Genomic DNA, 121,896 nt, shown 5'->3' on the forward strand with positions numbered 1-121,896 from the left:
TCCGGTATTCTTTCGAAGTCGGTATGACGAACACCGTGAACTAGAGTATCTTTGTGGGATTCTATTCGCTCCGGGGAATCCCTTTGAAAACCCTCAGAGCTCAAGAGCTGCTCTTGAAAAAAGTCGCGACGGTGTTTTATTGCTTGGAGAAAATACTCGCTTTTCCTGGATAATGAGCTGCGTCGAACTTTTCAATGCAATATACGAAAATAATTCGGAGAGCTTTATTCCTTCATTGGAAAACTCGTTTTTTAATTTTTAGCAGATCGATGCTTCTTCGCAAAGAGTTATTATACGAACTGCAACTACTGTAGGGATCTCGAATATCTAGGCGGGATAACGGAAACATGAGAGAGTGAATATTCATATTACGTTATTTACATCGCGATACAAAAGATCGAGGGATGACAGTGTCGTATATCCATGGAATTCAGCCACGATATATTCACGTAGCGGAAATAACGAGATAAATCCAAGTGCAAATATCAGAAAAATCAAAATCCTATATATCTGTTTGCTATTCGGATAAAGTTTGCATACCTGTATATACACGTTTATTTGTTTCTGCGACTATTGAGTATTCGCTTTTAGTTTGCGACGTTATCGAGCACACTCGAATACGGTTTGTATTTCCTGTTTGTCGGCGAGACGTAGTTCGGTTACAGGAACTATTCATCTGGGTAAGGGAGTGAGTTGAATTATCTTCTAAAATCTTTCTGCCGAATGATAATTTTGCCAATTTCTGAAAAATCTCGTACAACACGGATTACAAATCCTTTCCATGTAATTTGTTCCCCTCTGTCTTACTTCTTTTAGTATCCCAAAGAAGGTTCGCAGAATATTTTATTGCCAGGCGTGAATCCAATTAAAATTGGAGCCAAGTGTAATATTAATATTCTTTTTAATTATAATAGTAAGAATAATATAAAACGTGACCGAAACCTTGGGCCATAAGACGATTAAAATGCGATATCCTCACCGGCAGCACCGAGGCGTAATAAACCTACGATGACTATTGATTGAGCCGAATCAAAGTCGACGGTCAGAATCCCTCGTCGCACCATCTTCTTCTATCCAATCCGGAAATAAATCTCGCCTCCGTCCTCGACACGCTCGGGAAAAAAATTGGGAAAAAAATCTGAAATATTCATCTCACGAAGCGATCAAATTATGCCGTCGATGTCTCGGATCGGATGCTTGCTTTCGTCCCTTGGTTACCTCCTCGTTCCATGTTCCCCCATATGGCGAGGTGCGAGGGTCCGTCGCCCCGGTCCTCCAGGGGCATTTACGAGGGGCCGTAAAGCTCGCGTTTCCGTCGATCCGGACGCCCAGGAATACCAAACCGAGACAGGGTGAAACGAGGACGTGGAATATCCGGGCAGCACTGCTGATTCATACGAATAGTGCGCGAAGAACGGCGCACGGTGCAACGGAAGAAATTTTTAGCTCTGTGGATCACCGATTTTACGGTGCTTAATATAAAATAAAATGTATCATTCTGAGTAAGAAGCGATAATTGATTTAGTCACGATTCTTCTTTATTACGGTCACTGATAGTGCCAGACTTTCTTGTCGCTTTGAACACTCTAAATCTTATAGAGTGTACAAGGTGTCGCTACGTTAGAGTAAAAACCGCGAGCTTTTTTGACGAGGAGTGACGCTTAGCTCCAAAAAAAATCAAAAACAAAGTAAAAGGATAGAATATTTTCTGTAAGAAAATCTTACCCCTGTAGGGATATTTATGAAAAATATTCAGAGATTTGGAGAGTTCTTTTTTTAATTTTCTAGAGTAAAATCTCACTCTTGTCCGATTTCACTTATTCCGCAAAATTTAGGGATCGGAATTGTTAATAATTTATTTCAACGGTTTCATAAATTTGTAACTGTGGAAGACAGTTGTATCAGGAGGATGCTATAGTCAGTTTTTATCGACCGAGTAAAATGTCACTTATTTCGACTATTATCAAAGCATACGCGTCACTGATTCACTTGTCAAATGTCGGGATTCTCGTAAAAAACATCGGCGATCGCGAAAATATCACTTCTGTCGAAATTTTCGGGATTCCCCGAAATCCGAGTAAAATTTTGCAACCACTTAGAATCCTTGAGAGGATCTGAAGCTACTGTTTTTCTAAAATCATCTAATTTACACAGATAACGATAGTAATATCGATACGTCGTTTACGATGATGAAGATGATGTATTTTTTACTGGAAATATTAACGTCATTTAGACCCAATCTTCGCACCGATAATTCCTAGGCTTTGAAAACAACCAAATTAAGCGACATCCAACCCGGTCGATAAGAATACCCGTACAGCACCCTCTTAAAAATTGACCGTCGTGTGATTTCAGGGTACAGCAACGTCGTGCCGAAGACGCTGTGGGGCCGGCTGATCTCGATAATCTACGCACTGACGGGGATCCCGCTGCTGCTGGTGTACCTGAGCACCGTCGGCGACGTCCTGGCGCGGAGCTTCGGTCGGCTCTACGGGCGGCTGTGCCGCCCCCGAAGCTGCACGCGGAAGCCGTCGAAGGCGTACCACAACCACGTGGACTCGAAATCCGGGGGCAATTACTACCCGAGCAAGGACAGCTCCTGCGACGACCTTGGAAGGGCGGGGAGCGTGGTCCTCCTCGACTGCGGCAGCGAGGGGCTGCAGGCGGCCTCGTCGTCGACGGCGCTGGACCCTGGGAGCAAGGGTCACCTCCACCACGGCTTCCACCATCGCCTGCCGTGTCCGAAGGCCGTCAGGATCCCGATAACTCTCTGCCTGCTCATCATAATCGCGTACATTTGCGGCGGCGCTGTCCTCTTCAATCGCCTCGAGGGTTGGTCGCTGCTCGAGAGCAGCTACTTCTGCTTCACGAGCCTCGGCACGATCGGGTTCGGCGACCTGGTCCCCGGTGGTGCGGCAGCGCCCTCGGCGATCCTCGAGGAGCTCTCGCTCTGCGCCACCTCGCTCTACATCCTCCTCGGTATGGGCCTGATCGCGATGTGCTTCAACCTGGTGCAGGAGCAGGTTCTCCACGTCGTCCGGGCCGTCGGACGGTTCTGCGGCATGGGGGGCGCCGGTCCGGCCGAGGGGGCCCCCGACTGTCGGGGCCCTGGCGCCCCCGACGACGAGGGCATACCGATGTCCGTCGTCTCCGCGGCTTCCTGACACCCCCGCACCGCGGGGGACGGCAAGCTCGCCCCCGCGCTGCCCCACCCCCACAACCACAACACCCTCTCGCACATCTCCCAGAGCAAACGGCCCGCCCCGTCACCCGGGCACCACTCCCTGCCTCGGAAGAAGATCGGCGTCCCGGACTGCCGTGCCAACTCTCACTTCCAGCGGGGCCAGCCGACGCGACGGTCCGGAGGGCCCGGAATCTCCCCCGACGACGGACCCGCGCACTTCGAGTACTTCGTCCCACGAAGCGTCAGCGAGTTCAACCTGGCCGCCGCCGTTTCCGACATCGCCGTCCCCCCGCCCCCGGCCTCCGTTCTCAGGCCCGCCTCCGCGACGTCGGCGCTTCGGGCCCCCGGGGGGGGACCGCAGGGTGGTGGACGCATCGCCGACGCCATCAACGCCGCCAAGAGCCGGGAGAAGATGGTGACCTTCGAGGACGAGGGCACATCCGCCGTCGGCTCTACTCCGACGAGGAAAAACCTCACCGCTCTTGGCGACGTGTTCATGTGACGCAGCCCCGGCTGAGGGTGTCGCACCTCATCGCTTACCTCGCTCGATATCCCGCAAAACTCCTCGCCGAACCGCAACTTCGACACCGGCTGCTCGACCTTCGCCGAGGAATCGCAGCTTCATTTTTAAACGCGTCGTATCAAACTCGAAGAGATTGTTGTTCTTTGATCGGTTACGTGTGATGTGAAACAGGTGCGCGGTTGTAATGCGGGAATCAACGCTGAATTACGACACGAATTACTTAATTGACTTTCGACGATAAAAGATATTAATTGTGTTCGCTGAACACGTGTAATTACTCGGAGCGAAGCGCAGCGGTTTGTGTATCATTGAATTTTAATACGCAACAGCGATGTATCGATACAGTCGCGGAGATAATAATTTACTGGACTTTTGATCATTGCGTGAAACTCGTGGTGAAAATAATAGACAAATAATAATATTAATTGTTGTAATTAAAAACAGTTTTACTATTTTCCTACGCGTGTGCAGTTTTAGGAACGGAGGTTAATTGCAGTGTCGGGCCAAGAGCGAAATGAGAAGAAAACATTTTCAAAGTATATACAGTGACGCACAAAGATAGAAACTTAACAACCTGTACGTAGGTACGATTACCGAGAGGAAAGAAAAGACAAGCTAACCCAAATCCAGTGTAAATAGATATCATGAATTCCATTACACTTACCCGATGATCGAGAATCTGGTTATGATCAGTCATATCCCGCTGAAAGACACTATGATAATAACAATGATAAAGTTCATATTAATAATAACGATAATTATAATGATGATAATAATCGTAATAGTAAAAATAATAATCCATCATCTCTGACCGATAATTCAAATTAAATCGCGAGGCGAATGATTTTGAGTCGGGTGAATTTTTCTTATTTTATGCAAAGTAAGAATAATACAATATACATATAATATATTATAACGTGTACATATGAAATGCTTCTACAGCCTCGAAATGGACACCGTTAAAGGGGGTGAAATCTAATTGCGTGAAGAATCCCACGAATATTATTGTAATCCAATTTATATGAAACGAGAAAAAAAAAAAATTTTTGGACAAATATCGTTTTTCGAGAAAGAAAGAAACACACGAAAAAAATTCCCAACGCAGTCTGGGGATAACAAAAAAAAAAACATTACATAAAACGGTAACCGCAAGGCTCTGAAATGGTTGTCCACGCGGTGACCACTAAACTTTACTTCTCGTTCAAGCTTCGCTTCGTTAATGAAAGAGAAAAAGTCAAAAGAAGAAACCTGAACACACATATATATATCTTATTTTCATTTCATTTTATCCTATTCCACCAACGCAACGCAGAACAAGAAATCGCCGTAAGCAACAAAGAACGAAAGTATCGTTACACCGTTAGAAATGACCTTTTTATTTTTATATATATATAAATAATAACAGTAATAGTAATAATATTAATAATAATAAGAAGAAGAAGAAGAAGAATAATTCTAACAATAATAATGATGATAATAATAATAATGATAATGATAACACCTACATTCTTTTCGACGGTGCTTGGTGGCGGCTTTCCGCGTTTGTCCGTTCACGGCGATTGTTCTCTGCTCCTTTTACTGTTATTATCATCATTATTGTCGTCATTACGACGATCATTCGCCGCTTTATTTTTTCCTCGAGCATTGAAGAGATTATCGCCGCGTACATTAATTCGTGAAAAGAAGGTATAGTGCATTTAGGTATATCACAATGCGAAAGGACATCGCCGCGAAAGGGTGGATCGCGAGGGAAACCGAAAAAAAAAAAAAAATAGAAACTAATAAGAGAAAAAACTTTTCATTTCGCGGAAGAATCTTTTTTGTACATCTATTTTTTCCGCGTGTTTTTCTCTCCTCAAAGAGACGTCACTTCGCTTATATACGCATGCATTAATTATGAAGCAAGCATGGAAAAAGCAGCCAAAGACTGCCTCGTCTTCCTTTCAGGTCTATGTAAGAGTCTGCAGGGCAACGATTAGATTTCATGGAAGTGAGTCTTCTTCTCTGGCCTTTGACCCGCGCCTTGCCGAATCTTAATCCCGACTCTTCCCCCGGCAAACCGGAATCACTATCCTTGTTAATATCTCCTTCCACCCCCTTAAACTCCCGTTGCTCCTTTGCCCCAAAAATTATCCCGCTCCCGCCTGCCGTAACGATCTCTTTTAATTCGATATACCTGTGTGTTTGCGCTGCAATAACGAACCTGCAGAGTGTGGATATTCTGGGGGCGATTTGCGTTTTGATTAAACCCTGAATCACTCTCCCGCAGGCAATTCCGGGTATTTTTTATTAGATCAGCGTAATTCGACGCTGCCTTGTACAAAGATCAGGGAAAACCATAACTCACGCGCATGTTGAGATTGACGCGGATTTTTTCTTCCTCTTCTTATTCTTCTTCTTCTTCTTCTTCTTCTTCTTCTTCTTCTTCTTCCCCCCACGATTGATGACACTACGTATACTCGAGTATATCGCGGCAACAAATCAGGTTCCTCCGGTGATTTTCTTCCACATTCCTATAGAACGCCGCGGTTTGTCGAATTTCTCGAAAGAATTACAAACAATTCGCGGGCTTCGCGTCGCGGGTGACACGATTTGGCACTTAGGAGCTTGCGAGCCTTCGCTAAAGGTTTTTCCCTGAATTATCGATCGCCGTTCGGAAGTCTGTAATCTCGCTGCATCCCGGCCGACTTGGCTGTAATGTATTTCCGCCGCATAAGCGATCAGTTTGACGCGACGACGCCAGCAGCGAGTGCAGCCTCAAGAATATCGACGAACTGCGTGCAACGATTAATTCTACGCTGCCGAAAATCGTTGGAAGGAAAAAAAAATTCGCAGGCTACGTCGCCCCGCGCTCAAAGTATTCGTGCGACGTTATATTTCATCGCGATTTTTATTCGCACGGTGTTATATGCGGGTATGCAAGCGCCGAGGTCGGTTTATTTAGCCGCGATAAATCTTTCCGCGAATAACGCTGCGAGGCCAAATCGTGAAACACGCTGGTCTCCGTTCGTCGGGTTCAATAATCCATTACACTCGTCTTCCTTAACCTGCTTTCACGGGACACGAGGTTTAATTCGGTCAAAATCGCGATTTTCCTGTCAGCGACGCGTCTGATCCTGCGACAGGAGATTCGTCTCGAGTATAAAACGAGCCGACGGATACACGCTGATAATCAATCGTCGGATCGATGATCCAGCCGCGAGATAGATAGCACGCCAAATTCAATTATTATTGCCTTTTCCAACGCCCCGCGTGGCCCGATTAAATTTTCCGTATCCAAACAACCTTTTTAATTCCCTTTTCCCGGCTCTTTCACTAACGAGAAAAGGGAGGAACGGTGGCTAAAATATAACCGGCCAAAGGATGTTAACCCGCGCAGGAGAAACGTTGAATAGCGATTGATGCGAAATTTCCTACCTGCGGTTTTATTTCAAGTTACGCGCATGAGGGAAATATGGAAAATCATTAGATTAAATGAAAAAATGAGACGGTTAAAAGCTCAAGCGTGTTGGCGGATTCCGTTTGGTAGCGACAACATTTCCAGCCTAGTTTCACCCCCGTTTCTGCACTCAAAATTGCATCCTATATCCGGACAATGAACTGTTTTAAGATTAACAGATTAAGAAAATACCACGCATAAAATCGTGTAAGAAAAGGGCGAGGATCGTCCCATCAAAATCGCATTTTTTGGCCAGAAAATAAAGTACGCAATAGAAAAAGAAAAAAACTTCGAAACATCAGTCAAGTTGAATCCGACAAACGAGAAATACATGACGGTTTTAATTCTGCGATTCTTTCGCAGCTCGGAAAAGAAATCTTCTACGCGATATTACGTAACGAGAAAGGAGAATAAAAAAGATTGGCGGATCGTAGAGGGAGAGATGAAATGGGCTGTTACCTGGGGAAAACAGAGGATATCGCTCATAAATACGACCCTCCTTATCTTTGGTGTCATTCTTGAAGCAGTTGGACATTACTCGTGCATAAGTGCGCCGCTCTGATACGCACGGAGAGTTGCAGGCAGCAGCCATAAAACGGGTACCTACCCTTACACTCAAAGTTTCCCGCACCCGCAGAATGGAAATTTCAACTTCTATTTCACGCGTTATGCCCGCGTCCTCTGGGGTGATTAGGCGCCTCGGTCGTTAGCGGCGAGGCTCGGCATACAGAGTTATTATCCACTTTTATACGCGGTCTTCCATCCTTTTATCCGCCCACTAGTTCCACGCCTAACGACGAGCAAACCATCCGATTTTTTTTTTTATTATTTTTACTTTATTCATTTTTTTATCCCTGAATTACTCGAAATTCGGCGACCCTTCGGTGACTTTGTGCAATATCTCGCGCAGCGATGATTGATCGGACTTTCTTCACCCAGTGAAACAAAAGGCGTCCTCGTAAACTGGCGAATTTAAGTCGCCCTCGCGGTGCTTGCGGGTCCGTTTTGCTAACAGCACTGCTTTAGTCTTACCCTCTCCGAAAATTCGCCAACCCGAGACCGCGAACTCTGACCTTTCGCACAGTGTCAAAGTTTACGGGCTCGAGGTGACGAAGTGACGCCGTCGCTCTCAGGTGAAGGAAGGGAACTCGGCTTCCGGACGAGCTTTCCTGTTCCTCGAGTCGTAACCCGTTCAAAATGTCACGACCCAAACTTCTTTTTACGGCTTTCCCTGTCTCGCAGGGATCTTTCGGCAACAACCCGCCGCGGCAAACATTCCGCCATCTCTTATAGAAGCCGCGCGGAAAACCGCGAAGAAGATACGCCGAGAGTTAATATAACTTCCGCAACGCGTAGGGTTGCAGAAATATAATTCATCTCCTCTTTCCCTTCGCTCATTCGGTTCCCCGTCTCCTGTTTCTCTTAAAACCGGAAACCATCTCGTAACAAAGTCTTGATGGGACTCTTTTCTGACCGATACCCTCGTCATCGTCTTGGATTGCTTTTCACCGTTGGTTCGGTAAAGTATTAACTTCGTGCAATATTCAACTCGAGACACCGTATAAGGATCTTTTTCGAGAAAGCTTGACGTGAAAATTCTTCAATTTATCGCGAAACGATGTATTGCCGGAATATATTTCCGCCTGGGTGAGAACGATCTTTGCAGGTATCCTACGTTTGGAACGGCGCAAAGGCAGGAATGCACTTGAGCAAGGTGAAGTTCATGAAAGGGTAACCTGCATAGCCGCATTCCTCGTTTATAACGTCGAAACTTATGAGTACCATCCTCTGACCTCGCGCGTCGCTGATTCCATTTACATAAATGCATACATACCGCCAAGCAAAGAGTCGGCACTTTCCTCGCACGCCAAACTTAATCCAACGTTTCAAAGTGGAGGCCACACTTTTCGCACTTCAACGATTACTGACTTTTATTGGAAAGTACTCGAATGGCACTAGGAATTCGCTTAGCTGAAAGCTCGCTGGCGTCCGCTTCTATCCAGCGAGCCAAATACCCTGAAATTAAACAGATTTCACAATCTTTGAAACTGGGAAACGCTCCGCTCAACGCGAGTTGTTCAGCGAAGAATATCCGAATGGACATGTAAAAACCGTATCTCCTGTACGAGAGAACTTCCGCATTTACGACGCGCGTAGGTTTACGGCGAATTTTTACGAACGAGTCCTGATATCGAGAAACGGGAAAACAGGCAGAGGGATAACAGTCGAGCAGTGGTTGCAAGGATCATCTTTACCCGCCCGCGTACCTCCTGATGGAATCCTTAGGGTCGGAATTAAGTCGGGTCCGCCCCTCGCTATTTCTTCGCTTTTTACCCTCCTCCTGAGCTTCATCGTTTTCTATTAGTACTTGCGGAGGAACTTGAATATACGGTTTCGGTCTCTGCCGCCTATCGACTGCCAGCTTTGATGCTGCGGGCATTTCTATTTCCATTTATGCCGCAGTGAAGCCGAATCAACAAATGACTCGATTCGATCGGATAACCCTTTTGGTTTTTCAGTTTTTGAAGATAGCGGACACGGGAAACTGGTTTTTGTATTTTCCGAACGACAGAGTGTGTCTGAAATGCCTGAAAAAACGTACCTACATATTTTTGTTATTCAATATTTACGCAACTTGATCATCGATCGTTACACCCTCGGGATATAATTATTATAGGAATGAGGTAAAAAAATTATCACAGTTCTCGAAATCCGCACAAAATGGACCGATAATTACTACGGACAAACGTTATTCGTTACACGATACGTAGTGGCAACCATTTCGAGCCTTTGTCGAATTTCCAGAAAAAGAACGTCAAGTGCAGCAATTACACGGGAATTTCTTTTCGCTAAGTGTGATGTCAATCTTTGGCTTTACGTTTCATCGCGCTCTCGGTGTCGACAATGAATTTGTGAAATATTAAAACCAAATACCACGTTACCGAATTATCGTTAAACTCTAACAAAAAGAAAGCGTAAAGTGAAAGAATTAAGTGACGCGTGTTTTCCTCGCTGATTCGGCCAAGGGAATACAATATTAACCACATTTTGAAAATAAAGAGTGATTCGAATAAAGTAAAAAAGAGTTGAAACAGAAACGATGTTAATGAATCGGTGTAGCTAGGCGTGAGAGGTATAGTGAATATAATATATTATGTATAAATTAATGAACAAGTTTCCTAATGCAAAACAGTGAACGATCGTAATTGCAAAGCGTCTAAAATTAGTGTGTACAACGTAATATATTCGTAAAGAGGACTGTGTTGCCAAATATGTTTCAATATATATTATATACATAAGTTATACATGAATTATTAAGAAGGCCGTTACTATATTTAAGATGTAATTATATTATTATACTACCTATTAACTCGAGGGTATAGGGTGCAATATTTTACTTCGTAATCAAAAGGGATAAAACAAATAAATAAATGAATAATTGATCAAATCACACGGCGTATAGGCGCCGCCGCCAACTTTCTTATTATACATTGCACATTTCGATATTTTCAAATTCTTCTTCAAACATTCCGCGGCGGTTCCTAATCGCCGTCTTATCAACTCAAATCAATGTTATAGCTCGTAAAGAATAATGTTAAAGTATTTAAAAATTGGTCCGATTTTTAAATATTAATGTTAAGAGAATTTGTAACTGAATATACATAATTTAAATGTCGGACATCAAATGAAGATCTTAACCTGTACCTACGAAGGGAAGAAAAAAAAAAGAAAAATAATTTAAAAACAAGTTGGAAAAATTTGACGTGTAACATGAAAAAACAGAAAAAAAAACAATATCTGAAGATTATATTAAGAAAAATAAATTGAGAAATTGTTAATTAATTGTTATACGAATTCCAATAATTTTACTATTCATTGGATTCATCGTTTATATCACATAATTTTATCATCGCTACGGCCATTATCATCGTTTATTATTATCATTGCTATTATCATCATTACTGTCATCATCATCATTATCATATTATAGTTAATATTGTTGGAGAATGTAAGAAACAAAATACACGTTTCCCTATTAAAGTTTCTCGCCGTGTCCGTCGATTAATCTTAAGTGATCAATAATTTAATACAGAGATAATGAGGTAAAATCTTCGGTATGAATTAAAATTTTGGATCGTACAAATGACTGCCTATAGTGGTAAGCATTCATTGAAGCAAAAAGCGTCGAGTAACCAAGGAAAATCGGTATTTACAAATTTAACCCGATATTTGCTGCAAAACGCGATAATTTAATCGTTTGAAGTTCGTCGCGAAGCCCAAAAAATCCGACTCCTTGTGAGCCGCTAGTCACGGAGATGCTGCAATGAAATTGAGAAGGAAGGCAGTCGCCCTTTTTACGTCCCTTCGGCATAATCGACGACGACGAAAGTCGCCGGCTCCGCCGCAGCTGCGAAGGATAGCGCGGGATTTTTATAGACTGTTTTATACTTAATGAGCCCTTATCCCCTGGCTTCCAGGACGAGACCATCGCCTCGCCAAATTAGCTCCGCGATACGGTTTCACCTTTTACCTCGTACCGAGAATAACGAAAGGACGATTCCTGCAGGCACGCCAAAGCCGGGACGCGACTATCGGCGCTCTTCGAACGAATCGATATCCACGACAGCATTGAAACACCAGATATCCTACACCAATGGAATTGTCGCCTCTCAGCAGCGACTACACGTCCAAAAAAGATGCAAAAAAAGCTGCAAAGCTCGTGACGCGTTTGCGTTTCACGATTATCGGTATACGGTATTTTACGTTAGGGTTATCACAGCAGAGCTACCTTCGATTTTACCTTCAGCCGCTGAGGCTACGGTCCCGAGGAAAGAGAGTTAGGAGGTACCGTTAGATCCTCGATGTTATTGAGCTTTCAGTCAACACAATACAGGGCATCGAATGGCCATCAAACCTCAACGAGTTCGGTTTAACCGACCTCACCTACTTGCGAAATGAAGTGGAATTACCGGCAGCGAATGTCGGCTGCAGTAGGCAATTCAAGAGCGATTGTTCGCCACGGTTATGACAGAGTTATAGTCGTATAGATATGTATACTCCCCGATCGAGCCGTCATCTTTATTGAATTGCGGCATCAAACCACACCGTAAAAGATATTTTTAACGCGGGTGATAAAGAGCACGCCAAACTCCGAATCTCACATCCGGTTAAACGGCCGCGTCTCTCCGCTGCAGCTGGCTGCGAAACATCTTGAGCGTGTGTTTATTGCCGGTTTAAAAAAATTCACGGAAACAATCGCACGCAGCTTTAATGCGGATTGTGAAAGTCAGCTCCCCTTCGAATCGTTGCCCGGAGACTTGAGGTAAGCGGTAGATTTCATACTTTTTTGGACAATGTTATAATCAGACGCGTACCTATAATCATGATTGAAAATAGATTTAAGATTTCGACCAGATGATCGGATATACGCACCTTATCTGGACTCTGAACCGTCTTTAATCACACTTGCGAAATCTTTCCGAATGCTATAAATTTATTCAAGTATTCTTCGATTTACAAACAAATTTCCCGACGTTTCAAAGCCGTCGAAACTGTTTTTTACCACATGTGACCACGCCCAAATGTACACGTAATTAATATGTCCGCAACCGAATCAATATAGATGGTCGGATATACGGCGGTCATCCATCTTAGGCGGCTTACATCTCCTCTCGTACGCGCGGATCGCCACTTAATTATGTTTTTTTTTCTTCTTTTTCTTTTTACTTCCTTTTTCAATCCTCGCAAAGAACCCTTCGGGCGAGTCCTTCGGTCCTTGCTCCTTGTCGTTAAGCCGGAGTTCGCGAGAGTGGCGGAGAAAACAAGGGTTGAACAAGAGGAGTCCGCGTTCCTTTAGCTCGAGGAAAGTCCTTCGCCGTCGTTACTCGTTCCTTAACGCTTAGATCTCTGATAACCGAGAAACTACATGCGGTATGCTTCAGTTGTTACACCAGTGTTGTTCCTCGTCAAAGTTTTCTCCCAGCCGTCTCGGTCTAACGTCGTTGGTTTCACGAACAGACTTAGCTGGTCCTTGGAGAAGGAACGGGATCACCTCGGCCAAGTTCTTGATGAGAGCCGCGTTGCCCTCTTTAGGCCCTTTTCTCCGCCATCCTGGAAGGAGAAGACCCGTGTTCGGTGGTGGTGGTGGGCCAATTGCCTACATCGCCGCGGCACATCCGGTGCGTCAGCTTGCTCCCTGCTTTAATTTACCCGACACGGATGCTCCTTGTATAATGTCAAGTGAGCAGCATGCCAATCGGGCCGCTGCTATATGGACAAGCTTGTCTCTGTATACGTAGGAATGTACGCCGGACGGCCAGGACACGGGCTAATCGAGGTGCACCTATGCAGATTCGCGTGCTTCACATTGCACGCGTTAATTATTCCTGCCAAAGTCTTAACGCACTGCCCTCCGCGCCCTTGATTTATGCGCTCTTAATTGCTGCGGACGAGAAGACCGATTTCCACTTTTCGTCAAATTTGGTATTCTCGTGTTGAATGCTGAGAAAAATTTTCATTCGTTTCTATTTGTTTTATTCCATGAAATGTTTTGTCGCAAACACGAAGTAACGAACTACACAGTCAAATTGAGAAAATTTAAGCGTCAGTGTAATATCGGGTGAGTTTAACGTGTACTTAATAAGCAGGTAAGATTTGTTGAATTTTTCACTCAATCAAACTAAACACCTTTTTATTTCACAGAAATGTAAGAGAAAAAAAAACAACGCTGAGTGAAAAATAGCTTCGTTCAAAGTATACCATTTTATTAAATTGAACGAGTCTTATTTTTCTTTTTCTCATTCATCGTGCGATGCTAGAGTTACACGTTTTTTATACTCGAGGTTTTAATAAGATTGAATTAACGCAACTCTGATGAAAACGGGCGTTTTGATAGTCGGAAATTACGAAAATTTTCCCACTAAGCTCTCCTGTTATTGCACTTGGCTAATGCAACAACCTGCAGCTATCATAATTTACAATTAAGAGGGGAAAACTTCGTTTTGTAAAGCACAGGTGGTATCACACCCTGCAACAGCAGCTCGTTTTCGCCGTCTGCTAAGTGCATTTCGCTGTACTCGGGCTTCATTATCATACCACTGATGACGTTCGGTGTGTCAAGCACTGTAGCGAGGGTGATTCCGTCGTAATTTGTGGCCAACTTCCCTCGGCTTTCGTCCTCCAACCACGGTATTAAAACTATCTGTCAGTGTGTCGTGACGAGAATCCGTCTTAGGAATGATGGACAAAAGATTTCTTTCCCTTTCGTCACAAAAATATCGAAAACATCGGCAAGGAGAAAATGATTTCTCGTTAATACCCGTTCGAACAACGCTCGCGGATCGAATCCCCGTTTTCAAACACGAAGAACGATTCGGGCAGGGAAATGTGAAAAAAAAGGGAGGAAGCACTAACGGATAGTGGCATTAGTTCGGGCCGTTTCCCGGAGGCGAAACCGCCTCTTTCACATGACGTATTTTTCAATTTTAAATCTGGATTCCAGACTGGCCGGCGGTCGAACTGCTATTCATATGCAGACGTAAAGACTCCGATATTTTACTGGCTACACGTCGGACTTGTGGAAACTCTTGCAGCCCGCTTAACTATTGGCGATATGTCACGGGAAAACTACTTTGCTATCCATTCCGGGAACTTTTATCCGTATATTTTCAACCTGTTCCTAAAAATCACACACCGAGCGACATTCCTCTTTCCGACTTTTGTTCAGGTTCTTCCTCCGCGAAGTGACGAAGTGCTGCGGGAATTTTGCCAGGCTGTCATTCGCCGTACCTACAAGAATTTTCCCATTTCCCACAGTTTGCAGCTTCGCGCTCTCTATGAAATCCACATTCGTCATTCCACGTTACGTTCCGAAAAATCAACGGCAAAAGTGAATTTCCTGATTCCTGAAATATTTCAATCAACGACAAGTATATCGACTAGTTGATAATTTGCATCAAGTTTTCCGTTTGCACGGATTTTCAGGAGAAGATAAAAATTCTCCCTATCGTTTTATTGCGTCTCTCTGTTGACGTCTCGGTTTAAAGAAACGTTATTCCCACACCTGCCTGAACATATTTCACTCCAGCATTCATGGAATTCCGATTCTGAATTAAATATTCGCGGTGTGTCAACGTGGAAAATAAACATTCTGGACAGCGGTAAATTTCTCCCTACCCATTAATTTCCCTTTTCTCGCCTTTGGTACGAAATCGCATCCTAAAATGTACGGGACTCGGATTCCCTTCCGTGCAGTTTCGGACCTCAAAATAGCGCCTTTGCCAGCAGAAGAACAAAGCGCTCGCGTATCGCACTCTTCGTTACGCTTTCTCTGATAACGCTTTGAGTTTTACGTGCAAAATTTCGACACCTCGGCCCGGGTCGTTCTCAAACGGCTCTCTGCGCAGCCGCATATTTATCGGAGAATTTTGCTTGTGTCCCAAACCCACCGCCAAGTATCATCCCAGTCCTGCACGCCCTCGGATCAGACGATTGTTTCCACTTAACAGGAAAGCGGGACAGTTTTGCCATCCAAATAAGGAAAAGGCCTATCGACTCGGTATCGAAATAAAATAACCAAACTTTTAGGCAGCGAAGATATTAAGAGATAAAATTTTAAACGTTCCCCCGTGGAACTTGAGACACAAATGCTCACGAGTCTTTTCGGCTCTTTTTTCCCCCGCTCTTTGGCCTGGTTCCGGTTTTTCAATGTCGGAATTTTTCCGACGGTATCGATCCCCTCTTCCATCCCGTTCAAACACCTCGTAATTTAAAATAATCCGGTTCACTGATCTGCGAGTTTATACCAGCGGCTTTTGTCCTTATGTTTCGTTTTTTCCCCCTTGTAACGTTTACCAAAGTATAAAATAGAAAATAAAGCGAATATGTGAGAGTCGGTTTCAGCTTCGTTAACTCTTCTGCGGCGAACTAATTTTCTTTCTCAATTGTCTCCGAAAGTAAAAACGTATACATTCAGACAAATTATTATTCTCTTCCCCGGTCTTCCTGACAATTCTTCCACTTCGGATAGCACGCGAAAAAAAAAATACCTCGGTGCCCTGATTCAATTTTTTTCCATCATCCGGTAGCACCCAATGATACAGAATAAATGCGGTAGAAACAACTCGCCGGGTTCTCCTTGAACCTGCAGCTTGCAGATTGATCGAGAGGCTCTCGAGAAGAAGAATTGATATACAAATATATATATATATATGTATGTACGAAAAGTGGAATAGGTCGGCACGATTCTTCCGCTATCCGCAGTTTTTCCTTCATAAACCGGCAGGAAAAATGAAAATTCAAATATTACAGGCACAAAGATCTTGAAAGACGTGAGACTTTTGGAAAAAGAGATAAGAAGTTGTGATAATAATGATGATGATTGAATTTTACGAAGATTAAAATGAGAGTGAAAAATTATAATTTAGTCGCACTTTGAAAAAGACTGTGAAAGTATTCTGGAAAATTAATAATTATCAAGACGAAGCTGATTAACTCTCAGGCCAAGCCTGAGAGCTTAATTTGCGGGGAATTGCTTCGAGATAATTGAGTGCCTCGATGGAGGAAGCGACGCGGAACAATTTCCGCCACTTTTGACTTCCCCACGAATCGGCGCTGCGCAAAATTCCGCTATTTTAACGTTTGTTCAACGCGTTGCGCGATCGTGCCAGTTTTGGGAAAATAGCGATGCTGGAATTGCAAAATTGGCCAACTCATAGCCCGCAATGACTCCCCTCGTTTACCTGTAGTTACACTTTGAACGAAGCAAATAATCGCAAATGCCGCCGCAGTTTATGAACACTGAAGTTAAACCGATTCGAGTGATTTTTTTCTCCAATCACCTGCTAAATAATTATTTCCCGGAGTAATCCTTCCATTTGAGCAAGTTTCCGGCGAACGAGATATATGCAATTGATACCTGCACTGTTTTAAATTAGGGCAAAGCTTTTTTTGGTGGAAGAATGTCTAAACATTGGTTGTTTCTGGACTAAAATTCCTCCCGAAAGGAGAAAACGAAAAAAAAATATGTTGTTGTTCATATCAGCCAATCAAACTGTCAAACCTTACGATACGATTATTTTGAAAAATTCAGCGAAGGAACTGGAACGATTATATTTTTTCACACTTGTATTTAGGTTTGGATTTGCGAGAAATATGAGATTAGAGGGAATAATATGCTACTTTCGTCCCGCTATTCAGTTCAACAAAGTTAACATTATGATTGAGTCGGGAGTAAAACTATAAGCCTTGGAACGTAATTGTCGCAGAGGAAAAAAAAGGTTTCTCGTAATCTAAAACAGTATAATCCGATCAGTATGCGATGGATATCCTGAGGATGCACGTTTTCCCCTGAAGAACACTGGCAGAGAAAAAGTAAATGAAAATACCGTAACAGCAGGTAATGTTCGAAGAGATAGTTGCGTATGGAATGAAACCGATGACCTTCTTTCTCAAAAAATGAATCTACTGGAACGTGAAACGCGACTGCAGGTACGTTATGAGCTAAAATGAAGCAAGCCCGCGTCGATATCAAAAAGGGAATAAACGCGCTTGAGGCAATAACCAGACAGTCAATTTTGACGCAACGCCAATACCGCACAGCGACAGTTTGCTCGTCGCGATAACGTTCCCGTCGTTTAGTGTAACATGGAAATTTATATCGACGCAGTAACTTTCCTCGGGATCTTATTTATCAATCAAGCTTGGAGGTTGCACGTGGCAGCCGCGTGCAAACTCCGCGGACAAAGTCCTGCTCCAATGTCGTTAAACACTCGTAAATATCCGAGTATTTTCCACAGGAAACTACCACTATCTTTCTCGTTGTTTTGCGTAGGTAACTGCTTGGCGTAGCTAGGAAGCACACTTAAGCACGCATGCCTGCTGGGTGCATTATACAGATGTGGCACAAAGTGTCCGCGGAATAATGAATGATCCGCGTGTATCGCGCTCCGACTGACGTTTCGCTTGATCATTTATAATTTCGAATGTAGTCGGGGATTGGAATTATTCGTGTGAAAAAAGTCTTTGCATTCATCCGTGGAGATTCTGTAATGTACGATTCAAATAATGAGCCGTTAATTTTGATTTGTTCGGTTTTTATTGCTCTTCTCGTTACGTAGCTGCTGAGAAGAAGAATGAGGAAAAAAACTAGAAAGAAAAAGAAACACACTTAATCTATCCTCTGGTACAAGACTTTCGCTCGCTATAACTCATCGCTTACTCCAGAATTTTCCATCCAGCTTGCGTTACAGCCAAGCTCGAATAACATGCTAGAAATGAAAGATTGGGCGAGACGTCACTGACGTTCAGAGGTCGGATTCAGAGCCTTGGGAGAGTGTTTTAAATTACACTTCTGGTCGAGTGTTCGCTCCCCTGATTTGGAAGAATTAATTCTTGTCTCCTCTAAGCGGAGCGTAACGCTGGTAGTGGAAGGAAAAAATATGGGCTGAAATAAAATTTATGCTTTTTTTCCGCCGATGCAGTTTCGTCGCTCAGGTCACCGATCGAAAAGAGTGATTACCACCTTGTCTCAACAATTGTCTTGACTCGCGACGAGCGATGGAAAGGAGAGAAATAGCGGTTTCAGGTCAACGAGGTAACGAGCAATTCATTGCATAAATAATTACAGGTTGAAGAATAAGCGGCGGAATTGCGCAGTTTCTGCAGAACTGCAGGACAAGAGAGTGCTAATTATGAAGCGTGTAATTCAGGGGTCAGGAAGTGAGTGGGACTAATTGTTAAGAGGCGAGCGGACTGCAAACGGCATCGAGACTCGGTTTTCAGAGAAAACACAAGGTGAAGGTGTTAAATGTTGAACCACGTTAACGAGGTTAAGACCAACCACTTGGCCAATCTGACAGCCGAGGGAAAATGGAGAGGCGCGGAAGCAACTGTCGGGTTACACTTAACGGCCTGAGACCTTTGCAATGAGGAACTCTACTCGAATTGCATACTTTTCGTGACAAATTCACCCACTCAAGACGCTACTCTCTTGGATCTCCTGGTTTTATCACCACGGCTATAACGGAAGAACCGCCACTTTAGATGCCGCACCTGAGTGTCTCGAAAGAGTTAAGAGAATTTCGCGGTATTATTACAGTCGCCAGTTTTCAAGAGGTAATATTTTAAGACCTGCGTATTTATGCCACTCGTGTAAGCCGAATAAATTAATAGCCGTTGAATGTGCGCGGGATTTCATTCCGTGTGAGAACTGTTTGCTCTTCAATAAAAGGTTCTTATTCATCTCCGATCTTTTTCAACTTAGTAGGCACAAGTACACCTTATTCGCAAACTTCCCTAGCACTCCAAGACAAACGACGGAATAAAATTATTACGACAGGCGGCAAATAAAAGTGACTTTTCTCTTTAATACTTTTCATCTAATAGGATCTCACAAAGCTCCACCAAGTTTATACGTATGAATGACTGAGGTATCTGCTCTTCTTCCGTGCCCATTTCTCCTTATGTACCGAGTTTCAAATTCTGAAATGGTTCCGTCCGCGTAAAGTACTTCCACTCGTTAGCAAGCGTGGAAGGAGGTCAACTTTTTGATTATGTGGAAGGTGAAAATTCATATTATTACCTTAAACGTGGCAAGTAACGCGAAATAATTGTGGCTTTGGAATTAGTGTTTATTGTAATTAAATGGGCATTAGGTAAACGTTGATCTCACCAAGGTCACGACGCCCCTTCTTTATCCCACATTTGCAGACAGACTCGAAACTCTAGGAGACAAAGGTTGTTAACAATATCGTTCGGCTTAACTCCTATAGCGCCGGGCTAAATTATCATTTGCATTTACATTATTCCGTCCCATTGTACCCGACCGACGAACCGCACGTGTATTAATCTGAGTGGAATTGAGACATTTCTCAAATTGTGTAAGATTTAACTCGGTACAGTCAAAAGCGGCGAGTCTTTTTTTTATGACACGGCTGATGTTTGTTGGAACTCTCGTAGAACAATAAGACAATTAAACAAGAACGCGCAAAAACTGATCAAAATATTTAAACGCGAACGCAGCCCTAAGACTACGCGAGATTAAAAATCCCAAAATAAAGATGTCGGGAGCTGAAATATTAATCAATTTTCCACTCTAAAGATCGAGCGATGACTGCAAAGCTCCGGAGATTCTACACTCGGCAAGCTTTCGAACAATTCCCAGCATGCACGCTCAACAAAAGACAAATATTGTACATCGACGGATGAATATTCCGAAGCGAAATCGCGGATGCCGGAAATTTGCAGATCAGTCCACTTCGTCTTCGAAATACATACCCGGTTTAGCTACGAGTTGCGATCGGGGATCGTAATATTTCCACAGGACAAAGAGAGACCACGCCGGTCTTCTTTCAGCCCGAGCCTTGTGCCGTGGAGAGAAGGAGATCGACGCAGGGTCGAGAATAGTACCGAGCAAAACAGCCCCGGTCGGTGGCCGGGTCGAGCGACGGGCTTGTTTTGTCACTCAAGTCCTGGAGGAGATTATACGGGATTACCGAGATTTCCCTATCCCGGCATGTACCTCGTAATCTAAAGCCACGTCGCACTCGAACACACCGGAGGTGGTACCAGGGAGGCAGGGCACACACAGCGAAGAGGCGACACGCACCACCCCCGGCAACACAACCGCATTCGCTAACCGCAAGTCGCGACGCTGTGCAATTCACCCTGGGAAAGGCAAGAAGCAGGAATCCTCCACTTGCGGTCGTAATCAGGTCCTGGAGGATGGCAGGTCGCTCACTGCCTGTGGATCGACGGAAAGACGAGCGGATGTTTCGGTAATTTCTAAATACGGAGTCTCGCTGCTCGACGATTCGCCGCTCGGTAACATCCTGATTTAGCAGAGCGCAGGTTCATCGCAAAAACGTGCAATCGAGCAGCGAATCGATGCTCGGTTTCGACCGTCGTGAACCGAAGCCTCGTCGCGTCGTGACGTTTCGAGAGGATCCGGCCGTCTAGCGAGGCCGTAACTTATCCGGGACAGGTGCAGAAGCTTGAGTACCTCGGTTCGCCGTGCAAACTGCAGACGGGAATTGCATTTAGAATTTATCTCTTGCGGATGTCGGCTTCTCCGACAGTCAGTAATTCCTCAAATTTCCGCCCGACAACGGCTTCTTCGGCCAAACCGGCGCTGCACGGTTCGGGCAACAAGTTGGTATAACCAAATGTCGGATGTCTCTGCAGTCCTGATCTCGTTGTCGCTTGTACACGATCAAACTGAGCTTGCAGAGCCAGAATATCGGTCCATTCCACCGTTGAACTCCCAAAGACCGTCAAAAAATTACCGAGCGTTTTGTCGAAGACTGCACCAACGGATAACCGAGTGACATACCATGGGTTCGTGTTACGAAGTGTTCCTGAAACCAACGCGGAACATTGATCCGGCAGAAGATGTTCCGGATAATAAGTCTTCCTAACGGCCCGAGAAGAACGGAGTCCATATTTACATGGGGCCAGTTGAGACCGCGAAACTAGACAGCCGACAGTGTGGGATCGTGGATCAGATTAGTCAAAGGTGATCTAGCGCGGATCTGAGGGCCGGGGATTCGGAATAAGGTAGACGATAGTTCGAAGGCTTTGGTTGAGCTGACAATGAACCAGGACGACGGGAGGCGGTGTTCTATAGCCCTGCAGTCACTCACTTGTTGAAATCTTATCTGCGATCGTTGCCACCGCTGGAGAGAAACTTATACTATCCACCTGACAAAGACAGGTTGAGTACGAGACGGAAGAACGTCGCTTAACTTGCGGCGACGTTTGCGGTAATTCGGTGCTAACTATTCTCACGATTACCGCAACTTCTCGTTTACGGTTCAGTTTAGATCAAACTAATTGTCATTCGGAGTCTCAGGGCGAGGCTAGGCAAGGCTCTTCGCGTTTAACTTGAGATGAGGATCTCGGTCGTATGAGAAAATCAAATTTAAACATCGATCGAGGAAGAAATCTCCTTCAAGAAACGAAATAATTCGCGTACGGTGAATCTATCCGTGAATACCGAATCGTTTATGCTCAGACCATAAAAGTATTTTATCCTCGTGTCAATCCAAATTTTTCTTAGGAGAGCTGTTTCACGTCCACTAGTAAGCTTGTAGAGCATGTATAGATAATCGCGCTGAAAAAGCCGGACCTACAAAGTTGCTTGAATTCCTCGCTAACTTCAGGAGGGGAGAATTCGGTGTAAACGGTACAACTGTTAGGTACTTTTTTTCGGAGTAAAGCCCAACCGGAAATACGAACGAGGAGTCCCCGAATATAGGATCGATTTCACCATTGCGTTGTCCGTTATCCTTGCCTCTTGAAAAAAATAAATAAATAAGGTTACCAGGGACTCGGCGTTTCGCCTAAATACTGAAGGAGTGACATTGGCGTTAGGGAGCTTGTAATTTCCTCGTGACAGAACTGCTGAACGGCGTATTTCAAGCTGGTTGACCCGGCACGTTCGTTTAAACAGCGGTATTTCTTCAATGCACATCGTATTACACGTTGCGAAACACGGAAATGTAATAGCGTAAACACGATACTCCAATTATCGCGAGTTGCGAAATGCTGAAAAATAGACCCGCACGAGTGTGATGTGTTTATTCGAAACACCATTCGATTATCGGCGTTTCTTTTCCCACCGTCTGATACGAATAACGTACGAAATGAATGAATGCTGTCTGTGGATATCGATGAGAAAAATCATGTACGGCAACCGTACAATTTCCGTAAATCTATTCCTAGTTGTAAAAATTTCTAAGCCCACGATTTTGATAGGAAATCTCAGCACTTTACCCGGAAATTAAAACTCGCAAGTGAACTTCTGTATAAATATTCAAGTTCAGACCCGTGAAGAATAAAATTTTTCAGTATGTTATTAATTTTATGATGTGCAGCTGGCAAAACCGGCATGGCAACGACTCGTATTTCAACAAACAATCAACAAGACGACGTGCGAATATCGTTCTTTCTCGGTATTATATAACAGTGATGCTTTAGTGATCCTGATTCTTAGTCGAACCAACAGCGTTGCTGCAATGATTCCTGTACCAAGGTAAGATCTGTTTTTCATTTCAATCTTCACTATCTTTCCACTGGACATTGTGAATGTCGTTCGATAATTTATCGTCTCTTTAATTGTCAATGAAATTTGTTACACTTTAAAGTATACATACAATTATACAAGACTTGCCGTTGTTGAATGTTTGGAAGTATTTCTCTTCGGCCACAAATATTTTAATAATACAAACAATTTATCATTGTAAGTTGGTAAATAATTTCAAGCTTTATATCAGTCCAGATGTACGCTGTTGCTTCATTTACATCACGTGAATCGTGCAATTTTTAAACTTTACGCTCACACCTTTAGTTTTCGAAATTTGGTGACTCACGTTATCCGGCAATTCCAAGTTTCACTCATCCTTATCGACACTACATCGAAGTTAGTTATCACCTCTAACGTTCGCCCCGATCAAACGGCAAATGCTTTGGAAAAAAAACAAAAAATAAACAAAATCGAACAATTCCGAGGCATGTAATTTCAAATCATAGCAGACACCCCACGCTGCGATGTCCCCGTAGGTACGGTTCAACTGAAAACAATATCACAAGTCGATGCGCAGCCTTGACTATGCGGTTATGAACACGTTCGTTAATGGGTGTTCCGGGTTACAGCAACGGAGGAACTTGCCGCGTGATGTATGGGCTTAGTTTCCTCTTTACGCGTGTCCTGCACTCAGACGGGGTGTGCAGAGCACGATATACGTTATAGGTTGTAGGTGGAGGTATATACGGTATAGTTGTAAGGGATAGAAACACGGCGATGCAGAGTGTTCATTGGGTGTGTGTTGCTCGGTTAGGAGGGGCTACTTTACCTGCATGGAGTGCCGTAAGGGCTGCCATGGGATTTGCCTCTGCGTAGGTAATCCATTTAATTCCCCATAATCAAATTAATGCCCGACGTTACTCTGTTTACTTACGAAATTTATGGCGTACGCTTTATCTCTTATATTCAAATTTATCGAACAAACCGCGTGCCGACCTGACATCCTTCCTGCGGGACCTCATCTACGTATAACAGCCGCGATTTCCACTCAGCTCGTAACGGCTGCGTGATTTGTATTTTTCACAGGATTTTGCAATTGCATACGCGTAGCAAGTTGTTCGATATTTATTTCCACGTCGATTAATATTTATACACAAATCTATAAGCGCCAATACACATGAATGATGTTTAATGGGAATCCCGAGAATCTTTCAACCGTTCATTAGACTCGAAGTATACACTCGGTATTGTGTCGAATATGAATCGAAAAGCAGATGTTGCGTGATTGTAGCACCTTTGATTAGCTTTTCATCGAACGAGAGTATATTCAAGGGCCGAAACGCGTTCGTTGCCACTCGTTTCCCCGTTTTAATTCATTCCAACTCTTTACTTGACCATTGCCAATCAATTACAAAGAACTTCGTTGTGGACTCGAGTGTTGTATGGAAAATATTTTCCAGTGATGCTTAAAGTTTAGAATTGATCTGTTTCTAAGGCAACTTTTCGCACGATCTCACGGCTCGAGCGCTGGCACAAAAAATACAACGACTCGAGCTCTCGAAGATAAATACGTGCGCTACAGGTCTCGGAACCCTTCCAGAATTAATGTTGGCCAAACAACCGGTCGCAAAAACATCACGACAATCACCCCTGTTGCCAAAAAAAGTGAAAAAATGGATATGTAATCGTTGTTGTTGTTGTTTCATTATTATTCTCATTTGTTGATAGATCATGGACAATCTTTCTGATATCATCTTTATCCACATCGCTTACCAGCCTGGCCGTTCCTCGAGTAAGCAACGAAATCAATGAAAATTTCAACACAGATGACTACGTTCTTCGAAAGAATGAAAAATTGCTAACCGATCTCCTTGACAGCATGGAACCAACCGCTACCACAGCTGATGAGGTAACGGGAGACGATTTCCGTAAATAATAGCAACATCTGCCGCTCTGAATACGAATTATGGGTGATTGAATAAATTTACCTATCTAACAAGTCGCGAGTAGACAGAACCAATTGAGAAGTTGGAGGAGGAACTTCCCTTCGACTATTATGTGTGTACAAACAGCGTCTCCTTCTTTTTTCGCAGAAAGATTTTAGGAGGAAGCCGGTTGAAAGCGGCCACTTCAACGGAGCTAACTTTGTTAATAATCTATTCTAGGCGGGTTCGCTGGCGAGTACCTGTCCCAGAGAGAGCGAAAAGTTCATGACTTTTCTCGAGGATATTTTAAAGTGTAGAGACGACCTGGGGGACCGTTTAGGGACGATCGTGAGCAACCATTTGGTAAGAAGCTCCCTAATAAATATGCAAATTACAATGTAAGACCTGACCTAAGCGAGCCTGGCCCAGCTTGCCAGGCAACGGCGTGCCTAATTCCTGATTTACCGTAAGCCAAGTCATCGCTATTCTCGGCCCCGCAGGACGAAGTGGACTTTGTCGTAGTTGGATCAGGGAACGCGGGCAGCGTCGTTGCTGCACGTCTCAGCGAAATCCCAAATTGGAAGGTCCTGCTCCTGGAGGCCGGAGGTCCGGCGCCAACTGCCACCGCCGTTCCAGGAATGTACTTCAACTATCAAAACTCCTCCATTGACTGGAGTTTCCGTTTGGAACCACAAAGTAACGCCTTCCTCGGACAACCGAACGGATGCGCTCAATGTCCCAGAGGTAATCTCAACGACGCGGCCCAATCTTACACGCCTTAATCGAGTCTCCTCGAGTTGGATTCCCCAAAATTATTCGAATGCTTCCCGGCTCTGGGAACTTCACGGAATTTCTGCTTTTCCTCTGTACGCGACGTACGGTTGACGAGCCTGCAACTACACCACGGATGCTCTAATCGGCTTCCGTCATTTAGCGCTGCTCCGGAATGAAAAATTGCGATCGCGGTAGCTTGATCTAATTTCATCCAAAAACTTCTTGAGTGCACTTGCAGGTAGAGAAGAAATATTTAATGCTGAAAATTATTGTGATGCATTGCTGTTTCAGGAAAAGTTTTAGGGGGTACAAGCGTCCTGAATGGAATGATGTACATGCGAGGCTGTGCCAAGGACTACGACGGGTGGCGTCTGCCTGGCTGGTCCTGGGAGGAAGTGCAGGAATTTTTCCAACGCAGTGAGAATAATAAAGAGGTTGGCTCCTGCATCGTAGAGGTGAGCTCATTATCGTGTGTTAACAAAAACCAAATTCGTTACGTCAGTTTGACATTGTATTTTTGCGCATCGCGATATAACTTGTGACAACGGCCATGAATCCTTTTGCGTATTTTCACACTCAATGTGAGTCGAAATGTGAAATAATCGCTGTATTAAGATATAGCTTACCTTCATCCATTTACTCAAGAGTAAATGAAAATCAAATAACTTTCACTGTCTTTTGTGATGCACATCTAATGAAGGCCTTGGCCCATTCAAGTTGACTTCTTTTGTCTCCGCGTTGGTTGAAGGTACCCAAAGTAATCTAAAAGAAGCTATAGCTTCACCGACATTTCGAAAGACCCGATTAAAAATCCCCTTACTAACGGTGAACCGTCAGATGTCTGAAACTTTGTACAAGATCCGTGCGAATTTTATCGAGTGTAAATCGAGTCTTATTATCTCCAGGCAAATCGTACGCTGTCACCTATTTTATTTTTCTCCTCACCGCCTGCTGAAATTGGAGAAAATGCTTAGAGTTACTCCGTGATGATATTTCAAAGCCGTCATACTTGTGAATTTACTGTCCCCCGAAGGTTCTGATACAAGTTTACTCTAAGCTCGATGTTAACAAGTTGTCGTCAAAGTTATCTGTGCCAATTGCGAAACGCGTGTGCACTACCAATATCTCTGCCTCAGCTTGTTTCGAAGTTTACACCGAAGCCACGTCATTTCGGCATAATGCCGATTGCACTGTCTGAGTACAATCGCCCTGGTAGTTTTGCCGGATTAGTGCACAATACTGGTTGATTTATAAAATATGTAACGTTATCACGCCTCTGACAAATTACCGTGCAAGCTATTACATGCACCGTACCGTACACCAAAATAAAACACCAACGACTACAGTGCGGAGTGAAATGAAGCACTGGTCTACGGTCGTGGCAGGAAGCATTTGGCCTGAACCACTAGCCCTGTACAAATGACAAATGATGCGGTGGCGTCACTTTTATTATTTTAATTTTGGTTGACGCCCGCGCGAGGTTTAACGAGGCTATTTTGTTACGTTATATGTGACGTCATTCAGTCGTTAGTGCCGAAAAATGTGAACATTATTTCAAAGAAATTCTAGCTCCAGAACGGCTTGCACAAAATGCGAGGATCAGTCGAAAAACGTGTTCCAAGTCCGATATGCCGCGTGGTTATCTTTCTTTGGTTGAAGAAACGTTCGACGTCTAGTCAGTGTTAAAAAATAAGCCAAACTTTCTTGAATTGATTGTACATAAAACGAGGATTATTGAGGACGGTTCCATTTAACCAGCGTTTTAAATCTTAGAGTTGGTACCTGAGTGAAAATGTCGTTGAATGAATGTTTGGTGCGTTACGGTATTCGGACCTTGGAAGAATGCAGATGCCGTCACAGTGTTCAAAAAACCATCAAGATGTAATCTGCTCCTTCATTATGCAAAACACAGGGATTGCTCATGAAAGAATTTTTTTGGGACGTCACTTTGCCTGCCTTTTTAAAATATTAAAACCACATCTGTGGGCTCGAGTGTCGTCCAAAGTTGAAATCCTCGGCAACATGAAACATCTATTAAACGGAAATTTTATTCACTTTTAGAATCCAAGTAGCCATCGACGATGAATAACAGTCAAACCGATGTCTAGGAAACTTACCACGCGTAATTTTGCGTGTCAAATGTAATTGTCACACTTGGAGAATATAGTTACTACATCGAGTCGCGAATATTAGACACACTCAAAAGTCATAAATTTATTAAGCATATGGACTGTAATTTCGTTTAGAAATGAAAATTTACAATACAGTTAATTCATACCGCATCCTTTCACTTGACGCACGTTCCTGAATCAAAATGGTCGTCAATTAACTTTCAACGGCGTGAATAAACACGTCAGAGCAGAAACTGAATGCAGATTACGACTGTTCGTTCGTCACGGCCCATCAATCGGAGGGTGAAAAACGATAATTATGCAGGATTGAAAAAAGTGTTACCTATCGGACGGCTGTATGATGAATCAGAAAAACAGACGCATATATGCAACGTTACTTTTCTTCTGGCGTATAATTTTTATCTTTCTTTTTCCCAGCCCTTGCTCCCGGGGTTTTTCATCAGCAAATTACGATCTATCACGATATCGAAACGGGAGAATGTCTGAACCCTCTATAAACGGACTGATGGAAAAGCTCATCCAAAGGCTGGTCTCGTTATGTGGCCGGTACGCTCAGGGCGGATTGATTCGAACGGCACGACTGCACGTTGCGAGTATCGAGTGTCCTACATTTTCTGATTTCTTGGAATACTTCGTTTTCAAAGAGTATGACCATCGTCGGATGAGCCTGATGCTTTCGAACTAAACTCAAACGGCCCCATCTCGAGGTGCAGCCTTTGGGTAATCGGGAAAAAAATCATAGCAGATAACAGTACGAATAATTATCTTCCGAGCTATCGAAAGCCGGAAAGATTTTTCCTCCGTTCGACCGAAACAAAGTTGATTTTTGCTCTCCAATCAAGAAGGAATAAAGAGTGCCGAAATGTGACGTGAAACTTTCAAGAATGCCCCTTGCGATTTGGTTCAATGTCTAATCTAAGATCGCTTGGGCTCAGCCTGGTGGTATAAGAGAAGATCGCAGGGGTGTAACATATTGATAGAGAAGGGGCAGGGGGAGGGGAGCCGGTACGTGCATTCAATGCTGCAAACGAATCGGAGGAGAAAGGTGTGGGCGGCGATCGGATTTTTATTTTATTAGCTCCATTGATCTAACGAACGATGAACCGTCACGTGCAGCGGATGCGGAGAAAAGCGCATTGCGCTCTGGATTTCCAACCGAGGTGAGGAAAAATGTTGCGGAAGCCGAAAGGAAACTACAGCTGGAGAGTCGAAGAAATTCCGAGCATTTCGTCTGTACCCTGAACGTAAATTTCCCTGATCCGAACATTCGTCACTTCTGTATAAAGGATTTCTGAAAGTTGAGGATTGTTTGCTCCTGTTTTCCGATTGAATTCGAGTATGGAAATTTTCCCGAATCGTAGCTACCATCGAAATTCGATCAGCAATACATTTATCCACTTTTTCAAACCCATTTCTTTTCTCGGTACATGGAACCCGCGCGGATCCCGAAAGAGCCGAGGGAAAGCCTGGATCTAAAATCATCCCTCGACAGCCCCGAACACGAGTGAAAATTCCTTCAATTTCTATTTATCGGCCAGAAGCGAATTTGGCAAACTCGCAAATCGTACCTACGGCTCTTCGCATTTACACTTTAATCAATACACCACTCGCAATCAGCTCTGTTCGAGAATATCGCGCAACTTCCAACCCATTTTACTAGAGGCGATTGACGTGCAGTGCGTGTTTACATGCGTGCAATTCATGCATATATAACCGTATAAATGGGACAAACCGTATAGAATTCGGCCAAATCCTTCGAACGGCATATCGAAAAATGGACTTGAATTTCTCTTAAAACTTTGGCTACGCAAGAGTCCAAAGAAAAATAGTGGCTACGTACCGTAAAAATATCACGGTTTCAGCAAACAGACCTCTGGATATTTACGTTGGACTGACGAAAACATAGGATCAGAAATTTACATCCAGACACGGAAAGGATATGAAAACCTGTGGAAACAGTATGCGCGGAGTATTCAAGGTTGTAACCCTCCTTTTTATCGAGAAATCGAGAAGAAACGACAGAGTCGCCTCTGATTTTTTTTTTAATCGAGGATGCTGGTGAATATTTTTCTGGAAATCACGAAAACTGAGATTTTATCAGAAGCGCTACGTTCTCAAACTGTAATGCAGACGAGCATCAGCTTCGGTTAAATCTTGCTGAAAGTCGAGTCGATGGTGTTTTGCGTAGTCTCGAATGCACCGCGGACTGTTTACCTGGCAATAATTTCTGCGGTTTTGGAATATTTTACAAAGAACGGGGCTACGATGGCGATTCACGAAACTAAACCAATCACAGGAGCCGGTTTTTTCCCTACTTGACAGTATTTTTTATACACCTACCAACCAAAACTGCTGGTTCGGAAAGATATTTCTCCACCTGACTACGGTTCTCGGATGTTTTTTTTTTTTTTTCTTTTTCTCATCGTTTGTTTTATTTTCCTGTGTCTCGGAACAATATATCACGCAGCGAGGCAATTTCACTCATGCGCGGCTCATATAAATGAAACTCCTGAACAATAGAGGTTGATGTAGGACCGACCGAGGCAAACATATTTAGTCTTATATATGAATTAAGCTCTTCGCAATATTCGGACCACCTTTCTCCCATGCAATCATTAATTCTCGCCATACTCAAGCGAACGTGCCCGTTGGTGTGTCACGGATATCGTCGAAGGACTACAAATTTGGCTCCGTTTTTCGTTCGTTGATTTGCTTCTAAAGTAATCCCACCCAAGTTCACTGTAAAGTTCTCAGCTGCGTAGTTTAAACAAACCCAAGACCTTTGTAAAATGAGCTATCTGCTCGTGGAATGATTTGAATATATAGACGCGAGATATGAATTTCCGAGGAATATAAAAAGCCCGTGTCTTTTTCTCTTTCGCCAATGCTAAGTAAGTTATACATCGTAAGAGAGTCGGGTGGGAAAGATGGTCGAAAACGGACGAAGCCACTCTCGATGGTGATGAGGTATAGCTTCCGAGGGTCCGTCCGGAATAAGCGAGGAAAAGGATGAAAGCGGCATCTCGTGTAGTGGCCGCATAATGCTCAACCTTGTTATTTCTTCGCAGCCGGGGCATCACGCAACCGGAGGACCACTTCCGGTCGAAAGGTTTCCACACCAGCCTAAGCTCGTTTGGGATATTCTTGCGGCTGCGAAGAGCCTGGGATTCTCAATTGGCGAAGATCTGGGGGCAGGGGTCAAGCCTGGTTTCACGCTGGCGCAGACGATGCAGAACCATGGAATCAGGATGAGCGCCGCCAAAGCGTTCCTGGAGCCGGTGATGGGAAGAAAAAATCTTCACATCATTCCCAACGCGATGGTGAATACGGCATATTTTATTTTTTATCGTCGAGATCAAAGCAACTTTCAACGCGGAAAAATATAGATCCCTTAAATCCGAAGGATATCAGTTGCTTGGAAATCTAATGATCATTCCTGCGATTTGGTAACATTGATTGCTTGTTCCTTTTTTTTTTTGTGATGAACATGCACGCGCATGTTTTCAATCGATCGACAATCCCGATGATTCAGGTACTCAAAGTGATCGTTGACCCGAAATTAAAAAAGGCCGTCGGCGTCGTCTACGAACGACACGGAGTCACGCGAGTGACTAAAGTCAGGAAGGAAGTGATCCTGTGCGCCGGTAGCGTGCAGTCGCCGCAGCTGCTGATGCTTTCTGGCATCGGACCTAAAGACCATCTCAAAGATCTAGGTGAGTCCAAGTTGGAGTGAATAAATATTTATTCATCCTCAGGCTGACGTCAATATTAGACGACGTTGAAGTTATGATAACGTTGAAGTAACGAAATAATAAAGTCAAATCCACTGTTTGGCAACTTTCTAATAACTTGAAAGGTGTTTGATTTTCAAAATTTTGGTATGCATTGGACGTTATTACGAATTCCTGAATTTCAAACAAACCTTAAGTTGCAAAATAAGGATTCTTACCAAAGCCGCATCGTTACAATAACGATACAATCCGCTATATTCTAACATTACTAGCCCATGTATTGTAACGGTCCCAAATTGCGTATTCGTGATCACGCGTCACACGTAGATTTCCTTACCCGCTAATCGATCCAACAGATACTATAATTAAAATATTTGGCATAAATCTTGCCAAGTCTTTTACCCACTAAATTCAAAAACGTTTCACCGCTATTCAGCCCATAATCGCAACTGCCGTGCTGAAAACGAGCGATTTTTACTCGAATTATTACCGCGTGACATTTTCCCAAAAAGTCTGAGCCCCACTTCTATCGATGTCAAACGGAAACACGGTTCGCCGCGTAGCATGGCAAGCTTCCTCCTGGTCTTAACAGCACTCCTCCTTTTTTGCCAGTTGTAAGACGAAAGAAGGAAGAACAGAGGGCGAAGCAATGCGTTCGCAAAGCGATCACAAATCACTGTCGTCGACAGCTCCCCCCCTCCGCCCCTCCACCCCTTTCCCTCCGTGCCACCGACACTCGGCAACCCCTTTCCGTGCATGGTCACCCGATCTACGAGCCTCGACCCCTGACATTTGACCCCTTGGACCGAACCGTACTAGGAATATACGTTCCCAATGCCACACGCTCCGATTCGCTATCTCGACCCCCCCCCCCCCACCCCGTGCTCCACGATGTTTCTCTCCCCTTTGCCACGGTCTTTGGCTACCGTTACATTATTGTTAGCTAATTGAATTCTAGCCGGACCTTCGTCCCTGCCTCACTCGGTTTGCCTAATCCGTATTTTTGGTCCCTTTAGCGGTATCAGACATTTCTACATTTGTGCGTTACAATGTGTGTTACTGTGATTGTTGAGCACAAATTTGGCGTTTGCTTCTTCGATGATACACGGAATTGCATTAACGTTGTGTCGCAGTGCAGAATTAAAAAAAAAACAAAAAAAGGTTCGATTGGTTTTTTGGAACTGCTCTGATTTCGAATTTTGGGACAACGTTGCGAGATTCAAGATGGTATGTTGAAATCTGGTCTTCCAAAATTGCGGACCGTTCACGTATTCAGATGACATTTATCACGTCCGTTATTGGGAATTGTGCATTTTCAACGTCAAGCCGATAACACGATAACATTCAATTTATCCCAGAGACGTTCCGTGATTCATACCAATTTCTCTGGGATTGAATGAAAATTATGAGTTTCCCCAGTGCAGTGGACACTGAAACGTATGTGTAACTCGTGTCTGTTCTTGGACTACGATTTCGCATTGGTATGAGCGGAAGAACGTCTAGCCGTCGACGCCGAGGGCGAGCATTTGCTGATTCAGTCAGCATCCTGGCGAGATATCGTTGTTTGACAGTTCTATTAATTCCTATCCAGGTCAAGATGCCGAATGAAATCCGAATGAGATTCGAGACTATTCTTTATTCTCGCACTCTCCCTTCTACTCTCGATTGCCATTATGATGCATATACGCGATACGTCTTGAGCGATGAAGTGGAAAATAAGCAAAATATCACTGGTCTCGTGTCATTGCGTCCAAGTTTGACCACAACATTCGGACAAATGCAGTCACGTCTTGCTAATTTTTTTGTCCTAGCTTCAATTTTGATCTTCAAGTTGGCTAAAATAAAAACGTTGCACCTTCGCATGAAATGAAGGAAGAAAATCACTTGGAATTGCATAACGACGATCTAACAACAAAACCCTGCATTTGTATGAATGTCGTATGACTTTACGCGCAACGTTTAACATTACTGTTTAAAAATTATTCCAACGTTACTGCAATGCATTTGCGTATTTCAGATCCCCTATTTTTTCGTCACCGGCTTGATACAAATGTTATTTTTTATTGGTCGAGTTTTTTTTTCGCCCACATATATTGAACGCGCGTTTGACGTTATTAGCTTCCACGCGAAGGCCGTGTATCGCGCGTTTTATTTTCCAAATCGTGGCATCTACTGGGCGTAAAAAATCCGCACGGTTGTCCATCACGAACACTCGCATGTAAATCAGTAAAATTGTGTGGTTATATACGTGGCACATAAATGCAGCAAGCTGCGGGGAATATCGTGCATTTCCTCGGCAATATGCAGGGCGAAAACGTCGAAATATGGTTTTGGTGCAATCGGGTTTATTCAAGCGTGTATTAACCACTTTCGCACAGCGGCTGCAGTCCATTGCCTAATATGTATAACAATTTTGGTTGGCATTTGCGTTCGAATCTAAAGCTGTATAATGCAACGGCTTTCAAGTAACGGTTACAAATGACGACGCTTGTTAACGTAAATGTGTAGTGTATGCATGTGTATAATGTAATATATGGCGTCGAGGTCAACGTTTGGCCGGAACAAATGGATACTAAAAGAGGGTGAAGAAAAGTGGCCATCGAATTCGTTTGCCTAATCTATCGATTTCACACAACTCTCGCGGTAAAGTTTCTTCGTGTAATTATAAGCGATAGAACGCTCACCGTTTTTCTATCCCAAAGGAAATAGGAGGAAGTCGATTTTTGCACGGAAAGTCCCGGCTGTATCTTGCGACAAATTTTCCAATTGGGTAAAATTCTCCGATCCGATTATCGTCAAACCGCCAACCGCGAACGACGCCTTTCATCTCTGATTATGATCAGCTTTAATTGCGATTCGTTTCAACCGATGGATCTGGGCTCAAAACCAAACGACTCAACTGAATTTCAATCTTGTGCCAAGATCTGCTGAGCACCCTACGGATAATAACACATTACGCTCTATTCTGATGGTCTTCTAGCTGTACGATTATCCTTATCTATACGGTAAAAAAAAAAAGGAATATCGTAACGAACAGACACACAGGTTTAAATAACGAATCTCTGAGGAGCTTCCAAAAGATATCACTTAACGAATCCTGTTGCACACGGTCAGCTTTAACCGGCGATATATTCCCAGTGCAATTTCTCAGGCGCTTGGACGCGAAATCAGATAAAACACGTGTATCAGATAGCGGCAGCCGAAGCTAAACCAGGACCTAAAGGAGCCGAAACAGGACAAGGGCGAGAAACGACAGAGTGGGAAGTTACCCTGCGGGATGTGTATACCTCGGCAGCAGCGATGAGATTTTAATCGTGAGTGGAAAAAGATATTCACCACGTTATTTTGATTAAAAAGTTTGTCAAGTACGCATAAACTTTATCCAAACTTCGCTTCCAAAGCGATAAGAAAATATGTACACAGCGTGCATGTCTGTCAGCGTTTTTGTCCGTATCGCGAGAATTCCGCTTCTGGATCGACCCGTCTGATACACAGCTCTAAATCTATCCAACTCGGCAGAATTTCAAAGGCGTTTATTTTTCTGTGAGAAAAAAAAATTGTTGAAATAAAAATGAAAACTCATCCGAAATGTTTTTTTTAGAAAGTCTCCTGACAGTGTACACCGATTCATACCTATACAGGTTTAGTGACCGTCGAACAACGTTTGACATCTGGAATTTCTCTCCGAGAATTTCACCGATATATCGTGACTTTGTACTCGCGCACTTGCAGCGGGTTGATATGATAATTAATTGACCGATGGACGCGGAGATTCTGCGCACCGTCGCTAGTCAACGAGGCGTCTAGGACGACTAGACTCCGGAAGTTCGCCGATGGGGAAACAGAGTGCAGGGTATAGCTATGCCGCAGTATCGTGTTCTGTTGTCACCGAGCAAACTGATCAGAAATTAATCGAATTCTGTTCGTCTAGCGCCCATTAGCCAGAGCATAGCGAGCCTCGTTTCTCGCGCCATTACTTCCTCCTCCGCGAGAATTCGGGGAGAGCAACGAGGTCTAACTCGATCTTTAACGAGTGGGTTCGCTCGGCCGAAAAGAACTTTTTGACCCAGTTATTTGCTGCCCGTGAAACTCCGGGGGATTAAACGTCCACCGAACAGAGAATCGGGCAGCGACGACGAACTCGGGACTGGTGAACGTTGTCAATCTATAAGCGGGAGATTTCGGTGAAACTGCCCGGCCAACGCCGGCATGACGGCGGATGTGGGCGACCAAAGGAACGCTTCAAACACGACGAGCGGTGAGTGTGTACGAGAAGACGGGGATGTATGCATGTCATAAGTCTTGCCACGGAGTACCATTTATTTATCTTCTTTCCGCATCTTTATCCATAAACTCCTAGGTGAAATAGACATGTATATGCATATATATACCCCGAAGCTGAGGAAGAATTGCTGTTTTCGCAATAGAACGTGACTACTCTTCCGTATAATAGGTACAGATAAAAAGGGATACGGGAAAAGGAGAGAGAAAGGGAGAGAGAGAGAGAGTGAAAATGAGACAACGATACAGGGTGAGATAGAGAGGAGAACGGAAGAATCGAGAGAAATTTTCCCTGGAGTAATTGGAGGAATGGTTTATTCGTTTCTAGGTAAATCGACAACTTCCGGTAGAGAACCATTAGTCGCAGCTAAAACAAATGACTGACTTAATGGATTTTCCGTTTTTTTCTCAGAAATACTCATCTCGACAAGGACGAATTGTGAAAAAGCTTACACGTACCTGCGTCGAATCGCTTTCAGATTATCGCCGAAAGACACCGTGCATCTGCATAATCCGTTAACGGTGAAATTCGTTCTTCCTCTGAATTAAACTATGAAATCTTCCACGTGTTTACAAGTGATTGAAAAAGAAAGGGAACGGTTTGTCAATTTTTCCGCCGGTTGTGTACCAGCCCTCTAAAAATGAAGTCGAAATTACAACAGGCAAACTTTTATTTCACGTTCAATGCTTACGTTACAAGTGATTACACAGACTGTGGGGCAGATTGAGTGTTATGAGACTGATAATGGAAAACACCAAACGACGATAATAATGTAGAACTCATAAAAGAAATCACGAATCTTGGCCTTGGATGATCATCGCGGTGCACCAAATTGGTGAGCCAAACTCGCGAATCAGCGTCTGTTGCGTCTCGGATTGAAAAAAAGAGCCCAGGACCGATTCAACCGACGCTATTTCTTATCGTCCATTCTCCTCATCGTCGTCCTGGCAGTCATACTCGTCCAAGTCCTGATTCGGAGATATCCAAGCCCGTGAATCGGCCGACCTTGGGTTGCGGTAGGGCGAAGAGGACTCCGAATCGGACTCGCCGAAAAGGGACAAGCCGATCATGCCTGCGAAACGGGAGTCAATGAAGAGGTCTTACGATCGGTGACCTTTGCTGAAAACTATTTAAAAAGTAACAGTGCTTTTTGACCCACCTTTGATTTGACTCACGAAGGATTTGCTCTTGCTGCCCGATTTCCTTGAGCTGGATTTTAGGTATTTTTGAGTCGTGCAGTAAACCGACGTCGCCAACGGAATGGCGAGCAGAACGGTGAAATAAAATACTCCAAGAAGAATCGGGAGACAGAGCGCTCTCTCGAATTCGTCCAATATGAGGTTCACGTTCTCCGGCAAGATTTCGTTGCACATTTTCGGTCCCAGTGCCAGTCAGGCTTTCGATGGTACGAAGATTTTTCTACTCTTATCTCGGTGTTTTGTAGGATGGTTTGTTGCGTATCGTTTTCTATGCAGCTTTATAAACGTAGCTTAACGCTTTGAATGTATAATCGCTTGTCAAAATTATCCAAGAGATCTAATTAAATCGTGAAGTTATAGGAGGTAGTAGCTGGTGTTTCTAAGTGACTGGTTTCTCGGTTTTTAAATTATTGTCAACTCGATCAAATATTTTCATTAGTGTTTTGTAGAGACTGACGCGTCTTCTCGATGTCTAAAGGTGACTGAATCTAGGCTTGGTTAACTGTTAATTTTGTTCATGAAATTTGCCGAAAAGTTTTTGCAAGTTGTAATTTCTTGACGCTTGAAATATGGTCGACTTGTCAATTTTTAGAGAAGAGCATCGCGGTGTGTAAATAAATGGCTCGTCATTTTCCAGGGCCTCTTTTGTTCTTAACTTCGAATAAGTTACGCGCGACGAAATTCCCCCTCGGTTCTTGTTCGTTGGTCAATTTTACGGACCAACTACAGAAAACTGGATTACGCAACCAAACGACGACGAAAATGACTTCGAGCAGCAAAGCCAATAATCCAGCGGGCTGTGCAGATCCTTAAATTCGAATGCAACGGAAAGAATACATTCCTTGCAGATTTGAATAAGGTAAAGGACTTTCTATTTCCTTACAGGTATATAGAGTGTATGTGGGAGTGAAACATTGACAACGATCAATTCACGATGAGAGGCAAAGAGACCCAAAATTCAATTTTTTGTCTTCTTTCTGTCACTAGCAACAAATTGACAAGCACTATAATTATACGCAAGAAATTAGAAAAAACCAAAGTGAATACCAACACTTATGATTGTAATTGGCAAATTCCTGCGCAAAGATCCATTTCCGTAAATAAGTGACACCACGTATGAAATTGTTTGACAATTGGTCGAGGAGAAGACCTATGAATATTTTCTATGGGGGTTGAAGTTTTCGGGAGAAAACCATCCGCGGTAAATCGTCCCGCGCTATAGAAAGGTAGAGAATTGGAGGAAGCCAATATTCGGCTACAAGCGATGAACTGCAGTTGACCTTTGATTCCCCGGATCAATAGAAGGATTTTAATAGTCTCCTGACACTGCAAAGCGAGTCAACAACTGGAATCGTACAAATCGCTACGCAGTATGTGAAAAAAGAAATGGTGGTGGTAAATATTCGGCTCGCTTTGTGTAATATAGGTTGGAAAAGCGCTAGAATTTGATAGAACTGCGATCGGAAAATCAGACCAAAAAATGTTCCAAGAATTTCATTCAATCTCAAGATAATATTTCTAAACACGATGTTCGTTCGGGAAATAGGATTCGGAAAAAATTGACCGATGTTAGGTATTCTCCGGGTAGATCCTGCGAACACGATGAAAAATCGGAAAAAGTTGCGGATAGGGCATAAAAAAATATAAGCGATCTCATAAAGCATTCTTCGTATGGATGCTAGGAATCGTAAAAGAAATCTATGCGACAGCCCGACACCTTGCTCAAGAGAAATAAGAGCAAGTATTCTGAAACCTATCAAAGACCAGAACACGCATCACCAAAAACATTTTTTCGGTTTTGAGATGTTTCAAAAACAAGAAGTCTGACGAGCATTTAGTTCTATTGAGAAATGCCGGACTTAGCAGTTTCACCGGAGGCTCCCCTAAGCAAAGTTTGATTGTCGAAATACATCCTCGAAGTAGAAGGCGTCGCTTGTCTTTGTTTTTCCTGCATTGATCTGGAGTGGTTTGATGCTGGAGCTGAAGAGACGCTCTCAGTTGCCATGAAATGAACGAGAGACGCGTAGTGAATGAGGAAGGCACGAGTCTGATTTCTGCGCAAATTAAGCGAACCCGGTTCTATGGCGTCAAACAAATCCACTTCCCAAGTGAATTAATGTAAGTAAAAGCAAAGAGTTGACTCTCGGCACGGCCTACGGTTTCCCTCCCTGGAGATTTCTCGTTACATTAGCCGAATAATATGTAGAATCCCGGGTCGTTTCTTGCCATTCGTAAATTATACACTCGCAAACTTGAGAACATTTCATTACTCTCGCTTCATGAATTTTTTAAATCGGTCTCTAACTGCGGAACAACGGAATGTAATGAATTGCCCACGGTTAGTTTTCCTCATTCAGTCGGAATCGGTGTTTAAGCCTTAAGCTTAGTTCAAGCGAAACATACCTATTTATAACCACGTTTCATCGTAGTAAACAATTGTTATTTTTGAAATTCAATATCACCATTTGATTTCTAACAAAAAATGTCAACCTAAATAATACCTTACAAAATTTATTACAACTTTTATTGCGCTGTAACTTGACTGTGAAATTTATGTTTTTTTTTTTTTTTTTTGCTGCTGATATGAAATGTATCCCATAAAGTTTATTCTTACTCAGTCGTTCACTGAAAATGATAACTTGCGCGTGACTCTACGTCAAAATCTTCTCTAAACGAAAAAATCGTTCAACTCGTATCGTGTAAAAACTCCGAACAACAAACTCTTTCGAACAGAGTTAAAATAATAACATATGTGGACTTTCCAAGCAACAGCCACGCAAAAGAAACCATATCAGCTTCGCGCAAAATGCGACCGTCTTCTGCCCCCTCGCGTAATCATAAAATAATTAGTCCTAGTTTTTGGCCACAGCAGCCGCTGTTTCACCAGCTAATAACTGCTGACCCTCTTCACGCCCGCTGAACAATAGGGAAGTAGCTTGCGGTTTAGAATCGAAGCCGAAGCTTTAATCTGAGACTCGTTCCAAGTGGACGGTTGGGTGCGAATTCGTGGGAACAGGGTCACGGTCATATTCTGTGCTTGGGTTGGGCCTGGGACTGGCATAAATATACCGTCGGTTCCGTGAACCGAACCTTTCGCCCCGTGGGCAACAAGAACTGCGATAAAACAACCCCTAACAACTTGGGCTGCAAAACACGCTCGCTAACCTGGCCTGATCGAGAGCTGTATCCCGTTGGAAGCTTGCTATCCCATTACGCGAAATGTGGGCTAATTGTAATCGCATGAATCTCTGCGTGCAGTGACAATCGTCGACGTTCGATGATTGGTTTTTACCCTGTACCTATAATGGGACACGGGGCGCGAGGCGCGTTGATTAATTCTGTCGATCATTGGGCTGTGACGCAATTTTGAGAAATTAGGAAATTTCACAGGGGCAAAAACGTACCCTGTTTTCAAATTCGATAATATACATTGTTCGCGATTCATTATCACGGATTTAATTGGCGGTGATAGAGTCAGGATTCCTCGAAATCTCTCATCCTATATTCAATATTCGTTCTACGACCCATCGTCCTTTGATCACCTATTCGCCGAACGTTAATACCAAGCGCCATTTTTGGTATTCCAGGTATTCCAGTGATCAAAGATATTCCAGGCGTCGGTACCAATCTCCAAAATCACGTCTCTGTCTCTGTGAACTTCAAAGTGCCTGACGAGCCGGCGACGAATTTACTGGACGTTGATGCCGTGAAGGAATACATTCTCGGTAGACGCGGACCGATGTCCTCGACGGGATTATGCCAAGTCACGGGATTTTCTTACTCAACCATAGGGGTTCGGGACGGAAGACCACACATACAGTTTTTCTTCGCAGGTTACAACGCGAACAACTCACGGACCGGTGATCCGAACGAGATAGCATATCCGGGCGGACGACGATTCAAGTAAGCGACCTCACGCTTGTTTCTCATGTTTATAGAACAAGCTGGAAAGCAGAAAGGGTAAAAGGCTTACGATACAATTGCGCGCGTGGCATTGAAGAGTTGGAAACTGGTCCATTACAGACGTTTGAAGCATTTTCTAGGGTAAACCATGAAAACGTAAATCACTGCGATTTATCCTTTCGCGCGAGCTTACGACGCGGTTAATGCCATTGATTTCAATTTCACTTGGAACTTGTTCGATTGATGAAATTGCAGCAGAGAGGAAACCTACCGCAAGTACTTGCATGTCGGTGAATAACCGTTTCGCATGGCATAAAGAGCCGGGTTAATGTACTGTATCGAACTTCTTTCGCACCTCGCCGTATCGTATTTTGTAGGAGACGAGGCGATGCGACTCTGAACCCAAAGTCTCGTTAAACGGACCGCGCGTGACTCTTGGTGAATAATCTAGATCGTAGAATCTCACGGTGGCGAGGCAGTTATTTTCTTTCGGAAAAGCATTACTTTGCACTTCAACCTGGTGATCTGGTTCACTAAAATATAGCGTGTACTGTTAACTACCTGGGGTATTGGTGAACCTTGGTGTCTGACTGGTTGCCTAATAAAGCTGTCGATTCAAAGCCAGCTTCGAGCAGCCGGCTCGAGAAGTTTGATTAGACGAGTCGGGCTTCATAATTAGTCGAGTCGCTTGGTTCTTACACTTGGCATTTGAACAACCCATTTGCCTCTCTTAACATTCAATTAACCCCATATTCGAAAAATCTGTAATTTCTGATATTTACTATGAAACAATTGATCATCCTATCAATGAAAATCATCGATAGGAACCGTTCGTCTTAATAATTCTCTATAATATTCTATTACTCGCCTACATTTCTTACAGTATTGTCCCGACTCTACTGAGAACGCGATCCAGAGGCGTTTTGAGGCTGCGAAGTAAGAATGCACACCAGGCACCAAAGATCTATGGGAATTACTTCCAGGATGCCAATGATATACCCCAACTCCGAGAGGGTATTCGCATGGCGATTGCCCTCGCTGAAACGGAGCCCTTGAAAAGGGTTGGAGTCGAGCTGGACAGAACTCCGGATGAGAACTGTCTTCATCATCAATTCAATAGTGACGATTATTGGGATTGTGTGATTCGTCAGCGAACAAACCCGGAGAATCACCAATGCGGCACTTGCGCCATGGGAACATCAGCAAATCGTAAGTTGCCGCTGAATGGGAAGAATTTTCAGCCGTAAAATAAATGCGATAAATTTCGAAAGCTTTCTAAAATAAAAGCTTCGGATCATTTTTACCTTCCAGCAATGGCAGTGCTCGACCATAAATTACGCGTTCGTGGAATACGGCGACTCCGTGTCATTGACGCCTCCAGTATTCCAGACATTGTGTCCTGCAATATGGCCGCACCTGTAATGATGATCGCTGAAAAAGGTGCTCAAATCATCAAGGAATATTGGCAGCCTGATAAAAGATCAATATGCTAAAATTCGTAGATCTACTGTTTACGTGAAACTTTTCCTTTGTGAAAGGAAAATTAGATCAGAATAACTCTTCGTCAGAAAGCTCGCAGCTTTGCCAGCGTAAGGTGACTTATAATACGATTAATTATACTTGCATATTGTATAAATACGAACTTCTCCACACACAGCGAGTGCAAAAATGTTCTTGCGTATTACGCTACTATTTACGATAGCAAAAAGAAATGAACGACTGCATGAACGATAGATCAATACTAGTTATTATACCACAATACTGTGTCATGCTTAAATAAGACTTATGCAGAGAACTTACCAACTGTAATAATATCATATCATACATAGTATTAAAGTTCGAACCCAAATTTTGAATGTCGGATGTTCGGATGTTCAATAAGCGACGCGACGTCACCCAAAATTTTTTTTCTCTAGACGTCATCGGTCTATATAGACGAAAATCTGCTAGCCGAATTCCTCAGTCTGGAAACAACCGCGCAGTAGAGCGGACGTATGAGAATCGCGCTCCGCAGTTTTCGAGTACCGGGTTCTCTACCTCCTGGATCCTGCGCTCCGAGTCCGCTTCCTGGTGCAACTCGAGTTGCAGGACAAGCGCTCCGTAATTCCTGCGCTCCAGGTCCGCTACCTGGTGAAACTCGACTTCAGGGACAAGCGCTCCGTAGTTTCTATGCACCAAACCCGCTACCTGATGAAACTTGACTTCCAGGACAAGCGCTCCATGGTTCCTGCGCTCCAGGTCCACTACCTGGTGAAACTGGACTTCCAGGAATAGCGCTCCATGGTTCCTGCGCTCCAGGTCCACTACCTGGTGAAACTGGACTTCCAGGAATAGCGCTCCATGGTTCCTGCACTCCAGGTCCGCTACCTGGTGAAACTCGACTTCAGGGACAAGCGCTCCGTAGTTTCTATGCACCAAACCCGCTACCTGATGAAACTCGACTTTCAGGACAAGCACTCCGTAGTTCTGGCTGTCCAGATCCTGGACCTAGTGACTTTCGACCTTCAGGACTAACATTCCGTAGATTTAGCTGTCTAGGTCCTCCACCTGGTGGATCTTGAACTCCAGGACAAGCATTCTGTAGTTTTGGCTATTCGGGTACTTGACCCGATGCCTTTTGACTTTCAGGACTAACGTTTGGTAGTTCTGGCTGTCAGTATCCTCCACCTGGTGGATCTTGACCTCCAAGACAAGCGCTCCATAGTTCTGGCTGTCCAGGTATTTAACCTAATGACTTTATACCGACCGGACTAATTTTCAAGTTTACAGGCTTAAGTATTGAAACGGCATATTTTGTACTAACAAACCAATATGCATGCTGTTATCGGAAAAAACCGAACGCCGAGGATCAACAAATTGCAATTGGTGAGTAGTTGGCATAGTATACATAGGAATTCATAACAAAAACGTCGTTCAATTAGAGCTAAAATTGCTGAGCGTAGTGTTTCAAATCTGTCAGCACTTGGCTGATTGTTCTATGGTATTTTTTTACGAAATTTATTGTCATAAAATCACAATACGTTATACTTACGTGCATGCGTAAACGTGATTTGAAGCACTATATCGAAAAAATCTTACGGACAGATTCGGTTTGCGTCACATGCACAAAAACAGTGTTTATTCTATATAACGTGAAGCAAATACCAGATTTTTTTGGGGATTCATCGTGCCCCAGTCTCCCCTACAACTATGTCATATGGTAAAACACTGACAACGAGTAAGCGAGCGCACGAGCACAAAAACCAGTTACACTAGGCATTCGACCCTGAGAGAGCTTTAGCAAGCGAGGGCTTCAAAGCTAGTGTGTGATTTATTTTGCACATGAGGATATCTCTGTAAGGTCATTGAAAACGATCCTGAATCGTCTCACAAGCACTGATTTTTTATTTGCAGACAATCATAACCGAAATTTGTTACAAAAATCAATCACTGCAACGCACGTTTCTAACGACAGCTATTCGGCGTGTCAGGCATGTACGATAAGTTGCTTCCAATAAGATGCATCATGGATTGATTATTTCTGTGTAACGCAGGCAGGTACTTGCTTACTAATACAATGTTCATTTTAATAATGTTACAATAAATATAGTAAAACTGTTAAGAGTACACAGCGAAGCGAGTTGATATCAGATTGACCTGTCACAGTATTTCTTGTCACGGTACTGTTAATCCAATCGAGGTAGTAATCAACTCTGCTGTATATACCAGGTGATTTTTTGTTCCCACAGCCTATGCCCCATGAAACTACGCCAACTTGAACGTTGTCGCACAGCATTGGACCGCCGCTATCACCCTGGTGAGAAATGGAAAAAGATGAATGCTTAAAGGACCAAGTCGGAGTTGATTGATGTCCCCAACAAATTATGGAATTTGTCGCATATTCGAAAGTATAATTTGTTTACGGAGAATCTGAAAAGACTTTCACCTGGCAACTATCAATGCCCCCTTCGTCAACACCTGCGCATAGTTGACTGTCTCTCCTGACACCCGAATAAACTTGGTGCCTACATTTTTCGGCTGTTATCAATGGCACTCGAACCTTCCTTAGCACATCACCGTAGCCTACCTGTATATAAATATTGAGTGTCTTTCAGCAGGTACCTCATTCTTGTACAAAAACGTAAATTGAATATGCAATACGGAGAGTGATAACGTACATCCGAACCTGGCTTCAGCCGCCCCCAGCCCACGACGGTACAGATTGGAAATTTGGTTTGGGCAAGCGTATCGTCAATAGAATTTGGAATAGGAGATGGATAGACAAATCGGGTTATCCTGAAGGGCTCCGTGAGCTTGGGATAATGGACAATAATGCCGGTGAGACGGTTGAAAGAGCGAGAAGGTGAAAACTCGTGTAACAACGATTCGGAAACGTGGCAAACGAACAATAAAATAGAAAAAAACTTTCTTTCGTAAATCAATTTATCACTGTATTTGCGTTCAAATTATGCTCTAGGTATAGGTACTACTTATGCACTTCGTGAATGCAATGAAATAGAGTCCGTCAACGAAATCTTACTCGATAGAGGCCAATATCGTGATGCATGGTTCTTGGGTTGTACAACGGATGAGGTATCACTAAATTTATCAATTTTATCTGTATTGTACTGCCGTAAAGATTCTTAACTCCAGTGGAACCAGCCACGGCTACAAACACTCGTGGATTTATAAGTTTAAATTTTCCGCTCCTCAATTTTCTGCAATGTGAAAAGGGGATAAAATTAAACCTCAACGGCGTTAGATAAGCAGATTTTCATTATTATTTTCGTCCCACAAACTAAAGACGTTAGCCAAATTTCGAACTCACTTACGAAACCATACAATGTGCTGCTGATAAAATGAACTTTGGAAGGATGTAACTGCCACCGCATAAATGACGCTGATATCGTCGTTGAATCGAAACCTAGACGAACAACACGCATCGGAATCGATAATGTCTTATATATACATATATTACATGTGTTGACTGCTTAATTTTATTAGATTTTTCCAACAGTTTCTTATTCACGTATCCAGAGTATGTGGTTTTGATTGAGCTGACGATTAAATAAGAAAACACGCATGCATACTATGAATGGAAAGTCTTCTATGCTGGTTCGTTTTCCGCCTACAACACGGATGTCCAAACCATGCCCTTTGAGAGCTGCAGACTTTGAACCCGCAGGCTTTAAATGGATGTAGGATAGAAAATCACACAGGTGCAATACCGTTAAAATTCGCTTCGCATTCATACTCGAGAGGCCAAGGGAAAATTTGGCATGAGGTATCTTCTATTTGCAAGTATGGCCATGATTACTTTTCGACATTACATAAAAATAAACATCATACTTTCTATAATCATGAAGTTGCACCTACTATGTTTACCTATATTACTTTAAAATGGGCCAGTGAAGTGGCTAATTTCTACACGTTGCTGCCAGATCTTGATTAAACAAATTAGACGCAATCAAATGTTTAAATTCAATGAATCTCGACTCATTTCAAACATCAAAATTACGGAGGATACTTTATTATGCATCAATATACAATTGTATTAAATACGCTATGAGATCAAAATATAATATTCTCAAAAAAAATTATTCTTGGTGAATAATGCATATGTAATGCCTGCATGATAATATTCCGCATAATTATTCACACAAAAAAAATCGCTTTATTGGTACAGAATAAAATCAACGTTTAATATCGCGCATCAAATTCGAATAAGGTCTTTGCTATTCCCTCGATGACTGTGGAGTAAAAATATTTTGTAGACAAAAATTGGGGCATAACGATTTTGTTATTAGCAATTATTATTTTACTTGTGCTCTGTGTACAAACAAAACTTTGTATCATTTTATATGTAAGAAAATGTATAGTTCAATGACTTGAAACAGTGTTAAACAAGTTGATAACGTAACACCGAATGTACAGTGAAGATATATTCTAGAACAATTTTAAAGAGTTAAATTAAAAATACAGACAAAAGGCATAAAATTAGGGCATGAATTAAAATGAATGTAACTTAATTATGTCACATAGATATCTCTATGCAGTCTCTGCAAGTTCCTTTTGCGTTGACATCTGTCCTTGTATTTTCATCTCCATTACATCCATAATAGCTTCCCTTATTTTACTCTTTTCAAGTCCAATTTGTTGAATTTTCTCCATCTGCTCCGTTACATAATTCACTCTTCTTTTGAAATAATCTTTCGCACCTTGGATGTCCTTCTGCGCGTAATATCCAGTCCCAATATCAACTATCACCGTCTCTGTATCAGCTAATTTCCCCGTAACGTACATCGAACCTGTCAGTGGCACGAGTATCTCTTTTCCTGCAAAGCAAAATTGATACTGATCAATATTTTCAAGACTTGAACCTGCGAGATTAGAGATCATACAATAAACTATATATTGTTAAGAAAGTAGATTGCATACCAGTCAATCAATATTAAAAAGTCCTAGATCAAATGTGAGACAATGATAAGGAGCTTATAATTATAATGATCCACTAAGTAAATAAAGTAAGTTCGTGGATTGAAATTGTTACTGGCATTGCAAATATTGCAGAAAGAATACCCTGCAGATAAATAGGCACAGTGAAGCCTAGCTCAGTGAAGAAAAAAAATCTGAACACAGTGGTAATGGGATTGGAATTCAGATCAACTTCTTGTTGAGGAAAAGAAAATTTGGGAAAGTTAAAAATCTCAAAAGGGTCTTGCCTGATTGACTGACATCAGGAATAGGATTTAAAGGTAATGGCAATCTTAAAGACGCGTGAATGATGCATGGCTCATAACCTCCAAATTATAATCGGTTAGCTAGGGATTGGAGAAAATGAAGTGGTTTAAGGAAGGCTTACCCTTAGCGGACGGGGTAAGCTTCTCAAGACTAGTTCCGGACTCTTGGAACTTGTTTTGAGCGATTTTTAGGGTCTGCAGCGAGTCCTGGAAAACACCAAGTTCCTGATCCAATTGTTGCTTCAATTGTGTAAGCTGCTGGAGATTCAACTTCGTCAGGTCAATCTGCTGTAACATCGGGCCCTCGGTTGCAGATATTTGCGACATGATTTCGACGTTATTTTACGCTGTTTGTCAAGCGAATGATTGAGCATATAAATTCTGAATTTCCGCACGATTCGACTGCTCGATCTATGACCATACCGGGATAGGCATTGCTCACGTTACGTAGATTTCAGCCGTAGAGCATGAGCTTGGATCCGGTGATCGTAGATGGCGCACCTACACGTCTACGTAAGCGACGTCCAGAACAGCTAAGAATATGGAGCGTGTAGGAGGGAATCTTGGTGTTATAAGACGTGTGCCGATTTTGGCTGCAAATAGTGCTCGCGGTGCTCGCGCTGTGAAACGTAAGTTGTCCAACTGACTATGGTTTAAAATGTAATAAGTGTAATTATGTAATTAATTAATATCGATCAGGGCCACGTCGGTTATTTTATGTACCCTTATTTGCAGTCCATTAGAGAGTGCCCTCCTTCTATACACTGCTAGGCTACAAAATTCGAAAAACCCATGGAGCTAGGAAAAATTGCAAAGACTGCTAGCCTTGGGTTATGTTTCGTAATGGTTGGCAGAGTCTGGGGGGATTTACGGATAATTCTACTAACCTGCACTTACCTACTCGTCTTGTAGGATCTGGACGTAAAATCAAGTCGGCATAGCAGAACACTGCAATATTCTTCCGCGAAATACCACTGCAAATAATTGATTCTAGCGATTTTTAAAATCGCCCGTAATTTTTCGATCAAACTGTAAGGCCTTAGTGTTGCTTGCGATTTCTGGGAACGGTAAACTTTTTCAGTCCAAAAATGATAACTAGAACTCTTTTGGATCAACAACTGCAAACGTGCGCCAAAATTTGGGAGAATTTCTCCGTTTTTCGCCTGTGACTTTTGATCCACAGCTCCCAGCAATTTTAGACTATGCATAATCGATTATTTTTACTTTATAATATATCGAAACCGCTTCTGAAATCATTAGTTTTAGGGTTTTTTGAACAAAATCCAGTGAGCAACCATAATTTTTATAGCTGTCATTTCAGAGGCAACAAGTTTTCATTCTAAATCGATTGCATGCCACAGGATCTCGGAAACAAAAGATTACACACGTCCTAAGATTTGTGTTTTTTCGGGTCCGAGATTTTTTCACCCGCCGCCCGAGCTTTGCATCACTTTTTGACAAATCAAGATTTTTACATGATGAACTCACGCACAATTCTGCTGTCCTGCCGTTTACGTATACAAACGAGATAACAAGCTTTTGCTGTAGAAGTAATTTCCAGGTGTTTTCCAATTAATTGGGACCCGGAGAACACAGAAATGATGACATGAGCATTTTTACAGTAACTATTGCGAAGTCATAATAAAACCAATTAATGTATTCGTACAGATCTAGTATCCTTACTGCAATTCGATAAAATGGGTAGTTCATCAGTATCAGCAAGTTTTCAAATACTTGCTCAAAATATTGTCAATTTTGGCTGGAAAAGTGCGACAAGTTAGGAACCGTTCTCGCATCAGTCACTAAAATTCACCAATATATCAAAACTATCGAATTCTTTACAACAGTCAATGAACCGGCGCATTTTGTTACCAGGATCTACATATTGACTTGACCGTTACGAGACACGCCAGATATTCATTTGCTGCAGATATCTGCAGATATCTGTACCGCAAAATGGGGGTGTGAACGAGGCTTAAGAATACCGAGGTAAACTCACCGTGACTCAAACCATCCAAGTGTCACTTACCTGTCAACATATTAAAGTTCCCTCAGAATAACTCCGAGTTGAGTTATTCTTCTCAGCCATCAAGGAGAAAATGATTCACAGTTTATTTATAATAAATTCATCAGGGTAAGTTTGTTTCTATATAACAAGTTAGTTCATAAACCTGAGAAATAACCGTGACATAGCCTAAAAATTTGTCACCTTTCAGAGATGTATTTATGGAAAAACATTGGAAAAGTGCGGTCGCGCGATCCCTGTGTGATTATTTTTTTGACCAACAACGTAGAGTTTCTTCACCTGAAGACACGCCACCAGTTATTGCAACACCGCATCATTATTTGATCAGCATATATCGCTGCAATATGTTTTTTGTCGCTGTGTGTATGACGGAAGGTACGCTGTTGCTAAATGCTTCATAGTATTATATCTTTGCTAATTTTAATGTGATCTCATCATTTTTGTTACATTGGTTAATTACAGTTATAATTCTCACGCTGCTGGTAAATATTACATACTTATCGACTGTTTCAGTTCCGCCACTGTTTGTTATCGAGTTTTTACACAGAGTAGTAGACACGTTTGAAGACTACTTCAGTGAATGTACAGAAACAATAATAAAAGAGAATTATGTTGTTGTTTATGAATTGTTGGACGAAATGTTAGACAATGGTTTTCCGTTGGCGACAGAATCAAATATCCTCAAAGAACTGATTAAACCACCCAATATTTTAAGAACGATAGCTAATACCGTAACAGGGAAGTCTAAGTAAGTAAAATAACATTACTACTACTGCTATGAGTACAATAATACTGACAGTTGCTTACTATATTGTACAATTTTCAGTGTGAGTGCAATCTTGCCAAGTGGCCAATTGTCAAATGTACCCTGGCGAAGAACAGGTGTTAAATACACAAATAATGAAGCTTACTTCGATGTTGTTGAGGAAGTTGATGCTATAATTGACAAAACTGGGGCAACAGTTTTTGCAGAAATCCAAGGCTATGTATGAATCGTAAAGTTATATTTTGTAAAAGAAATTCTTATAAACCAGAAATGGAAGCTCTCAATGAATCATATGATAACAAGGCAATATTAATTTTCAGATTGATTGCTGTATTAAATTGAGTGGCATGCCTGATCTCACACTTTCATTCATGAATCCAAGATTATTTGATGATGTCAGCTTCCATCCATGTGTTAGGTTCAAGCGATGGGAGGTTTGTGTCTACATTTATAACATAAATGTAAACAATATTGACTCACAGGCAGAATAACTTATACTATTTTAGTCCGAGAGAATATTGTCCTTCATTCCACCAGATGGTAACTTCCGACTTCTGTCCTACCATATCGGGTCACAAAGTGTTGTGGCAATTCCTATATACGTAAGGCATAATATAAGCCTAAAGGAATCTGGTGGCGGCAGATTGGATATTACAGTTGGGCCTAAACAAACTGTTGGACGAACTGTAAGCAATTTTATGCAATCTTTTAAGCTTTGAATATGTTTGAAAAAAACTGTAAGTGATTTGCAGTTCGTAAAACTATTTTTATGCTGTGTTAATTTCATACATTATATCTGATATTTACGGATCAAGATAAGGACAAGGGTTGTGATTGATATTGCTTAATTCTCTTTTTTAGGTAGAAAATGTTAATATCGAAATTCCCATGCCAAAATCAGTGTTAAATTGTAGTTTGGTACCCAATCAAGGAAAGTACTCTTTTGATCCAGTCAGTAAAGTACTTGTGTGGGATATTGGAAGAATAGATGTTGCGAAATTGCCCAATCTTCGAGGAAGTGTAAGTTGTAATAGAAAAAATTAAACAATACTAATAATACTACAAAAAAAAAATTTTGACTGACTTCATTGTTGTCATTTCTTAATTTTCAAGATCACTATTCAAAATGGGGCGACCGTCACAGAATCAAATCCTGCTATCAATGTAAGTCTCATTATCATAACAAGTTTATTTTAGCATTGTCTCAACTTCGTATACTCCTAATGACGTCTAATAAGGAATCGTTCTAAACGCTTTTACTTTTAGGTTCATTTCACAATCAACCAGCTTGCTGTATCTGGCTTGAAAGTAAACAGGCTCGACATGTATGGTGAAAAATATAAGCCGTTCAAAGGTGTAAAATATATTACAAAAGCTGGTAGATTTCAAATCAGAATGTGAATCCCCACCGCTATCAATTTTAATATATCAAAGGTAGAAAATATATTACTTATTACAAATTTTTGTGAGTTAATACAATTCTGGTACCATCAAAACCTCAATATTTTTGCTCCTAGATTTACCAATAATTCTTCCACTATCGAAATCTGCCATTAACTTACAAACGAAAACAACAGAACAACTTACGGTTAACAATTATTTTGCACTACTCTAAATTCTACTTCTTTTGTCACGTTCTTAAATTTTTACACAGTATTTTCCTTGCCTCCAAATCTTCCCAGGTTGGGTGCGTAGCATATGTATGTAGACGTTCCATATTAGTTGCATAAATTGTATGATTGTTGATGAGATTCTTGTGGATCTATGGTCAAATATTGTCACGTATATGCATAATGCAACAGTGTAGTGATGCAAATATTTGGTGAAAAACATTGGAGAAATGTCCTATATTTTCACTAATTCAACGTATTTACGTAAGATTAATGATCTCATTCAAGACAGTAAACAGTTGTGAGTTTCAAAATTTATATCCTGTTATTTTTTCCAAGAATTGGTTTTGTTGTTATACTCATCCGAATATTTAGGCATATTTAATTAACACACCGTAACAAATATATTCATCAAACTCATACCTTCAATGCTTGTTGAAGATTAGCCACATTAACAGGATCGGGAGTCGGTGAGGTAGTTTGTGTTGAACATGCCAATGCAAATGCATTTGCTTGTTCCGCTTCTTCGAGTGTTTGCTTCATTGCAGGTACTTGTCCTTCAGGCTCCACTATATTTGTAGCCATACTGGATAATTCATATATTATTCGTTATAGACGCACACATAAAATTTACGGAAAATCTAGCACTATCCTTTTACATACTCTATCAAATTCGAAAATAAATCGGAGGCTTTAAACTATGATTGAAATTCGAAGAAGTCAAATCTATACAAAAAAAATTCAGAAATAAGGGAATAAGCACTAAAGTAACGATCTTATGCAAAATGTAACATTAGTCCCTACTTCCAGCCTATTCCGATTTTATTCATAAATATGAATCTATGCTGTACCTAAAATTTGACGTGTTGGTTATGTAGGATGTATTTCTGGTCCATGAACTGGGTACTGGTTCACCTATGTTATGAATAAATGATCCTTCTCGCACCGAGAAACCTTTCCGTCGAGTTATTACGGCTGTGAGTATATTTTTGAGAAATACCTGTAAGTATGAGAATTGGGTTGTTATTTTTCACTCACATCATGGGTAAAACCGACTGAAGAATAGAATAAACAATGTACTTTCCCGAATCCAGAACATTGCACAATCTGATTACTTCAGTATAGCAAAATTCTCGTAGCTATAGCATATTCGTACCTGAGTAGCAGCTATAATTATTTGAGCTGTATTTTCTTCAGCTCCATCCATATTATTCTCCCATGCAGCAAGCATTAGTCTAGCTAAAACGAAGGTACGATCTGGCAGCAAAAGCTCTTGCGCGCTGGAATGATTGGCACCTATAGGTTCGTCTCCAACCAGCGACGAACTTTGGCCCAAGACTTCAACGTAGACATCTGCAGGCTGAAATATGCAGCTTTTATATTCTTAACATAAATTTTCTCAGGTTGTATTTGCTTTTTTTTCATACAAAAATATCTACTTTCAAATATTTGACACAGCCTTATGGCCACTTTATACATATTTCCAGAGATCAATAATGAATGAATACTTCTATATGTTAGCAATAAAATATCAAATTCCTAACAGATACCCATTTAACACTATAGTGCCTGCTATCGCACATTCACTAATTTGGCAAAATGGCAATTTTTATTTATAAGTTCATGAATTTTAATCAAACATTTTGGAAGAGTGTTACAGGCTCTCTGGTATCCTAAGGTCTTGAAATCATAAGTTCACCGACAGGTAATTAATGGCAAAAATGTTTAAAACTAAATTTTTACAAAATTTTAACTGAAATATGTATAGCAGTTTTAAAAAATAATATTCTTTAACTGAATCCGAGTACTGGCACTATATGGTTAATCACGGATTTTTTAATATTATTGCAAAAACAGCTTCTTACTTCAAAATTTGATTTGTCTGTTTTATATTTTCGTTTCAATCGCAGCCTTTTCTCTAGCATTTTTTCTTTATCAAGATGAGCATTTGTATGATTGTGTTTGTTAGTTCGGACTGTTGTCACAGACGCTAACCCCTGTACTTTGTTGAACAAGCAGAGTAGAAATTCATTGTGCAAATGGACTTGATCCTCAGTCATAATGTTGCGCGCCTCGCAGTCAAATTCTTCTTTAGTTGTCTGAGAAAATCAAATAAGTGTATGATTAAAAAAAAAAAAGTAGCAAAACGATTCTTGGAAATCAAGACTCAGGTAAGATATTGGTGTACCTTCATCTGAAACCACAGCTTCATTTTTTCAAAGTACCTGTAACCACAATATGATAATTAACTATGTGTACACCCAAAGTCCATTGCGATTCCAAGGAAATCAGTAAAGGGTGAATTGAAAGTGACAGATCAGAAAGGTTTTTAACCGCTGTATTAGTATAATCAGTTATTACAGTATCATACCAAGATCAGGTTGTCGCAATATTTACAAAAGGTAATTGAGCTCAAATTGTATACACACATTGCACACATAATGTTGAGTGACATAAAAACAAACTTACAGTTTTGCGTTATCACCTAGCGATGCGACAAGGCTTTTTCTTGCTACGGTCAACTCTTTCGACGATGTCATACCGCAATCGAACCGTTCGAATTTATTTTGTGACAATAAACAGACATCTATTTGCACGCGACTCTTACATTGACATTTCGACACCTAACAACATAAGCGAACTCACTAACACGATCGTATAAAGTTGTGTATATTGTTCCTCTTACATCGTGACATTGTTGCGTGCAAACGAGAAAGCAATTTTGTGCAGATTTGTGAACGTTGAGTGCGTCAGATGCGCGCGCATCAAAGTTTAATAAATTTCAATCACAAGGTTGGCGACAATGATTGTTGACAATTTGTTGGGAACAGGGAAAATTGACTGTGTGCAGGCTGCAGTGACTTAACCTCGCAAAGAGACCAAATACGACGATCGGACAATGACAATTTACCCCATTCTGTAGCGACAAATCCATTAACATACCGCAGTAGAAAGTATAATTAAATACTCTGCCAAAATGGCAAGTCAAATAAGTACAGCGATGGACAGCTTAAACGCTGCTGTAAAGTCGAATATAATACCAAACCAAGAATACCTTCTGCAAGGTTCGGTTATGGACAGTGCGGTGGAAGTCTTATTGCAAAGATTGAGAGGATTGTGCGATAACGTTGATAGTAGGCCGGAGACTTTTCGTGATCATGAAATGTGTTTCAGTATAAGGAGGTAAATCTCATTCTCTTTTTGCTGGTATACATTGTCGTTATTCACCCAGAGTACTTAGTACTTCACATTGTTTGCATATTTTCTAGGTTTCAGATGCGGCTTTAAAATTGTAACTTGCCTATTGTGACAATTTATATTTCACGATAATAATATAATGAGCCATTATTTTCTTCCAGCAAAATTTAAAAATTTACTTTGTGTTTTAAAAAAGAAGAGCATTTCAAATATAAATTTTAACCTTTCAGAGGTCCTCCGCCAGAACAACCATTATCGCTGAGGGTGAGAAGAGCCTTAGATCATCAGGATATGCCTTGGCAGCTACGTTACATCGGACAACCCGAGCTAGGTGACAAGTCTAGACCGACAATAGTGCGAAGCAGTATAGACATTGCAACAAGCAGTACAGTTGTTGAATTCCTCACAGAATTGGGATGTAGAATAGATTTTGAGTATATTGTACAGGGATACATGTTCCGAAAGGGTAGAATGAAAGTAACTGTAGCAAAAATATTTAAAATGGTTCAAGTGAAAATACCGGATAATGTAGAACCCATATCTCAAAGCTACTTGGTCGAATTGAGCGTGCTTGCTCCACGTGGACAAGATGCAATAGCTGAAGACATGAGAATATTCGCCGAACAGTTAAGACCTTTAGTTCAGCTTGAAAAAATTGATTATAAACGACTGAGTCATTAGGGGGTTTAGAATCAGTGTCCATAAATGAATCACTGATGAATAGTTCCTAATATACAATTGGGTACAATGTTGTCTTTTCAGATTTCAGTGTGCGAGAACTATATAGCAGAAATGATAATACATCGTAGTTCTCTTATTGCGAATTTTCAAGAGGAATCTTTATGCAAGTATTATTTTAATATTTCCTACTGCAATGACCCATAGAGATTTTTTATATTGTACTGTTGGATATTTACATTTGTATCAGATCCATAAAATTAGAATGAATTTGTAAAGTATTGAACAAAGTCCAATAAAGATCCGACATCGATGCTACAATTAGTCATGTTATGATACAGAAACTACTAATTTTTAACTCTCCGAATGAAGTAAAGTATTTCAAAATAATGAATAAGTACTCGCAACTGAAATTGAACTCAATCTCATTTTTAAATCTCCAACACCTACCGAACTCAATAAAGATGAACTCTTGTGATTATTGCAAAAGTGTGATGAGCATGATAAAAGGGATACCAGAAGACATGTGATTTCCTGATAATCTGTTATGATTGTCAAACACCTGCAGCATGTAATTTGAGGGATGGTTGAAAGTTTGTACTATGTCTATGATAAGGCAGGACTATGCTAATCATTTGCTCAGGGATGTAGGACTAATGGATGCAGTATGAGATTGGCTGGGCAGCAAAATAACAATGTGAAGAGAGATAATGAGTGGAAGGGTCACTAATTGTAAGCCACATTGGATCGTACCTTTCAACCGGAATTTTAAGGATTAGGTAATGGTACTTGATATCCTTGTAATATTGACTAACCATTTCCTCCCAGTTAGGAAGGCAGAGTGAAAAAAGTACTATGAGGTAGTCTAGCAATTTGTAAATGCTGGAAGGTAAATAAAAAAATTAGTTAGTATTAAATCGTTTAGTAAATAATCCTTAATGGTTAAAGAAAAGAACCGATGCAAAATTCTCGGGCCATTTTAACTAGATTAACTGGGAATGGAGAGTCGAGAGTTGCGTTATTGAAAATGAATCCGTGGATATTGATAACTCAAATGGCTTCGCGTTGTCGATCAGGTAACCGATTATGCACCCACATCAATGTTTCGAGTATCAATGTTTTTGATTGATGGGTTTTAAAGTCGATACATCGATAATCGATGGAAAATATTGGACTATCGACATCGTCATGTCAGGAATAAATTGAATTTCTGTGCCAACATCTGTCGGTAACTCATCTATAGAAATTTTCTATTAAATTTCTCACTGTTAATTAGAATGTTTCAATAATTTAATTTTATCCAATGTAATTTATATTTAGTTCTCATATTTTATTTTTATTTTGAATAATAATGATAATTCAAAACTTGGAATTTCTGCGTTCATTATTCTGTCTACAATTGTATCTAAAATTTTTGAATTTTTTGCGCTTTTTTTCGTCACCGATGATAACAATCAATGTTCCGATGTTTTTAAAAGAACATCGATAGTAGACTGGTAGTAGAATTAAAACAATCGACAATAGGATGTCGCTATTTTATACTAACATCGCCCATCCCTCTGAACTCGTATCGTGTATACAGCAAACTCGGACGTAAATTGTGGATCCAAAATGCGGATGAATAATGGGACGCGATCCATTTTTTCATCCGCGTTTTCGATCCACGATTTACGTCCAAGTTTGCTGTATACGCGATACGAGTTCTGGTAACTTTTTTTCGGTCCGAGAAATCGGTCCGATTTCTAGCACTGTGTAAACACGTCTTTACTGAACTATAAGGAGACAACTCCACGTAAACAAATTCCTGCCTGAAATAAACTGGCACTGGTGTTCTGTAAACACCGAAGACAGTGAAGGGAGTATAACTTTCTATGAATTACATTTCAAGATCGCCGATCGATTAGTGGATCTTGGGCATCCCTGCAACCAATCACGCATAGGTGCAAAAGGAACACTGACGACGCTTATAGTGAAATTTAGTGGGCAGATTTTGTACCAACAACTATCCAGTACTAATCTTTGAAAAAAATTATCAATGTGGCTATTACCACCGGCATGTCGCAAATATGTTTCTGCTTGCGGAACTATGCGAAAAATCTGAGAAACATCAGAAACTCGCATCTCGATTCATATTCTATATTACAAGAAGGTTAATATATAAAACTCATTCTTCATAAAGTTCAACCCCGTTTATTTCCTCAGTTACAATTACTCTGGAAGAAAGGATTCTACCATTCAGCAGACCTCAGGCTCGACTTTCTAGGAATAACAATTTTACACTCAAAAGTGTTTTCTTGAACGTTAAAAGTAATAACAATTGTTATTAATTTAAACTATTTTTTCCCTTTGATACTCATTCTTCTGACCGTCCATTCTCTGTGTAGGGAATTAGAGTATACAAATTTTTTGCTCAAAAAAGTAAGGCTACTTCCTTTAGGTTTTTTTATAAAAGTTCGATGATTTCGGATGATGCTAGAATCAATTCTCTGATCTATTATATCAACATAATTTTTCCAGATGATTCGATTACGCTCAGTCTCAACTCGCTGCGAACAACGGATTAGAAGGAATGGTCGAACAACATGAAATTTGCACCAGGTTGTTAACAAAACGGCAAAGGCAAATAACGACTTCATAGCGAGAAAGTTTTGTTTCAGTTTAGTTTCGGTTCATTTATTACGCCTTAATCCTAGTATAAGTGTTCGGGTGTCAGTTTATTATACGTGAACAAGTGACCAAATATTATTAAAGTACACGAAAGGAAATACAGAAGAATGATTGAACATTACATGACAAAGCTGACTATTAATGTAGTCTATATGTATACATATATTAGGTACAGCCAACGTAGTGCCGGTAGTGTCGGCTATTTATTCACGATGAGTAAAACATTTTCATAATATTTAATGGCAATTTTGCAATGGTGGTCGTTGGAGGTGATTAGTGGTGGTCGTAGGTGGACGAGAATGATGAGGATTTGTGCACTATGAGTACTTCGTTCGAAGGTATTGATACAAGTAGGATCAGGATCAGGAGTAGGGGTGGTAGTGGGAGTGGGAGTAGGAGTAAAATTAGGAGTAGGATCGGAAGTGGGAGTAGGAATAGGAGAAAGATCGGGAGTAGGAGTAGAAGTAGGAGTAGGGTGGGGTTGGGGGGGTGGGGTAGGGTAGGGCCCTAGCCCAATCGACTTCTTTCGCAAAATTACGTCAAAATAGTGCATGAAAGAATTTATTCCAGCAATTTTCAAAATCGCGAAAATTTTCGCCAAAGATGCAGTGGGGTTAGACTTACTTTTTCTCCATTTTTGGAGCCGAAAGTTTTTGGTCTCGGATTCGATTTCAATGACCCTTCCCTGACTAATTAGACCCTCAGGAAGTCAGAAAGCGCAGCGAAAAGAGCGTAGGACCAACAGGAAAGACACGGCGAGCGAAAAAGCACCTGCTGAAAAACGTCGAAAACACAGGTTCACGTTTTTTGGCTGTAACTTTAGATGCGTTGATCGCAGCGTATTGGGACTGCGCCCAATCGATTTCTCTCGCAAAATTACGTCGGAATAGTGAATGAAAGAATTGATTCCAGCACTTTTCAAAATTGCGGAAATTTTCGTGAAACGTAAAAAAGACGTTAGAGAGAGCAAAAGACAAGCATTAGAAAAATGACGCAGAAAATCTTTCGTTTTCCGGCTGTAACTCTTGATCCGTCACTTGCAGCATATTCGGGTTGCAGGCAATCGATTCCTCTCGCTAAATGACCTCGTAACAGTGCATCAAAGAATTGATTCCAGCATTTTTTTAAATCGTTGAAATTTCCGTCAGAAGTCTAAGGTGGTTAAGTTGAATTTCTTTCGTGATTTTCAGAGCAAAGAACATTTCGACTCGTTAACTGAGGCTTAGAATCGAAACGTTGTTTTAGCTGGTCGCAAGTGAAGTATCTGCTTTGGGTGGAGGAGCAGAATTGTTTTTCGAAAAGTATTCGAATGGAAAAAAATTCAGAGTAACTGTAACACATCACGGATGCGCTAATTTTGAACGAGATGAAACGGATGCTTCGTATATGGGACAGTATTTAACGCTGCGTAGTGATTTAAAGACCTAGAAAGGTGATAGGGAGAGAAAGAACGACGCTTCTTAACACTTCGAGTGTATTTTAACACACATTTGAAAGATACAAGCGAAATTTTTCGTCATCCAACTGTCGCAGAACGGCAGCGTTATTAGCCGACCCGTTCACTGAAGAATATATCTTCAGTCAACGGCTGACCATCGAAGGGCCTGGCCCCTTGAGTCTGGAATCGGCAGGAGAGATAAAGTGTGTATTTCTTGTATGAAATGTGAAACCTAAAATCATTGTACATCATATCATATCATCATACATCATACATCATACATCATACATCGTACATCATACATCGTACATCATACATCATCATACATAGTATCAAAGTTCGAAACCAAAGTTTGGATGTCGGATGTTCAGAAAGTGACGTCACCAATTCAAAATCAGCTAGCCGAATTCCTCAGTCGGGAAACAACCGCGCAGTAGAGCGGACGGATGAGAGTCGCGCTCCGCTAATTTCGAGTACCGGGTTCTCAACCTCCCGGATCCCGCGCTTCGGGTCCGCTACGTATTTCGAGTACCGGGTTCTCAACCTCCTGGATCCCGCGCTTCGGGTCCGCTACGCGGTGAAACTCGACTTCCAGGATAAGCGCTCCGTGTTTCCTGGTTCATGTTTACAATAAATTATTTCGATTCGTTTTTCGCGCAACCCCAAATTCGGTAGCTGTCAGTCCGCTAATAAAATTTCTCGACTTCCAGGATAAGCGTTCCGTGGTTCCCGGTTCATGTTTACAATAAATTATTTCGATTCGTTTTTTGCGCAACCCCAAATTCGGTAGCTGTCAGTCCGCTAATAAAATTTCTCGACTTCCAGGATAAGCGCTCCGTGGTTCCTGGTTCATGTTTACAATAAATTATTTCGATTCGTTTTTCGCGCAACCCCAAATTCGGTAGCTGTCAGTCCGCTAATAAAATTTCTCGACTTCCAGGATAAGCGTTCCGTGGTTCCCGGTTCATGTTTACAATAAATTATTTCGATTCGTTTTTCGCGCAACCCCAAATTCGGTAGCTGTCAGTCCGCTAATAAAATTTCTCGACTTCCAGGATAAGCGCTCCGTGGTTCCTGGTTCATGTTTACAATAAATTATTTCGATTCGTTTTTCGCGCAACCCTAAATTCGGTAGCTGTCAGTCCGCTGATAAAATTTCTCGACTTCCGGGATAAGCGCTCCGTGGTTCCCGGTTCATGTTTACAATAAATTATTTCGATTCGTTTTTCGCGCAACCCCAAATTCGGTAGCTGTCAGTCCGCTAATAAAATTTCTCGACTTCCAGGATAAGCGTTCCGTGGTTCCCGGTTCATGTTTACAATAAATTATTTCGATTCGTTTTTCGCGCAACCCCAAATTCGGTAGCTGTCAGTCCGCTAATAAAATTTCTCGACTTCCAGGATAAGCGCTCCGTGGTTCCTGGTTCATGTTTACAATAAATTATTTCGATTCGTTTTTCGCGCAACCCTAAATTCGGTAGCTGTCAGTCCGCTGATAAAATTTCTCGACTTCCGGGATAAGCGCTCCGTGGTTCCCGGTTCATGTTTACAATAAATTATTTCGATTCGTTTTTCGCGCAACCCCAAATTCGGTAGCTGTCAGTCCGCTAATAAAATTTCTCGACTTCCAGGATAAGCGTTCCGTGGTTCCCGGTTCATGTTTACAATAAATTATTTCGATTCGTTTTTCGCGCAACCCCAAATTCGGTAGCTGTCAGTCCGCTGATAAAATTTCTCGACTTCCGGGATAAGCGCTCCGTGGTTCCCGGTTCATGTTTACAATAAATTATTTCGATTCGTTTTTCGCGCAACCCCAAATTCGGTAGCTGTCAGTCCGCTAATAAAATTTCTCGACTTCCAGGATAAGCGTTCCGTGGTTCCCGGTTCATGTTTACAATAAATTATTTCGATTCGTTTTTCGCGCAACCCCAAATTCGGTAGCTATGAATAAGCTTATACAATTTATCATATTATTAATCAATTAATTACTCAATTACTCAGTTATATTGATCGTTACACAATATTTTCGATGTGTTCTTATACTGAAAATATTTATTACTATTCAAGGTATAACCTGAGGTGGTTGAAGGTGGTCGGAGGTGGACGAGGAGGAGGACGAGGAGGACGAGGATTTGTGCTGGGTGAGTAAAACACTTTTATAATATTTGATGGCAATTGTAATTATATTTCATCTGAAATATCACAAACTTTTCACGTTTACAATAAATTATTTCAATTCATTTTTCGTGCAAGTACATATTCAGTAGCTATGAATAATCTTATACAATTTATTATATTATTAATTAATCAAATAATATTCTTATAATATTTAATGGCAATTGTAATTATATTTCATCTGAAATATTACAAACTTGTCACATTTACAATAAATTATTTCAATTCATTTTTCGTGCAAGCACATATTCAGTAGCTAAGAATAATCTTATACAATTTATTACATTATTAATTATTGATTAATTACATTAATCCTCACACAATATTTTTGATGTGTTCCTGTACTAAAAATATTCATTACTATTCCAGGTATTACCCGAGGTGGTCGGAGGTGGACGAGGAGGAGGACGAGCTGGACAAGGAGGAGGACCAGGTGGACGAGGAGGAGGACGAGGTGGACGAGGAGCAGGCGGGGTGGGTCGTGGGAGAGGACCTCTCCTCTCCTCAGAGGAGGGGAGGGGGAGGGGCAGGGAAGGGGGAGAGGCGGGCGGGGAAGGGGAAGGGAAGGGAAGGGAAGGGAAGGGAAGGGGCGAGGAGGGGTGGGGTGGGAGGAGCCGCGGGGCGGAGTGGGCAGGAGGGAGGAAGGGTGGGATGGAGGGAGGGAGGGAGGGAGGGAGGGAGGGAGGGCGGGCGGGAGGGAGGGAGAGAGTGAAGGACGGATGTCGATGCGAGCCCGTTAGAGTTAATAGAGCAGTACACCCCACCTCCCGCCGTCCCGCCCTCCCTCCCTCCCTCCCTCCCGCCCGCCCACCCTCCCCCCCTCCCGACCCTCCCCGCCACCCGCCCCTTCCCGTCCCTTCCCTTCCCGTCCCTTCGCCCTCCCCGCCCGCCTCACCCCCTTCCCTGCCCCTCCCACTCCCCTCCTCTGAGGAGAGGAGAGGTCCTCTTCCACGACCCACCCCGCCTGCTCCTCGTCCACCTCGTCGTCCTCCTCGTCCACCTGGTCCTCCTCCTCGTCCAGCTCGTCCTCCTCCTCGTCCACCTCCGACCACCCCGGGTAATACCTGGAATAGTAATGAATATTTTTAGCATAGGAACACATCAAAAATATTGTGTAAGGATTGATGTAATTAATCAATTAATTAATAATATAATAAATTGTATAAGATTATTCATAGCTACTGAATATGTGCTTGCACGAAAAATGAATTGAAATAATTTATTGTAAACGTGACAAGTTTGTAATATTTCAGATGAAATATAATTACAATTGCCATCAAATATTATAAAAGTGTTTTACTCACCCAGCACAAATCCTCGTCCTCCTCGTCCTCCTCCTCGTCCTCCTCGTCCTCCTCCTCGTCCACCTCCGACCACCTTCAACCACCTCGAGTTATACCTCGAATACTAATAAATATTTTCAGCGTGAGAACAAATCAAAAATAATGTGTAAGGTTTGATATAATTTTTTTAACGACATATTTTACCAAAAAGATTATGAGAAGATTGTAAAGTTATAGAAATTTTATTAGCGGACTGACAGCTACCGAATATGGGCTTGCGCGAAAAACGAATCGAAATAATTTATTGTAAACATGAACCAGGAAACACGGAGCGCTTATCCTGGAAGTCGAGAAATTTTATCAGCGGACTGACTGCTACCGAATTTGGGGTTGCGCGAAAAACGAATTGAAATAATTTATTGTAAACATGAACCGGGAACCACGGAGCGCTTATCCCGGCAGTCGAGAAATTTTATTAGCGGACTGACAGCTACCGAATTTGAGGTTGCGCGAAAAAAAAAATTGAAATAATTTATTGTAAACATGAACCAGGAACCACGGAGCGCTTATCCTGGAAGTCGAGAAATTTTATTAGCGGACTGACAGCTACCGAATTTGGGGTTGCGCGAAAAACGAATGGAAATAATTTATTGTAAACACGAACCAGGAACCACGGAGCGCTTATCCTGGAAGTCGAGAAATTTTATTAGCGGACTGACAGCTACCGAATATGGGCTTGCGCGAAAAACGAATCGAAATAATTTATTGTAAACATGAACCAGGAAACACGGAGCGCTTATCCTGGAAGTCGAGAAATTTTATCAGCGGACTGACTGCTACCGAATTTGGGGTTGCGCGAAAAACGAATTGAAATAATTTATTGTAAACATGAACCGGGAACCACGGAGCGCTTATCCCGGAAGTCGAGAAATTTTATTAGCGGACTGACAGCTACCGAATTTGAGGTTGCGCGAAAAAAAAAATTGAAATAATTTATTGTAAACATGAACCAGGAACCACGGAGCGCTTATCCTGGAAGTCGAGAAATTTTTTTCGCGGACTGACAGCTACCGAATTTGGGGTTGCGCGAAAAACGAATGGAAATAATTTATTGTAAACATGAACCAGGAACCACGGAGCGCTTATCCTGGAAGTCGAGAAATTTTATTAGCGGACTGACAGCTACCGAATTTGGGGTTGCGCGAAATACGAATCGAAATAATTTATTGTAAACATGAACCGGGAAACACGGAGCGCTTATCCCGGAAGTCGAGAAATTTTATCAGCGGACTGACAGCTACCGAATTTGGGGTTGCGCGAAAAACGAATTGAAATAATTTATTGTAAACATGAACCAGGAACCACGGAGCGCTTATCCTGGAAGTCGAGAAATTTTATTAGCGGACTGACAGCTACCGAATTTGGGGTTGCGCGAAAAACGAATGGAAATAATTTATTGTAAACATGAACCAGGAACCACGGAGCGCTTATCCTGGAAGTCGAGAAATTTTATTAGCGGACTGACAGCTACCGAATTTGGGGTTGCGCGAAATACGAATCGAAATAATTTATTGTAAACATGAACCAGGAACCACGGAGCGCTTATCCTGGAAGTCGAGAAATTTTATTAGCGGACTGACAGCTACCGAATTTGGGGTTGCGCGAAATACGAATCGAAATAATTTATTGTAAACATGAACCAGGAACCACGGAGCGCTTATCCTGGAAGTCGAGAAATTTTATCAGCGGACTGACAGCTACCGAATTTGGGGTTGCGCGAAAAACGAATTGAAATAATTTATTGTAAACATGAACCGGGAACCACGGAGCGCTTATCCCGGAAGTCGAGAAATTTTATTAGCGGACTGACAGCTACCGAATTTGAGGTTGCGCGAAAAAAAAAATTGAAATAATTTATTGTAAACATGAACCAGGAACCACGGAGCGCTTATCCTGGAAGTCGAGAAATTTTATTAGCGGACTGACAGCTACCGAATTTGGGGTTGCGCGAAATACGAATCGAAATAATCTATTGTAAACATGAACCAGGAACCACGGAGCGCTTATCCTGGAAGTCGAGAAATTTTATTAGCGGACTGACAGCTACCGAATTTGGGGTTGCGCGAAATACGAATCGAAATAATTTATTGTAAACATGAACCAGGAACCACGGAGCGCTTATCCTGGAAGTCGAGAAATTTTATTAGCGGACTGACAGCTACCGAATTTGGGGTTGCGCGAAAAACGAATGGAAATAATTTATTGTAAACATGAACCAGGAACCACGGAGCGCTTATCCTGGAAGTCGAGAAATTTTATTAGCGGACTGACAGCTACCGAATTTGGGGTTGCGCGAAAAACGAATCGAAATAATTTATTGTAAACATGAACCAGGAAACACGGAGCGCTTATCCTGGAAGTCGAGTTTCACCGCGTAGCGGACCCGAAGCGCGGGATCCAGGAGGTTGAGAACCCGGTACTCGAAATACGTAGCGGACCCGAAGCGCGGGATCCGGGAGGTTGAGAACCCGGTACTCGAAATTAGCGGAGCGCGACTCTCATCCGTCCGCTCTACTGCGCGGTTGTTTCCCGACTGAGGAATTCGGCTAGCTGATTTTGAATTGGTGACGTCACTTTCTGAACATCCGACATCCAAACTTTGGTTTCGAACTTTGATACTATGTATGATGATGTATGATGTACGATGTATGATGTACGATGTATGATGTATGATGTATGATGTATGATGATATGATATGATGTACAATGATTTTAGGTTTCACATTTCATACAAGAAATACACACTTTATCTCTCCTGCCGATTCCAGACTCAAGGGGCCAGGCCCTTCGATGGTCAGCCGTTGACTGAAGATATATTCTTCAGTGAACGGGTCGGCTAATAACGCTGCCGTTCTGCGACAGTTGGATGACGAAAAATTTCGCTTGTATCTTTCAAATGTGTGTTAAAATACACTCGAAGTGTTAAGAAGCGTCGTTCTTTCTCTCCCTATCACCTTTCTAGGTCTTTAAATCACTACGCAGCGTTAAATACTGTCCCATATACGAAGCATCCGTTTCATCTCGTTCAAAATTAGCGCATCCGTGATGTGTTATAGTTACTCTGAATTTTTTTCCATCCGAATACTTTTCGAAAAACAATTCTGCTCCTCCACCCAAAGAATCTTCCCGATTAGAATCCCATTTCGAAATAAATAATTCTTCCATCTTCATATTAAAGCCGTAGTATTGTCGACAATCTAGTTAGTCTCCTGGAAAATTATAAAATTTATAATATGCATCACGTATTAATCGTAAATGGATCATATATATTAATATCGCACGTGGACCACATATAAATGTATACTTTTTGGCCTCTGCATCATTATTATATCAGATCTATTTTTTTATCCTATACTTTTATTAAATCACTGCTTTGCTACGAGTTTTGGAATAAACTTATTCTCACTATTAATTTCTTGAATCGTCGACAAGTCGGTAAGTACACACAGGCTAACTACTGGCTTGGGCTTACCATTGCGAAGACTGTGTTAGTCGGAAGGTGAATGCAGCCAGCATCATGTCGAAATCGGTAACTCTTTTACGTTCTGCAATAAGTTCTCAACTCTACCGTTGGAACATCTCAGGGGGCGCAAGCGCACGGCGATTTTCGGTTGTCACACCAAAGTCCATTAGGGCAACTGTCTTTAAATTCTTCAGTCAACGCTGTAGGGTGCGCACGCATCGTGGTTCTTTGCCGTATTCCGTTTGCTCGGACCCCGCCATTTTCTTGGTTGGCGCATTTCTACGTGTGTAGCGTTTTGAGGCGGATCTGCGTAAGGTTGTGTCTTCGTTGCGAGTCCGAAGTACCTTTTGCCTGTATTTTATAACAAACGTAAGTACATGTTTACGGTAAAACGGAATCTCCACAATATTCAACGAGAACCGATCCTCTCTAGCTTATACGTTAAAGTACCTATCATATATGTAACACACTAGTGCTTTTGCCACTGGTGAATTTCCATGGCGTCAGTCCACGGTTCGCAAATTACAGCAACGCCTTTTCGATCATTCCAAATACGTGTTTTTCTTCGGTGCTCTAACCCCGAGTGAGATTTTAAATACCATCCGATTGCGCGGAGATAACGATATAAATGACCTAAACCGAGATCTTAAACACTGTGTCAGTGATAACCTCGCTTCCAGTCAGCTCTGCCTAGATTTGTTTCTGGCTACCGCAAAATGGCCGACGGAGTTAGACTTTTACTTGTAAACCGCGCGTCTGATTCAAATTTTATGTCGAGTTGTACCTGATTGATTTGATTCAACGAGCCTTCGGCGGCCAATGGTTCGTCGTCAGATTCGCACTTTAAAGCTGTTTTTAGTTTACTTTGTGATTGTTTCGTTACGTCAGTTCCTGTCTGAAACGCGGTGCTGTGCCCTTCAGCTGTTTTTTTCTTTTGCCTAAACTTCGTATCCTACATATTCACATTTTCAAGAATTTTGGTTTCTCCGATTTTCTCAGTTCATACTAGGAAATCCATTATTTTAACTGTTAATTCGCGACACCATCAAAACGCCAGTTACCGCCATTTTGGATCAATAGACTTGCCTCCTCAGGTTTCCCCGACTGCCTGACAGTCGCGTGTAATTATTTAACAGATAAGCAATAATGTATTTAAGGCGCGCGAGCCCCGCAAGTCCAGTCAGCCGTGAAGTAAGTAATGGGCGTGAGTCGCTCGAGCGAATGGGAATTGATACAGATACTACAAAGCGATGATTCAAAAGAGATTACCAAGGCTTCTGATTTTTCATTGATGGTAATTTTGTAGGATTTATGATGGCGCAACATTGGTGCAAAAATGGCCGACGAAGGGGTAGCTTTTTATGCGAAATTTTCGTACTCTGATTCACATACTGATTTTGCACTTTCGTCTGCAAGCACTCACCTTGTCTGGACAAAATGGTTTCACTTGTTTATCTCTATGCTATCTACTGATTAGCAAAATTATACCAAGATAATGTTGGGATGAACGGAGAGACACTTTAGCTCAACATGTTTGAATCGTAACTTTGCAATTCCAACATAACGTCGACATTGGTCCGCTTAGTTTGTAATTCAAAAGTACCATCTGATATACTATGTGTCTTCATTTAGATTAATTTGAGACATTCAATCTGATTCCGTTCCCTTTAGATCAGTAGGTCGATTCTAAGTTGTTTACTCTAGATTATAAATTCTCAATGCTAAGCAATTACTTATTTTCGCAAAATTATAAATCCTCATCTATCTGTAATGTGTGCGCACATTTCTTTGCAGTTACCAGTTATGTCACGCTACCGTGAATGGGATTTATCCTGCAAAGTATATGTCGGTAATCTGGGTAGCAGTGCCAGTAAACACGAGATCGAAAGTGCATTCAGCAAGTATGGACCTCTAAGAAATGTTTGGGTTGCAAGAAATCCACCAGGGTTTGCATTTGTTGAATTTGAAGATCCTAGAGATGCCGAAGATGCAGTCAGAGGGTTAGATGGAACGTAAGTCTTCTGAATTATCCTAAAGATATCCTTTGTATGATGTACAGTTCGATCAAGTTTCAATTTTTAATCTGAAAATTTTCCTTATCTTAGAAATATCACTTCTATTGATTGATGTGTTTTTGCTCTACAGACGCTGTTGTGGGACAAGAGTAAGAGTAGAAATGTCTTCAGGAAGAAGTCGTCGCGGTGGTGGAGGACGTAGACCAGGCCCGCGATACTCGAGGTAAAACTTTTTGATACAATTTTAAAAACATTTACAGATGCATTAGAAGTGGAGAAGCTTGCAAAGTGACTTCCCAAGTAGGTATTGGGTGAGGTACCGAGGAATCTTAAGAGTAATCCAAAATTTATCGTCTCAGCCACACAAGTCTAAATTGAATATAGATTGAATTGTTTGCGAATTTTATTTTGTTCTGATCGTTTTTTAATGGGTGTAAATTGGTTGGGTATGTAACTTATATATGAGGACGCTTGTTTTCGTAACTAAAACTTTGCAATCGATACTTAATTTAACTTCAAAAAATGGGCCACAGATATGTTTTGTATTTGAAGATAGATCAACAAACGGTACTTTCGTTTTTAATCACTGATACCCTCAATTGCATTGTCCTTTTCTTATTTAATTTTCACTATCGAGCAGTGCTTGTTACTTGGATATGAACTTTCTCGAGAGTTTTGTCTGGTAGATGTGTCGTAAATTTATTACTAGTCGATTACAACAGAGTACCACTCACTGGTGATGACAAACCTTCAATAAACAACTCACATGCTGCACGCAGGCAAAAACGTCGAGTATTAAGCAATGAAATATTCGACATTTTTTGTAAATGATCCAAGACAAAATATGCTATACCTTCTGCAATCTTTGTTGATCGTGAGATGTAAGAATTTTGAAGCTTATATAACAAAGTCTTCTTGATTTCTAGGAAAACTAATCAAGGTTTTAATTTTTTCCTGCAAAAAGTAAAAGTTGTAAATAAATCGATATTGCAACTGGATCATTTACTCTGATGAAATTATGATAACAAAAGTATGTGGAGCATATCAAGTGCACTTGGAGTTGCGGGTTGCATCGTTTGTTGTAGTAAAATAGATGATGGAGGGTATATCGTTGTTTTAAAACATTTTTAGATCCAGATCCCCATCTCCACGAAGGAAGTCCACAGGGCGTTATCCCAGGTAAGACTATGTGCCATCATTAAATAGAGTTTTCAGGTGCATTAGACGCAGCTTGGCATCAATACGGAGTGATTAGAAATATTTTTCTCAATTATTCTAGGTCATTGTCGCGCAGTCCACGGGGGACGTCAATTGACCGCTTCTCTAGGTGAGATATTTACGATCATACCACACGAGTTTTCAGGTACACTAGAAGCCGAATAACAAATTGTTACGTGTCCGGACACAGAGTATGTATTTGCACTTCGCTTGAGTTTTAAATGTCGCAGTATCACAACATTTGCACATTATTTTATCGAGTTGAAGCTCGAACAACAGATCATGGTCCCACAAATCATTCAACATTAGAAAGCAGTAAAATTTCAGTAAAACGATTCGACGAGATGAAATAAGGCAGAGTTGTTGTTTATAATTTAGAGGGATGGTGTTGGAAAGTTTCAAGCACTCGTTACGATACAGGTTACAAAGCATGCAAAGAGTGGTTTTAAAGTACGTAGATGTTGAAATTTGCGGCGACTATACTCTTTACTTCGAGTTTCTTCATGTCTAAAATGTGTACCGCTAGTAAGAAATAATCATACTGGTGTCTGGTGATCATCTTGTGATCGAAAATACCGAGTGTACGTATCTATCAGCAAAATATGTAAATATTTTCATTTGAGATATAATTAGTTAGATTATTTCTATTACTACTGATCAGTCTGTATCAGAATATTTCACAATCATACTGAACCTTTCAAATACATATTTATATGCAGGCATCACAAATTGATATGAAGTTATCAAAATTATCAATCCATTACAGTTCTTATTTGTACAATTGTGATTTTCAGTACAAGTTATGCTGACCAAGTAGAATAATGAACCATTCGCTTTTTTTTGTTTTAAGTTTGATATCAGTCCATAGTACTTAACGAAGAACAAATTATATATTTATACGTGTATACATCATGCAAAGAACTGAATCATAGTCAAAAGTATAATTGAACTTCTAAATGGAATAACAGTTTCTAACAAGTACAGTGGCATTGATCTTTATAAGCTCGCGCAAATTACATTGGTATATTGGTTCATAAACTGACAAACGTCAACTTTGTCAGTTTATAATCCAATCAACAAATACTTTAATGAACTTTCATATGAAGATCGTATCGAATGATCGCAATTGGACGTACATAAGATGTTTAAATGATTTGTTGTAGACATTCGATCTGCATATTTGAGGTACCATGATGATCTCTTGTGAAATTTAAGATGTTTTGAATAACAAACGAAGAAAGATGAAGATTGCATAAAAATGATCTTATTCCTAATAGAAATTTTTATATAATGAGATAACGTTATTCCATTTAGGAGTTGGACTGTTCAAATGTTATTTTAATTTTACAAAAATTCATAAAATTTATCATACTCTATGAAAACTGTTGGTAATTAAAGATGGGCATTTGCAGGATCTCTGTATGATGAAAATTTCATGAATTGAAAAAGTATAAATTAATTAAATATACAAATAGTGGTCCGGAGTATGGTGGTTATATTAGTAAAACTGACGTTTGCAGATTCTACCAGAGTCAGCTCCTAGCTCTGCTCGTCTCCCCGCCACTACTACTTCTGCTACTTCTACTACTACAGCCACCGTGAAAAAAAAAAAACAAAAAAAAAACAAAAACAAAATCTAGCAATCAAATTGAAAAAAATTGCCTGCCTGCCCACTAACCTCCCAACCAGTCACCATCAGTCACCACCAGTCACCACGGCTAGGAGTCAAGTCGTCCGACAGTCCGTAGCTGTCCGTCAGTTCCCCTACAAAAAGACTTCTTTGGGCTACCTTCGCCTCTAGGAGCTAGGAAGCATCGTGACCCACCGATCAGCCAACGCGATACGAATACTTCTATCAAAATATCGGCGCGTCCGTTCGTCAGTCCCAACTTCTACTACTACTACTGCTACTACTACTCGTCCACCGTCACGAATTAACTTAGCTGACAATGCGTCCGCCAGTTCTCTTCGACCGAGCAAAGCAATATGATCACCACCTACACACCATCCCACCACCACCCAACCAACTACCACCACCAACCACCACCACCACCACCACCACATGTTCACAGTTGTCTGGTATTTCACCGATTTTCAAAGATTTTTTATTATCTTTTCACTATTAGGCCATGTTCTTTGGGGCTAATGACACGTTACATAAGTAGTACTCTATTGCTGGTAGTTTAAAAAGTACATTCAAAAAACTCACCACGAGTTTTGATACAGATATTAGTTTTTGATTTATCTATTCAAAATTTGTAGTCATGAAATATCGTGCTTATATAATCAAATTTCATTACAAAAGGTTTAAATGTGCACCATTGAAAATTTAAATATTGTAACTGTTGTCATTAGCCTGGAGAGGACTGGTGTCGTAACATACAATATTTTTCTTAATTTGATATATATTATATATACATATATACATATGTATGAAAAAAAAATTAATTTAATTACTAAATTAATCATACTTTTTGTTTTTGGTTTGTTTACCATTGTTGGTGAGATGTCATTTATATCAATTAACTATTAATTACTGTGTCTAACTTGTTTATCTCCCTTCTAGGCATTAGGATTAGTCCATCCCAATTCAATTAGATTGTCTTGCGATGATTTTAATACCTATATATGTTTACTTTGCGTGAACTCTGATGTAGTTTTATACCAACGAATAATTCACGATCGCGATTCGTTTCCGTCATATCAATCGGATACTGTTTCTAAAAGTATTCTTGGTAATTGTTTTGCGATCAGACGATCTCATTGTAAATAAAGTGGATTTATGTGGCATTTTCCCATATTTATTACAGATTTCACGTTAATATCCTATTAGATATAGCATGTCAAAAATCTGTCAGATCCATTTGAAGTTCGTGCGCTGAATTTGAAGTATAAATTGGCAACGAAATATTGTTAACATGCTGAATTAATTATTATTTATTGGTATTGAATTAAACCAGGGTTCGACATTAAGATAAATATTGTTTAAAATAATTGAATTCTAAGACATGCCATGTGATTTTTAGGTCAAGGTCACGCAGCCCAAGAAGGAGGTCACTTACCAGAAGTAGAAGCCGCGATCGTCGCTCACGTTCCGACTCTCGCGACAGACGGTACTGAAATATATACCCCTTCAAGTTTACTCTATTTTGCCCGACCACCATCTACATTTCAGTTCCACTCTTTCGAACCTCTGGTATCAAACGCGCACTGAAGATTCGTTCTCATCGGTTTCGAAATAAATATTTTAATCTGTATCTCTTCATTACTCGCTTCATTTATTATCGCGTTCTTACAGTATTTGTAAGTTTTTTTTTTTTTTTTTCTCCCCTTCTCGCTCAATTATTCCAACTAGTAGAACCTCGTAGAGCACCGTTGATACGTTAAGATTAGTTAAATGAAAACAGCGCGAAATAATAGGTAGAATTCTGATAACTGCGACGGTGACTATAAGATAAAGGTCATAAGTTATAGATATTGTAAATACTTGCATACGATGATTCATGATTATAAATAATGTGAACACATTGTGACGCGTATTTGGGCTTGACATTGTAATCGTGATGGACGTCTTTTTAATTACTTGAATACCTATTCTTATTGTCTACAGCGATTTGTTGTAACGTCCGTGCAACGAACCCATCTGTAGTCAATTCTGAGCTTCTTTAAACGCGATTGGATTTCTCTTCGTTCTATTCTACAGTATTGTTCTATTTACTTACAGTTAGGTCCTAAATGTTCGAGAAAGGACGGACTTAAAAATCCCAAGAAGAAGAAGAGCAAAGCATTCTTTGTACATTAATTGAATCACATGTTCAAAAAGAAACTAAAAAAAGAAAGAAGGGAAAACACATCATACAAATATTATGACATAACTTTAAGTTAGGGCTAAGAATTATACAAAACACAAACGAACAGTTCTAAACTCACATACATCTGCGCTGTGTTTCAAATATATTGAGAATCTAACTATTTTATTGCAATTACTGACTATAAAATAACATTCAGTCAACGGAGTGGTTGATTGAATGACGTGTTTCAAATAACACGAATATAATGTGAATGAACCCACAGTTGTTTTATGTTGTATTAATTATTTTGTACTCTTACAAATTTAAGGATTTAAAATAAAGCTGTAATCTATACGGTATTACTTGTTACGACCACATTCATTAATCGTATTAAGGCGCAACCTTATCCAGTCATCATATGTGTGTTTTTGATAAAAAATTTCAATTTATATTATTCTCGATATTTAATTTTATTTCTCAGCACACAGTGATCTACTGACCAGTTCTGCCGTCGGAAAGTTAAATTCGGCTTTTCGATGTTGTAAAGTTTATAATGCACAGGTTTTTTGGAAACAATTTTTTCAAATATCACATTTTCTTAATAGAAACTCGTATTTCCAATAGCGAGAAGACACAATCTGACCCCCTGTTGACACAAGTGATAATCTCTGAGAGGAGGCGCTAAGTTTTCATCAAGTAATTTTAAAATTTCAAAGTATCCCTTTAGCGCCTTCTCGTGTTCACCACTTTCGAGTTGCCTAGAGGCAGTCTTGAATATCGAGTCCGTATCTTGGATAGCTTTTAATCCCTTCAATATATTCATCGATTTTTTACACTTCGAGCAGGTAACCATGAATTCATTCGATTCCGTCGACACTGGTAAAATGTTACCGCAGGCTTCGCCGGAGTCGCATCTGAATCTGTAATCAATAACAGGCATCTATCATAGGTGCTCCAAAAATGTTCCGAATGTAATTAGCTTTGCTGGTGTGAATTTTATTTACGATGCTAAAAATTTGATAAACATAATGTATGCCAAAACGCTCAGTGCATTTACGCGCCGTCGTCACCCGAATAGTGCTGAATAGAAATCCAAGTACCTGAGTATTCGTGGATCTATTCCTTCTAGAAGGGGCCACTGATTCGCGCAAGCCTCGCAGCTACAGTCAAACCAATACTGTAATCTCAACTTCCGCTTCCGTTCACTCAACGGCATGGTAGTGAAAATTGGACCGTAATTTTCGCTAACTTCTTCGCCCGGTCGTATAGTTCGCAGCGCTCGAACCACCATCGTCGTTCCAACGAAGTATCTTTGATGGAAAACGTGAGTCAACGTTTAATTACCTAATTTTTATTACAAAGGATAGCCTCAAGCGTACTATACCTGATGACACTAGGATTGCAGGAGTGATTTAAAAGAGCTACTGTCGGATAGACACCTCCACCGATGAAAATACTCTTCGCCTTGTCCAAAGTTATCGCGCCCTTGGGTCTTACCAATTCTGAAATCTGATATACTCATGAGAACGCAATCGGTTAGTGCAGGTCATAAGAACCTTTCGAGGTTTGCATTATTTAGTACAACATGGTATCAAGTTAGGTGATCTGAGCAACAATAAGTCTGTAATCCTTATTATACGTACCTCGTGAGCGTTGAACTGCAGTAATTGAATATTGTGAAGGATCAAGCCCCCCACAAAGATTTCTTCGGGAGAAAGTTGTGAATCAGCAGAATCCGGAGTATTGACCTCTTTGGGGAAGTACGAACTACGTTTTAAAAGTCTAAGAAGCCAGCCGGCCATGTACGCCCGGTGAAAGAGATCATCAGCCGTTCTTTCGTCCCCGTGTGTTACTTAAAAATTAAAGTAAGTGTGAGTTAAAGAATCTGTGATCAAAATATGGACAGAAAACACGTTAATCTACACATTTACGTGCAGTATTTCAGGTTTTAAACTTAATTTACCTAGGCCGTGCAGACACCTGTAATCATCTCCTTTATATGGCTTGATCTCGGCGTTCAAAGAATCTTTCATCTTCACAAGTTCGTTTAATGGTATTTGAACAACCGATTTCAGAGCCAAAAAACACGTGACGGAGGCAGAAGACACGTACAACGCCAACAGTAGAGGACACTCCAACGCGTGTGCTTTGACATCGCGATTCCGACATTTTGGCGAACAGTAGACGATGATGGTGCAGGTGTTGCACGAAGCTGGTACTGGAGCAACTACTCTCGCGAAGCAAAGGTGACAATGAGACAGTCTGAAATGCAATAAATGGATGATTAAGTGCGTAAGAAAAGTGAAAGAGTTATTAAACGTGAACTCTTCCAGCCCTTGTAAACGTGCGTCGCGGATTTCGGTGAAAATTCTGAGCACTGCATCACTGCTCAACATTTAATGTCTCACAGTCTTGCAATATTCCTGCTAGAAAATTACGCAATGAAGCGAGAGTTCAGCGAGGCTATATATGCGTTCCGAGAATTTTTAATAATACGCCTTTCAATTTTTGCATATAGTGGGATGGATTACGGAAAAAAAAATCATCAAAATCTACCAAGGGTCGGAAAGTTCACGCGTATGATATTACTTCATAACATCACGGTCTCGTTGAGAATCTACTTGATGCTAGTGCGTACCTGAATTCCGGAAGAAGAACCGCGGAGTGTGGTTTTTCTGCTGCCAGCACGTCGCCGGGTAATATTTCACGTTTTGCAACTGCGTATCTTCCCACCGAGCTGCCGGAATCCTTGAAATCAACGGCGTCGCTGAATGCCGGATAATCCGGATTTTGGTTGCCGGATAGCTTGGGTAAGGATTTTTTCGGAGAAGGTGACGGAGCCGTTGAATTCTGGGAGTTGGCGGTGCTGTTCAACTGGTTTCCCTTCTCCATGACGGCCAGCATTACCCTCGCGTCGTACTCAATTTTCTGCTTCTTCTCAGCGGAAATCTTTGCGTAATCAAGCGCCCTTAGTGTACTTTTGAAGGCGTCCATGGCCGCATTGTGCTTTTTTAGGGCTAGGAGACACCTTGCGCGACGTTCTTCCAGCTTGTACATGAGCTCCTGCGGGTATCCAATGCGGAATGCTTCTTCGGCATCCGATACCGACAGCTCGAAACGCTCCAGGTGGTACAAAACCGCCGAACGATTTGCCAAAATCACTGATAGATCTGATCAGAAAGTTCGACTCATTAGTGGTACTGGTATTGAAGATGGATTAATTCATGACACCCCAATACAAATACAGGATTAGATCATACTTGCATCTATGATCTCTCATTCTTTGATTCTTAAATTTGATTTTTTTCAAGAAATGTTCAATTTTTCAGGTTCGAAGCAGAACCTCGGAGCGGTTGTTTTTAAAGTGCAAGAAGCGTACTTGAGCTCGCAATGTTGAGATATGCTTCTAGTACGAGTTATTAATCTGCACACTCACGGATACATTCACTCGGTCATCCTATTACTTAAGCCGTAATAGATAAAGAGCTAACAATAACGAACATGAAAATGTCGACAAGCGTTTATTCACTCGACTCATCACTCTAATACGTAACGCGATGATCTCACTAATACAGTGCTTCACCACCTTCAAGGCTATGCAATTTTCTGCAAAAGTTAATCCCGGGGATTGGAACTCCTGATTGTATGCAACTCGAGTGCCACGTTGATTGGATTTCATGATTGCCGAGTAAACGGAAATTAATCGGCGTGCCTGTTCGCTGATCGGTGAATAGCTGATCAAACCGTACTTATAGTGAGCTATAAGATGTTTATAACGAAGTATCTCTAGATGTTTACATCACTTTCAGTGACGTTTTTCGCTTAGTTTACCTTCCTATAATTCACCTGTTACGAATACCTGCAATGAATCGACACAAAACGCCAATTCGAGTATGCTAGCAAGTAGATTCGAAATTGTCATTACGAATCACCCGGTACAACAGAGTTAAAATCGACTTCGTACTCCTCTCTCATACTTCAACAGACAACACTAGTCACAATCTTAATGGCATCCTTATACATCTAGCGTTGTTCAAAAGCGTTAATGAATGGTATTTTTCTGCTCTTTCATTGCACTCGGTGGAAAATTTGGCAAATTTAATTCTAAGACTTTGAAAATACCATTTTGCCGATAAACATTGGCATTCCATGTTGCGCTATTATTATCAACTAATTGTGCTTCGTTTCCATACTCTTTACTTTACTTTTAAGCCTGAATAGCGGCACAAGTATACGGCAGAAATAATGCCATTATAGTTGTCCATTGATTTATCACTGAATATACGTTCGGCAATCGTACAGACGTGACGTAGAAGTCGATGGTAGCTATTCGGCATCATATGTTTCCGTTTGGCGACGAAAATGTAAATTTTTCTATAATATTACGTACCGCATTCCGGTGCTACTATGGCAGCGTCTGAGTAGTTGCCCAAAGCTTTTAAAAAATTCCCGCGACCGAAGAGGCTGTTTCCGGTTTCTTTCAGCTTGAGTGCTCTGTCGTGGTTCTTTTCTCCAACTCCTGGAAACTCCAGCGGTAGGCGACGTGCCTCTGGATATTTCAATATGTACGCAACTCGTTCTCCGTTCGTATTTATGGCCGCAAATTTTCGGAATTCGCCAACATCCACCGCCCTACGTACTTCCAAAAGATTTTCGCGAAAGTACTCGCCAATGTCAGCCTCGGCGTCACGTTCCAACATTTTACTTATTTTTCCTGTTCGAAACAGTTGTATATGATTACAGTTCAACAAGTCTAAGAATTGGGTTTTCAAATCTCGGTAAAGATTCGAGTTCGAAAGTTTTATATTCGTATCGTATTTAAACGGAAAGTTTGACTACAACAGATATGCATATGCTAGATTCAATGTTTTTGGAACGTTGACCAAAATTTATTTTTACAAGTGTTACTTCCGGAAAAGTGGATCTAAGAAGGAAACATTTGAAACTCTTTGTAATTCAAATCACGTGTGAAATCCAGACACGCTTAAACACCGACAATGCGTCGCGTGTAAGTATCGTAATTAATCATTTTCATTACTTCACAGTACATTCGTATCTAATATAATAAAATTTTCAACATGCGGCACTGTGCACATTCCGTGAAACGTATTATCTCACCTTTGGTATTTTTCTTGGGTGTATAACCATTTATTTAAAATTACCTCTCTATAAAGGATTTTTGTGTGCCTATACTCGCGATGTTATTTCACGGCATGCTTGCCGGCGTTCGTACGAACACTGCAGTCGAACGCTAGATTATTTCGGTACGTCTATTTTAACTCGTCACTTCAACAGTGGGGAACTATGGCACATACCCATCCAGTGTGACATTCGATAGGGTATAAATGTGTAATTTCGAATGGCGAGAGAAAAAAAAATTACAAATGGCGACAGCAATAATTGTACAGGATAACGTAAGAAAACACCTTACATAATTATCGGCTTTATTGCGTTGTAAAAAGTTACCGATGCAGGTGTACTATAAACACGTAGAGAAACATTAATTCTAAATATTAAGTACAATATATACAAAACTTAAATAAAATGCTGGGTAAATCAGAGCAATACCGATACAGATGACGCAGATAAATGTAGAAGAGGAATCACGGTGCAAAAAAAAATGAATTAAAATGCATTTGTTCGATGAAAAGCATGCAAAAATTTGATTATAAATACTACAAATTTATAATATTGTGTCATATATTTTAGATCGAGTGACATTGATCTTTAGAGATTTATAATAATATACGAATCGCTTGGCATTTTCCTTCATTCTCTAGCTTACAATTTTCAATTAATACTTACACTCGCTTTCGTGAGAACATTATGTGTATCACGAAAGCAGGGTTTTGAATGTTTGTTATACAAAGAAAACTCCAGTAGTAAAAAAGAATGAAGGATTTTTGAAAAACTAATCATAATTCGAAGAAAGCTGGGATTTAGATGGGCAGGGTGGCCACTCAATTCCGCTCAAGGAATTCCCTGACATTTCCTGGTTTTCCCTGACTAAAATCATTATTTTTCCCTAACATTTTGATGCACAATTTGTGCAGAAATCACTAACAACTATAGTAACCTAGGTAAAGTATGGCCAAATATATTAAAGTTATAAAAGTTTTTAAAAGTTGTTCATTCCGTTCATTGTGATTTTTGAAAGTTGACAAAAAATGAAAATTTCCATTTGCTTGGTCTTGTTAAGTATATATTTAAGAAAGGGCTCCAAGAAGCGAAATATTTTTAAAGCTATTATTTGAACATTTATGCTGTTTGCAATGAAAATCGAGGTTCGAAGAATTATGACTAATTAACGAATGTGTAACTTTTTGAAAAATAAACTTAAAAATTTTTTTCCAACGGGAAATTTTTCTTTCAAGCGTTAAGAATACACCACAATTTATCCAAATTTTTAAATTGATATTTAATACAGCAAAACAATGATTTTATGCGGTGTAACGTCTGGACGCGGCGCGTCTATGCCGTGACAGTTGCGCAGAGCCCTGTGTTCAGCGTTAAATTAAAATTACTAATACTGAAGATAGAATTCCGGGTGCTGGTACTTTTTTATTGGAAATTTCCTCCTCTTTAAGAATCATTTTAAAATTTTCGCTAGCGCTTTTACTTTTTGAGTTACTGCCAAAAACCTGAGGCTTCGATTTTTCTAGACTATTAGGCGTCGGTGAACTTGCGTCTCCACACGCAGCGACGGTCATAGATAAATCAAACCGATGTCTGCTCGTACTACTGAATTCATGTGACAATCAACAACTAAGCTTATAATCGTCGATAAGAAGAGAAGAAAAATTGTGACGATGCGGTGATAGCATCTCAATTTTATGGACAAAGCTTTTGAAATCCGAGAGTTCTATAAAAAGTCCCTGACCAACCAAAAAATTCCCTGACATTTCCCTGACTTTTCCCTGACATACAAAATTCCCTGACATTTCCCGGTTTTCCCGGTTTTCCAGACGGGTGGCCACCCTGATGGGGAAGTAGCTGCGCGAATCAATACTCAACGTTTTTAACCTCTGTTATAGTAGAATGAAACCTCGCATCAAAACACTTTATATTCTAGGTGTTGCGAGGCGAGTAGACAGATATTCAGCGATCTTCCGGTATGATTCTCAAAAAATTTTACAGCGAGTATTACGCAATATGTATGATGATAGATGTAATGATGAGAACTTAATCCACTAACGATGATGTACCTACGTATACATAAGAGCAAGTTATAACGCACCAAAGATCCATAATATTGGTAATTCGAGTAGTCTCTTCTGTATTTTTTCGTTTGTTGGTTCCCGATTACGTGTATATGTCATTATAACATACTGAAAATAAGATTCCATCACTAATCGAGGATTAATGAAGTTGTGAAATAATTTTGGAAATATATAATGTATATTCCCTTTTTTTCTTTCCATTGAACGTACCAAAGTGTCAACGTACGAGTGGTAATATACAATTATCTTCGATCGAAGAAGTTATTCGCAAGAAAAAAAAAAAAATATATATACCTGCATATTTTTTGAAAAGATCTCACCATCTCATTCTTCCTGCAACGAAACGATCGGTCTTGTCACTTCTATACATGTAACAATACAGAGAATCTTTCGTCCGGGACGAGCATTCGGTATATTCACCTCCTGGTGCCTTCCCTAAAACGGCGCACCGAGTTCGGTCCGTTACTCGTCAACGTAGAGATATAATTAACCGCTCGCACTTGTCTGATTGCAAGTGACCCTTAACTCGCGAGGGTCGCACCTTGAATAATTTACACAGGTTAAAATAACTAATCTTAAGACACGCTAAAAGTCGTATGATCCTTGATCCTCGTCCCTCGTTAATCCCATGTGAAAACATAGCTTGTAAATGGCGCCGGCAGCGACTCCTCCAACGATCGGTCCGACCCAGTAGACCCATTGGTTGTCCCACAGCCCCATAACTGCGGCGGGGCCCAAACTACGAGCCGGGTTCATGCTGCTTCCGGTTGGCGGTATCGCTGCGAGATGAGCAGCTGTAATGGCAAGACCAATAGCCAGCGGCACTGACCCCTTGATGTCGTTCCGTTTCGAGTCAGTCGCTCCGTGGACGACCAGGACGAGCATGAAGGTGATGAGGGCTTCGATCAATACAGCTTGGCCAATGTTCACTGCTGCATTAACCTCGGTGCTCCCGAGAGTTCCAGCGACTGAATTCGGCAGCATTACCTGCAATCGAACGGATTCGATGGGATTATTATTTCCGAGTTATATGGTTTTCACCGCGACGCGAAGTCGAACGTTGAAAGCCTTTCGGGAACGTTGATCCAAAGAAACCAACGGTGATTCGAAAATAAAAGGTACCGGCACCGTGGCCCGTGGCTGTAGTCGTCGTTAATCTACGTATCGGATTATCGGCATCGGAAAGAAGGTGTTACGGGTTATTGTACCTGCACACGGTTTGCCCGCTGGTCAATGCAGTGTACCGTTGTCAATTTTTTGTCGCTAAATCTTTCGGCACGAGGTAGTGTGCCTGTCGCAAAGTAGCAACACAAACGCACCTCCGCAAGTTCCTACATATAATGTTTTAGGAGATCGGTTGATGTGAGAAAAATAGTAGAACAATTATATGCGAGAAACCCGTTACTTTGCTGATGGGGTAAAAAAAAAATACTAATCATTCCGAGAATGGTTCGCTCCACATCACTTTGAAATTCATGTACTAGACCGCTGTTCGGTAGAAGTATAAAAACTTGATCGAACTCGCGGCACGTGTAATATGAGAATCAGTATTCATCGCGCTTGAAACTTGTTACGAATGCAGTAATATAATTTATAGTGATTTCAATAGTTAAGACGAGCGAAAGAGATTTGTGTAATAATATTATACTGAAACCTACAGTATATATATTAGAATAACATTTATCGACTTGAAAATGGCGAATAGATAATTCATACAAGGCAGATTCTGTCTGAATTTGAATTATACGAGCTGGAGGTTCGCTTCCCGCAGTAACTGGGTCAATTGGTCGCGAATTCGGAGCTGATTGCTTTTATTGGAGGATGATACCAGTGTCCAGTTCTGATGTAACAGAGCGGCTTGAGCGCTGATCGGACCTTGACCTTGGAACAGCGATATTTTAACGAGGCGACCGTTTGCCTCGGAAAGTTGAACAGGATATTCGCATCGCGGTCGGAAGGAGGCGGTCAATATACGCGATGCATATATTATTTGCGATATTAGGTAATTATCTTTCACCGCTACGGCAATTTCATTCGTCTTACGATCATTTCTGGGTCAAGAATACTAGTCTTACGATTCGTTCGATTTTTATAGAATTTATTGGATCTACAGTCCGCGCATTTCAGATCCTGACGATTCTACGGCCATGGCCCAGCCTGATTCTTATACGAAATGCGACCGACCTGTTACGGCAACTCGTGCGTCTAACGAATAAGCTACGATTACATGCGTGCCAAGAGCTTTTACCGGATCACGCGACATACTTATGACAACTTGAATCAGGACTATGGAGAGCGACGTTAATGAACTCGTCATCGGCTTTGGTATCCACAATAAGGAGAAGTGCAATAGCTGCATAGCTCGCAGTCGATGCATCTTGCCTCGAGTGATAATATCCACTGACCTTTAGAATGGCTGCCCCAGCAATAGCTCCGATACATTGGAAAGCGATGTAGAAGAATCCTTTAAGCAGACTGCAGTTTCCACTGACGACAAGACCAGCGGTGACAGCGGGGTTGACGTGACATCCCGACACATGTCCAATTGCCTGAAACGAACAACAATTATATGTACATCATACGACGTGGTTAATTTCCTATTTTTGCACTTGAGTGTAGGTAAATTTTAAATTTGACACGCGACAAAACTGCAGCAGACTCTTCGCGCTAGATTTGTAAATTGCTGTATTACCGCAAAACTTCCATTTATTTCAATCGCCAATGAATGACTTTTCTCACCGAGGCGCTAGTTCTATTTGAATTATCGGCATTGACTGACGAAATTGAAGTACTTGTGTTATTCTCGTTTGAGTGTAGATTTTGAATCTATTCAATCATATACTGTTGGTAAAAATAGTCCACCCATTATACGCGAACGAAGCATCCGTATTGAGGTGTTAAAAAAATAAATCACAGTGTAATTCTTCTGATCTCTGCGCGACCTCTGAAACTTATACTTTCAATCCCATCTGAGACTGAACATATTCAACGATCCACCAGCCACGAAGCAGCGACAATAAATGTATCGATACAGTTTTTCCATTTGAGAAAAAAATTTGAAAGCAGGAGTGCTAAAACCCGACCAATACTCTATTCCTCCAATAAAATTTTCTGCTCCTCAACGAAAGTCCGAAGTTGAAAGATAGCAAATATCGTGAAAGGCAATAAGAACAAACGATTGATCTAGTTCGCAGAATGGATCCGGCTTTCCGTGTCTATTCGCATCACGCTGACAGCGTGAAATTATAACACAGCGCACCCCGGTCAGGTGAGTTCTATGTAGAACACGAGTCGGAAATTGAAAAATACCGATCAAGTTTGGCCCGGCTGGTGCGAAACCGGAGTGAGGATCTACCGGGCGTTGCATTGGCGTCTGCACGCGTGATTCCGTAATAAATAACCGACGTGTTACTTCATTGATCGGTATAACGGAGGGCCGCGTAACAACATGCCGTCACTCTCAATTATAACGTACCTGCCGCAGCTACCCGGAGTAGGGGGGTAAAAAATAGTCCGGACTACTCCGTAAAGTCTACGAATTTAGGCACGACATCCGAATGGCTGAATGGGGTCCAGCCGCGGATCGGGCCCCGGGGCATGGCGGCCCAGTTCTCATGCGCGGCGACAAGGTCTTCGCTGCCCTCGGGGCCCGTACATGCGTCGGCCGCCCGATTACACAACCTCTCTTTTCACTGTGCAGGGTATATTACCTTATTACCTACGCTCCGTATGCTCCGTACTCGTCTCGCTCATTCACTCAACCGCACCGCCGTCGACCGACTCCGACTGTAACACAGCCGGATAGATAGCGCAGGATGGGGATGGTTTTTAATTAAAAACCAAAACATAGTCGCTGATGATTACGGTTTCGCGTTGTATGCAACATTTTTCGCACTGTCACTTTTTCGTTCGGTGACGATTGCAGTTGCAGGAACGGAGATCAAGACGTTGAGTTCTTGACTGGAGTTGTTAAAATCTGACTCCTAACGACAGGAAAGTTTCATGGATTTCTTTTCCTTTCTTTTTTTTCTCAATTTTGTATATAAGTAACAAAATTAAAGCAAATTAACGGCAGATCGTGTATCGTTCGTTATGGAAATAAAAAAATATCGAAAAATTTGTTTGAAATACTCTGCTTTATGCACTTGTGGATGAAATAGCAGGTTTTTTTTCTACATCAAACTTTCCCGTTATGCTGCAGTCGTTGCTTCGAAAATTTAACGCCTTGGTGTGGCCGTTACATTTCGAGGCGACTTGAAATTTGAGATGCTTGAAAGAATCGAGGAGTAAGAGATCGTCAGCTCTTTCGCGTACTTTACAGTGTTGATATATAATTGATGATTCGTTCATCATCTTTGTCTTCACGGATTGCACGACGACTTTGTCTCTATCACTCCAGATACGATACATGCCAGATTTAACGAGAGTTTAATTGATCGAAGTCATTCGAATGACGGGGATTGTCCTAGGTTCACAGACGATCTCAAAATGGTTGATTTAGCTTCGTAAATCGCAATTAATTTTTGCATTACATATGAGTGTTAGGGTGTCCCATATTTCGAGTGTTGACAAATAAAATATATATATATATATATTGAGAACGTGTCCGAAATGCTGTATTTTAAACGGGGAAATCCACCATGTTGTCGACACGAGGTAGAATTGAGATAAAAATCTGAAAAAATGAGGCAATTATTTTTGAATTATGTGAAATTGATTTGTGGGGTATCCTTCAAAAATTTTGTCAACACCCGAAATATGGGAGAGTGGAACAGCCTAATGAGTGTGTATTCCGAATATATATTTATAATTATGATGTTTTTGTGTCGTCTATTGTATAGGTTGAGAGATGGTCTCGTCGAATGTGAAAGAGTTTTATGGGTCCATACGTCTACCGGAGGGTCATGCATGGATTGCCAAAAGTGTAATCTGATTCTAACGCAACGGTGATTGCAGCGTACGAACGATTTCTAAATTACGAAGGTAAAGGTACACCGAAAGTGTGGTTACGGTATAACGGGATCAAATCAACAATCCAAACAACAACCCAATCTCCGGTATAGAGATCATACGATTAATGAGTGGGGCTGGTTAGTCGTCGTCGATTCGGTTCACCGCTTGTAAGAATCAAAGAAGAATCGAATCAAAAAGTATAAAAAAAAAAGCAAAAGGACAACAGAATAAGCGAGAAAACTTGACGGCTGTTAATTGGCACAGCTCGGAAATTAGCGCGCACCTGCAGTATTGCAACAAAGTTTCGAGCATGAAAAACAGGATGCATCGTACAGTCCACAACGGTATAATAAAAGTGTAAAGAACGTTTTTACGAAGACAATCTCCGTCATCGCACGAACCGCGGCCGAAACCCCCCCCCCGAGGCAAAAGAAAAAAAGAAAAAAGCGTTTCCCCATACCCGGAGGGCAGCATAGATCTGGGGTCTGTTTCCTAACGCTTATATGTTGCAGCTGCAGCCCGAGGTCACACCTGATCCTCAATGGCGTTGTTCGTCTCGCGCTCATCTCGACGGGCGATATTAAAAAAACCGGATAAGGACAATACGACGTCGGACGTCTTTCACACCGGGTGAACCGTGCTTTCATGTTAGTCAAATGCAAGTTCCGTCACACGCAGTTGCTTATCTACACGCATCGGGTGTAGTTTATGGTCATCGTTGTAAATGATACGCGGAGTAACTGTAAAAAAAAAGTAGACATAAACGGCATATCGAAGAAAACTCATTAAATTCGGTTCAAATGTATAACGGACACGATTGCCGAACGAACCTGCACGTGTACTGCTCCCCGTGGGCAGCAGGCACCATAGTAGGGACTATAACAGAACCCCCTGCGCGGTATTGTGCAACGGCAAAAGATCATTGTCCCGTGTCGCGTGGCGTCGCGAATCGCTCGACGCTTCGCCTTCGCGCATGCGCAGTGGTTGTCTGTCCGTACCCCTACCAGCCAGAGCACTCGGATGACTCGGGGCTGTGGGTCGGTCGGCGGGCCCTCGGGGCACAAAACTGCGCGCAGACGTCGTAGCTAGAAAGGATCTCTTGGTCGCGTTGTTGCACGGTGTCCGCTCTCTTAGCGTCAGCGTCAGCTTCAGCATCAGCAGTCGCGATCTCTTCGAGATCCCGAATTATAATATGCTGTGGGATATCTGCCTACCTCTATAAATAGCCGCGCAACACCTATGCGGGGATGACGTCATAAGTCGGGTGGGTGTCGAGCTGAAAAGTGCAAGTCGTTGCGGAGGAGGAGGAGGAGGAGGAGGAGGAGGAGGAGGAGGAGAAGAAGAAGATGAAGAACGGATAATTATTAGGTACAGGGGTGGATATTCAGGAGGGGGATGTTTAATTGAACGACCCGAGGTGCGACTCGTCGAATTTAAGCGGGCAGGGGTGTGTTTTATGGCGTAAGATTGCGACGAGGACGAGACGGGTAATCCGTGCCGTTTCGAATCAAGCCCGCGATTCTTCTTCGCGGACGCGTTGACGCGGGAACTCATTTGAATATTTGAATAATAATACGCGTACATACGCCCAGGCAATTCGTAACACAAGCATTAGCCAATTTAAACCTGTAGCAATACCGGGCCCGATGCGACATGTACGTAAGAACAGTACCTGTAACTCTTGCTGCAATGCATATATTGTCAAATGACAATAACCCGGGTATTGTGTGATCTTGTACGCATGAATATGTGCATTATATGTATACCTATGTATATCTACACAACGCTGTTATATCTGTTTATTACATACGGGGCTATGAATCATTCCAAATGCGTTATTTCTTTTGTTTTCGATGTTTGTTTTTTTTTTCTCACTTTGCAACACACCATTTGTAATTTCTCTTCTTTTCTTTTTTCAAGTATAATAATTGACTGCCCACGTTGAATATCAATCGAGAGTGAAACAAATTAGGATTAGTCATCAATATGAATACGGTGTATAGTCGTTTTGTCAATATGTCATAATGTAGAAATTATAATCTGTCAAGGATTGCCTTTCGTCTAGAAAACACATCAAAAGCGCCCTCTTTGTCACGCCTGCTTTCAATCATGTAAGTCTGGGCTACTGTGTATAACGTTATATGCTTAACGTAACAGTCTAATATAATTTCATTTCTGCGGCAAATCGAGCGAAAGAAAACCGTATTCAAATGATTTTTATAAATTCTCGACACTCACTCCGGTCATTTATAACGTCACTTTTCCATGTTTGATAATTTTTATTATGTGCGACGATTTCAGTTTGCGATGTAATATCATTCTTACGATTAGCAACTGCAGCCTCGTGGAAAAAACTATTGAGATCAAATACGAATTCATAGGCAATAGCGGAGCACCGGTCAAATACAAATGTATCTGATCACGGACTAGAAACACGAGTGACTCAAAATTCCGAATTTCTTAACCCAAAATAGAAAAACTATCACGAATTTGAGTATCACAGAGACGATTCATGGTCTAGTATATGAAAGTGTCAAAGATGCACGTGCTCGTTCAATAATTATTACAATCAATTGTGTACCCAGACACTGAATCCCCAACTAAGGCATGCGCAATGACGACTTCAAAATATGACAATAATAGAAAAATTGGCATAGAATTTAACCAACGCCGTGGTCAATTGAGCGTACAACGACTATACGGGAAAGAAAAGACTGCATGAATTATCCAATAACAATCATGGAACTGAGAAAATTATTACGAGATTGCTCGTTAAGCCAGCGAAACAGGAAAAAAAAAAGAAACACAAGCGGATCTTCCGATCCCGTTCTATATTATATGTATCCATAGGCAACGTAACGTCCTCCGCGAATATCGCAATCGCGCGTCATTTAACAGAGTCAAATGTCAATTAACCGGTGTGATCCGGTGCACCGGATGATATAGTCATGCATTGTGACAGGATAGCGGTTACGAGGATTGAATTAGTGGTAAAAATCCAGCGAGGAGGTAGCTGCCGGTGTGGAAGTTGCGTTAAGCAGGGGCGGAGGGAGGAAGTGGGGTGCTGGTGGGAGGGGGAAGGTATTGCACGAGTCAGTAGGTTGTCAGAGCCTCCGGGGCAGAATTGCACCATCTCGACAGTTAGACCCCTTGGGCGAACCGTCGGCCTTATTTACCCTACCCAGCCCACCTAGCCTAACCCAACGTAACGTAAATCAGCCCAACCTAACGTCGAATTCGCGCTACGGCGTGCGTATGAGGCCCAACCCAACCTAACGTAACGCAGCGCGACGTAACGTTGGATCAACGAAACGCAACGTAAGGTTAACGTAACGCAAGTAATACGAACGAATGACGAACCAACGGAGCGTAGGTAGGAAGGTAGGTAGGTAAGGCCCGATGCCTGGAGGACCACCGAGGTCTGCGTTACTCATCGCAGGTGAACGAGAGTCTCGACCGTGACACGTGACGATGCGAAGATGTGTATAAATGTGTATATTTCTCCGTGGGAGAGGAGTAAATATATATAATAATAAGGATATTCACAGAGATTGTAATTAGCGCGATCAATGATGTTTCTTTTTTCATCGGTTGGACGATGAAGAACAAAAAAAATCAATTATAAATTGGCCGACACCGACGACTGATAGTATCTCTTACGTAACGCGTCTGGAAGAAGATTCACATTATCGCATTTATGTAATAGGTATATTTTTCACGTTATTCTTGCATATCCATACGTTGTATATCGATGTATAACTATAAAATTTTACATTTCCGGACGGAGGAATATTTTTTCAACCACGTCGGTAGCTTTCTTTCCCACTTCAATGTGTAAAACTTGGATTATTAATTGACGTAAGAATTTTTTAAAATTATTTTCATTCTAAGAGATCAAAGTAAACGAAAAGGAGTACATCAATTTTTTTTTACCTCGAATATTGTCTGGCGTTTCGCGATGTCCGCCTAATGGTTATGAGAAATTTATTGCACCTATTACAGTAATTATTTTTATGACCGCAGCCGACACCTGAGCCGTATAAATTCCCGAAAGTTCAAATGCAAAGTTAACGGCAACAACCGATCATCTTAAAAATTATAAGGAAACTCTTTTTAACCGTCATATTTTATCACAGAATTATTGTCAATGTCAGTGCGAGATAGTTTTTTGATAAATTTCATGAAGATGTTAAAATTATATGCGTTCCAATTAATTATTTCGAAATCCCAGTCATCCGTTCTATGACTCAACATCTCTAAGGCATACGTAAGATTGTTCCTGGTAAAATAATTCATATTCGAAAACGGGGGAAAAAAACACTGATACACCTCTCAAATGCCATAAAATTGAACGAATTCGAACGAATGCGTTTATCGGATGGTGTTGAGATAAAATTGATAAAAATTGTTCAATTCTTTTTTCGTCTACTATTACTATTTTTTCGAAATCCCCCACAACCTTCGCAAGCTCCCTAAATCTGTTTCGCCGTTTAAGAACGCAGCTCCGTTGATCGACGCCGTGCTTTGCGAGTTCGAGGTCCGGATTTAAACCGGGAGGTTTCGCGGTTCGCCTTCAGCGATGAAATGCTTTTGATCCGGCGCTCTCCGTTTCTCCGATTCCGTTTGCTCTCGCCGCCTCTCTCTCCCTCTCTTTCTCTCTCTTTCTCTCTCTTTCTCTCTGCACCGTATTTCCGAAGCAATCGTTCGGATCAGGTGTGTGCGAACGACTCGGCGACCGGTAACTCCGGCTGAAAGTGAGTTGATTTCGAGTGCAGAGAGACAGACAGACCCTATCGAGTTCGTGTTCGCCTTCAGCGTTACGCACGTATGTAATATACGGGTATGTGTATAATATAGATACACAGTTGCCCCCCTTAGGGAGTCGTCGAAGAGGGCAACAAACTGCGTGGCGGACACGGACTCGTGTCAAAGTTTCGACGAGGGTGCAAAGAAAGAAGAGAGGCGGAGGGAAAAGGAGGGAAAAAAAACTGTAAGAGTCGAGGGAGAGGGAGAAGGAAAAAGAAAGGAGGAAAACGCGGAAATTCGTCGAGAGCGTCGCGTTTTTTTCCCTGCATCAGCGAAAGATCTTTGCACCTCGTCATTTGTAACGACGAAGAGAAACTGGATGATTATTATTGACCGACACCGGCAGCTCATCGTCAGTTGCGTAATCGATGATCGAACGCGATGTAATTGATTTGCATGTCGAAGAATATGGAAGGAGGAAACAATCGCGAGAAGAAAAATAGCCGCCTCCGGTTAATATTAATTTTCTTCTTCTTTTTTTTTTCTTCACCTCGGGGGTCTACTGAACGATCGGTTGCATCCTCGACACCGATCGGCTTAACCCCTCTGGATTTGAGCCACCGAAAATCGAACCGTAGCTGTATTATACTTGTGAAACTTGCAAGGAGTTAATGTCCAAAGTTGTGAAACGAAACGTGGCACGGAAGACCAAAAATAGTATTGGTGCATTATACGAGTAATCGTATGAATATATTACGTACCCACGTGTATGTGAACCGAACCTGCCTATGCTGAAAATAAACGTATTATACAGATGGAAGGTATTAAAAAACACTGCTGTATAATAATATTGTCCGTCGGTTCGATGTTCGAGCAATTAGCCCGTTGTCAAAAGCAAAGTAAGTAGTCTTACATGCATGTGTACACACACACACACACACACACACACACACACACACACATATATAGATATATATCTCCGTGAGGACCTCGAACTCCTAATACTATATAAAATACAATAATATAGATATGTATGTACATTGTACATGTACTCGGTAAACGAGGTCCATCGGTCCATGTAATAATAGCGATGCTAATAATAAATTGAGTTTAATTTCGAGGTCGGATTGCGAAAGGATGCGTTCTAAAATCGGGATCTTCCTTCGGACGTGCAATGTTCTACTTTTTTTTTTTTTTTCTTCCATCTCTGTAGACGTGAATTATCTAATTTTGAGCTCAAGGCATCTGCAATTTTATTCGCACAGTTGTATGAAATCTCGGATGAATTGGCATTGTGAATAGGATTACTACCGTATTTACCTATTTGAATAACGCGTCTTCGGCGATCTTGAAATCACTCTTGATTCTTAAATAATTGGTGTTATTAACGAGGAAATTTTTAACAGAGGAACTCTGCAAAAGGATGAAAACGAAATTGCATTCCCGCAGACTACGATCCGAGAACGACTGCAAAATTAGGTTTTATAACTTGTGTGATAAATTGTCGAGAATCATGATAGTCCTTGTCAATGCAGGCGAATAAATCTTTTCCGATGAATACAGCAGGCATAAGTTTAAGGAGACAAGAAGTTTTGCTCAAAGATATAAGTTGGCATCGGATAAGGATAAAGATATCGCTGTTCCAGAATTTAAAGATTTCGTGTCCAAAATTGATGGAAAAAAAAAAACAAATACAGTCAATGAATTCAAAATTTTTACAGAGATCCGAAGTAAGGGTAATGCTAAAAACTTTTGGGATTTTTAATTTCTGTAGACGACTGTCGCATCTCGAGCAAAAGAACCATTCGATTTCGATGCAAGGATGATTAAGTAGGTACACATCGAACAGACCTTGCCAATAATTAATTTCTTCAATAATTGCGTACGGCGTGTCAATAGACGAAGGCGAAAAAAAAAGGATTTTTCATGCAGCAAAATCTGTGGTGAAATCCTCTTAACATTCAACACTTTGAAGATATATAATGAGTGGCTAAAAACACCTACGTACAATCATCATCCAGTAAACTTAGCGAATCCTCGTGACTTTCTGTGTACCCACGATGCATACAACGAGCATTCGGGCACACATACGTTCGATATTTGTAAGCGCACGTAGTATACCTATATGTAGAGGTAAAATACTTACGCACGATGTGTGCAGAGGTACAAGGTATGTATAATATACGCGGGGCACATAATAAGATTAAACAGAGGCGAGAAGCCGGTATAACACACTACACAATATTATAGCGCACACAGCTTCTTTGAGGGAGAAACCGAGTGTCGCAATTTATTCGTACATATGACCGAGATGTAGTAAGCGATAGTATGGGACCATTAGCTTCGGTTACAGATCAATTTTTTTTGTTTACTCTCTCGCTTTCGTTTCTTTTTTTTTTTTTTTATTTTTCATTTCAATCTTTTCTTTCTTCCGTTCCCCGTGATTTTTTCCTCCTTCTCTTTCTTTAATTAATACGCGACGCCTTATCCAAGCAGTGGTTGCGTTTTTACTTATCTCTTTTTCACTCGGCCACGTGTCACACACCGAGGCTTGAATAAATAACCGTACGAAAGAAGTCCAGCTTTTGCATCGCGTATTGTGCTTGCACGCTGCATTCCGTTGAGGCAGAATTTTTTTTTTGTTTTCTTCGTTTTTGTCAAATATCTTATATACCCGCCTCGCGACATCAATCAAACGTTCTTTATTATTCGCTATTTAAGGCATCGTCCGATGTATACAGGTATATTATATACTCGTGCATAAATCGTTGTATAATTATTATATAGCCGACATTACGTTGCACGCGAAATTTCGTACGAGTCTCTTCGTTAACCCGAGTCAATTCAACTCTGGCAACCAAGGGCACGGTAAACTTTTTCTTTTTCTCCCTCCCCGTGTAATAATAACGTACACGCCTTCGCGTGATGTTTTTTTCATCCTATGTATTATCTCACGGCTTTTAATATGCAAGCGTATTTTAAGTGTGGCCATATAATTATAAGTCGATACACTATTGAAGTCGAACAGGCGCGGTGCTTTTATTACTTGTTAGCCGTATACCTACCCTCAATTGATATTACCTACGTACGCTCGTGTTACATGAATTTCGAAATTGAAATCTCCGCCTGAGTAATAATCCGTTGTACAATTAGTCGTTAAATAACAATAAAAAATCCTCGCCGTAATCGAGGCTGCTGCAAGCGTGATTGAAAACAATAATCTTTCCATTATTGTTCAAAAGTTACGACTAACTCGACGTAAATACACATACATACATACATACATATTATTTTATCTACTTTTTAACGTAAAAAAATGAAGTCAAGTACGGATTCTAATACAGGCCACGACCAATTTCATCGATATTTCATGCCAACTCTCCGTCGCTGCTTATAATTTGACGCAGAAAATGTGAATCAATGTTTCAAACACACCTGTTTTCCATTCCCGTCTCGAGAACTAATCAAACGACTCGAGATCAAAGTTTGCCCGCAGCACGAGCGAGTTTGGTAAACGAAATCTCTTATGAAAACGTTTGAATAATGACATTCAATCTGCGACGGAGGCCCCCTAAATACATGCTACGGACATCGGCGTGTAACTGGTTCCCGAGTTAATTAGTAAGCGATCGTTGCCAAGCCGCTGCACGTACGAATGACTTGGTAATTATATCGATTATTGATAAAGAGGCTGGCCGGAGTTTCGTGTCGTGGATTAAATCTGTGAGAAATATCAAAGATCTGGTGGCTGGTGGCCGGACGAGTCGAATGAATGAACCCTTTCCCACTCCGCGAGTCAAACGCACGTCACGAGCACGTGTCCGAACGGAATGAGGTGGGAAAAAATTGTAACACTTTTTTCACACCGTAGATTTGTATAAATCGGTAACGAATGACCGAGTTGAAATGAAACGTCGCGTTGCTTCCCGACTTACGATTAGTTTCTTTTTCTAGAAATTATACTTGACGAATTTGTACCGACAAAAATTTCTATTTATGGTTCTCGCACACAGTCGTTGAGTGTTTTTACTTTTCACTGTGATCGAAAAATGTTCTACCGGCTTCAAAACGGTAGTGAATTTCGTACGATAAGCTGAAACTAGAAAGTCTCGTTTCAGTCGCTGTTCTTTCCGATTGTGTTCATCTGCACGATACTTATTCGGCTGAGCAAACAGATTCAACATTTGAATAATCAGAAAATGTTGATCTAAACAAATTCGACAGTGTTCAAACCGTTATTACAACGATACGTGGTTTACCAAAATATCCTAGTAATTATAGGTATAAATCTGCGAATAACTTTTGTGTTTCTGGCTCACCTGTGCTAGAGTCGCAACGGTCAGACCGAAGGTGAAGGCGATTTGAAATACCGTTGGTTTCCCCGTCGTGTCCCATGCGATGCAAGATCCGCAGCCAATCAGAACCAAGAGCAGCGTACCGAGAAGTTCGGCGATCAGCGATCGCCAAATTCCGATTTTCGTCACCTCGTGCAGGCCTAGAAAAGCCTTGGCGCCTGTGAACGTGAAGGAGAAGAGGAAAAGAAATTAATTCAATGAACTCCATCGATTCGCAATGAGGCTGAAGTTAGTAACGTTAACGTAACGAAACAATTTTGGAATGGATTTGACGGACTTGGCTCTTCAAAAAAAAAGAGTATATTTTCATCATCATGGTTTACTAAATTTTCGACATCGCTAAAGGTACGAAGTAAGGATTTTTCCTAGCCATGCATCGTTACCGTAACGTTTCTAACTTCATCCACGTGACTCGCTCGATCATTCGTCCTCCGGACGATCTATGGATCCCAATGCTGCGTGCAGCGATACAGCGATACACGATTTACCGTGAACATGATCGTGAACTATTCCCAAGGTTACGAATATCCCGCAACGCGAGATTCCAGGTACAATCTACCGTCGATGCTTCGCGGCTCGGGATTTGTTGATTGTATTGATCGGGACTAATTGCGTTATTATCACTAATGCGCTGATTTCTAATCTCGACGTCTGTACGAACTTGTCAACTTTTGTACCTACGCACGCGTTTTGACAGGCGGCTGCATTCTCGTCTCTGTTGTACGTTAATTGGGACAATTTTACTCAAAGACCAGCCGTGCAATCTGCCTCTAACGGTAAATGGATTTCTGCAAATAATAGAATTACACGGTCTGTTACCGTACAACAGTTTAATTTCGATTTTGACGATCCGTCGAGCTGTGACAGATTTTACGCAACCTCAATATCCTCGCCGTTTTAACATTCATTCAACTCTACGACTTTATTCCTTTTGCAAGCGACTGACCTGCGCAAATAAAAAAAAATATACATATATATTTCTTTTTCACAACGTACGCGCCACTGTTGCTGTTGCAGCCTCGATTTCGCAACGATTTGAATCTGACGCCGTCACAGCTGAGAAGATTAATTTAATTATATCACCGACATCCATTTAACTTGAGAAATTAATCTTAAGATATGTAAGATAATTACAATTCCAAAATATCGCCAACATATAACGGTGTACCTGTAATATTAATTTGTTTAACAATGAGCTATCGGCCTCATGATTTTGCAATAATTTCACTGTGCGCTCGGACAAGTTTTTTTATTTTATTTTTTATCTTTCTTTTTAAACACTTCTTGCGGTTTCGCGCGTCGCGTACAAAGTTCCTTTGCATAGGAATATTTTTAATCAAGTTAATCAACGGAACCATTGACGTACCTGTCGGTTATTTCAACTGCAACTCTAGCACGAAATGCAACGAAGGAAAAAACAACTGGTCACGATCCGATCGAGGTAATGATGATTATAATGATAGCAATAATGACAATTGCAGTGTGATTGGAAAAAGTAACCGTAACTATAATGGGAATGACGATCCGAAAGAGGTAAATGAACTATTTTAATAAACATCGGAATATATGCTCGCACCCTATAAATATATAAATTATAAACATGTTATTCATCGACTGTAAATTGCGTTTTGTTTTTTCTTCCACCGCTTTCAACCTTGTTTTAATCGTTTTTGTTTTCACTCTGGTCGATGATACGATTACATGCAAATAAAAAAATAACAAGACGACCTGAGATTCCTGAGTGAGTTTTTTTTTTTTTTTTTGGTTTTTTCTTTCGCAATACTACGACGTTTTGTTTTCATTTTACACGTTGTTGAATTTGGATTTGAAAAAAATTGTCTGAACAAAAATTGTAAAATCTTTTCGGATCGAATCAGAATAGCGAATAACGTAGGAAAAGAAATATACAATATTATGAAATGAGCATAGCAAGTGACTTTGTAAAGATTTCGGCAAAAGTGAGATCTGGCCGAGGGTAATTTTTGCAAGATGTAAATAACAATTTTCAACTACAGCAATAGCGCGTCACGCGAAACGCAGACGAGTGTTTTCAATCGCACTTTCCTTTTCGATTTAAGTTTAGGTACATAGACGTCGCTTCCCGGCAAAAAATGAACCTTATTTTTTGGAATGAGATCGCTGACATCAACAACGACGAACACCGCACACTTTTGCGTTATTCACTGGATATATGCAGATAAACTTGTCGAGTCAAACCTGATTTCGAGTTGACATTTATGCGGGGTAAATTAATCCATTGGACATTTTGGTACAGTGTCGTGAATTCGTGTTTAATGCCAATTTTTGAGAACCTGTTTCAATTGCTTTGGATTATTTGACAAAACATAGGTCAGCAGTCGAAGGGAAAATGTCGATGAAATCGACGGGATTCACTAACTAATTTTCCAATTTACGCAAAATGAAAACGAGTTTGTCAGGGAAAATATTAAAAACAATGCATGTTTTGATCTATACACTCAGGAATTTATACGCGAGGAGTTAAATGGCTTTGAATTCTGTTTCGATGGTTCGTGCAGATATAAAACACGCTCGAATAACGTTATTGTCTCTGTCCCCGAAGCATTTTTGTTAATCGGAATTTATTATCTCCATTTCCCCACCGATTTTCGGTATGTGAAACTGGCAATTAGCTGTATTGCGTTTATAATATTCGAGAGGAAAAAAAAAAAAAAAAAACATTCCATTAAACCCTTTCACGCACCGATAGCGATGTATGAAATTTGACTCGACGCCGTTTGATTCCGGTGATGTCAAGTGCTTGACAAATCAGTCATTCGTTAAATTGAATGGAATGAGAAAACAAGGCGGTCGATTTTTGAAATTTTACCTCGAGTGATAAAATGAAGTCAAGATTAACTTGGGCTGTATACCGCAGGTATAATAACAGAATTCTTAACGCGCAGGTAAAAGTGTTAAGTGCAACCGACAGCACGTGTTCGATAATGTGTATTTGGTACTTGTTAGTGTGGAAAAACACGTCGAAATATCACCTTTCAATTTTCCGACTTCTGTACAAATCCGTGCTTAATAACAGCTGCAGTTTTAGCTCGAAGCTAACTTAAAGTTAGATAACGAGGAGCGAGGACATCGCGAAGAGTGTCTAACAACCAAGAGAACTGAACCGTTTGAAAACGACGCGATAAATAACGGTGAAAATAAAATTCGAACATACCTTGGGCCGGTTTGCTCATTTTGAAGATATTAACGGTACGTCCTATTCGTGTAAAATTCTTGTCGTTGGAGATTTTCGTCCAGATGCAAGTATCCCGATTTTCGGTAGAATCGACTAGTCGAAGGAGCGCGTCTGAAATGCCGTCCGGCGGTTTCGAGCGTCGTAGGCGAACTGCGATTAGTCAAATCCGTTCGGCTAATGGAATTTGAATTTTCGGAAAATTTTTTCAGCCGTAGTGGTACGGGGCAGAAGCTGTCCGACGAAGAGAGAGAGGAAGATGAGGCGAGGGAGAGAGAGAGAGCAAACTGCACCGCGTTTCGATTTTACTGGTATATGAGTATGGAGTGAGCCCGGCGAAGGTTTCGCCTTGATATACAACGTTGTTCCCCCCACCGTGAAACCCTCCGGCTTCCCCACCACATCGACAACTGGGAATTGTAACTATTTAACTACTATTTTGATCTGGCTCGAACCGAGCCGGCCGCCCGAGGAGGACTCGCCGATTCATCCTCGAGCATCTACCGTCGTGGAAAGTGACTTTTCTTTGTCCCTGATCGAAACGATCTGCGAAGGAGCGAATCGACCGCGAATCGCCTCGTTCGCCACACCTCGAGTCTCGGGGACCGCGATTCGTTGCAAGCTGGATACCGCGCTGGAATTATTTGCGAAACGATACGAACGATCCGCGACGCGGAGAACATTTTCGGCCGGGGTTGAAGTTCCGAATTTGATAAATTCCGAAGGCGGTTGATTACGGATTATGTGGGAGCGAAACTTGGAAGTAAAGGTATAAAAACTTTGAAGAAATCGCAAAGTTTCGAATGGTCGGAAACCCGACGAATCGATGTTCCGAAATGCGAGTTTCCGAAAATTCAAGTTACGATAGAGCAAAGTTCCGAAAGTTAAAATATACTCACACAGCGCAGTTTACTCGACGAGTGGGTGTAAAAAATCAGACTAAGCGAAAATCAGAACGACCAGGATTCCGAACGTAAAAATATCGAAAATCCAAAACAAATAAAAATTAAAGTGGTGAAATTTCACAAAGCCAGAAATTCACAGAACTAAAAATCTTGGATCGTTCGGAATTTCGATGTTTCAGATTTTTAAATTTTCTCATTTTTGAACTTTCGGAACTTTGACTCGTCGGAGTTACGCCGTTTCGGCATTTTATTCTTTCGGAATTTGGCGCCTTCAGAACTTTTCAAATTCAGAATTTCGACCCCGCCCCAACATTGCCAATGCGGTCAATTTTGTTCCGCGAAAATTTTTTCCAACGAGACTAAATGCGAGTCGGTAATTTTCCAGAATTGAATGCCTTGCAAAATTTTCAGGATTTCCATCACTCGGTCAGGTATATTATTCTCTCAAAGGAAAGCAAAACATTCGTGTAACTAACTGGTGCCTGGAAGTTTCGACGATGATGATTGTTACTACAACATTTCACAAATTGTAGAGGAATGTTTTACGACTCTTCCAAATTGTGTTTTCTGTCTGCTGGTCATTATCATAATATATATTAAAAGTGAGAAAAATATCTCACCTATAGCACCGTGTCAGATCAAGAAAAGAACTTGTTCGAAATTCCAGTAAAAGGTGACGCTATTTTCACCATCCTAAAATATAATTTTGAAGAATATTTTTCACCAAAATTACTATGGGATGCCTGTAGAATAGGTGGGGGAAAAAAAAAATAAAAAATTAAAAAATCACCGTGCAGTAAGTGACGTAGGACCGAGTGACGCATTGAATTTAAAAAAAACTGATGATCCCATATTGTTTTCTTCTATCTATAACGTATCAGCGACACATACTTCGCAAACGTCCGGTATAACAAAGTACGTTATGTGAGATATTTATATTACCTGCATATAATTGACGATCGCACGCGGTGAGTCTCACGTTTATAGACGATGAAAGAAATTGTTGTTTAAAGATTATATCAGAGCTCGTAATTATTCCGCGGATGATGACCAACAGGTACGGACACTGGAATGAGAAGCGTTTCGCATCAACGATCAACGATTCGCGTTTCGAATTCTTACGACAAGCGTGTCGTCGCGTATTTTGCATAGTTCTTAACAAATTGTCGTATATATATGTATCTGAAACGTACTTTCGAGCGCATTAATCGTTATCAAGTTGAACGCTCACGGTATCGTGATGCAAAACACGCCTCGAATAACGCTCTATATGTATAATATATAAACCATGCGTCATACATAGCTTTGTAATCGGTTATTATGGTATTTTATGGGCAAATTTTTTGCAAATAGGTATACGCACCTATGTATACACGTCACATACTTTTCATTACGAAATAAGTACAACACGTTCACAGTTCCCGGCAATATTGTTAATATTATTTTTGTGATTATCGTACATCTCGGACGGTTATACTTTACGACTCGTTACGATCTTGTTCAAATTTCTCTCAAAATTTATTCCACCGAGCATTAAAAAAGAGATACCCGCAAACTCGGCGCGTCACAAATTTTTCACAAATAATATACCCATTACATATTATACACGAAGATTCGCTGTCATGTTGTCAGTTCTCTTAATTCGCAGACAAACGAAATTTTTCCCTCCACCAAAAAACGTGAGAAAAGAAATAGAATTATAAGAAAACAAAAAACAAACAACCTATGAATGACATGTATGAACAACATATTTCAAAAACACTAAATCCCATTATGGATTTAACATTCAGACGTGTACGCACAAACGAAGGAACTGAAAATTTTCCACAAAATGTGACTCCGTCGTTTCAAATTACTAGTTATAGGTGCACGAGTAACAACGTTGGTTCAGATGTGCAGAAAACTAAACGGTACCTAAAAAATTTTCGCAACAACCCGTATACCGCAGAGCGTATAATATACACAGGTATAATACCTCTCGGAGTCGTGCACAAGATTCTCGTTACAGTTGCACCGGTGAGTATACACGCATATATATATATATATATATATATACATATATATGTGCGTTTGTGTGCGCGTCTCGAGGCAGTAATTAACCATTTTAATTAGGACACGGAGCAGCGGCAGCTTCTGCAAACAACCTAGAATACCTTCGTCTCTACTGTAAATCGAGCCACGTTACGCGTTGTAACACCGTTTTACGTTCCAGGCATGTGAGTATAAGGTCCGTACAAACATCGGCTGTGTACACGACGTGGCTTACCTCTGCAGCAGAGGCACGTGAAGAAGCATCGGCCCGGCAAATAGACACGCGACGCTTACGATGATAATACGATACACCTTTGTTATATCACCCTCGCACACACACGCCGGTAATTGATCAAACCGACGACCTTGCCCTGCAGGCAGCCATATTACACGCACACGCGAAATTAATCGTTGATGGTACACGGTTCTGTCTTATTACGCGAATATCGCCATCCGTCCCCGTCACTCGCGATTATGCCACTCGAGTTGGGCATGGACCGAATTCCGTCTACGCTGCTTTTCGGCCTTCGTCGTAATATCATTTATTCGCGTCGTTTTACATACGCGCCGATTAATAACGGCCGAGGCGTAAGGGCTGGATTATTATGGGGGGAGAAAAGATTGCGGGACAAGTTTCTCGGAGAAGTACGAGATTCGGAGTTATTCTTACCCTTCGAATCGTTGCGATCATTCTTATCCCGATTTCACTTTTTTTCGTTAAGTCGACGAGTAATTCCTTTGCTTCGAATTTACGATGCGCTTGGATCCAATCAATTTTTTGGGACAAGTGCGTTGGTTTTTTGTTGCAAATTTTTACTGTCGTTATGGTTATTATTATTTTTCATCGAAAACTGTTCGAGTAATCAAGGCAATGGGGATCGCAATGTATCCACTCGACTCGAATAATAATGTCTCCTGGAAGAGACGATATTTACTTGTTGTTTGTGATGAGGAAAATTTGGATCGAACAACCTGTGCCTTATCCTAGGAAATTCATTAGATTCACGTGCAAGCGAAGTGAAGCGTATAGCTCATAGATGTTTATTGGCTGCCATAATTCGAAATGTCCAATGAGCGGCGACTTCCCATTAAATTACAAAGCCCGGATCGGACGCTCCAGGAATGTTTTTTTCTACCAAAATTAAAGTTTTGAGGGGGGTTCCCAAATATAACCGATATTTTTTTATACATACATGTACATGTACGTCTTCTTTTTCGCGATTAAAGATTCGGTTATTCACTGACGATGTAATCAGTTATGTGATGGACGGAACAATCGGACAAGGCCACGTTGACACGTTGTAAATTATCATCTGTCAATTGTCAGGTTTGACAAACGTCGTTTGGGCTACTTCCGGCGATGAAACACTCGTAACATCATTATACGGGACTCCGACATTCGATGTAATTCAATCGAATGTTGTCTGTATAAAAAAACTCGCTTTTATAAAACCGAGACAAAATTATTGTTTAAGCAAAAATGAAAATTTGTATTCAATCAACGACACAATTTTCTAGATATACAGTCAACGAATATTTCGTATCGACTGATTGAGTCCAAGCAACAAATATATCGAAATGATTTCATGAAATCTATTTTTCAAAGCCGAAGGAAAGGATTTCGCGAAACAATTGAATTACTCTGTTTTTTCCTTTGACGACGAAAAAAGTAGAATCACCCCTCCGATTAATTGAGGTTTCTCTGTATTGAGAGTTACAGTACACTTGAACAAACTCAATTGTTCAACAACTTGCTAAGAATTCGATTAATTCAAGTAGTGAAACTATAAAGGCATTGATCACGTACTTATACGTCAAGTATCACGAGAACCGATAAATAGTCGATTATATTTTTTGCTCACCTCCAAAAGACCCAATCAGGGACGGCAGTTGCAGCTCACGCAATAATTTTACTACACTGGCATCTCCCATTTTTAATTGAATAAAAATTTCTGTGATAAATTCAATCCGCAACGAGACTGTTATTCTCAATTCACTGCCTGTGTAACGAACGTAGAATGATCCACGTTGATTGTGACTATTTCTCGTGAAACGCATGCGCGTTGACGGAGTTTTTTAAAATTATCAAAATATCTGACTGTCCCAGTAAAACTTGCGCCGACGAAAACCATTTTTTTATACGTAAATTTAAAAAAAAATGATCTTTCATTGGTACTAATAAAATATTTGTCGATCTTGTGTTAAAATTGACAAAGGAATGATTTAAAAAAAAAAACACCGCTTTGAATTCGACGATGTCAATAATTTGAAAGAGTCGGTTAATCCTCAATTCATCCCAATAATACGCTTGCCGGAAATGCCGGGCTAAATTCTTTCCACTATTTCCTCCGATATCCCAGAAACGGAAAATTCCAAACCAAAATCTATAAGTCTTCTCGACTCGAAAGACTTTCGGTAAGTCAAAAGCGGTGTTGGCAATTCCGCTGTTCGCAAAACTTTCCGCACCCTTGATCAAGGAGGGTAGTTTATCTTATCCCAAGAAGCCGAGAGCCGCAGGTCGGGACAGAAAAATGCATGCAGGGTTCTTTGAATTTCAAATTTACAAAAATCACTATTAGAGTTTCAAGCATGAGTGAGATCGTAAGCGAATTTTTAACATATTTGAAAAGAAATATCGACGTACAAGGCTTTCGCTGATAACATCAGTATTATCTATTTTTCTATTAAAAAGATATCAATCCACGGCTATCTCGTAATAATATCAACGAGAAGCATAGTTTTTCGGCCAATCAATTATCTCCGTGCATCAACCGAGATCAGGACCTCGTCCGCGATCTCGAGAAGCCTTAATCGAAATTACCGTCGGTCGTCTAATTGCGAGAGGCGTAAGGATGCGAGTCTCCTTCGCGTCGCGTAGCTAATCAGTAATTAGAATAACACTTGCCTTTCGTATTACCCGTTTGCAAAAGGCGAGCAACGAGACGAACTCGCGTTATCCGTGTTAGCCGTCTCTCATCATCGGCTGTGCAAATGTGTAAGTGAAGGATGTCGATGCAGGCATAACTCAGGCATAAGGTTAAGGTTGCCCCGATGCGGAGGTGTGCGTGTTATGTAAACAAATATTACGTGAAAAGGCACATGGCGCAGACACGACGCTCGGTAAATTATTACTAATATTATGCCTGAGCACAATGCGCGGCGTATCGCGCTTACATGTTGCTAGCCTCGGCGTTCAGATGTTGGTTGATTAGAAAAATTCCCAATAAAGGAAACGAAACGTGCCGCAGATGCGAGATTAATTCAGCACACGCACCGCGTTCGCAGGTAGGCATCGAATAATCGCGAGTCAGTACAGCCGCCGCTTGTTCGCTCGGTAATAATTAATCAATTAATTAATTAATAAGTTACGTGATATTTTTATCCGACGCTTTGCACAGGCGCGGCGGCGCGTTTTGTGGCAATATTTACGCGGGTATTATACACGATCATACGTGTGTGCGGGACCGTTGTCGTAAATTGGATCGATTCTTTTTTTTTTTTTTTTTCTTTGTTGTCTAATTTCACTTAGTTTGTACTAAAAATTGGGAAATCTGGTACAAGTATAAAGAGATCCAGTTTCGTCGCTCTAATTAATGTATTTTACACTATCTTAGAAAGTCATTTGAATGAAGTTTAAATTACTCGATTGAGTCACGGTCAGAATATATATACATATATAATGTAATAGACGCGTGAAAGCGGTAGATTGGCATCACGTCCGTCCGCGGACTAGAATCTCGAAAAATTTCGGCTAATGTATTGTTTTTTGCGGATTCTAATCTAACTTGAATTACACGTTTTAGAATTATACCGTGCGAATGGGTCACGGGAGAGTTCAAAGACTTGTTTTATGCTCGACATAATTGCTGCATGCTGAAAAAAATTTTCTTTCGAACGAACCGACGTCGCGAAGGATGGTTAAAAATGTGTATATTGCGGTTTTTAAAACTTCTCAGTTTGTACAAGAAATAACATGAACGCGATACTCTCGTTAATGCGTGCTGCCATTTTGTTAATTAAGTGGAAAACCATCACGGGAATGATTCAAGCTTCGCCTCGCGGTGATCGACTTACACAATTAGATATGCCTGACACGGTGTGTGCAGTTGTGTGTTATAAGTATAATAAATGTAAAGCCTGCAGAACGACTCGAATACCTGACTACTTGGAAAATTAATTATTGAAGAGCTGCGCAGTTGAGTCTATAATTACGGTGCTTTTTCCATATTGTTGTTCTTCGATATATATCTGGGACGATTGAATTATAACTCGGTACTGCGTCGCGGATTTGTTGTAATTCTAACTTTTGCAAGAAACGATTCAGACGAAGGTAACAATTTCCGACAATAGAACTCGCAAACATTTTTCGCATCGCTTGAAGGTGGTTCAAAAAATTTTCCACCAGGTTCGTTTACCGCTCTCTTTGATTCCTGCAGCGACCCATTATAACGGCGGATGGATAATCTGGCAAGTGCGTTTACTTCAATAGAGTTTGCAAAAATTATCGCACTGTGGCGTTTTAACAATCTCCGATTTACGATGCAGATGATCGACTTCTCGGTGCGATCAAACGCGATTGTTTTGCTTACGAGTCACGGTTTTTTTTTTATTACATCTGCACATTCTTGGATACTTGCCACGAACCAATCCATTCCTGATCATCGATTCCCCTGGAAAATTTCCTTCCGATCGACTCGCAAGCGAGAAGCGAAATAGACGCAGAAGAATCTTAGATCCAATCGAACGACCGAAGTGATGACGCGAAGTTGTGAATTAGGAATGACCAAAAATGATCGATTATTTTTTCCCGATTAACCGAGTATAATCAACGAATTTTCAAACTCGATTATTTTTCCTCGCGATCGGTTTTTGTTTTCTACTCCCACGAACGACGCAATGCAATATCAATTTTTGTGAATCAAGTATCAATTCAATCGTAAGTACCTATTTGATATAACGAGTGAAAGATAAGTGATTATTTTCATCTGATGTTGAAAAATACTTTGAATGAAACTGTTAATTATTCAAAAACTTTTCCGCTACTAAGACTACGTACTGAAATTTACGAAATTTCTGTTTCAAATGCACCGTTCCAAAAAAAAAAAAAAAAACAACGCGAAACAATCGATCAGCCCACTAATTTTTACCGATTCAATCGAGTCGTGTCCGATTATTTTTAGCTCAGTATCGATCGCCATTGCGCATAATGGACAATAATTTGAGATCCGAAGAAAACAGTTTCTTGCTTCGATTACAGCTCATCGTTTCTACCACTGTGCATGGCAGCGCAACGGTCCGATGACGATTTTCGTGTAGGTAGTTTGTATCGCGTACTCGTGTAGGTATGTTACTTACCTACATCCAGACGTTTCCGAACGATCGTGTTAAACGCCGCGTGTTTGTCGGTGGTAAACTTCTCGGCTCTATACGCAGTCAACAAGCTGTTTGCCGTATTAACGTGTCGCATAACGAACGTAAATTGGTAAACTTAAGCCTAGGAAACTGGCGGTAATTGTTTGCGAGTTACCGCGAGCAAATGTATACCTACGAGTTCCCTGCTCGAATAGGAAACGGTCACCGGACTCACACGCTAACAAATTAAATCGAGTTGATCCCCCTGACAACATCTCGACTCGATGTTTGACTCCTAAATTTTTCAACGCAGATAGCAACGGCTGCTGACTTGGCCTTGGCCGCTGATCGAAGTGTCCAGGATAATGCGATTGGCTATATTTATACACCAGCAGCAGCGCGGTTGTATGAAAATGATGTTCGCATGATGCGGGCGCTGATAACCGAGACAGGCAATAATTAGTCACGGTTCTTGAATTCACCGTGCCACGTAATTCTCGATTAACTCTTTGTACTCCTGACTTCGTCGCTTCCCGATCGTTTAATCCTCTCGGCGTCGCAAAATCTCTTTCAGAGGTAATTTACAACCAGACATCTGGTTCTCGAATGTATTCTACCAACTTTCACTGGATCCTTTAGTCTTCTATCCGCATTTTCTATGCCGAACTTTTCAAGTACTAATTACGTACCTGCACTTCTCCCACCACTCGACAAAACTTCGATCTGTCAATCTACCGACGAGAACTTCGTATCAACGATCAATCACATCGATCTACTATATTTATCGTTGATTTTAATCACGGTCGAATCTTATTCGAACCTGAATACCTGTAATCCCATAATAATTAGCATTGCGAGGGTTCAAAGATCAGAATAAAAAAATCAGTGATATCTGGTGGAAGGAGTTTTTCCGAGCCCGCGGAATCATCGATACGAAACTCATTTACACGCGATTTAATTCGACCGATTCGTGACTCACTGCGTAGAATAATGCTTCGGGAAAAGACGACGATTATACATGCACCAAGCACGGTACCTAAACTCCGTGATTCCCCAGAACGTTCTTGGCTAGACATCGGATGTAATTACAACCATCCCAAAGCAATTACGTAAACAAGCTTTTTTACGGCACAAAATCAGACATTCAAGCAATAACGTCGCTTCGCAACTTTTAGCTGGTGCATATTAGTGTCTGTGTGCATTCGGATATATTCGCGTCTACGTCGTCGATCTGCGCAGTTTTTGCAAGCATACAGGAAGAGTCCGAGTGGTCTCCACTTACGGTCACCGTGTAGAACTAGCATTGTCATTGTATAAGAAGAATGAACAAATAAATAAATAAATAAATGAACAAAGAAAGAAAAAAGCATCGACAAAATACGGCGTGACGGACACGCTCTTCTCTAAGCAGGATTATTATTTTTGGATCCTTGTAACACTGTTGCCGATCATTTTCGTAATCGTCGATAATTTCTCGTTTCTCGAAATTAGCACCTTTTCGAAATTCATTTATACATGAGAAATATTTGGCACTGATTGCTCGATCGTATTTTCTGGAATGCCAGATCGGTATTTGTGCATTACATTTTCGAGTTTGAATTTCATTCCAATCGATTACGAATTAACGTGTAACGAGATCATTTATCCCGATCTACACAGACTGCTCAAATATCTCCGTAAAAATTCGCAAACTGTGCGATCATCGGTATCGGAATTAAGAGAATATTAAATTTGAAAGAATTTTTCGTTTTTTTCCAACACAATTGTATCGTCTGTTCGTACGGACGTTAGAAAAGTATTTTCAACCAAGCTCACTTTTAATCATGCTCGTCGTTTCCGTGAGGGATAAGGCGAGCCAGGGTTGGGCCAAGGGTTTTTTATTTCCTTGGCTCCCTCAGGGACGGGGTTTGGCCGGCACCCCTTAACCGTGATCTCGTGCCAGAAGAGGAATCGTGTAAATTCCAAGCCAGATAATAACGAGCGAGTTTGAGGTCACGCTTCTCGTATATATTGACCTAAATGATGAGAAATTTTTGGTCGGTTTGATCGGTGTTGTTTTTCACCCGTGGCCGAAAGAGTGGAGCGGCCTCTTTTTTTTTCTGGGTCAAGGTTGCCACGTGGGGTGGGGTCGTAAATTACACACCTTCTTTTACCCGTCATCTCCCCCTCGGAAAGTACGAAAAATTAGCTTGCCCTGCTCGTGATATCGTAATTATGTCATGTATATCCTGACATAGAACGTCGACCTTTACATTTTGCAACCCCTATTATTGCAGCGAATCGCGCAAGTCACATCGGCGAAAATTATCGCTCTGCGATCAGCCTGTAGTGTAACATTAATAACGTTTCAACAGTATTCGGTATCAGGATTGTCAGGAAGCAGGAAATTGATAGCGTCATACGGAAAGTGACCCATGTCGTAGGCTTAATTCGCTCTAAAAGTAGGTCTGTTTTTGGTAACGTGTCGACAATTAGATTCATTCGCGATCAAGATAATATTTTTAAAAAGCTCCTCAATCTCGAGTCGACGATATTTGATTTGAGAAATCCGATGCCCGTTCGATTGTCCGTTGGTTTCAAACTTGGCTTTGGAATAAAAATAGCTGCAACTAATCGGATCGAGGCATTTCTAACTTCCTACTTTCGCATGCTCGAATAGATAAATTTCACGCGACGACGCATCGAGCACGTTCTCGACTAGTCTCCAATGGATCTGTAGTTGAGTCGACACGATTCAGTGGCGGCTAGCATGTAGATTATTACAGGTTCGAAGCCAGCCGAGCGTGACGATCGGATGGAGACAAGAAACGCCCGTGATATAGCGCACCTTGCGTAGGTACGCGGATTATTACGTAAACGGAAGGTGGGATCCTGCGGAAGTGTTGAGGTGCGTGCATACATAGAAAATCGTTACTTTGTTACACGCGTGTATTAGGTGTATCACGCAAGGCGTATGCGATCAAAGTCAAGGTCCACTGCAGCCTGTGGAATGGTAATGGTCAAGTTCGGAGTTGCATGTAAACTACACGGTTTCTAGAGTGTTAGGCGAGCGAGACGCGAGCGTAATTTCCATACGCGCTTCTTTCAAGTCCGTCGCATTTTTAATTTCCCTTTCCCGTGTTTTCAGAGAAAATAGGAATTTATTGTGACCACCCCGAGAGTGAAAAGTTGAATTTTCACCAGATCTCGACGTTTCAAGGCCTATTAGAGAATCACCGCCAATTGAAAATGCGTGTACGTGTGTGATCAATTCTTTTGTTCGACGATATCTCGAGATCGCGCCATCGGATTTTTATGATTTTTCTCCCAGTCGACGCGTCTTTTACAAACTTAGAAGCGATTTTTTTAGACCTTACCTTTGATCGGTTTAGTACTTTCCGAATTATTTGAATAACAGAATTACAAGAAATAAAATAGAAATGTCGACGTCGTGCGAATGGATGAACGGATTCGAATAAAAATTCGTACCATATGGTTTTTTGGATTGCTGATCACGAATCTAAGCTCAGATTTCCAGAATTTAAATTTAAAATTAAAGACATTTGCATTTCGATGAAAATCGGTACTTGAAGATTTTTTCGGTTGCTGATCACGAATTTGACACTGAGCTTCCAAAGTTCGAATGAAATGATGAAATTAGTATTATTATTATGCATATTATTACTATTCCAGCTTGTAACGAGTATGAAGACGAAAAGTTCAAAGGCTGGATCATGGTCAGCCCAAATCCACGTTTTTTCTTCAATTTAAGGAGAACAAAAAATTTCAGCAGCCTGGAAACTTCTCAAGGTAGTTAGTTGGCTAAAAACCGATGCCATTCGTTCAATTTTATTACGAGGTAGTCGTGCGTCCATTATATTTGTCAAATTATATTCTTATTCGCGAGCTACGAAAATCTCGATGGATTTGAGAGAAAAAGAAACGAGACAACACCAAGGAATTATAAACAAAAGTTTAGGTGTAGATACTTAGTTTCAAATGATTACAGAATCGTTGAAAACCTGGTTGATTTGTTCAATCTCACTCTGCAATGGATCATTTTACTAAAAAGACTATTTTCAAATATTTAATTCATTGGCAATCTTATTTTCATCATATTGGCATCGTTAAGCATTTAACTTTACAATGATGAAGCGATTTTGATTATGATCAACAGATGGCAATGCTGAATCGACTTTAACTGAAAAAAAGAACAATTTGTTCAGTAACTTTGTAGAAAATATAGTCTTCTGAATAAAATCAGCCAATATAGAGAGAAATGGAACAAATCTAGAAGGTTTTCAATCTTTTTGATGCGGTTTAAAATAGAGCATCGATATTTAAGCTTTTATTTAAATTAGAATTCTAGTGTTTTCAACGTTTATATTTCCAAAGATTAGATTATTAGATTATGTTCACGTACCTTACTAAGATAACAATTTGATAAATCCTGAATGTACGATTGTCTCGTAGTAAAACTAACAAGGGAAGTATCGATATTTGAGCAAACAACATCCTTAATTATAAGTTGAATCCGAAAAATTCTGCGTATCGAATTGTTATAAGATAAGAAAATGGAGCGTCGATTGTTTTCGATACTATTCCTAATAGCAATTATTCTTGAAAACTCTTTAAGGAACGAGCAGGCTATAAACAAAATGTTTATCACTGATATTGCGTATACCGTTGGTCGCCTTTTAATACAGCATGATAAAATACTATCGAATGATGAGTTTTTTTGACTACGCGTTAGGCAAATTATCATTTTTATATATTCCGATAATCGTGTTGAGTATAACCAAACTGCTGATGGGAACCATTATGAATAGACTTTGACAAGTGGTGAAAGTACAAATCGGAAAAACTCATGAGAATAGTTGTCGGGTGTAAAACTCAAATCACCACCGCGTCATTTAACGGAAAAATGGTGACATTTTAATGAAATGAAAGTGAAGAAGCTCTTTCCGAATAATTTGCCGAAGGTTACTGTAAAACAGGATTTATACCTACTTTGTTAACGAATAGAAAATTTACATACGAGTAAACATCCGATCGTCTATAAATATTTTCATAATTTCCGTCATCATGCAACGCAATGAGAAAAGGTCAGACATGTTCTTCTCTCGTATGAATTACTGTACAACTTGTCTAATTTGAATCAATGATTACCGTATACAAATTACACAGGCTTATAAAGCTACACGTGTCATTCTCGTATATTAACAAACCTGTAAACAAATTCTCCCGCGATAATCCGCTTGTGTGTTATACAGCTCGAGAATGTTTTGTTTGCTGTTAATTTTAGTGGTTATTTCACCGCGTTGATAACCACGGCAAATTTGTCCATTAGTCGTCGTCCGTGCGAAAAGCGATGCTGCTGCACGTCGACTCGAGCTTCGTATCCTTCGGTAATTCTACAAGCTTGTATGGAAATAATTCTAGCGTAGAATTTTTATTACACTTTCATTTCCCTATCTAATGTATAATAATAATTACCATGCAATTCCGGTATGTGGGTCGGGATTAATTCTTGAGAAAATCTACCGGCCGTTTGCTTTATTCAGTCACGTTTCTTATTAGACGAGATGCTCGTTACGTAGCATGTGCGTGAAAATATTCATTCCAATTCAAGTTGAATAAAAAATGAAGAGCTGAAGTTCGCGATGAGATACCTTGAAATACAAGCAGGTAAATACGAGTATTCAGCTTCGATCAAACATTTTTAATTGCCACTTTGGGTCAGTTTACGTAGACACGCTGTTTTAGTCTAACCTTTTACGCGATGTTACGAAAGCTAATCGCCCAATCTCACGGCAAGTTCTTCCCGATCCAAAATTTATTGGAAACGTACCGAACGGTTTTTGCTTATTTTTACGCCATTCGTTGGTATTTTGTATTTTATTATTTTGACTGTCAATTCCTTTGCCGTGTGTTTATTTTTTTCAAAAAACTAAAAATAATCCAAACACTTATTTACGGCTTCTCTAAATCGGTTTGTTGCTTTTGGTAGTCGATCGTTATAACATTTTCAAAATTTTCCTCGACCTGACGAAGCCTAAAAATTGACTGCTCATTCCCCTCCGAAAAAAACAAAAACAGTGAATTCGACTACAGTTACCAGTCTTCGAAATCAGATCGATACATGTTTTTCGGCACATCATATTCGCCGATCATTTTCTACAGGATAATTTAATTAATTTCCCACTTTCAGGCGCAAATGGAAATCAATCTAAGGGGGGGAATATTCGATAGTCCAGCATGCTTTGCGATTATTTGGCGCGAGGCAGCACCTGTCGAGCCTTTTGCCACGCCGTTCAGTTACCTGCATGTCCGAGCGGCCAGTCGCTATTCTCATTCACGGTGAGTAAACTCATGCAACAAATTTATTTCTCATAATTCCACGTATAAAACAGCAAGTCTTATCGCCTTGCCAGATACGAATCAGCCTGACTTCCGTCTCAAATCCTTCACCTCACATCCTCTGATCCCGCTTAAAAATATGTAATTCGGAAAAAAAAATAAACGTAACGTACTATTTTCACACACAGACGATGTTTCTTACGCTAAACAGTGAACGAGAAGGAAAAAAATATCGGTGAACGTATCGGGATTGCAAAGATGTGTTAAAAAAGGAAAGGTAAAAATTTCTCGAGGACTCACATGCACGTATCATTCCCTTCGAAATTAACTCTCGTTTCGTTCCCACGTAATTATAATTATAGTTTCGTTGCAACAATGCTATTACGTCTCTTTTCAAGTTCATTGTCAGTTATAACAGGAACCCGGTGTTTTTCTAGGCTCATTTTTTCTCCCCTCATCCACAAGTCGGACAAGCAGTCGTCGCTTGTGTATCATCTATGCATATAATACATATGTAGGTATGTAGGGCGTATGTACCTGTGTATAACTGTCATTGATTTTAGCCGAGTGGAAATCTAAAGCGACGATGCTAAATCAACTCGCTAAAAAAACGTTCGTGATTTTACGTTTTGTGGGAGATTTGAATTACAAATTTTAACAGTGCAAACGTTCCACCCACCGATCTATACAGACGATCCCCTCTTTTGTATACGGCAAACTTGAATTTATCTCAGTCATTCGACGTCAGGTCGTTAATTTTTAGTTCAGTCACTAATTCAACGACCGCGTTAATAAGTTGAACAGATATAACCTGCGGTAAAAACTGTTAATTTAACCATAATTATACTTTACGTAACACCTTGTTCGTATTTATTCCAGGTACCAGAAGATCAACGAGATACCGATATTGTTGCGGCTTGTGATTTTTTTTTTTTTTCTTTTTTATCTAGTTCGTACTTTACTTTTTTTTTATCTTGCGATGCGGTCGCGATTCCAGCGACCGTGTAATTAGATTCTGAGTCAACAATATGCATTGCGTGGAATCACGCTCTACGTTCATAATAATATGTAGTTTTTATTTTCTTCATACTTCAAACAACAACCGCGGTCCTGATTGGAGCACGTTCAGGATGAATAATATAATTATTGATCAAGCATTATACAAATAGAGAGTAAGAATTGAAAATTTTCCAATAAAATGCTATAAAAAAAACCCTCAAAATTTCTAAAACAAAAACCCATGATCCTGTACCTTTACCGAGAACTCGTGCATGCGTAATTACGTTTTATGCAATCATTACGAAGGTGATTTTCGTTCGTCGTAACGTGCAGTAAATGGATACAACAGTCAGTGGGAACACCTAGTAATTAGCCGTAAGTAATGTCTGGAATAGTCGCTGCACGCGCGAATAAGAAACGCTCAAATTACACGGTAGATCGTATTTGAGTACGGATGATAAAAATCGATCAGTGTGAAAAACTGCGAAAGACTTTTCTAGCGGTTTTTGGTAAGTGTATAATAACAGCAGCTGTAATGATTACTCAAAAAGAGACAATGCCCGTTGTCAGAGTAACATTTGAAAGAGACGCGTATCAGTCGTTGAGAAGATTGTTTTCATCGGACTGTACATGTGGCAATTTTTTGTTCGCACTTTTACTAGACAACGTGGGTGGATTTGAAAATCGTTTCGTACAACTCCGTTCTTGCACACGTTACTTGTACCGTATACCTTCTCTCTTTCATTCAATTCTCTGACTGCATCACTTCTGACTAATCTGTGGTACTTAACCACTGTCAATCGTGTGTTATTATACCATATGCATGTACCGAGAGGACGGATCAATTTAAAGTTGCCGTAGCGAAACGAAGACTGCGAGCTTGTTGAACGTAACGCGGTCGGTGCCTGAACAATCTCGATATTATTTTCATGGCCCAGGAGCGGGGTTGAAATTCCAAATTTGAGAAGTTTCAAAGGCGCCAAATTCCGAATTTTTTCCCGATGAAACTTAGTGTAAAGAAATCAAACTTTCGCGAACCATGAAAGTTTCGAATGGTCTAAAACACGCCGCTCAAATTTCCGAAATGGCGAAAATGAGAAAATTTAAAAATCTGAAACATCGAAATCACCAATGATCGAAGATCTTCACTTCTGTGAATTTCTGGCTCGGCGAAATTTTGACACTTTGATCTTTCTTTGTTTTGAATTTTCGATACTCTTACGTTCGTAATCCTGGTCACTCTGATTTCCGGTTTTTCTGATTTTTATTCTATCGGAACTTTATTTATCGGAATTTCGCTCTATCAAAACTTTACTTTTCGGAACTTTGCTCTAACGTAACTTGAACTTTGGGAATCTCGCATTTCTGAACTTTGAGCCGTCGTGTTTCCGACTATTTGAAACTTTATTGTTTCTTCAAAGTTTGATTTCTTTACTTCAAGTTTCGCCACCAAATAATTCGGAATTGGCCGCTTTCGGAACTTTTCAAATTCCTAACTTCAACCCCGCCCCCATGATCGTAACATGCATCGCGAAGGTTTCGAAGAAGGTTTGCAAGCGTTACGAAACAAAGAGTGCAGAAATATTTTTCAGGATTCCATGCAGTCGCCTGTGTCCAAATGATTTTCATTCAGCTTTTAAAGCGGCCCGTATCGAAATATTATATTCAACAGATCCACTTTGTACTTTACAACTACGGAGTGCAAACCACGACCTTCCCTCTTCGACACGCATACACGCTGTCACGATGTGCTGCGTTTTACTTGTCCATTTTTTAAACGATTAAAAATAACACGCGTGTAAAGGAAATTGTACAGACAGCTGTAAAGTTGTAGAATCGAGACAACGCGGGTTGTCCTGCTGCCTCAACACGTCACTCCCGCACTTTTATCCTTCAACGTGCAATCTTGGTAAAGATCTGTGTATTTCAACGTTACACTGGCGTGAAGTGAACTCCAAAGGACTGATCAAGGATCAGTGGGCTGTTTTAACGACGAGAAGTTGCGCAGTTACGCAGGATCACAAATCGATCTCAACAAAAAAAAGAATGAAATAAAATTGACACACTTCTGGGCCAAAAAATCTCTATAAAATATTTTCAATACGGGATATCTGAATAAAAATTACCAACATGATTTAGAAAAATTGTCAGAACAATGCGGTTTTTTTTTTTTTTACAAATTTTCAATACTTTTTTTCAGACCAACAAATGCCCACTCAATGAAACGCTGAAACACGGATCTCCACTTTTGGCCCAAGAGCATTTCGAAATTTGTCCCAATACCACGTGACTTCTTCTATTACAAAATACAACCGAACACCGTTATCTGGGGTTAATTAACTTACCGCTCAAACGGCGCTCGCTGCCTTTGTCGATATCTGAAATCGGGTCTCGAAACGATCTTGGATTTTCCTCGGGATGAACCGTGGCGTCGTACATGTCCGAGTCTTTATCTCTGGCCTCTCGACACAGCTTGAAAAGTGAACAAACTGTAATCCCAGAGCTGTCCAAGTTGGTCGTGGCACTAATTATTACGCGTCGACGACGATTGAAATCCCGCTGTTGCAGAAGCCGTAAACTCAAAACGGGAACAAACGCCACGTTCCTGTTATCGCGGGGAATCGCAGGCAATCATTCGATAACGACACTTCACAAGATCAAATCTGGATCTGTGTATGATCTATAATACTACCATAATACCGGCTTCGAAAAATTGACGGCGCCTGGAGTACGTTGTACAATTTTTATCTCAATCGGTACTTCAGGTGAACGATTTGAAAAAAAAGATTTTCAACTGTTACAATTTGTTTAGAAAAAAAAAGGAAAAAAAAACCGGTTCAGTAATTAACAAATTGCACTGTCGATTTCCATTTCATCGTTGATTTACGAGTCTACTTCTTTTTATTTCTCTGTTCCGTCTTCCTTTGCTACACTTCCAAACGCATTGCAATGCAAAACAGATATTCTGCCTTTGAAACGCGTCGGAATCTAACGCGTGTAGGCATGAACGTATCGCGAAACGTAGCAACTCATCGGGCGGAATACTAATATTCTTCAACTGACAATGCGTGAAAATGTGTAAGTGTTTCATACCTATTGGGAATAAGATTTGTGTAACGCGTATATTTTCTCGAAACTCGATTAAAATCGGAGCAACAAAGCAAAATGGGTTGCGCAGTAGATTCCGGTTCTCGATTCACGATCGCAGAGTCGACAACCTCGACTCGGGTCTCCGACGACGGTTTGGTTGTTTATACCCGAATTTTGATGCCAATTTGCGATTGCATCAACATCGCGAAACAAACGATATGTGTATATATATTGCAAATACATGTATTTAAAGTATACGAGATTTTATCGACTCGACTCAAACAATTCGCAAGCGATTAAGCCCACAAAATATTAATATATTATTATCTCGATTGAAAAATTTTACAGTGTGTAATTTTGCGGAAATTTGCAATACTTTTTCGCCTCTACAACCGAGGTTTTACGTGTGATATAATTTTTGGCTTTCCAATTTTTGTGCCATACTTTGATCAAACGTTATCAAATTATAAGAGACAATTCAAATCGTTACGATTAAAGATTAATGAGACCCACAGTTTGATTCAAAAGTTAACAAAATAGAAGAATTCTCGAGCAATGTAATTCACGCCGTTAGTGAAGACGAATGAAACACCATGTAATGGAAGCGAATCCAAGCAAATTCGAACAACCCAAGCTAAGATAACAAAAATTTGAGACTAGCGTGTTTGGAAGGTTTTCTTTCCATCAAAAATCTGTTGGGATGTTGTTTCATGTGCCTTCACTATCGTTAGTGCGTATAACAAAGTCTTTCTCCTCTCGCAACTATTGATTCGGACTGTGGATCCCAATAATCCTTGAATAGCGATCGATACAAATCACACGAAGATTAATTTTTACCACTGAAACGCCACAGTAACGAATTGAAGAAAAAAAAAAGCGCTTCCAAGGGTGAAACGAGCAAATTTCTATCAAACTGCAAGGGTAGCAGGAGCGTCTCGATCGGTCAACTTTGGCCCCGTTACTGCGACGTTCTCGGCCACTGGGGCAGTTTTGCATAAAGATTTAAGGTGTCCTCGGATATCAGGAGCGATCCCTTCCAAGCGTCGGACTCCCTCACTCACTCACTCCCTCATTCACTCTCGCTCACTCGCTCTGTTACCTGGGACGTGCGCGCAAACCAGAACCGCGTTGCGGATGGTTCGCGAACGTGGAAGGCGGCGAACTCTCGCCAAAGGTGAAGATAACGACGATGAGGGTTGGTTCTGCGCTGCATCATTCACCGGCAGTTAAAATAACTCGGCGAGAGTGGAGAAACTACACCGGATTCCGTGACAGTTTTCCCCTTCGCACGGTACTTCATCACCAACCGCTGTAATTCACCAGGATATTATCGAGCCTCTAATCAGAGCCCTCGGTCAAGCCCTCGAAAATATCCTCTTTCCTTAAAGCTCCGGGTGTTCTCTGGCGTGACAAAGTTCGTCGAATGTCGACGCGTTGCGTCGAGACGTGATCGGGAGTGAAGAGTCAACCCTGCTTTGCCGAGTCCTTGATATTGGCCCGATGACGTCACGTTCGCGTGTCGTAAAAATGCATCGACGCTCGTCGTTATCGCACGGAAGGAGGGGGTGGGGGGGGGGGGGGGGGAGGAATCCTCCCTCCAGCACAGATCCGATCGTTGCTATCCAGTCCGTCAGGAATTGTCGAAAAAATTGACGGATCTTTCCGAAAGCCTTTGGAAAGTTTCAGGTTGCGATGTTTTTAATTAACACTTCTCGTCGGATCCTCGCTCATTTTATCAAACCATCCGAGCTGCTTTCGATTCAGGGCCAGTCGAGTAGTGAGATTACGGGATAATACGCCAATGGTGGCGTCGCGTGCAGATAGCAATGGGACAATTAGCATATGTGAGGTCAGTCGCTAGACTACTCCGATGACTCTGCTCGGTGTTGTGCGGTATAGGAATCCCTGTATCGGGACAGGCCTGCATTTTTCATGACCATCGATTTTCGCGGGTATGTCGTTATTCGCCACGTTTTTTTTTCCTTCTTTTTTTCTTTTTTCTATTTTTTTTTTTCTTCTTTCTTTTCCGTCATCGACGCGAATCCGGTCAGCGAGTGGTTTACTCCCCATGGATTTTGGAAATTCCTGGTGAGATTCCGTCCGCGAATAAATGGACATAATTTCCACCACTGCGAACGAACGATTTATTCGTCTGCGGGATTTCCGACACGCATTGTTAAACTGACAAATTGCTTTCTTCCGTTACTGTTTGCACAGTATAATATGAATACGCGCATGCCTGCAGTACCAGCGTATTACGTGTGTACGGTATTTTTTTAATAGAACTCTAACGGCTCCTTCGTCCAGAGATGAAACCAGATGCGTCGACCGCTCTCTGCCGTCGTTGTTGGTTACTGAACTACTTTTGGATAGCGCAGGGCAGCTTCGAGAAACGAAGAAGAATTTGGAACCGGAAATTGGTCAACGGGTTTTTGTCACGCTTTGTCCCACCTTCTTCTTCTCGCATTTCATTCGTACGCAAAGAGCAAACTCAATGTTGGAAAAAAAGATACCTACCATCAGCAGCGTAGTTTTTATTGAAAAAATGAACCTTCGTCGCACGTTCTTAGAATATTCTTTAAGCGATTCGCGCAATTGGCATGATGTCAAAAGAATAGATGACTTTTCAGAATGTTCACGTTTCTTTTTTCGTTTCATTTCTACTCCCGATCTTATACGTGAAGCATATGATTCTTGATCTCAAACCGAGATAAGTTTCTTTCCATGACACAGTTACATTGTGACAGGATTCAACCGTATTGAACGCGAAGCGTACGACGTTATGATAACACCCAAGTACTTGCGCGATAGCGCGGTAAATCAAAGAAACTCGAAAATAATCTACTCGAAACTAATTGCAAGACGCACGGGTTTTTCTATTCTCTGTCGGTGATTAGTCGGGCTTGTTCCTCTCTTCAAGGGCCTCAACATCTGGTTTACTTTCCGTTATTATACCGTACCAAAGCAACGCTCCGCGTACGCGTGTTCGCGTACCTATGACTACAGCTTTGATACGGAATCGCGGTTACTCTTTGCCACAGTTAAGTCACTTAAGCCACTTGATTATCGCGTTTACATGCAGCTGTGTAAATGTTCCACGCACGGTCCAAGTGTCTGAGTCGTGTTCGTTCTGCAGCCTCGGACCATCTGCGCGATTTCCAATTATACACGTCGGAATTGTGCCATCCACTTTGAAGTTGAATGAATTCCTAATTGCCGTGCGAGCTTTTTCCTCTTCGCTCGTTGTACGGCTACATTGAATTTTCAGAGACAGCGTCGTGCCTGTAAATGGGAAAATGGGAGTACATAAAGAGGAATTCACTTTCCTTATGCTTGGACAATGCAGTGGTGGCGTATCTCGGGTAACTCGGTATACAGCTTACGATATTTACAATGGCGTATAAAGATGGCCTGTCTGTCGCTACCGTGCGACATTATTGCCTCGTCATCCAACACCGTTTGTGGTTCGACATAATCTGTGGACGAGTGTTTTCCTTTTGTTACTCGAGACCAGGTTACATAATTTGCTGTTCATCGGCAGGCAGCAATATATTATTAACCATCCGCGGTGTGATAATACATAGGTATATTATTTTCGTGTACGTATAAACTACAACTGCAGGTAATAAAGATTCTTCACTTTACGATTTGTGTATAATCCGCAGGATATAAAGCATATCAAAGCAGGTATGTTAACGGAGCGCAAAGAGAGTAATGTATGTTAAAAATAAAAAACTATTACAACGAGGATTAGCGGATAAATATTTACATTCGATTATAGCACGTTATAATTCAGTAAACCATTTTTCTCTCTCTCTCTCTCTTTTCAAGCACATGCGATTTCGGGGACCAGCAGAAGGAGAATTTTGAATTTAAGTCAAGCCCACGCAAGCTCGTAACTCTTACCGAGGATCGCTTACAATCGGATTCTGCAGGATCGCTAATTTGTTCCATTTATACGAATGACCAAACACCGGCCAACTTTCAGTCCTGGAACGCGTCACCAGCTGGATTAGCTATTTGAAAAAATTATATTCGTTGATGGCGAGATTTGCGTGGGGGAGCGGAGGATTACGCTTTGAAGCGAGAGTGCAGCACTTGCCAATACGACGTAGATATAGCAACAATTATTCCGTTGGATAAAAACAAACATCCTTATTTATGACGATCAACCTTGATTATCCAAGTACTGTAACAAGCGCCTTTAGAATAACGGCTTACAACACGTCGCGTTTACAGTGCGGTAAAATTATGTCGATATTTTTTCGAAATCGGAAATTTTTTGCTCCCGCTTTTAGCGCCAGGTTCAATTCGCGTTATAACTATGAATTAGGATGCTGCGGGAATTTCCATGACGATCCTGCGGACGCCGATTTACCCATGGCAAATGAATAACGAAATTGAGGTCACGCTGGTAGAACTGAGAGGTGCGTGGCCATTCTGAAATCGCACATGCGTCACTGTCCAATTCGTCTT

The 121,896-nt window shown here is 41.1% G+C and overlaps 10 protein-coding genes and 2 long non-coding RNA genes across 20 annotated transcripts in view; 7 read left to right on the top strand and 5 right to left on the bottom strand.

Annotated features, from left to right (window-relative positions):
* LOC124299645 (uncharacterized) overlaps positions 1–3,686 on the top strand; it is a 10,068-nt gene extending 6,382 nt beyond the window's left edge. The window contains exons 2-3 of the mRNA XM_046752913.1: positions 2,356–3,146; positions 3,249–3,686. Of these exons, the coding sequence (XP_046608869.1) occupies positions 2,356–3,146; positions 3,249–3,686 (1,229 nt within the window). The remainder of the gene's footprint in view (positions 1–2,355; positions 3,147–3,248) is intronic.
* Positions 3,687–23,149: 19,463 nt separating this feature from the next.
* LOC124299939 (glucose dehydrogenase [FAD, quinone]-like) lies at positions 23,150–42,877 on the top strand. 2 transcript variants are annotated; one of them, XM_046753415.1, is made up of 10 exons: positions 23,150–23,176; positions 24,896–25,076; positions 25,333–25,455; positions 25,593–25,836; positions 26,158–26,321; positions 31,067–31,318; positions 31,531–31,711; positions 40,798–41,113; positions 41,997–42,322; positions 42,425–42,877. In XM_046753415.1, exons 1-10 carry the CDS (start codon positions 23,160–23,162, stop codon positions 42,604–42,606), a joined length of 1,986 nt encoding a protein of 661 aa, XP_046609371.1. In that variant the 5' UTR covers positions 23,150–23,159; the 3' UTR covers positions 42,607–42,877. The 2 variants fall into 2 exon arrangements, with proteins under 2 accessions (XP_046609371.1, XP_046609372.1); XM_046753416.1 differs by lacking the exon at positions 23,150–23,176 and having other exon boundaries at positions 25,010–25,137.
* A 1,680-nt stretch (positions 42,878–44,557) lies between these two features.
* Positions 44,558–45,932, bottom strand: LOC124299647 (trypsin-3-like). Its single transcript, XM_046752914.1, has 6 exons — positions 45,925–45,932; positions 45,633–45,810; positions 45,271–45,462; positions 45,039–45,179; positions 44,750–44,906; positions 44,558–44,661 (listed from the first exon to the last, which is right to left on the bottom strand). Exons 1-6 carry the CDS (start codon positions 45,930–45,932, stop codon positions 44,558–44,560), a joined length of 780 nt encoding a protein of 259 aa, XP_046608870.1.
* A 659-nt stretch (positions 45,933–46,591) lies between these two features.
* Positions 46,592–48,285, bottom strand: LOC124300079 (prefoldin subunit 5). The gene is made up of 2 exons (XM_046753736.1): positions 47,955–48,285; positions 46,592–47,427 (listed from the first exon to the last, which is right to left on the bottom strand). The coding sequence occupies exons 1-2, from the start codon at positions 48,157–48,159 to the stop codon at positions 47,141–47,143; spliced, it is 492 nt and encodes a 163-aa protein (XP_046609692.1). The 5' UTR covers positions 48,160–48,285; the 3' UTR covers positions 46,592–47,140.
* Positions 48,286–49,736: 1,451 nt separating this feature from the next.
* LOC124300076 (AP-3 complex subunit mu-1) lies at positions 49,737–52,084 on the top strand. Its single transcript, XM_046753732.1, has 9 exons — positions 49,737–49,966; positions 50,049–50,233; positions 50,372–50,606; positions 50,685–50,844; positions 50,945–51,058; positions 51,131–51,310; positions 51,486–51,644; positions 51,738–51,788; positions 51,891–52,084. Exons 1-9 carry the CDS (start codon positions 49,932–49,934, stop codon positions 52,023–52,025), a joined length of 1,254 nt encoding a protein of 417 aa, XP_046609688.1. The 5' UTR covers positions 49,737–49,931; the 3' UTR covers positions 52,026–52,084.
* Positions 52,085–52,142: 58 nt separating this feature from the next.
* On the bottom strand, positions 52,143–54,923 carry LOC124300077 (transcriptional adapter 1-like). Its single transcript, XM_046753734.1, has 7 exons — positions 54,704–54,923; positions 54,423–54,459; positions 54,100–54,333; positions 53,391–53,594; positions 53,086–53,234; positions 52,658–52,820; positions 52,143–52,386 (listed from the first exon to the last, which is right to left on the bottom strand). The coding sequence occupies exons 1-7, from the start codon at positions 54,772–54,774 to the stop codon at positions 52,255–52,257; spliced, it is 990 nt and encodes a 329-aa protein (XP_046609690.1). The 5' UTR covers positions 54,775–54,923; the 3' UTR covers positions 52,143–52,254.
* Positions 54,924–54,949: 26 nt separating this feature from the next.
* LOC124300078 (mediator of RNA polymerase II transcription subunit 18) lies at positions 54,950–57,479 on the top strand. The gene is made up of 2 exons (XM_046753735.1): positions 54,950–55,417; positions 55,663–57,479. The coding sequence occupies exons 1-2, from the start codon at positions 55,212–55,214 to the stop codon at positions 56,111–56,113; spliced, it is 657 nt and encodes a 218-aa protein (XP_046609691.1). The 5' UTR covers positions 54,950–55,211; the 3' UTR covers positions 56,114–57,479.
* Positions 57,480–67,410: 9,931 nt separating this feature from the next.
* LOC124301327 (RNA-binding protein 1) lies at positions 67,411–74,255 on the top strand. 6 transcript variants are annotated; one of them, XR_006907451.1, is made up of 8 exons: positions 68,234–68,489; positions 68,990–69,207; positions 69,341–69,433; positions 70,342–70,389; positions 70,490–70,537; positions 71,949–72,507; positions 73,455–73,541; positions 74,153–74,255. XR_006907451.1 is itself a non-coding variant. In XM_046756226.1 (7 exons), the coding sequence occupies exons 2-7, from the start codon at positions 68,999–69,001 to the stop codon at positions 74,154–74,156; spliced, it is 489 nt and encodes a 162-aa protein (XP_046612182.1). In that variant the 5' UTR covers positions 67,411–67,564; positions 68,990–68,998; the 3' UTR covers positions 74,157–74,255. The 6 variants fall into 6 exon arrangements, 4 of the variants coding, with proteins under 4 accessions (XP_046612182.1, XP_046612180.1, XP_046612179.1 ...); XM_046756226.1 differs by lacking the exons at positions 68,234–68,489; positions 71,949–72,507 and adding an exon at positions 67,411–67,564; XM_046756223.1 differs by lacking the exon at positions 71,949–72,507 and having other exon boundaries at positions 68,305–68,489.
* LOC124301325 (SET and MYND domain-containing protein 4-like) lies at positions 73,693–79,505 on the bottom strand. Its single transcript, XM_046756219.1, has 8 exons — positions 79,338–79,505; positions 78,610–78,933; positions 76,858–77,389; positions 76,183–76,481; positions 75,863–76,071; positions 75,604–75,728; positions 75,320–75,529; positions 73,693–75,139 (listed from the first exon to the last, which is right to left on the bottom strand). The coding sequence occupies exons 2-8, from the start codon at positions 78,917–78,919 to the stop codon at positions 74,818–74,820; spliced, it is 2,007 nt and encodes a 668-aa protein (XP_046612175.1). The 5' UTR covers positions 78,920–78,933; positions 79,338–79,505; the 3' UTR covers positions 73,693–74,817.
* A 141-nt stretch (positions 79,506–79,646) lies between these two features.
* LOC124301326 (aquaporin AQPAe.a) lies at positions 79,647–119,374 on the bottom strand. 2 transcript variants are annotated; one of them, XM_046756221.1, is made up of 5 exons: positions 118,520–119,374; positions 116,676–116,802; positions 95,458–95,651; positions 83,845–83,988; positions 79,647–82,426 (listed from the first exon to the last, which is right to left on the bottom strand). In XM_046756221.1, exons 1-5 carry the CDS (start codon positions 118,634–118,636, stop codon positions 82,025–82,027), a joined length of 984 nt encoding a protein of 327 aa, XP_046612177.1. In that variant the 5' UTR covers positions 118,637–119,374; the 3' UTR covers positions 79,647–82,024. The 2 variants fall into 2 exon arrangements, with proteins under 2 accessions (XP_046612177.1, XP_046612178.1); XM_046756222.1 differs by lacking the exons at positions 116,676–116,802; positions 118,520–119,374 and adding an exon at positions 98,687–98,818.
* Positions 88,169–98,893, top strand: LOC124301329 (uncharacterized). Its single transcript, XR_006907455.1, has 4 exons — positions 88,169–88,180; positions 89,406–89,411; positions 94,878–94,882; positions 98,805–98,893. It is a non-coding gene; the product is annotated as an uncharacterized LOC124301329 (long non-coding RNA).
* LOC124301328 (uncharacterized) lies at positions 106,246–114,537 on the top strand. 2 transcript variants are annotated; one of them, XR_006907454.1, is made up of 4 exons: positions 106,250–106,576; positions 110,665–110,781; positions 113,183–113,331; positions 113,520–114,537. It is a non-coding gene; the product is annotated as an uncharacterized LOC124301328 (long non-coding RNA). The 2 variants fall into 2 exon arrangements; XR_006907453.1 differs by having other exon boundaries at positions 106,246–106,576; positions 113,183–114,537.
* Positions 119,375–121,896: the final 2,522 nt, after the last annotated feature.

The sequence above is a fragment of the Neodiprion virginianus genome, chromosome 3 (assembly GCF_021901495.1).
Source record: "Neodiprion virginianus isolate iyNeoVirg1 chromosome 3, iyNeoVirg1.1, whole genome shotgun sequence".
NCBI lineage: Eukaryota > Metazoa > Arthropoda > Insecta > Hymenoptera > Diprionidae > Neodiprion > Neodiprion virginianus.

Excerpts from the sequence above, each read along its gene's own strand:
- LOC124301327 (XM_046756223.1), top strand. The coding sequence starts at position 68,394 with ATGGGCGTGAGTCGCTCGAGCGAATGGGAATTGATACAGATACTACAA. Across the intron at positions 68,490-68,989 it reads CTTCTGATTTTTCATTGATG|TTACCAGTTATGTCACGCTA; the intron begins GTAATTTTGTAG and ends ATTTCTTTGCAG. Across the intron at positions 70,538-73,454 it reads TCAATTGACCGCTTCTCTAG|GTCAAGGTCACGCAGCCCAA; the intron begins GTGAGATATTTA and ends TGTGATTTTTAG.
- LOC124300079 (XM_046753736.1), bottom strand. The coding sequence starts at position 48,159 with ATGTCGCAAATATCTGCAACCGAGGGCCCGATGTTACAGCAGATTGAC. Across the intron at positions 47,428-47,954 it reads GCTTACCCCGTCCGCTAAGG|GAAAAGAGATACTCGTGCCA; the intron begins GTAAGCCTTCCT and ends TTTGCTTTGCAG.
- LOC124301326 (XM_046756221.1), bottom strand. The coding sequence starts at position 118,636 with ATGATGCAGCGCAGAACCAACCCTCATCGTCGTTATCTTCACCTTTGG. Across the intron at positions 95,652-116,675 it reads CAGCGAGCGCCGTTTGAGCG|GCGCCAAGGCTTTTCTAGGC; the intron begins GTAAGTTAATTA and ends TCACGTTCACAG. Across the intron at positions 82,427-83,844 it reads CTGGGGCAGCCATTCTAAAG|GTAATGCTGCCGAATTCAGT; the intron begins GTCAGTGGATAT and ends GTTCGATTGCAG.
- LOC124300077 (XM_046753734.1), bottom strand. The coding sequence starts at position 54,774 with ATGACATCGTCGAAAGAGTTGACCGTAGCAAGAAAAAGCCTTGTCGCA. Across the intron at positions 54,334-54,422 it reads AGCTGTGGTTTCAGATGAAG|ACAACTAAAGAAGAATTTGA; the intron begins GTACACCAATAT and ends TGATTTTCTCAG. Across the intron at positions 53,235-53,390 it reads TAATTATAGCTGCTACTCAG|GTATTTCTCAAAAATATACT; the intron begins GTACGAATATGC and ends TCATACTTACAG.
- LOC124299939 (XM_046753415.1), top strand. Across the intron at positions 31,319-31,530 it reads ACATCATTCCCAACGCGATG|GTACTCAAAGTGATCGTTGA; the intron begins GTGAATACGGCA and ends CCGATGATTCAG. Across the intron at positions 42,323-42,424 it reads CATGGGAACATCAGCAAATC|CAATGGCAGTGCTCGACCAT; the intron begins GTAAGTTGCCGC and ends TTTACCTTCCAG.
- LOC124300076 (XM_046753732.1), top strand. The coding sequence starts at position 49,932 with ATGATTCACAGTTTATTTATAATAAATTCATCAGG. Across the intron at positions 51,311-51,485 it reads AACAAACTGTTGGACGAACT|GTAGAAAATGTTAATATCGA; the intron begins GTAAGCAATTTT and ends TCTCTTTTTTAG. Across the intron at positions 51,645-51,737 it reads TGCCCAATCTTCGAGGAAGT|ATCACTATTCAAAATGGGGC; the intron begins GTAAGTTGTAAT and ends TTAATTTTCAAG.
- LOC124301325 (XM_046756219.1), bottom strand. The coding sequence starts at position 78,919 with ATGTTGGAACGTGACGCCGAGGCTGACATTGGCGAGTACTTTCGCGAA. Across the intron at positions 77,390-78,609 it reads CATAGTAGCACCGGAATGCG|ATCTATCAGTGATTTTGGCA; the intron begins GTACGTAATATT and ends CTTTCTGATCAG. Across the intron at positions 75,530-75,603 it reads TGCAATCCTAGTGTCATCAG|ATACTTCGTTGGAACGACGA; the intron begins GTATAGTACGCT and ends TTTCCATCAAAG.
- LOC124300078 (XM_046753735.1), top strand. The coding sequence starts at position 55,212 with ATGGCAAGTCAAATAAGTACAGCGATGGACAGCTTAAACGCTGCTGTA. Across the intron at positions 55,418-55,662 it reads ATGTGTTTCAGTATAAGGAG|AGGTCCTCCGCCAGAACAAC; the intron begins GTAAATCTCATT and ends TTAACCTTTCAG.
- LOC124299647 (XM_046752914.1), bottom strand. Across the intron at positions 44,907-45,038 it reads GGGGCATTGATAGTTGCCAG|GGTGATAGCGGCGGTCCAAT; the intron begins GTGAAAGTCTTT and ends ATTTCTCACCAG. Across the intron at positions 44,662-44,749 it reads GACAAGAAATACTGTGACAG|TAAGCAAGTACCTGCCTGCG; the intron begins GTCAATCTGATA and ends ACATTGTATTAG.